The sequence below is a fragment of the Pelophylax lessonae genome, assembly GCF_965119305.1.
Source record: "Pelophylax lessonae genome assembly, chromosome: 6".
Taxonomy (NCBI): domain Eukaryota; kingdom Metazoa; phylum Chordata; class Amphibia; order Anura; family Ranidae; genus Pelophylax; species Pelophylax lessonae.
The window spans coordinates 1,270,668-1,414,846 of record NC_138773.1 but is presented as its reverse complement, the minus strand read 5'-3'; the positions used below and the strand labels follow the sequence as shown (position 1 = coordinate 1,414,846).

Sequence of the window (144,179 nt, the reverse complement as noted above, 5' to 3'; positions counted from 1 at the left end):
CAGCTGGACTCAAATGAAGGTGTAGAACCATCTCAAGGATGATCAGAAGAAATGAAAAGCACCTGAGTTAAATATATGAGTGTCACAGCAAAGGGTCTGAATACTTAGGACCATGTGATATTTCAGTTTTTCTTTTTTAATAAATCTGCAACAATGTCAACAATTCTGTGTTTTTCTGTCAGTATGGGGTGCTATGTGTACATTCATGAGGAAGAAGAATGAACTTAAATGATTTTAGCAAATGGCTGCAATATAACAAAGAGTGAAAAATTTAAGGGGGTCTGAATACTTTCCGTACCCACTGTATATATATATATATATATATATATATATACACACTGAATACACACATGCATACATTATATATATACACACATTAAATATATATCTACATGTATGTGTGTGTGTGTGTATATATATATATATATATATATATATATATACATAAATATGGCAGGGGGACATGATTACTGTGTTGGGGGGTCTGAACGAGGAAGAAGGAAGTCGATAATCTTCCTTTTTCCCCCTCAGTTCTCCCCCGATTCTGTCTTCACTCCCCGCTTCACTAGCTCCAGGCTGGTGAATCTGGGAGTGTGAATTCTGGCACAGATCGCCAGTAAAGTACGGAGATCGCAGCTTCATAGCCTGGCTGTTTCTGTGTCAGGCAATGACAGATTCCCGTGTAAAGAGATGATCAGCGGAGAACATGTTCTCCTGCGATCATTTTTGTTTCATAAACCAATAAAGATCGGAAATGAGCTGTGATCAGCAGGATCACTGCTCATCTCCATTTCATAAAAGGACACCTATATCTCTGTAGACCACCAAATAAGGAAAACTACAAGACAACGCTGCCAATTCTGGGAGGCTTCTGTAGAGCAGAAAGCACCAAGTTGAGATCCCAAGGCGATAGTGGGGACTGCATTGGTGGAGTCCTGAATAAAAGTACGCACCAGGGAATGCGTAGCCAAGGGTCGTTAAAAGAAGACCGCCAAGGCCGACATCTGACCCTTAATGGTACTCGAGGCCAATTTCTGCTCAACCCCCCCATTGAAGGTCAAGACCCAAGCCACCAAAAAAGAGCAAGGGCGAACACCAAGTGACTCACACCACGAAATGTACGCTTTCCACGTCTGATGGTAGATGTTTCTAGAAGTAGACTTCTGTTGTGGAAATTTTATTAGGACATTTTTTAGGATGTGTTTTATTTATATTGTCATTATGGCTCCTGTTGCCAGTTTGCTTGCAATACGCTCATCAGAGAATGTACGGGGGAACCGGCGTTGAGGAAAAAATATATGTAAAAAGCCAATTGGGGCATAGCACCCATTGGTAAACTGAGGGGTGATGATGGCATTGATAAACCATCAAGTGAAAGCATTAGCTCATCTGAGTAAAGACGTGGATCAATGCACCAAGGGCAATATACAAAGAAAAAACTATAGGAAAGACCACAAAAAGAAGGTACCTATAAGATCCAAGTAATGTAGCTGTGACGAGACCAATCTCGCCACTGGGCGTTGGAGAAGCCTGGTTGCTCGCCTCCTGCAATGGGACTATGGACCCTCTCATCAGCCCAGGCTAAACTTAAACCCCATGGCAATTTGACTGTGTTTGTGGCATCTGAGCGCTGTTTGGATATGTTGAGCGCTCAGATCCGGGCTATCTGGGGATGGGTTGAATGTAGGAGTTCTGTTCAGTAGACTGGGAGTTATGCATTTTTGTGTCTTTTTGTGCTTCTTTAAACATGTGGCTAATGGAGCCTTGCCTCTCCTGGAAGCTAAAACGTATTCCTGTAAACTGTAAGGAACAGGAAGCCAACTCCTAATATGGGCATTACAGGAAGTTCTGAGGAGACGGGCGGTCTATTGACACTCAGAGTAATGTGTATTGAGGGCTCGTTAGGCAACCATTGTTCTGTGTCTGACTATTGTGTACATTGATTGCCCCCTGGGGCTTCTGTCTCCTTGCATTGGTCAAAGCTATCTGACCAATCCCTGTTGACTCATTTTCAAGCCCTCATTTGCATATGCTGGAGAGGACCTTAGTGAGAACTGCAAGTACTTTACAATTGACCAATGGGAAAGCGGTTGTTGGGGGAAGGATGTTCCAATTTCTGTATAAAAGAGTGCTCTGTTCTTCCAATAAATGTTGTTCCTGTTTTACCCTCATCTCGGAGCTTTGTCTCGTTATTGGGGGAATCTGCTGCAGGGATTGCTATGGTCTTCCATACTCCCTTAGAGAATCACTAAGCTCTTATAAGAGCTTGTGTAAGAGCTTGTTCGTGCTGCACTCTCTGGGGAAAGAGAGGTTCACCCACAGGAACCTGGGGCCTTGTCGTTGGTCCAGGGTGGGTAGGAGATGCCAAGACCCTAACCAAGCTGCAGCGGTTCGTGGAGTCCGAAGTGCTTACGGTGTCTGGTGGAGTGCTTGGAGCCCTCAGGAAGCACTAGGAGCATCTGTCAACGGAGGTACCTGCTCAGGGGTGCCCTGTTCCGTAACAGTAGCCAAAAATAATTTACTGATTGAAAAACACCAAGACATCAAAACTCTATGTGTATGGAAGACAACCTCGACCGAACACACAGAATATAAAGCCATAAAAGTATTGTCATATGTAAGGAGGTCCAGACTCGTTAATGTAGAAAAACAAAAACGTAAACATCTGCTGCCGTGTGGCAGTGCTCAGTATCTACTACCACCATGAATCGCGCGGTGGGTACAGATAGTAGCATTGAGTAAGACCAGGTCGGCACAATACACGTGTATGAGACCAAACAACTGGTGTACAAAGTAACATGACCCCTAAAAGACAAGAAAAGTGGATGCCACACAGAAATCTGCTTCAGATGGGGAAAAAATTAGAACTCCACAGTCGGGGCATAGAAAATATGTTAAAAACCAAAAAGTGCAGCGCTGAAATCAGTATACAATTATATAGCTGAAAAGCTCATATAAAGAAAACAAAAAAGGAGAGGGGATAATGTCCAAATGAATAGTCCCAATATTAAGTGCAGAGATGTGAATCCACGTGCAAAATAACTTTCTTCCAGTGACACCAGGGAAAAGTGTAGGAAGGGGACACCCTTGTGCTCAGGTATAACAAGCAGCTTACCGAAATTCCGTGGCTGCTCAATTTAATGAGACAGCCTCTCCCAGCTAGTAGTAAACCAGTAGGTCAACCGATATCAAGCTCAGGTGCTTCGAAAGACTCCAAAAGCCGAAAGCCGTTTCCGGTGTGTTGTTAAACCGATCACATTAATATGTGGCACACTTGGAACTTCTCATATACTCCATTGAACGTAAAGCCATATGTAGAAAGAAACAGAGGCCCATAGCGTAATCCCGTAAACCAATAGGTAAATTTATTAAAAAAACTACTTACAATTTAAAAGACAAAAACAGGCATGTAGTATGTGCCGGTCATGGATCTAACCGCGGCGTCCCGCAAGTCTCCAGATCAGCATATGGATAAACAGCCGGCTTCGTTGGGGGGCGTGTGGACGTTTATGTCTGGGATCGCCAACGTTTCGTCATAAGAAAGACTTCTTCTGGGCGTGACCCCAGACGTAACACACACGCCTATATACCCCCACACCTATGTCACATGACGGTCACCTCTGCCAATGGGTGTTCAATCCCAGGGGGGCGGGAGTAATATGTTAATAACTCGATTCCAATAGGTTAAAAGACCAAAGGAAACCGTCTGGAGATAGGTGGTACAAAACGCTAATAGGAAGTGATGATCCGTCTTCCTTAATGCCCATTCGTTCAAAAGGCAAAGGGGCAGGGAGACGGTCGTCACGTGATGCACATCACATGATGAACAGGAAGTGATGATCAGTATCCTCCGATGACTCATCGTCATCCGGGCGGAAGTGACACGCTCACGCCCATAGCTGACAGGGTAAGAGGGCGGAGGCGGAGGTGGGGTCGTCACTCCGGACACATCCCTTGTAACAGGAAGTGACGATCCTCACTGTTCAAGAGTTGTGTCAGCAGAGTATGTCAAACCCTTGTAACAGGAAGTGATGATCCTCACTTTTCAAGAATGGTGTCAGCAGAGTGTGTCAAACCCTTGTAATAGGAAGTGATGTTCCTCACTGTTCAAAAATGGTGTCAGCAGAGTTTGTCAAACAACACCGTCGGTATTCAGGCGCCCCTGTGTACAGAGTGCAACCTCCAACAACATAATATGGTTAAAACCAAAATACATATATACCAAGGTCTATAACGGAATTAAAAATTATTAAGGATGAGGTGGAATGCTGGATAATCGTTGAAACAGGCAAAGGAGTTGATGTCCAATTCCTTCTATGTAATGAAAAATTTATTTTACATATTTAATAATTGGCCATTGTGATACTTCATTCCATTGATATAAAATGCCATCTAGTGGCCAAATAAGTGTGACACCACTTAAGGAGATAAAAATCAAAAAGGATAAAAATTAATTATGTGAAAAAACACTGTTGGTGAAAACAGTGAAAATGGGAGTGGGTTAAAATAAGTGATATTTAATCGAATAATATAAATTAACATGTGAATGAACACATATTATTTTGTGAAATAATTAACCCATACTTACTCTCCCTATATCCAAAATTTCCATAAAAAATTTTTTTTTTTTTTAGTGAGTGAATAAAAATAGTGATAAATATGTATAAAATGAAAAATATGTGAAAAATGCAAAATATTAATAAATGGAATGTGTATCACACATAGCCTCACAATTTAGAACCAGCCTGTATAAATCAAGATATACATCAACTTATGAGAAAGATTAAAAGGATTAAAAAGGTTAAAATCAGCTATTATTAATAAAACAATTTACATCCCATTCCACATTTAACCCATAGGGAATATAGGATTTTAGGCAATAGATCCAGCGAGTTTCCATCCTGGAAATTTCTCGCCTTACGTTGGATCCTCGCCAGTGAGCTTTAAACCTATCTATCCCTATAAAGAGTGTGTTTTTTGGGTTCTTGTGTTGGCATTGGTCATAGTGTTTGGAGACACTATGACCAGGGAAGCCTTTCCTAATGTTGCCCACATGCTCTCCTAGCCTGATCTGTAATTTCCTCGTTGTGCGTCCAATGTATTGTTGACCACATTTACATTGCAACATATCAACGACGTTGGTGGACGAGCAAGTGATGAAAGAATCTATCTTGTATTCTCGTCCAGTCGTGGAGGATACAAATTTTTCGATTTTTCTCCCTTTGAATTAATTGAGGGAGCAGATCTGGCATCTGTGACAGGGGTAGAAACCTCTAAAATCTCCAAAGAAAGTGGGCTGAATAGGCCTTTCAACAACGTTTTGAGCTATTTTATGTCTCAAAGATGGGACTCCCCTGAAAATAACTTTGGGATGTTCAGATAAAACAGGGCCCAGAACCCGGTCATTTTTAAGGACCGGCCAGTGTTTTTTAATAATATTTTTAATTAAAAAATGCTGGGTAGAATATGAAGTAATAAAAGAATTTTTAAAACTTTGGTTGTTATTACCCTTTAGACTTGGACGTAGCAACGAGGATCTGTCGACAGCCGCTACGTCTCTAATGGTAGTGTCTAATTGGAAAACGTTGTACCCTTTCTCTATAAATTTCATTTTAAGGGTGTTAGCCTGTTGAAAAAAGTCATTTAATTGGGTGCAGTTTCTGCGTAATCGCAGGAACTGTCCCTTTGGGACAGCATTGAGCCATGATTGGTGATGACAACTATCATGTGGAATGAAGCTGTTCCGGTCCGTTTTCTTAAAATGAGTGGTGGTAATGATTTTATCCTCCTGTACCACCAGATTCAGATCAAGAAACGTGATTTGTGTAGAGCTACTAGTGTGATCTAGTTTAATACCTCTATTGTTGATGTTTAAGTTCGAGATAAAGGAGTCAAGTGAGGGGGCATTGCCATCCCATAGGAGGAGGATGTCGTCAATGTAACGCCGCCACAGGATCAACTGCGGCGGTCGATTCGCAAAGACGACATCCTCCTCCCACTTGGCCATAAATAAGTTGGCCAAGCTGGGTGCAAATTTTGCCCCCATCGCGACCCCCCTGTTCTGCAGGTAATGAGTGTTGTTAAACCAGAAGAGGTTATGAGACATCGCAAATTTGATAATGTCTACTATAAACCTCTTCTGTTCGCTGGATAAAGAGCTCCACAGATCTAGATAATACTGTACAGCCTCTAATCCCTGCTCATGGTCAATTATGGTGTACAGGGACGCTACGTCCGCTGTAGCCATAATATACCCTTCTTTCCAGGAAATATCTTGGAGGATATTTAGGACATGGGTCGTGTCTTTGAGGTACGGCGGAATTTGTTTAACAAGGGGTTGTAAAAATTCATCAGCATATTTGCCTATCCGGGAGCAAAGGGAATCTATCCCGCTGATTATGGGGCGTCCCGGAGGTTTAACGGGATTCTTGTGGACTTTAGGTAAAAAATAAATAATAGGCAAACGAGGTGCGGAAGGTATTAAAAACAATTTTTCTTTTTTGCTTAAAATCCCCTCTTCATGTGCCTTAACTAAGGATTGTAGCTCCTTTTTATACTTAGGAGTAGGATTGGAGGCTAAAACTTTATATGTCTCTCTATCGTTTAAGATACTATTCATTTCGGAAACGTAGTCAGTTTTATCCAGAACTACTATGCCGCCCCCCTTGTCAGCGGGGCGGATCACTATGTCCTTATTATCACAGAGTTTTTGAAGCCCTGTATGGAATTTATCCTTAGTAGGAGGTTTTTTTATTCTGATGTTTTCTATGTCTTTCAAGACCAGATCTTTGAAAACCTGGACTGAGGGGGCAATTTTTCCAGGGGGGTTGAACAAGGAAGCGTTAGCCAGGGATGTGTGTACATACCTATGATCGGTATTAGCCAAAGTGCGAGTAGGATTAGAGATAATATATCTCTGAACGTTCAGTTTCCTGACGTACTTTTGCACATCTATAAAGGCGCTGAATTTATTCAGCGCCTTAGGTGGTGCAAATTTTAATCCACGATCAAGAACGGCTTTTTCATCGTCAGAAAACTGAGCCTTTGACAAATTGAAGATGCCAGGATCTTTTACACTCTTCTTCTTTTCCTTCCTTGTCTGCCTCCCCCCTCTGGTCCCTCTCTGTGTTCTATATAGCGTTTGTTTCCTCCTCCCCTGTGAAAATCCCCTTGTTGATATTTATCTTCACGTGAATACTCGTAGGAAGGATAATTTGAACGGGGGGTATTCCTGGGTGGATAGTATTCATTTTGAGGTCTCCTGGTGGCTGACCATCCATTATTAGAGATATCACCCGGATGACGGGTGATTACTCGGTCTCCAGTGTCCAGGGGGGAATCCCATCCCCCATTTTCTAGGGGGGTGAACCTATTATAAAGGGGAACCTCAGACCGTCTTGGTGTTATAAAATTAGGGTTAGACCCTTGTTGATTGCCATTATTATTTCCCCTATTGTAGGGTGGATTTCTATAAGGCAATAGGGAATTATTTGAGTTGTTATTTCTCAAGGTCTGGGGTCCCTGTTTGTTTGGGGGGGGTTTTCGTCCTTTTCCCCTCCTTCCCACCTGTTGTGGTCTAGGGGGAAGGGGGGGGGGAGGAAGAGGTGTGTACGACTGTGTCTGGATCTCCATTTCCTCATCACGAGGGTTAGAGGTCGCAGAACCTTCAGAATTCCTTACCATTTGCCATTTAAAAACAGTATCATTCTTATAGTCCTGTAAATCCCTATTGTATTTCCGTTTCTTTTTATTTTTTTGTTCAATTATTTATTTTTCCAAATGTTTCTTGAGTGTGTCAGATCTCTTTTTGTATTCCTCATCATCTTTAAGATCAGCAAGGGACGTCTTGAGAGTCTCAATTTCCTCATTGATCTTAACCAGTTTACTTTTTTTCCTACTGATAAGGAATTGGATAAACCTGACACCTGTTACAAGGGATGTGTCCGGAGTGACGACCGCACCTCCGCCTCCGCCCTCTTACCCTGTCAGCTATGGGCGTGAGCGTGTCACTTCCGCCCGGATGACGATGAGTCATCGGAGGATACTGATCATCACTTCCTGTTCATCATGTGATGTGCATCACGTGACGACCGTCTCCCTGCCCCTTTGCCTTTTGAACGAATGGGCATTAAGGAAGACGGATCATCACTTCCTATTAGCGTTTTGTACCACCTATCTCCAGACGGTTTCCTTTGGTCTTTTAACCTATTGGAATCGAGTTATTAACATATTACTCCCGCCCCCCTGGGATTGAACACCCATTGGCAGAGGTGACCGTCATGTGACATAGGTGTGGGGGTATATAGGCGTGTGTGTTACGTCTGGGGTCACGCCCAGAAGTCTTTCTTATGACGAAACGTTGGCGATCCCAGACATAAACGTCCACACGCCCCCCAACGAAGCCGGCTGTTTATCCATATGCTGATCTGGAGACTTGCGGGACGCCGCGGTTAGATCCATGACCGGCACATACTACATGCCTGTTTTTGTCTTTTAAATTGCAAGTAGTTTTTTTAATAAATTTACCTATTGGTTTACGGGATTACGCTATGGGCCTCTGTTTCTTTCTACATATGGCTTTACGTTCAATGGAGTATATGAGAAGTTCCAAGTGTGCCACATATTAATGTGATCGGTTTAACAACACACCGGAAACGGCTTTCGGCTTTTGGAGTCTTTCGAAGCACCTGAGCTTGATATCGGTTGACCTACTGGTTTACTACTAGCTGGGAGAGGCTGTCTCATTAAATTGAGCAGCCACGGAATTTCGGTAAGCTGCTTGTTATACCTGAGCACAAGGGTGTCCCCTTCCTACACTTTTCCCTGGTGTCACTGGAAGAAAGTTATTTTGCACGTGGATTCACATCTCTGCACTTAATATTGGGACTATTCATTTGGACATTATCCCCTCTCCTTTTTTGTTTTCTTTATATGAGCTTTTCAGCTATATAATTGTATACTGATTTCAGCGCTGCACTTTTTGGTTTTTATTGTATTTTTTGAATCACTGTTAGTTGATTTTGTGCCAGCTGCTCCCTATTGTTCTCAATCATTTGGTTTTCTGTCACATCTAGCGCGGAAAAATGGATTTTTGTAAGAACTTACCGTAAAATCCTTTTCTCTTAAGCTCATTGACAGACGTAGTCTTCTTGATTCTCAAGAGCTGGGTTATGTTGTCTCCGCAGGAGTAGGACTAGGCAGAATGACAAAACGTTCTGGCTCCACCCTAGGGGGCAGTCCCTGAGGGTATATCCTCCCTCTCTCTGCTACAGGGAATCAGTTCTGTTTAAAGCAGTACAGAGAAATTAACCCAACCCAACTCAATGATAGAGGGGCGGGTACTACGTCTGTCAATGAGCTTAAGAGAAAAGGATTTTACGGTAAGTTCTTACAAAAATCCATTTTTCTCTATCGCTCATTGACAGACGTAGTCTTCTTGATTCTCAAGAGCTGGGACATCCAGAAGCAGTGCCACAAATGAGGGGTGGGATTGACAAAATCAAATCCAATCTAGTAGGCCCAACCGGTGCCAAACTAGAAGTTTTAAAGGCTCATTATAAACAAAGAATGAGACTAAAGAAAAAATTTTCCAACGGAAAAAAACCCTCGAGGTAGACCACTGGTCTCCTCAAATTGCGGCCTGCAAAACCTTGCGGCCAAATGAGGCATCAGACGATGCCATTACATCAACTTTATAATGTTTAGAGAAGGTATGCACCGACGACCAGGTAGCCGCCTTGCACACCTGGACCACTGACGCCTGATGGCGAAAGGCCCATGACGCACTAAGTGCCCGAGTGGAGTGCGCCTTAACAGGGAACGGGGGCTCCCGACCCTTAATAGAATAAGCCTGCACTACCGTCTGTCTGATCCATCTGGAAATGGTCGCGGCAGATGCAGGCAACCCCTTTTTGGGTCCATCTGGGATCACAAAAAGTGAATCCGTCTTGCGAAACGAGTCTGTCGTTTTCAAGTATACCCTGATCGCCCGGACCACATCCAAGGAGTGCAAAGCAAATTCCCGAGGATGACTGGGCTTAGGACACAGGGAAGGTAATACAATTTCTTCATTCAGATGAAATTCTGAAACTACTTTTGGTAGGAAGGATGGATTCGGACGAAGAACCACCTTATCTCTATGAACCACCAGATATGGTGAACGACAAGATAATGCGGCCAGTTCTGACACCCTGCGTGCAGAAGTAATAGCCACCAAGAAGGCCACCTTCTGGGACAACGTGGGTAGAGGAATCTCCCTAATATCTTCAAAGGGAGGTTTCTGAAGAACCGACAACACTAAATTAAGATCCCAGGGGGGTAACGGCGCGTGCACTGGCGGAGCCAGATGTCGCACCCCCTGGATGAAATTCCGCACCAAGGAATGAGTAGCCAAAGGCTTCTGAAAGAAGATGGCTAATGCTGAGACCTGACCCTTGATAGTACTCAAGGCCAGTTTCTGCTCAACCCCTTGTTGCAGAAAAGCCAATATTCGACTAATCGAATAAGACCGAGGACGGAACCCCAAAGGTTCACACCATGCAATGTAGGACTTCCATGTGCGATGATAAATCTTTCTGGAAGTCGCTTTCCTTGCTTCAACTAGAGTAGGAATAACTGAAGCTGACAAACCTTTGTCCTTCAGCACCTGGGTCTCAATAGCCAGGCCGTTAAAGCCAGCGATCGTAAAGCAGGATGGAGGATCGGTCCCTGAGACAGTAGATCCTCTCTGAGAGGAAGTCTCCACGGGACGTCCGCCACCAGTCTGACCATGTCGGCGTACCAAGCTCGACGAGGCCAGTCCGGAGCTACCAGGATTACTGGGATTCCTTCCTCCTCTACCCTGCGAAGAAGTCTTGGCAGTAACGCGAGAGGAGGGAAGGCATATATTAGCTGGTATTGCCCCCACGGGGCGATCAGTGCGTCTGCGGTTTCTGCTAGAGGATCGCGGGAGCGAGCCACGAATCTCTGAACTTTCCTGTTGAATCGTGATGCCAACAGATCCACATCCGGGGTGCCCCACCGTAGGCACAACTGGTGGAAAACGTCTGGATGGAGGGACCATTTCCCCTGATCCAGGGTCTGACGGCTGAGATAATCTGCCTGCCAATTCTCCACCCCCGGAATGAACACCGCAGAGATTGCTGGAACAAATCGTTCCGCCCAGCGAAGAATGCAAGCCACTTCTTTGGCCGCTCGGACACTCTTGGTGCCCCCCTGGTGATTGACATAAGCCACGGCCGTGGCATTGTCCGACTGGATCCGAACCGGGCTGCCCTGGAGCTGCTCGGTCCAGTGAATCAGACAAAGTCTGATCGCTCTCAGTTCCAATACATTTATCGGTAATCTGGATTCTTCCGGGGACCAAAGTCCCTGGGCAGATAATTGACCGAGAATTCCTCCCCATCCGGATAGACTGGCATCCGTGGTCACTATCGTCCAATATATTGGCAGAAATGACTTTCCCTGGCTGAGCATTGGAGACCGAAGCCACCAAACCAGAGACTCTCTGGTCTGTTTGCTCAATCGTATCTGATTGTCCAGGGATTCCGGATTCCGATTCCATCTGAGGAGAATCTCTTGCTGAAGAATTCGGGTATGGGACTGGGCAAATGGGACTGCTTCGAATGAAGCCACCATCAACCCCAGAACCCTCATGCAAGTCCGAAGGGAAGACCAGCTGTTGGACAGTAACAACTGGACTGCTGATTGAATCTTTCGAAGTTTTCCCTACAGGAAGAAACACTCTTGTCCTGACTGTGTCTAGAATTAGACCCAGATATTCGAGCCTCTGGGTGGGAACCAGAAAAGACTTTTGCTGGTTCACCAGCCACCCGAATTCCTGTAAAGAAATCATAGTAATTTCTATGTTTTGTAGCAAGGTCTGAGGAGACTCTGCATGAAGCAGAAGATCGTCTAGGTAACCTAGAATCGATATACCTCTTTGGCGCAGAAGTGCCAACATTGGGGCCAACACTTTTGTGAAGACCCGCGGAGCCGTGGCGAGACCGAAAGGTAACGCCACAAACTGATAGTGGTTCTCCTCTACGGAAAAGCGTAGAAAACGCTGATGTCCTGCGAAAATGGGAATGTGAAGATAGGCGTCCTTGATGTCTATGGACGCTAGGACATCCCCTGGATGCAGGAAGGCTGCTACCGTGCGAATGGACTCCATTCTGAATCTTCTTATGTTGACGAAAGAATTGAGTGCTCTTAAGTCCAGAATTGGACGCACTTTGCCCTCTTTCCTGGGTATTGTAAACAGGTTTGAATAAAACCCCTGAAACCGTTCTGTCCAAGGAACGTGGACTACCACTCCTTGTTGTAGTAGATCTGTGACTGCTCTCCGCAGATCTTCTAGACGATCCGGAGATAGTCGGATATTGGAAGGGAAGAATCGCGCCGGTGGGAGAGATCGAAACTCGATCTTGTACCCTGACTTTATGACTTCGCAAACCCATTTGTCCGGGATTCTGGAAAGCCATGGATCCGGGAACCGGCGAAGACGTCCCCCCACCCCAGTTATGGGTGGGGGCGCACCTTCAGGCTTTGGATGGTTTATCTTCAGGTCTGGAGGGGGCGGGCTTTTGCTTGCCCGACCAACGACCCCTGATGCCTCCTGTAGGAACCTTGGAGGACTTAAGTTTTTTCACCCGCTGGACGAAAAAACCTCTTGTGAGCAGAAAAAGAAGGCCCTCGTCTTTGACGAGTTCCTCTACCTTTAAAATTTTGCGGTAAAAAGGTGCTTTTTCCACCGGTGAGATCCTTAATGATCTCATCTAAGTTGGCTCCAAATAGACGTTCTCCTGAAAAGGGGATATTAGCCAATGCTTTTTTGGAACCTTGGTCGGCTATCCAACCTTTTAGCCACAGTGTACGCCTGAGAACCACTGCTGAGACTGATGCTCGCGCCATTAATGGAGTGGCGTCTAACGCCGCATCACATACAAACTGTAACCCCTGTATCATTTGCTCCAACAAATCTGATACCGCCTGAGGGACTTCTTCTAAGTCCCGGCGTAACCACTTGGTCCATTCAGTTACAGCCTGCGAAACCAGACCAATAGCAATTATTGGCCTGAAAGCTGATCCAATCAAGGAAAACATGGTGCGAGACATAGCTTCTATCTTGCGATCCACTGGATCTTTAAAAGACGGAGCGTCTTCTAAAGGAATAACCGTGGCTTTATTCAATCTAGCAATAGGTGAATCCACCACAGGTGGTTCTGTCCATTTCTTAATAAGGGTTTCCTCAAACGGATAACGCCTGTCAATGCGTTTGGAAATATTAAAAGTGCGTTTTGGCAGACGCCATTCTTCATCGATTGGATTGCCAAAACATTTGGGCAATGGAAAAACCTTTGCCACTTTGATGCGCTTTTTAGTCCCAAAAGGGATCTCAGTTTCAGCTATTTCTGATGGAATACCCTGTAACCTTAAAGTCTCTTGAACAGATACAATGAGTGCGTTTACCAACGCTTCCTCTCGGGCTATGGCAGATGCCGAAACATCCTCCTCACTGTCTGAAGAGACAGGACCCGAGACACCAATACCAGATGAAGTACCTGCAACTGCAGAAATAGGCTCAGAGTCTGAATCCGAGGTTTCAGATAATAAGGGGTTAGGCGGGGGTCGCTTTCTTGCGCCCTGTCCCTGACAAGCCACTTCCACCCGGGACACAAAAGTTTCCATAATAGCTGACAATGATTCAATTGTCAATGGGGTGCTGGAGGATCCCGCAGACCCCTCGAGGGGATCCGGAGGAGATACATGAGTGGCAGGGTCCATGTTAATACAGGACACTTTTGCCAGCAATAAACAAAAAAACCTTTTTTTTTTTTTTTTTTTGTGTGTCTCCCCCTAGCGCAATAGCGCCCCTCAGAGTACCTGCTTCTCGATCCCAGAGAGAGAGAGAGGGCCAAGGCTCACCAACCGATGCAGTGCAGTTTCCAACAAACTGCAGCCAGCGTCTGTCTTACACAGACTGGAAGGAGCTGTTTGCTTTTTCCCGGGCAGAAGGCGTGGCTCCGCCCCCTGTGTACGCCTTCCGGCGTTCCCAGCCCTCCACGAGGAAGCTGGGCTCACAAAACATGGCCGCCCCCATAGAAGAGACATAAGACTCCAAAAACATGGCGGCCGGCGTGACCTGAGGACATACATGCATTCGGTCTACGGCAAAATGGCGGCGGACCGCCGATATCGTCTTCCCAGCACATCCACCTGCACTCTGCTGAGAGGTGACATATGGATCTACAGAGATACACTGCACATAAGGTAGGATTATACCTCCTATGTTTGCTGTAATGTTACAGTCTGCTGGGTAGAGTGTTAGCTCTTGAACCAAGTCCACTTCCCACAAACACATGCTGTATTACAAGGGGGACTTGTAAGTGTCAGATATATACTGACCATATCTGGAGGGGCCCATAATATATACTGCCTCATAAATGAGGAAAAAAGGGAACGTTTTACTCACCATACCGAACCGACAGGCACCCTCTCTTCATAATACCCTCTCCACCGGGGTGGGGGGTTGTGGACGCCTCGACTCTCTGGTCCTGGCGTCCAAGCGAGCTTTTAACTCGCAAAGTCAGTCCCTTTACTGGGACTCCGTCGCGGCCGACTCAGCGCACTGGTCTGCACGCGCTTTTAGGCAGAAACCCGGGTGACCACTGGATCTCACATCCAGCCCGTCGCCCGGCCCCGCATACTTACTTGAATATGTCGCGGCCGACCAAGCGCAATGCCTGGTCTGCACGCGCTCGTAGGCCGGCTGGGGTGACCACAAGTGTCGCCCAGTCCGGCATTTTTGCTTGAAGATCTCACAGGAAAAAAACACTGGAGAAAACTACCTAAAAAAATGTCTTTTTCTTAATGAAAAAAAGTCTTGCCAGGACCAAAAGATCCCAGCAAGGAACTTAGGTCCTTATTCCTGACTAGACAGAAAAAAACTGATTCCCTGTAGCAGAGAGAGGGAGGATATACCCTCAGGGACTGCCCCCTAGGGTGGAGCCAGAACGTTTTGTCATTCTGCCTAGTCCTACTCCTGCGGAGACAACATAACCCAGCTCTTGAGAATCAAGAAGACTACGTCTGTCAATGAGCGATAGAGAAATTTCTCTTCTATTTATATTACATAGAAAATATGTGCTGGGATGGAATGATGCAGCCACGGAATAGGACAAAAACACGGTTTTAATGTTACGGTGGATTAAGAAATGGACAATTCACATTTAGTTGTCATGTAGAGCACGTTATATGTGACAGCGATGAACTAAAGTAGATGAAGGAACATGTCTGTCAGGCATCTGAGATAGTGTGGACAGCCCAATTGTGAACTGAAGTAAGGTGCGGGTAATAATGAGTGTCCAGTCCACAGCTCGGCTGCCTTAGTGTTTTTGCCTTCTATTCAGTGGCTGCATCATTCCATCCCAGCGCATATTTTCTATGCCCTGTCTGCGGAGATCTCACTTTTTTCCCCATCTGAAGCAGATTTCTGTGTGGTATCCACTTATCTTGTTGTCTTTTTTAGGGGTCATGTTACTTTGTACACCAGTTGCTTAGGTCTCATATACATGTACTGTGGGAGATCTGGCCTTACTCAGTGCTACTATCTGTACCCACTGCGCGATTCATGGGGATAGATACTGAGCACTGCCATATGGCAACTCCTATTTACATTTTCGTTTTTTCTACCTTAACGAGTCCAGACCTCGTTACATGTGACAATCATTTTTATGGTTTTATACACTGTGTTCGGTTTAGGTTGCCTTCCAAATATATCATGTTTTGATGTCTTGGATGTTTTTCAATCAAATTATTTTTGGCTCCATTACTTGGATCTTATAGGTACTCTCTTTTTACGGTCTTTCCCATCATTGTTTGTCAGCATTGAGGAAAGACTACTGGCAGTGAAAACCTTCCCTTAGATGTGTAGACGTGTTCGCTCTACATAGACATCTCCCCGGTGAACACTCCATGTGCGGGTCTGGTTACCGGTATAGATCTATGTGTATTGCAGTGCGGAGTGATTATCGATTTGATATCTATCTGCCTTTATGAAGATATACACGCTATGTCTTTCTACTTTGCCTCATCACCATAGTGGAAACAGCATGGCTCTTTCTCTGCAGATAGTCTCACATATGGGAACAGTGGTATAATCTGATCAGGCATTGTTCTCTGAGCTTTGCTTAATGGCATTCACACCAGCAGAAGTGGTGGTGGGAATACATGCACGAGTTTGATTAGAGCAGTGTTCTCAGTTCTACACGCTGGTTTCTTTGTGTTGTTTTAGGCGGGAAGCCGTGCACTCTGCTCTGCTCATTCATGATCGCGTACTCTCCTTTCTATTGTATATTTGAATGCATAAAAGTGTGTCATTGGCTGATTCTATGTAAGTAACTTGTGTCATGTTACTGTACATTTGGAACTGATTGGCTGATGTGGTATAGTCATCACTTCCTGTTGATTGTGCCTTTGTCTCATAAATAAACAAAGCTCCCTGTCTGGGACAGGACATTGCTTGTGAGCATCCAATGTGATAGCAGCCTGTGTGTCTATTACTGGGTACTGCTGAGCGCTCCATAACCTTATACACAGAGCTGAGAACTGCGCTTATTACCACAACGGGATTGATTGCGTTTGGCGCATATTAATATCCAAAAGAGCACTTATTACCACAATGGAGTTTTCTGTGCATCAAGCGTATATTCATTTCCAAGACACTTCCTAACCTTCGGCAGTGTGGGAATCACTGACCCAGATAAACCTCTATTCTTCAGCACCTGGCTTTCAGCAGCCAAGCCATCAAAGACAGTGACTGTAAAGCAGGATGGAGACTTCCGAAAATTCAGAAGACAGCCGAACTCCCTCAGAGTCCGTATAGTGATGTCCACGTTGTCCTTCAGAGCAATAGGAGACTGCTCGCAAGAGAAGGTAATCGAGGTAGCCCAGCACCACAACTCCTCACTGACATAACAACGCCAGCACCAGAGCCCGAGGAGCAGAGGCGAGACAAAAAAGGGTTACGCCACAAACTGATAATGCTCCTTACAGACACATATTGGAATGTGTAAGTAAGCATGCTTGATGGCAATAGGAGGCGAGGAAATCCCCTTGATGCAAGGATGCCTGCACAAAGCAGTTCAGGGCCTTGAGATCCAGAATTGGACACACCTTGCTTCCTTTCTTTGGGACCATGAACAGGTTTGAATAAAACCCATGAAAACGTTCCTGAGTTGGAACCAGAACAAATACTCCTTGAAGGAACATGTCTGCATCGAAGAGGGCTTGCAATCGATCCAGGGACAGACGCACATTGGAAGGAAAGAACCTCTCGGAAGGGTAAGTACTAAACTCTGATCTTGTAACCGGACCATATCACTTTGTGGACCCACTTGTCTTGCACCAAGATGGTGCACGGGTCCAGAAACCAGCGGCGATGTCCCCTACCCCATACACGGATGAGGGCACACCTTCATGCAGAAGGCACCTTGTCTGCGGTCTGGAGAAACCAGCTTTGGATGTGCCAGGGCACGTTTGCTTGGATCCTCCCAAAGAGGCCTTGAAAGGCTTTGAAACCTTGTCAGTCGACCCTTTAGGACAAAAAAAATGAGACTCAATGGCATCCAGGGTAGCTCCAAACAGGCGAGCCCCTTAAAAAGGAAGATCAGTTAAGGCTTTTTTTTTTTTTTAAGAGCAGACCAACATTTGAGCTACAAAACACACCGTCTAGAAATTAGGGGAGCCACATCACAGATGAACTGCAGCCCATGGACCAACTGGTATGCCAGCACAGCAAAGGCAGGTCCTGGCGTAAAAGCTTAGTCCACTCAGTTTGTGACACCAGGGCAATGGTAAAGACCAGACTGAGTTCTGAGCCGGCCACAGTGAACATACTGCGAGCCACAGCCTCCGCCTGTCAGCCGGATCATTAAAAGCTGCCAATTCTTCTACAGGAATCATGGTTGCCTTATTCAACCTGAAAAACAGGGATCCACCACAAGTGGAACACTCCACTTCTTAAGGAGGGACTCTTCAAATGGATACCTCATTGCGATTCGCTTAGGGATCACAAAGGAATGTTTTGGAAATTCCCACTCTTTTTGCGACAAATCGGTCAAAATAGGAAGGAAACAAACGCCTTCACCGCTCTAGATAGCTTGTGAGTGCCAAAGGGAACCGGTGCCTCCGCCGCTGCTTCAGCTGCAGCCTCCATTTTTAAAGTCTTACGCAGAGAGAGAGAGACACGTTTTGCTGGGGATGGGAGACGCCGCTCCACGTGGAGCGGCTTCTCCCATCCCCAGCAAAACAATTTTATTGAAGGCTTTTATCTGCTTTTTGTCTAGTAAGTGCAATTTATCTTAAATAAATGCTTGATTGTTAAGAGATACTGCACCATGAGACTATTTTTTCATCCCTGCATATGGCTTGGCTTTCTGATTATGGCACTGACTCTGGCTGTGATGATCTATACCTATGGGAGCAAGATGTATTAGAGTTCCTACTGGAGTACACAGCGCATTTGACCCCCTATAATTAAGGGGTCCATTAAATCTGGTAAGCAGCTCATATAGTTATTCCACTGGGTGATCGTGTGAAGGTGAAGGCTTTGCTAAGGAAACCACCCTATCAAGTCTGTGTCTTCCATATTGGCTGATTAATGTCTAATTGCTTTGGACACCAGAGACTTTGTTGCACGAATCATTCTATATGGTTTACATGTTTGTATTTATTTATATAATTTATATATTTCTGTTGAGCGCTACATCCCCATTCTTCACTATAGAAAAAACGGAGTACCTAAAGCAGAGAGCGGGAGTATACCTCCTGGGACTGCCTATAGGCGTAGTCAAGTTCTTTTTCTGCCTAGTGCCCTACACCTGTAGGGGGCAGTATAACCCAATAGTCAAGAAGATCAGGAGCTGTGTCCGTCGAATGAACATTTATACACACAATGCTCCGGCTCTCTCTCTCTCTCTGCCCCCTCCCTCTGGATCACACCGCTGCCTTATACACACAATGCTCCAGCTCGCTGCTCCTGGATCACACCGCTCTCTTATACACACAATGCTCCAGCTCTCTGCTCCTGTCACGGGCCCTACTTTATCCCTACCCCTAATTTTTCTCTTCCCTGCACTCCCAGGACTTTGCCCTTTTCCCCACCAAGGGATCCCCCCCCCCCCCCACTGTGCTGTCCTTCTCCCCTCCCCAGCCAGGCACCAAAAAGTCTGATTCCCCGCTGGGAACAAAGGACACACTCCTTGTGTGGGCTGGAGCAGAGGGGGGCAGGGCTGGTTGCCGAGGCAACTTGGCGCCAGGCTAGGGGTTATCTGGCCACCAGCATAAGTGCAGCTCCATTCTTGGATAGTGGAGCAGGGTCCTGGAAGGAGATTTCCACCTGTGTCTGCTCTGCTGTTTGTCAAGACTGTCTCTCTCTAGGCTGCGGCCAGAGAAAACAGACTCTCCTACTGGTTACCACAGACCTCTTCAATCCTACCTGCCAATCCCTCTGGAGTGGATTTACCCTGTACCTGCCTACAACCTGGAGTGTGGATGAATCCTATCCCTGCCTACAACCCTGAGTGTGGATTTACCCTGTACCTGCCTGTCAACCTGGAGTGTGGATTTACCCTGGTCCTACCCGAACTCTGCCTGGACTTTGTCACCTCATTGTTTGCCCCAACCCGTGTGTGTCCTAATCCCTCAGTGGCCAGGACTTTGCCTGTTCTATCGGGAGCCTCCTGTTACGGACTACCCCTGTTATCTGAAAATTTGTCCTACCCACGTTGGGTCTGACCCTGGGCACCATTGTTTTGGACCCTTTCTTTGTGAACCTACCCGCTACCGTTAAATAAAAGGCTTTGTTGGCACTCCTGCTCTCCGAGTGCGTTCTGTCCCACCTACACTTTCGTTACAGGTCCCCTGCCCCTGTATCACACTGCTGCCTTATACACACAATGCCGCCGGCTCTTTGCCCCCTCCTTCTGGATCACACCACTGTCTTATATACACAATGCTCCAGCTCTCTGCTGCCCTGCCCCTGGATCATACCACTAACTTATACACACAATGCTCTGGCTCTCTGCCCCCTCCCTTTGGATTACACTGTCTTCCTAAATAGGAGGATCCCTGTGTTCATTACTGACAGAACATCGGTCTGCTGTGTTTACAATGGCAGACCACCATTCTGTCTCCATGGGGAGCGATAACGGACTCCCCGTGGCCAATCGGCACATGCATGCTGCATTGTGACGTACAGGTACGTCGTTTTGTGGGACAGAGCCGACCTGCTGCAGTATACATATTGCTGGCAGTCAGCAAGTGGTTAAAGTACTATCCTGGAAGACAGGCTCTTATTGGTTGTTGTTTGTACTAATCCAGGTAGCTGCAGTTTGACAGACAGAAATTGCAGCAATAGCTGGTTGCAGAGCTGGGCCTGCCAACATAGAGAAAAGCCTTCAAGAGCATCTCAAACTTTCTATCAGCAGAATCTTTGAAAAAAGAAACCTCTTCAGTTGGCACAGAGCTGTTCCAAGACAGCAAGCTCTACCAGAACAGACCATTTCTTGGTGAACGCGTTTCCCTCATAGAGATAGAGCTCACAAGGAATTGTTTGGAGAGTTTAAACGTTTTCTGGACTGACCCAACGGGAAATGTCTTTTCAGAGGTAACCAGACTCTGTCCTCAGGGCGAGTAGAGGAGATTAAAGTGGGACAATGCTAGCTGGTGCTAAGGAAATGCCAACCCAGACAGCTGCTCTGTAGCCTACAGTTTGCTTGGCAATATCAAATTCTCCTGTAAGTGGCAATATAATCCAAAGTTTAAAGGTGTCCTGTGTCCCCCAAATAGTATTCCAGACCACTTTGACACACGGGGTCCCTGAAAGCAAACCTGTGCTTGCCCTATACAAGCCAAAACTCAAGAAACCCCCAACATGCCACTGTGACAGATACTGCCACAGACACCCCCAACATGCCACTGTGACAGATACTGCCCACACCAAGATACCTTCAACATGCCCCTGTGACTAAGATACTGCCTACGCCAAGATATCCCCAACATGCCCCTGTGACAGATACTGCCCACGCCAAGATACCCCCCAACATGCCCCTGTGACAGATACTGCCCACATCAAGATACCCCCAACATGCCACTGTGACAGATACTGCCCACGCCAAGATATCTCCAACATGCCACTGTGACAGAAACTGCCCACACCAAGATACCAACATGCCACTGTGACAGATAGTGCCCACACCAAGATACCCCCAACATGCCACTGTGACAGATACTGCCCACGCCAAGATACCTCCAACATGCCACTGTGACAGAAACTGCCCACACCAAGATACCAACATGCCACTGTGACAGATAGTGCCCACACCAAGATACCCCCAACATGCCACTGCCCAAACCAAGATACCCCCAACATGCCTCTGTCACAGATACTGCCCATGTCAAGATACCACCAACATGCCACTGTGACTAAGATACTGTGCACACCAAGATCCTGCCAGCACAGCGTGGTGGCAAAGATATTGCCCACACCAAGATTCTGCAAGCACAGTGTAGTGACAGATATTGTGCCCACATAAACACGCCACTGTGACAAAATAGAGGTCAGACATTCATTTACCACCACATATGTGATGATATCATTAACAGAGTTTCCTCAGCCTTTCCTCCACATATGTGGTGGGGAATGAATCTATACATTCTGTTTTACAGGTGATGTTTTTGATTTTGGACTGTATGATTGATGGCACCATCCGTCACTTTACCTAACCAGAGGCATTACTCAAGATCCTTTGGTTGTAAGAAGTACACTTGGTTTCATTTTATATTAGCCCTATACAGGTTCACTTTAATGCCCTTTCCTGAAACTTTTCTTTATTTACTGCTCCATTCAGCCATTGGGAAAAATGCAACTGGAGCCGCCGTCACTGTCACATAACAGGCAGGGCAGAGAATCACATCCTTCGCCATTCCCAGGTCATTTCTCCTGGTGGCTGAATAGCGTAAGGGGGAAAAGAAAAATGGAGTACAGCAAGTGCTGCTAGTGAGTGGGGGGGGGGGGGATTGAATTGTGTAGCATAGGTGAAGCCAAGGTTTGCCATCAAGTGACCCTTTAATTTGAAAAATAGGATTTTTCCTACAGCTTACCTGTAAAATCTTTTTCTTGGAGTACATCACGGGACACAGAGCAGGTAATAATGACTAACTGGGTTATACGCTACCAATAGACAGGAAGTTCCTCCCGTATAACCCCTCCCATACAGGAAGAACCTCAGTTTTTGAAGCAAGCAATGAAGATCCCAGAAAAAGAGGGGAGGGACCTCTGTGTCCCGTGATGTACTCCAAGAAAAGGATTTTACAGGTAAGCTGTAGGAAAAATCAGATTTTCTTTATTGTACATCACGGGACACAGTGCAGGTAATAATGACTATCTGGGATGTCCCTTGAGGGGAGGGGACACATAATCCCATAATTGCCCCTGGGCAAAGAACAATAGGAACTTCTAGTGCTGCTTGCAACACGCTAATAATAAACTGAGCCCCTTCTCGAGCTCTAACATCCACTTGATAACACTTTGTGAATGTATAAACTGAGGACCAAGTAGCAGCTTTGCCCAAGAAGCACTCACCCTCCTGGTAGAATGCGCTTTTAACTTAAAAAGGCAGAATCTTAACCTTTAAGCCATAAGCTTGAACAATGGCTTGACGAATCCACCTAGAGATAGTGGAAGTAGTTGCCGCTTGGCATTTCCGGCAATACAAAAAAAGCATCGGTACTACGGGTTAGTGCAGATGACTTCAAATAGACTAACTGCACGAACCACATCTAGTGAATGCAACAATCTTTCCTCTGGGGTCTGAGGATTTGGAAAAAAGGAAGGCAGAACTATATCCTGGTTAAGGTGAAAACCTGATACTACTTTAGGCAAAAAGGATGGATGAGGCTGAAAGACCACCTAATCCTGATGAAGGATCAAAAATGGCTCTACAGGAAAGAGCTGCTGAGACCCTCCTGGCCGAGGATATAGCAACCAAAAATACAAATTTCCTATCCAATAATACCAAAGGAATCTGCCTGCAGGTTCAAAGGGCTGCCTCTGCAGCGCCGAGAGTACAAGATTCAGGTCCCAGGGACACAGGGGTGGCTTAATTGGTGCAACCATGCAAATCACACCTTGAATAAGTGTCTCCACCAAAGAGTGCGTCGCTAAAGGTCTCTAGGGAAAAAACACAACAAGGCTGAGACTTGACCTTTAGTGGTCCCTAATGCCAATTTTAAGAGCACCCCCACCTGACGAAAAGGAAAAATACTACCAATGACATCCTTACGAGGATGCCATTTCTTGGATTCACACCAAGAGATATAGGATTTCCAAACTCTATAATAGATTCTCCTAGAGACGGGTTTTCTGGCATTAATCAATGTAGCCAAAACCAAGCCCGAGAGTCCTCGATCCTTCAAGATTCTGGTTTCAATAGCCAGGCTGTCAAATTCAGCGACCATAAAGCAGGATGGAATATGGGACCTTGAGAGAGCAGATCTGGACAATATGGAAGCAACCATAGCTCCGCCACGGCTAACCTCACAACCTCTGCGAACCAAGGCCTCCTGGGCCACCCAGGAGCCACCGGCTTCCCTTCCACCTGAATTCTGCTCAACAACTGTGGGAGAAGTTGGATCGGAGGAAATGCATACATCAGGCTGAATTGTGAGCAAGGGGTCCTAAGGCATCTGTTCCGATAGCAATCGGATTCATGGTTCTGGACACAAAATTGTCCAGCTTGTTGAACCTGGATGCCAATAGAGCTACAGTCAGGTCCATATATATTGGGACATGCACACAAGTCTAATCTTTTTGGCTCTATACTCTACCACAATGTATTTGAAATGAAACAAACAAGATGTGCTTTAACTGCAGACTTTAAGCTTTAATTTGAGGGTATTTACATCCAAATCAGGTGAAAGGTGTAGGAATTACAACAGTTTGTATATGTGCCTCACACTTTTTAAAGGGACCAAAAGTAATGGGACAGATTAACAATCATAAATCAAACTTTCACTTTTTAATACTTGGTTGCAAATCCTTTGCAGTCAATTACAGCCTGAAATCTGGAACGCATAGACATCACCAGACGCTGGGTTTCATCCCTGGTGATGCTCTGCCAGGCCTCTACTGCAACTGTCTTCAGTTCCTGCTTGTTCTTGGGGCATTTTCCCTTCAGTTTTGTCTTCAGCAAGTGAAATTCATGCTCAATCGGATTCAGGTCAGGTGATTGACATGGCCATTGCATAACACTTTCCCTTTAAAATTTCTTTGGTTGCTTTGACAGTATGCTTCGGGTCATTGTCCATCTGCACTGTGAAGCGCCATCCACTGAGTTCTGAAGCATTTGGCTGAATATGAGCAGATAATATTGCCTGAAACACTTCAGAATTCAGCCTGCTGCTTCTGTCAGCAGTCACTTCATCAATAAATACAAGAGAACCAGTTCCATTGGCAGCCATACATGCCCACACCATGACACTACCACCACCATGCTTCACTGATGAGGTGGTATGCTTTGGATCATGATCAGTTCCTTTCCTTCTCCATACTCTTCTCTTCCCATCACTCTGCTACAAGTTGATTTTGGTCTCATGTGTCCATAGGATGTTCCAGAACTGTGAAGGCTTTTTTAGATGGTGTTTAGCAAACTCTAATCTGGCCTTCCTGTTTTTGAGGCTCACCAATGGTTTACATCTTGTGGTGAACCCTCTGTATTCACTCTGGTGAAGTCTTCTCTTGATTGTTGACTTTGACACACATACACCTACCTCCTGGAGAGTGTTCTTGATCTGGCCAACTGTTGTGAAGGGTGTTTTCTTCACCAGGGAAAGAATTCTTCGGTCATCCACCACAGTTTATTTCCGTGGTCTTCCGGGTATTTTGGTGTTGCTGAGCTCACCGGTGCGTTCTTTCTTTTTAAGGATGTTACAGTTGATTTGGCCACACCTAATGTTTTTGCTATCTCCGATGGGTTTGTTTCGTTTTTTCAGCCTAATGATGGCTAGCTTCACTGATAGTGACAGCTCTTTGGATCTCATATTGAGAGTTGACAGCAACAGATTCCAAATGCAAATAGCACACTTGAAATGAACTCTGGATCTTTTATCTGCTCCTTGTAAATGAGATAATGAGGGAATAACACACACCTGGCAATGGAACAGCTGAGCAGCCAATTGTCCCATTACTTTTGGTCCCTTAAAAAGTGGGAGGCACATATACAAACTGTTGCAATTCCTAAACCTTTCACCTGATTTGTATGTAAATTCCCTCAAATTAAAGCTGAAAATCTGCAGTTAAAGTACATCTTGTTTGTTTCATTTCAAATCCATTGTGGTGGTGTATAGAGCCAAAAAGATTAGAATTGTGTCGATGTCCCATTATTTATGGACCTTACTGTACGTCAGAGGTACCCCAATGTTGACCGATCAGCTGAAACACCTCTGGATGCAGGGACCGTTCCCCTGGACACAATTGCTGGCGACTTAGAAAGTCTGCCTGCCAATTGTCCACACCCAGGATGAATACTGCTGACAAACATGTAACATACCTCTTTGCCCATGTCAGTATGTGGTTCACCTCTTTTTGAACCAATTGGCTTCTGGTACCGCCCTGATGGTTGATGTACCAGGGTCGCACTGAATCCTTCCAAGACACCCCCGCAACCTGGTTGTCCAATGACAGCACCAAATGGAGTGCCCTGGTTTCCAAGATGTTGATAGGCAAGAGTCTCTACCCGAGACCAGTCCCCTGAACAGAAAGACCCTTCAACACAGCCCCCCCAGCCGATCAGGCTGGCGTCTGTGGTTACAACCTTCCAGGTTACTGGCAAAAACTGGATTTTTGTACTTCCCGTAAAATCCTTTTCTCTGAAGTTCGACAGATGTAGCTCCATATCTTCTTTAGACCATTGGGTTATGCTCCTCCCATCGGGAATAGGACACAAGGCAGGAAAAACTTTACCACACCTATGTGGGCTGTCCCTGCGGGCATAACCCCACACTCTGCTACAGCATCTAGTTTTGTTGCAAGCAGTGTTTAGAAGACAAATATACCCCATTTCACCCATAAGTAGAGGGGTGGGTTCTGTGTCTGTGGAACTTCAGAGAAAAGGATTTTACAGTAAGTACAAAAATCAAGTTCTCGTTCATCAACAGATGCAGCTCCATATCTTCTTCAGACCATTGGGATATCCCAAAGCAGTATTTTCATGAGGGGTGGGAAGACATCACAAAGAACATAACTCCCAAAAGGCTTAACATATCCAACCAGGTAATATGGAGCTCAACCAGGAACAACTGGAGCTCACCTAGCAAAAAACATACACCCTCAAGGAGAACAAAAAAGATTCTCTTTAAAAAGCAGCCTGCAAAACCTTGCGGCCAAAGGAGGCATCCGAAGATGCCAAAACATCAACTTTGTAGAATTTTGTGAACGTATGCACAGATTAAGTTGCTGCCTTGCAAACTTGCATCACTGACGCCAGATGGCGAAAAGCCCAAGAGGCACTCAGTGCTTTAGTAGAATGCGCCTTCACCGGGAACAGAGGAACCTGACCCTTCAGCGAATAAGCCTTAAAACCATCTGCCTGATCCATCTGGATACGGTCCCACAGACACAGCCAATCCTTTATGAGGTCCCTTGGTAGGGACAAAAAGAGTATCTGATTTTCTGAAAGACTCAGTGGCCGCCAGGGAAACCCTGATCATCCGAACCACATACAAACATTGCAAGGCAATTTACTTTGGATGCTTGGGCTTGGGACAAGTAAAGGCAGCACGATGTCTTCATTCAAATAAAAACCTGAAACCACCTTAGGGAGAAAAGACTAATTTGGTCGGATTACCACTTTATCTCTGTGGACCACCAAATAAGGTGAGCGGCATGAAAACGCCGCCAATTCAGATACTCTGTGGGCAGAAGTGATAGCAACCAAAAAGGCAACCTTCTGAGACAATGAAAGCAGAGAAATCTCCCGAATGTTCTCAAAAGGAGGTTTTTGAAGAACAGATAATACAAGATTCAGATCCCACAGAGATAGCAGGAATCGTCTCCATATAGTGCACTCCCTGAATGAAAAGTACGAATCAAGGCATGCATAGCTAACAGGCGCTGAAAATATATAGCCAAAGATGACACTTGGCCTTTGATAGTGCCCAAAGCCAACCGCTGTTCAACCCCTTTTTGTAGAAAGGCCAAAACCCTAGATACTGAAAACAAGCAAGGGTGCACCTTCAGCGATTCACACCATGAAATGTACGATTTCCACGTACGATGATATATCTTCCTGGAATTCGACTTCCTAGCCTTCAGCAGCGTAGGAATCACAGAGTCAGAAAGACCTCTATCCTTCAACACCTGGCTTTCAACAGCCATGTCGTTAAAGCCAGCGACTATAAAGCAGGATGAAAGATCAGACCTTAAAACAAAAGATCTTCCCTGAGAGGAAGTCTCCAAGGAGCATCAGCGACCAACCTTAATAGGTCTGCGTACCAAGATCAGAGAGGCCAGTCTGGAGCCACCAGAATGACCGGAATCCCTTCCACCTCTAACCTGTGTAGAAACCTTGGCAGGAGTTTCAGCGGTAGAAAGGCATAAATCGGCCGATACTGACCCCAAGGAGCCACCAGTGCGTCTGTGGCGTCGCCCAGAGGATCTCGAGACCTAGCTATGAACCTCTGCACCTTCTTGTTGAGACGAGAAGCAAACAGATCGACCTCGGGTGTCCTCCACCGAACACACAGGAGATGAAACACATCCGGGTGTAGGGACCACTCCAGGTAACGACTCAGGTAATCAGCTTGCCAGTTTTCAAAACCTGGGATGGGCACAGCAGAGAGGGCGAAAACTGTTCCGCCCAGGCCAGAATCTCCCTGGTGCCCCCCTTGTGATTGATGTATGACACAGCCGTGGCATTGTCCGATTGAATCAGAACCAGACAATCTTGCAGACGATCCATCCAGTGGCTCAGACAAAGCTTTATTGCTCGGAGCTCCAAAACATTTATCAGAAGTTTGGACTCTTCTACTGTCCAGGTTCCCTGGGAACAGAGCTTTTCGAGCACCCCGTCCGAGCCTGACAGGCTGGCGTCCGTGGCTACCACCGTCCAAAACAATGGGAGGAAGGACTTGCCCTGGCATAGTGCTGGAGAATGAAGCTATCATAATAGAGCAGATCTTCGTGTTGCGGCTCAACCGAATCAAAGTGTCCAAGGACTTTGGATCCTTGTTCCATTTGACAAGAATCTCCCTTTGCAAAGGTCTGGTATGGAACTGAGCAAACAACCACCTTGAAGGTCGATATCATCAGACCTAAGGCCCGCATGCAAGTTGGCAGAGAGGACAGATTGTTTGCCAACAACAAACGGATCGCCCCCCTGCAACTTCTTCAGCTTGTCCAGGGGGAGAAAGACCCTCGCCAAAGCTGAATCCAGAGACAGGCCCAGATAATCCAGTCTCAAGGAAGGTATCAGGGCGGACTTCCTGAAGTTGATGTTCCACCCGAACTCAGGTCGCTCATCAGGGTTGAATGCAAGTCCGCTCTAAATAGAAGATCGCCCAGATACCCCAGTACCGCAATTCCCCGTTGGCGCAACAAAGCCCACACCGGGGCCAATACTTTGGTAACCACCCTGGGAGAGGAGGCGAGACCAAAGAGTAACGCCAGCGTAGATAGGGATATGTAGATATGCACCCTTGATATCTCTGGAGGCCAAAATGTCTCCCTGGTGTAGTGACGCCACTACGGTTCGAATGGATTCCATGCGAAACCTCTGTACCGCACAAACCGATTGAGAGCCTTGAGGTCTAGAATTGGACGCACTTTGCCTTCTTTTCTGGGCACAGTAAATAGGTTTGAATAAAACCCCTGAAAGCGTCATGAGAGGGAATTGGCACAATGACACCTTGCGACAGCAGATCTTGTACTGCCTCTCGTAGATTCCTTTATCGATCAGGAGATGGGCGCAGATTGGACGGGAAGAATCTGTCAGACGGACGAGACCGGAGTTCGATCTTGTACCCAGATCAGATCAGTTTGTGAACCCATTTGTCCTGAATCAAGGAACTCCAAGGTCCTGGAAAGAAGAGAAGACATCCCCCACCCTAGGCGTGGTGAGGGCGCTCTTCATGCAGATGAGGATTTGTCTGCAGATCCGGACTGACGGGTCTTTGATTTACCTGACCACGTCTTCTTGGAACTCCCAGAAGACCTGAACGGCTTCCCTTTTTCTCTTGACCCAGAGGTATGAAAAAGCCGCTTAGGAAGCAGTGAAGGAAGACCCCCCCCATCTATGACGCAGCCCTTTGCCCTTAGAGGACTGAGGAAGAAGAGTAGAGTACTCTTCCCCCCCAGAAGGCCTTTGATCAACTCATCCAGAGGGGAATCCAAACAACCTCTCCCCCAAAAAGGGAAGATCTGTCAGTCTTTATGGAAGCCTGGTCCGCAGACCAGCTTTTCAACCACACCATGTGTCTAATCACAGTCCCCACTGCCTACACTCTGGCCACTAGGGGAGCCGTATCCAGGGATGCATCACACATGAACACCAGGGCTTGTGCCATCTGGTCCATTAGTTCCAGCACCGCTGGGGGGAGCTGCTCAGCTTCCAAGTTACCCTTTAGTAACTTCACCGTCTGACACCATAACATTCAAAAATATTGGTTTCAATATGGAACCCGCTAGCACGTGTAGATGGCGGGACAGAGACTTCACCCGCCTATCCACGAGTCCGCGAGCGAAGACTGGGGATTCTTCCAGCGAAACTACAGTAGACTTATTCAGCCTGGAAACCGGGTGATCCACCTTTGGTGGCACAGTCCATCCAGTGGAAATTGCATCTGCAAAAGGATAACGGCATTTAAAGCGATTAGGCACCACTAGCATGTGCTTGATGCGCCACCATTGTCCATTGACAATATCGTCAAAAAGCTCCGGACAAGGAAATACCTTGCCGATTTTCGGGATCCAAAAAGACATCTGCCATCCCGACCCTGTAGGTTCATCTGCCAATTTTAAAGTTTCCCGCACAGAAAACTATAAGTGCTTCCACCAATGCACGTTCCCGCTTGGCGGCGGACGAGAACAGGTCCTCTTCACCATCAGAATGTGAAGACACTGATCCCTGAGGGTGGGGGGCGTCTGCAGCGGCCATATCTGCCTCAGAATCTGAGGAAACTACTGAGGGAGGCGAAGGCAGAGGGCGTTTGTGGCTAGCAACACTTTTACATTCAAAATCTACCTTTGACACCAGGCTTTCCACGGCTGCTGTATTTGCAGACAGGGGCTGCGACCCAGAAGGTTCCGCAGCCGCTCCTAGCAGGTCTGTAGGTGAAATAGTACACTGAGATGAAAATAATGCAGTGTCACGTTAAAAGTCGCTAAACTGCGATTCCACCGCTAAATTAGCGGTATACCTAGTCCCAATTCAAAACAATCTGATAAGAGTGGGTGAGGAAAACTTTCAGAGAACCCCAGAAACATTACCAAACCTCTCAGGAGACTGCCTGCACGTTCTTGTGAAACAGAAAGTGAAACAATCTGCCACAGGAAATGACAAGCACAGCCTGTCATAGATAGATTTTTGTGTTACATGCCGTTCGACTGTCCAGCATTGTGGACTACAAGAAAATGGCTGCTCCATGCATTTCTATGGGAAACAAAAAATGGCTGCCTATGCATTTCAATGGTAGAAAGAAAGCCTGAATCTACAGCAAAATGGCGACCCCCCATGGCACGCCATGCACTCTCCCAGACAAGAAGCATCAGAGGGTCACTAGGAACGAGCCCCAAGCAGGACAAGGCCACCCCTACAGAAAAATGCTCCAGAGGCCACAATATTTCCACCCTGCTGTGGGTAGGCTTAACATTGCAGAGGCCAGGAGAACCGAGGGAGCCTGAGGGTCTGACTATTCCAGGGAGGGGGCCCAGGTCCACCCTGAGACTGCCAGTGGATTGGGGGGGGGGGGGAGAGTATTACTCACCATACCACGGTACCAGGCGGCCCCACTCCGAACAGTCCACCTCCCACTCGGAGTGGGGGTGCTGCCAGCCAGGGGGTACGCTGCGACTCAGGGCGTTCAAGGTTGATCGTGTCCCAGCGAGACTAGTCCACTCGCAGGCTCGTCCCCATCCATCGGGGCTGTCGTGGTGAGGCCCAGTTCTGGACTATAACCTGCTCACGCTCGCTGGCCATGCTGGGAGACCATAAGGATCCAGAATATCCAGTTCGAAACCACAGCCATCTGTTGCTTGTAGTTCTCCAGGAACTCTAATTCGTGAAAAATAAAAAAAACAAAAACATTTCCCTATCAATAGCTAAGACCTAAGTCCCAGCAGGGAACTAGGTCCTATTCCTAAACTAGGCAGAAACAAACTAGATGCTGTAGCAGAGTGTGTGGGGTTATGCCTGCAGGGATACTCCTGAGAAGTACACTGCCCCCCAGTGGCCACTGGGAGACAGACCAGAACGGCAGATTTATTTATTTTTAAAAAGAGAGAGAAAAAAAAAATTACCAGGCCACCGCAAACTTCACCCATCATGGCAGGCTTTGTCAGTTATTGGACCTTCAAGGATCGGGTCCCCATTTTTAATGAGGTTTACACCCTTGGACCTGTAGAGCACCCCGCTGGCAAACTCCTTGGGATAATAAATAACCAGGGTTCCATTTATCAGGGTCCAGCGCCCAGATGGGTCACATTACAGGCAAAACCTCAGGTCTTCTTAGCCGAGGCTTGGGTACCATGCTTTTAGCGTTTAGCCATTGGAATGGATCCGATCCGAATGGAACGCCCCTAAACTGGGACATCATTCTTAGGATTGAAGAGCTTTAACAGCCATGAACACCACCTTCAAGACACTGGCGAAAAAAATGGATTTTTGTAAGATCTTACCGTAAAATCCTTTTCTCTTAAGCTCATTGACAGACGTAATCTTCTTGATTCTCAAGAGCTGGGTTATGTTGTCTCCGCAGGAGTAGGACTAGGCAGAAAGACAAAACGTTCTGGCTCCACCTTAGGGGCAGTCCCTGAGGGTATATCCTCCCTCTCTCTGCTACAGGGAATCAGTTCTGTTCTAAAGCAGTAACAGAGAATTTAACCCAACCCAACTCAATGATAGAGGGGCGGGTACTACGTCTGTCAATGAGCTTAAGAGAAAAGGATTTTACGGTAAGATCTTACAAAAATCCATTTTTCTCTATCGCTCATTGACAGACGTAGTCTTCTTGATTCTCAAGAGCTGGGACATCCAGAAGCAGTGCCACAAATGAGGGGTGGGATTGACAGAAATCAAAATCCAATCTAGAAGGCCCAACCGGAGCCAACCAGAAGTATCAAAGGACTCATCGAGTAAACAGATGAGACCTACCCCACAAATCCTCGAGGTAGACCAACAGTCTCCTCAAACAGTGGCCTGCAGGAACCTTGCGGCCAGAAGAGGCATCTGACGATGCCATCACATGAACCTTATACAATATTGTAAAGGTATGAACCGACGACTAAACAGTCGCCTTGAAAACCTGAACCACTGACGCCTGATGGCGGAAGGTCCAGGAAACTCTAAGCGCCCGAGTAGAATGCGCCTTAAAAGGGAACGGGGGATCCCGACCCTTAGATAAAATAAGCCTATACCACCGTCTGTCTGATCCATCTAAAGATGGTCGCAGCAGAACAGGCAACCCCTACTTAGGGCCATCCGTGATCACAAACAGTGAATCCGTCTTACAAATTGAATCCGTGTATTCAAATATATCCTGATCGCCCGAACTACATCCAAGGAATGCAACGCAATTCTCGAGGATGATTGGGCTAAGGACATAGGAAGGACAATACACTGTCCTCATTCAATGAAACTTTGAAACCACCTTAGGAAGGAAGGATGGATTCGGATGAAGAACAACCTTATCCCTATGAACCACCAGATCTGGGGAACAACAGGATAATGCAGCCAGTTCTGACACCCTGCGTGTAGAAGTGATAGCCACCAAGAAGACCACCTTCTGGGATAAAGTAAGCAAGGGAATCTCCCTGATATTTTTAAAGGGAGGTGTCTGAAGAACCGACAGCACCAAATTAAGATCCCAGGATGGTAACGGCGCGTGCACCGGCAGAGCCAGGTGTCGCACCCCCCGGATGAAAATTCCGCACCAAGGAATGAGTAGACAAAGGCTACTGAAAGAAGATCGCAAATGCTGAAACCAGACCCTTGATAACACTCAAGGCCAGCTTCTGCTCAACTCCCTGTTGCAGAAAGCCAATATTCGGACTACCGAATAAAGATGTAGATGGAACCCAAGGGATTCACACCACACAATATAAGACTTCCATGTACGATGATAATCTTTCTGGAAGTCGCTTTCCCTGTTTTAACTAGAGTAGGAATAACTGAAGCTGACAATCCCTTGTCCTTCAGCACCTGGGTCTCAATAACCAGGCCGTTTAAAACCAGCGATCGTAAAGCAGGATGGAAGATCGGTCCCTGAGACAGTAGATCCTCCCTGAGAGGAGGTCTCCACGGGACGTCCGCCACCAGTCTGACCAAGTCGGCGTATCAAGCTCGACGAGGCCAGTCCGGAGCTGCCAGGATTACTGGAATTCCTTCCTCCTTTATCCTGCGAAGAAGTCTTGGCAGTAACCCAAGAGGAGGGAAGGCATACATTAGCTGGTATTGCCCCCACGGGGTGACCAGTGCGTCTGCGGTCTCTGCTAGAGGATCACGGGAGCGAGCCACGAATCTCTGTACTTTTCTGTTGAATCGTGATGCCAACAGATCCACATCCGGGGTGCCCCAACGTAGGCACAACTGGTGGAAAACTTCTGGATGGAGGGACCATTCCCCCTGATCCGGAGTCTGACGGCTGAGATAATCTGCCTGCCAATTTTCCACCCCCGGAATGAACACTGCAGAGATAGCTGGAACAAATCGTTCCGCCCAGCGAAGAATGCCAGCCACTTCTTTGGCCGCTCGGACACTCTTGGTGCCCCCCTGGTGATTGACATAAGCCACGGCCGTGGCGTTGTCCAACTGGATCCGAACCGGGCTGCCCTGGAGCTGCTCGGTCCAGTGAATCAGACAAAGTCTGATCGCTCTCAGTTCCAATACATTTAATGGCAACCTGGATTCTTCCGGGGACCAAAGTCCCTGGACAGATAACTGACCGAGAATTCCTCCCCATCCGGATAGACTGGCATCCGTGGTCACTATCGTCCAATATATTGGCAGAAATGACTTTCCCTGGCTGAGCATCGGAGACCGAAGCCACCAGACCAGAGACTCTCTGGTCTGTTTGCTCAATCGGATCTGATTGTCCAGGGATTCCGGATTCCGATTCCATCTGAGAAGAATCTCTTGCTGAAGAATTCGGGTATGGGACTGGGCAAATGGGACTGCTTCGAAGGAAGCCACCATCAACCCCAGAACCCTCATGCAAGTCCGAAGGGAAGACCCGCTGTTGGATAGTAACAACTGGACTGCTGATTGAATCTTTCGGAGTTTCCCTACCGGAAGAAAAACTCTTGTCCTGACTGTGTCTAGAATTAGACCCAGATATTCGAGCCTCTGGGTGGGAACCAGAAATGACTTTTGCTGGTTCACCAGCCACCCGAATTCCTGTAAAGAAATCATAGTAATTTCTATGTTTTGTAGCAAGGTCTGAGGAGACTCTGCATGAAGCAGAAGATCGTCTAGGTAACCAAGAATCGATATGCCTCTTTGGCGCAGTAGTGCCAACATTGGGGCCAACACCTTCGTGAAGACCCGAGGAGCCGTGGCGAGACCGAAAGGTAACGCCACAGACTGATAGTGGTTCTCTTCTACGGAAAAGCGTAGAAACCGCTGATGTCCTGCGAAAATGGGAATGTGAAGATATGCGTCCTAGATGTCTACGGACGCTAGGACATCCCCTGGATGCAGGAAGACTGCTACTGTGCGAATGGACTCCATTCTGAATCTTCTTATGTTGACAAAAGAATTGAGTGCCCTTAAGTCCAAAATTGGACGCACTTTGCCCTCTTTCCTGGGTATTATAAATAGGTTTGAATAAAACCCCTGAAAACGTTCTGTCCAAGGAACGTGGACTACCACTCCTTGTAGTAGTAAATCCGTGACTGCTCTCCGCAGATCTTCTAACGATCCGGGGCTAGTCGAATATTGGAAGGGAAGAATCGCGCTGGTGGGAGAGATCGAAACTCGATCTTGTACCCTGACCTTATGACTTCGCAAACCCACTTGTCCGGGATTCTGGAAAGCCATGGATCCGGGAACCGGCGAAGACGTCCCCCCCACCCCAGTTATGGGTGGGGGCCCACCTTCAGGCTTTGGACGATTTATCTTCAGGTCTGGAGGGGGCGGGCTTTTGCTTGCCCGACCAACGTCCCCTGAAGCCTCCTGAAGGAGCTTTGGAGGACTTAATTTTTTCACCCGCGGGACGAAAAAAACCTCTTGTGAGCAGAAACAGAAGGCCCTCGTTTTTGACGAGTTCCTTTACCTTTAACATTTTGCGGTAAAAAGGTGCTCTTTCCACCCGTGAGATCCTAATGATCTCATCTAAGTTGGCTCCAAATAGACGCTCTCCTAAAAAGGGGATATTATGCTTTTTTGGAACCTTGGTCGGCTAACCAACCTTTTAGCCACAGTGTACGCTTGAGAACCACCGCTGAGACTGATGCTCGCGCCAATAATGAAGTGGCGTCTAACGCCGCATCACACACAAACTGTAACCCCTGTATCATTTGTTCCAACAAATCTGATACCGCCTGAGGGACTTCTTCTAAGTCCCGGCGTAACCACTTGGTCCATTCAGTTACAGTCTGCGAAACCAGACCAATAGCAATTATTGGTCTGAAAGCTGATCCAATCAAGGTAAACATGGTGCGAGACATAGCTTCTATCTTGCGATCCACTGGATCTTTAAAAGACGGAGCGTCTTCTAGAGGAATAACCGTGGCTTATTCAATCTAGCAATTGGTGAATCCACCACAGGTGGTTCTGTCCATTTCTTAATGAGGGTTTCCTCAAACGGATAACGCCTGTTAATGCGTTTAGAAATAGTAGAAATGCGTTTTGGCAGACTCCATTCTTCTTTGATTGGATTGCCAAAACATTTGGGCAATGGAAAAACCTTCGCCACTTTGATGCGTTTTTTAGTCCCAAAAGGGATTTCAGTTTCAGCTATTTCTGACGGAATACCCTGTAATCTTAAGGTTTCTTGAACAGATACAATGAGTACGTTTACCAACGCTTCCTCTTTGGCTATGGCTGATGCCGAAACATCCTCCTCACTGTCTGAAAAGACAGTACACGAGACACCAATACCAGCTGAAGTACCTGCAACTGCAGAAATAGGCTCAGAGTCTGAATCCGAGGTTTCAGATAATAAGGGGTTAGGCGGGGGTCGCTTACTTGCGCCCTGTCCCTGACAAGCCACTTCCACCCGGGACACAAAAGTTTCCATAATAGCGGACAATGATTCAATCGTCAGTGGGGTGCTGGAGGATCCCGCAGACCCCTCGAGGGGATCCGGAGGAGATACATGAGTGGCAGGGTCCATGTTAATTCAGGACACCTTTGCCAGAAAACACAAAAAAAACTTTTTTTTTTTTTTTTAAATAAAAAAATACCTCTTTTTTTTTTTTTTTTTTATGTGTCTCCCCCTAGCGCAATAGCGCCCCTCAGAGTACCTGCTTCTCGATCCCAGAGAGAGAGAGAGAGGGACCCCCAAGGCTCACCAACCGATGCAGTGAAGTTTCCAACCAACTGCAGTCAGCGTCTGTCTTTTACAGACTGGAAGGAGCTGTTGCTTTTTCCCGGGTAGAAGGACGTGGCTCCGCCCCCTGTGTACGCCTTCCGGCGTTCCCAGCTCTCCACGAGGTAGCTGGGCTCATGAAACATGGCCGCCCCCATACAGGAGACATTTGACTCCAAAAACATGGCGGCCGGCGTGACCTGAGGACATGCATGCACCTGGCCTACGGCAAAATGGCGGCGGACCGCCGAAATCGTTTTTCCCAGCACATCCACCTGCATCTCTGCTGAGTGGCGATTGATTGATCTACAGGAGATACACTACAAATAAGGTAGGATTATACCTCCTATGTCTGCTGTAATGCTACAGTCTGCTGGGTAGAGTGTTAGCTCTCAAACCAAGTCCACTTCCCACAAACACATACTGTATTTACCAGGGGGACTTTTAGTGTCAGATATATACTGACCATGTATGGAGGGGCCCATAATTCATACTGCCTCATAACGAGGAAAGAAAAAAGGGAACGTTTACTCACCATACCGAACCGACAGGCACCCTCTCTTCACAATACCCTCTCCACCGGGGTGGGGGTTTGTGGACCACTCCGGACGCCTCGACTCTCTGGTTCCTGGCGTCCAAGCGAGACTTTTAACTCGCAAGGTCAGTCCCTCCACTGGGACTCCGTCGCGGCCGACCCAGCGCGGAGCTCTGGTCTGCACGCGCTCGTAGGCAGAAACCGGGGTGACCACTGGATCTCAACATCCAGCCCGTCGCCCGGCCCCGCATACTTACTTGAATGTGTCGCGGCCGACCAAGCGCAATGCCATGGTCTGCGCGCGCTCGTAGGCCGGCTGGGGTGACCACAAGTGTCGCCCAGTCCGGCATCTTTGCTTGAAGATCTCACAGGAAAAACACTGGAGAAAAACTACCTAAAAAATGTCTTTTTCTTAAAGAAAAAAGTCTTGCCAGGACCAAAAGATCCCAGCAAGGAACTTAGGTCCTTACTCCTGACTAGACAGAAAAAAACTGATTCCCTGTAGCAGAGAGAGGGAGGATATACCCTCAGGGACTGCCCCTAAGGTGGAGCCAGAACGTTTTGTCTTTCTGCCTAGTCCTACTCCTGCGGAGACAACATAACCCAGCTCTTGAGAATCAAGAAGACTACGTCTGTCAATGAGCGATAGAGAAAACTGAGGTTCTTCTTGTATGGGAGAAACTTCCTGTCTATTGGTTGTCAGTGCCCATTCACCTAAAGGCAGCGTATAACCCAGATAGTCATTATTACCTGCTCTGTGTCACGTGATGTACGATAAAGAAATTAGTGAGGAACCATCTCTCAGCCATATGGTCCCTCACTTTCCCTAACATGAAATGTTAGGATGGAACACAAAGCAGCTTTAATATGATGGGCAAAGGGAATCTATCATGAAAGCAATGCTGAGTTCCTAGCACAGAATGTACTTCTTAGGTCTCGTTCACATGGGGCCATAGGGGGCCTGCACCAGATGTCAGATTGGGAGCAGCTTCTGTGTCTGTGCAAATGCTGGACCCCAACTGACCACCAGCACGGGGATGCACAGAACACCTGTGCAGGTAAACATGGCCCTCCCATGGGGCATACATTTTTACGCCCCGTATAAACAAGGCCTAAGGGTCAAACACATCTCGCACATTCTGAATTTAGCACAAGCAGACTTAAGGGCCAATCACAGTCACTGCAGCTTCCACCTCTCTACTCTCTCTTGAACCAATCGCCATGCACCGGTCCCCAGCACTGCCCAGAAGTGGCGCCGATGCCATTCAGCCAGCCGGTGGCTTCTAGCACTTCACAAAGAGGATGGGGAGAGAAATGTAACACTATCAAGAGCTTTATTCCAACAATACAAGACAAAAATAGAGAGCTTTATGTGCATTGCTAGCTAAAATAATAATAAAACTATACAAACAGTTCATGATAGATTCCCTTTAACAAGACGCTGTGCTCCAGCCATGCCACTCATTCGTACAGACGCGTCTCATTAAACGTTATACACTTAACACTTTATTTTCATGAAAGAATTACAGGAACTTGTGTAGAAACGTCCGGAGACTTAGGGCTCAGGCCACTCCCGTGGATTCCTGTCTAATGTCCGGAGACTCGGGGCTCAGGCTCAGGTCACTCCTGCAGATTCCTGTCTAATGTCCAGAGACTCGGGGCTCAGGTCACTCCTGCAGATTCCTGTCTAATGTCCGGAGACTCAGGGCTCAGGCCACTCCTGCAGATTCCTGTGTAATGTCCGGAGACTCGGGGCTCAGGTCACTCCTGCAGATTCCTGTCAAATGTCCTAGGACTCGGGGGTCAGGCTCATGTCACTCCTGCAGATTCCTGTCTAATGTCCAGAGACTCGGGGCTCAGGTCACTCCTGCGGATTTTTGTCAAATACTTAGCTAATCAAGCAGGAAATCCTTCAGCTCCTCAGCAGAAACATCCCTTTCTCCTTTAGCGGATGCCGACTGCTGTTCTTTCGGTTCTCTTTGCATAGATTGTGTCTCAATATTGGGGCCCCTAGCCAGCCCCCGGAATTGTTGGGACAGTCCTCAGCGCCCTGCTCTCCATCCTGACAAGGACAAAAGCCTGCTCTCCACAAGCTACACCTCACGTTTTGGCCTTCCTTCCTCTGTTGCTGCTGGGAAAATATTGAAGTTGATTGCGTGATGAGCGCGTGTTACTGGCGGGGTTGGCAGTAAGAGAACTGCGCAAAACCCGTTCTGCTGGGGAACAATGACGTTTTTTTCTTGCCCCTTTTTGTTTGTCACTGGAGCTGCCGTTGGGGGAGGAGGAGGGTGGGCTGGGGGAGCTTGCAGTGGGGGGTTTGCGTCTTTTGGTGGTAGATTTTTCTGGAGGAGTAACACGAGGAGAACGCCCACGCCGGGCTTTGGGAGATGATACTCGAGAGTTTTTGGAGACAAGAGGAGACTGGCTGGTCTCTAATCGAGTCCTGGCGCTGCGGGTTAAAGGAGTCCTTATCTCCTCGTCTTCTGAGGAGTCATCTGTTTCAGCGAGAGAAGAATTCTGCTCCTTGGAATCCGTGGTTTCTGCTTTTAGTGGCTTCCTCTGACAGGCCCTTGTAGTCATCTGAGGACTGGGACTCCTGTCAGGGGAACTGTCCAATTTGTAATTGTGCGATGTCAGACTACAGTTAGTTTTGGGGACCATCTGTGACCTGGGTGGCCGGCCACGTCTACGCTTGCATGGTGTGACTGGCTCATCGGCACCACTGCTGCTCGTGGCCTCCCCGCCCACTGAGGGAATGTTGGAAGAAACAGGAATGGTGGATTTAGTGGCGGGTTCAAAAAGAGCTGAAGGAAGGGGATCACTGCGTCTTCTGTCATCAGAGAAGGATTTTGCTTCTGTAGTGTGCGCCTGGGAACTGTCACATGTAGCATCTCCGACAACAGAGGTAGGGGTTGAGGGTGAAGCTGTAATAGGAGAAGTTGGGGATGCACAAATGGGAGAAGGAGGCAGTGCACCAACTGGAGACACGACGAGCGGGGACCGCGCAACTCTAAGGGGTGAGGCAGCAGGGGATGTAGGAGAGACTGGAGAGGCAGCAGCAGATGATTCTCGTCGTTTTGGGGGTCGTCCTCTCTTCCTCTTCTCAGCAGAACTGTTTTCACTCTCCGAATTCAACTTGGAGGAAGAGCTGGGACTAGCAGGGATCTGGCCAGGGCAAGGGGGCGATAACTCAGAAATGACTGCTGGGGAATGAGGAGGAAGATTGGGCTCAGGAGACTTGTCTTCCAGAGGCAGGTCAGGGACTGCAGCGGGGGACATGTCTACATTAGTCTTGGGGGGTCTTCCTCTTTTCCTCTTTGGTGGGGGACTTCCAGTCTCAGAGGTGTCCTCAGAAAGGAGATCACGGGGAGGACTCTGATACTCAGGAACATTTGGGCTGAGTGCACCATTGTCTAAAGAAGCTTGCTGTCCTCTTCCCTTAGTGTGGCGGCGAGCAGTAGGAAGCCTCTCTTGTACCACGGTAACCAGACGCCCAGGCAATCGCCTAAGCACTTTTGCATCTGGGGAGTTGTCACTAGCGCCAGCCAGCAGAATCTCACAGTCTGCAGTGACTTTCCTCCGAGGTGTGCGAGGTGGAGTAGGTTCTTCCTGTGGAGTAGTCACAGGGCTGCCTGGGGTGTGTTCACAAGGCTCAGGGCTGCCTGGAGTAAGCTCTGTACTTGGCGCACACACACTTTCTTCCTCCGTAGGAGCAGGACCCTCATCCTCTGCTTCTTGTTTAACTGTCTCTGTGGTACTTTCCTCTGTCTGAGGAACAGGGGGCGCTATAGGGGACATAGTGGATTCTGATGTGACAGCAGCACTACAAGATGTCTCCACATCATGGCCGCCGTCATCCACATCTGGAACCGAGGGCACTTCCAGTGTCTGGGGGGAGGCTTCACAAGGGTCCTCTTGGGTAGAGAGAGGAACTTCTGGGACGGCTAGGCTCTCTGCAATGTCTGTGGGCTCAGCCGCCTTGTTTCCTCTCAGTCTTTCGCTCATTCTAACGCCGATGCGTTCTCCAGGTGTCCGGGCCGGTGTGGGTGTTCGCACCCTGCGGTTTTTTCTTATTTCTTCCTCCCACTTTTCTTCAATACTCTGACCACTCTCGTCTTTGGCCTGGATCAGATCCTTGCGGGCAGCTTCTACTTGTTCCTGCAATGAAGACCGACAGGAAAGGGATGACAACCAAATTTAAAATGTACCCATGTAGAAAAAAAATACACATAATACCCAAAACTCTGAGTACCCCTTACCGTCACACACACTTATATGAGCTTGCTGGAGTTTTCCCTCCCCCATTAATATGGAGTTGCACCCCCCCCACTCTCCACTGAATTTGGGAGGTAAGGCACTGATGTTGGATGGGAAGACCCGATTCAGATGTTGGGTACCGGAAAAAAAAAAGACCTGACTCACATGGGCCAAAAAAAAAAGACCTGACTCGCATGTTGGGCCTCACATTGGGCACCAAAAAAACAAAACCAAACATTTTAATTGCCCCAGAGCCAGTACTTGAAACCCAAGCTTCCATTCTGACTTAATGACAGAGGTGTCTTCAGAGATTCCCATGGCAGAGCAATCCTTACCTCGGCCTGTTTCAGTTCCTCTCTGCTGACTTCCTCCAGTGAGGCTTCCAGGAAGTACATGGCATATCGTTCGATTGGAGTCAGCTAGGAAGACATTGTGATTGGTTAATGTTTTGGCTGGCATTTCGGCTCAGACTACACATTGTGGTAACTCTGAACACACACATTACCTGCTCCACTAGTGCCGAGATCTCCTGCTCCACACGGTTCTGCTCTTCTTCCTCTGGCTCCAGGGGAACATTCTCATTAAACTCTGCAAGATCAGCGACCTGCTCAGCCTTGACCAAAGAGGCAGCCAGGGTGTCCTCTTCATCCTCTGCTCGGCCCAGTGCCTGAAAAAAAACAACCATATGAGAAAGGGGGAGCAGCCCGGGACACCATTCATAGACTAAGGTCCTTTCTGAGCCAATTAAGTCAGAGTAGTACACAGTATTAGTACCTGCTCCAAGATATTACTTTGCCGCAAAGACGCTCCTTCTTCTGTGCTCTGCGCAGGAGAGACTGCACGCATTTCACTTTCCTTGCGAGGAATATCTTCCATGTCAAAAAGCTCCCGGATAGTGTGCTGGAAAACACAGAGACAAGGGTGAGGACCCCGATACTAACACAACCCACAAGTCAATAGGGGATAAGGGCCAACTCCATCGTATACTTGATGGCACGTGTAAAGAACCCGGAATGTGACAGAATAAACCTCTCAGACGTAAAGGGACCCAGAACGGGACAGACTAAACTTCTGGGATGAAAGGAACCCGGAATGGGGAAGACTAAACCTCTGAGGTGTAAGGAACATGGAATGGGGAACACTAAACTTCTGAGGAGTAAGAAACCCAGAGTGGATAAGACTAAACCTCTGAGGTGTAAGGAACCCAGAATGGGGGGGGGGGGGGAAGACTAAACCTTTGAGGTGTAAGGAACCCAGAATGGGGGGGAAGACTAAACCTTTGAGGTGTAAGGAACCCAGAATGGGGGGGAAGACTAAACCTTTGAGGTGTAAGGAACCCAGAATGGGGGGGAAGACTAAACCTTTGAGGTGTAAGGAACCCAGAATGGGGGGAAGACTAAACCTTTGAGGTTTAACCACTTGCCCACCGCTCACATGGAGCGTACTGCGGCAAAGTGGCACGATCCCGTCCAGCGACATAGACCTACGTCGCTGGACTCCTCCCCCTGTAGGTGGCGCTCGCGCGCCACTGGAGGCGCGCTCCCGCTGTTTTCATTCACAGCGGGAGTCGGGCCAGGGGAGGAGCAGCGGCAATCGCCACTGCTCTGCCCCGATCGTCGGGGAATCGAGTGAGGAGATCCGCCCGCCTGTGTAAACAGAGCGGGCGGATCTCCATAGTGACAGGGAGTGACAGATCGGACTGTTCAGCATAGCTGAACATCCGATCTGTCCCTGTCTCACAAAGTCACCTCCCCCCCCCCACACGTCAGTAAGCACCAGGCATACATTAACCCCTCCCTCTCCAATAAAATTAACCCCTTCACTGCCAGTGTCATTTTTACAGTAACAGTGCATATGTATAGCACTGATTACTGTAGTAATGTAACTGGTACCCCCAAAAGTGTCAAAAATGTCAGTCAAGGGTCCGATCTGTCCGCCGCAATGTCGCAGTCCCGCAAAAAAAAAAAAAAATCGCAAATCACCGCCATTACGCGTTAAAAAAAAAAAAAAAAACACCAAAAATTACAGAAATCTTTCCCTTAGTTAGTAAACGCAATAAATTTGATTTTTACATTTTTTTGGGGGGGAATTTCATATAGAAAAATGTTAAAAATATTGTTATTTTTTCAAAATAAACGCTCTTTTTTTGTTTATAGCTGAAAAAGTAAAAAGCGCAGAGGTGATCAAATACCACCAAAAGAAAGCTCTGTTTGTGGGAAAAAAAGGACGTCAATTTCGTTTGGGTACGGTGTCGCACAACCGCGCAATTGTCAGTTAAAGTCGCAAAGCGCCGAATCGCAAAAAGTGGCCTGGACGGAAGACAGCAAAATGCTCCGGTGGTAAAGTGATTAAGGAACCCAGAATGGGGGGGGGGGAAACTAAACCTCTGAGGTGTAAGGAACCCAGAATGGGGGGGGGGGGGGGGGGGAGACTAAACCTTTGAGGTGTAAGGAACCCGAAATGTAGAAGACTAAACCTCTGAGGTGTAAGGAAAGCAGAATGGGGGAAGACTAAACCTTTGAGGTGTAAGGAACCCAGAATGGGGGGGGAGACTAAACCTTTGAGGTGTAAGGAACCCGAAATGTAGAAGACTAAACCTCTGAGGTGTAAGGAACCCGGAATGGGGGGAAGACTAAACCTCTGAGGTGTAAGGAACCCGGAATGGGGAAGACTAAACCTCTGAGGTGTAAGGAAAGCAGAATGGGGGGAAGACTAAACCTTTGAGGTGTAAGGAACCCAGAATGGGGAAGACTAAACCTCTGAGGTGTAAGGAAAGCAGAATGGGGGAAGACTAAACCTTTGAGGTGTAAGGAACCCGGAATGGGGGGAAGACAAAACCTTTGAGGTGTAAGGAACCCAGAATGGGGGAAGACTAAACCTCTGAGGTGTAAGGAAAGCAGAATGGGGGGAAGACTAAACCTTTGAGGTGTAAGGAAAGCAGAATGGGGGAAGACAACCTTTGAGGTGTAAGGAACCCGGAATGGGGGGGAAGACTAAACCTTTGAGGTGTAAGGAACCCGGAATGGGGGGAAGACAAAACCTTTGAGGTGTAAGGAACCCAGAATGGGGGAAGACTAAACCTCTGAGGTGTAAGGAAAGCAGAATGGGGGGAAGACTAAACCTTTGAGGTGTAAGGAACCCAGAATGGGGGAAGACTAAACCTCTGAGGTGTAAGGAAAGCAGAATGGGGGAAGACTAAACCTCTGAGGTGTAAGGAACCCAGAATGGGGGGAAGACTAAACCTTTGAGGTGTAAGGAACCCGGAATGGGCAAGACTAAACCTCTGAGGTGTAAGGAAGCCCGAATGGGGAAGGCTAAACCTCTGAGATGTAAAGAACTCGGAATCGGACAGAATACACCTCTGCGATGTAAAGAACCCGAAAAAGGACAGAATAAACCACTGGGATGTAAGGAACCTGGAATGGGACAGACTAAACCTGTGAGGGTCTCTCTCCTCAACTGGAATGGACTATTAGAATGCATGACAGGCACAGTCTACATCTGACTCTAAAAATCCTTAGGGATTTGTTAGTAATCGCATACACATCTGGGCTGGCATACCACTCTAGATCAGCCTCTCAGCCAGGGTTCTGTGGAACCTCCAGAGGTTACTTGGGTCTATGAGAAATTTTTTGCCTCTCAGATAAGTAATCACTTAAACCAATCAGCACTGATCTTTTCAGCTATCGGTAAGGGGGGATCTTTTCAATGACCACCAACATGGGGAACATTCTTCCCAGTGCCCATCAGGCTTACATCCCACGAGTTCTAAATACAGTAATTAGAAGGGGTTCCCCAAAACAGAAAAGTTATTTCCAGGGTTGCTCCATGTTATTAAGGCTGATAAAAAGTTGTTCTAGGTGGACAATACCGCCATGGCACAGACGGTCAGGCAGAGGACGGTACATCACATACGGCTCGATAATCTGGAGAATTACCTGCTTGAAATATGCAGTGGTGAAGTTTCCACCTTCAATGGCCATATCTCCCAGCATCCTCTTCTGCTGTGCTTTCTTCAGGATGTTCTCTTCCACCGTCCGCTCGCTCACCAGCCTAGATCAAGAAATCAGAATTATGGGAGGACAGCAGATGTCAGGGGTCGGGGAACAACACCACAGAGTGAGTGTAGGATAATCAAAGGTGAGTCAATTACCTGTAAATCACAAGTCTGCCCAATCAGGGAAGGGGGAAACAGAGCGCAGTGAGCCTGGTAGCTGGGAAGAGGGGAAGGATGACAGGAGGCGGGGTGTACTAATTACCTGTATAGGTGTAAGTCCCGTGTCTGTCCAATATGGTGAGAGGATAAGAAGGAAGGGGGTTAGGATGACAGGAGGCGGGGTGTACTAATTACCTGTATAGGTGTAAGTCCCGTGTCTGTCTAATATGGTGAGAGGATAAGAAGGAAGGGGGTTAGGATGACAGGAGGCGGGGTGTACTAATTACCTGTATAGGTGTAAGTCCCGTGTCTGTCCAATATGGTGAGAGGATAAGAAGGAAGGGGGTTAGGATGACAGGAGGCGGGGTGTACTGATTACCTGTATATGTGTAAGACCCGTGTCTGTCCAATATGGTGAGAGGATAAGAAGGAAGGGGGTTAGGATGACAGGAGGTGGGGTGTACTGATTACCTGTATATGTGTAAGACCCGTGTCTGTCCAATATGGTGAGAGGATAAGAAGGAAGGGGGTTAGGATGACAGGAGGCGGGGTGTACTGATTACCTGTATAGGTGTAAGTCCTGTGTCTGTCCAATATGGTGAGAGGATAAGAAGGAAGGGGGTTAGGATGACAGGAGGCGGGGTGTACTGATTACCTGTATATGTGTAAGACCCGTGTCTGTCCAATATGGTGAGAGGATAAGAAGGAAGGGGGTTAGGATGACAGGAGGTGGGGTGTACTAATTACCTGTATAGGTGTAAGTCCTGTGTCTGTCCAATATGGTGAGAGGATAAGAAGGAAGGGGGTTAGGATGACAGGAGGCGGGGTGTACTGATTACCTGTATAGGTGTAAGTCCCGTGTCTGTCCAATATGGTGAGAGGATAAGAAGGAAGGGGGTTAGGATGACAGGAGGCGGGGTGTACTGATTACCTGTATAGGTGTAAGTCCCGTGTCTGTCCAATATGGTGAGAGGATAAGAAGGAAGGGGGTTAGGATGACAGGAGGCGGGGTGTACTGATTACCTGTATAGGTGTAAGTCCTGTGTCTGTCCAATATGGTGAGAGGATAAGAAGGAAGGGGGTTAGGATGACAGGAGGCGGGGTGTACTGATTACCTGTATAGGTGTAAGTCCCGTGTCTGTCCAATATGGTGAGAGGATAAGGAGGAAGGGGGATAGGTGGGGGTAGGATGATGGGGGGCGGGGTAATGATTACCTGTATATGTGTACGTCCCGTGTCTGTCCAATATGGTGAGAGGATAAGGAGGAAGGGGGATAGGTGGGGGTAGGATGATGGGGGGCGGGGTAATGATTACCTGTATATGTGTACGTCCCGTGTCTGTCCAATATGGTGAGAGGATAAGGAGGAAGGGGGATAGGTGGGGGTAGGATGATGGGGGGCGGGGTAATGATTACCTGTATATGTGTACGTCCCGTGTCTGTCCAATGCGATGACAGCGGTCCTGTGCTTGTGCATCCATAGTGGGGTTCCAGTCACTGTCATAGAAGATGACTGTATCTGCCCCGGTGAGATTGACACCCACACCCCCACTGCGTGTGGACAGAATAAAACAGAAAATGCGCTTGTCCATGTTAAACCGTTCCATCAAAACCTAGAAATAAAGAGACGTATGAAGACGGAAAATACATGTAGAAGGAGATAAGGGGGAGGGATGGAGGAAGGAAGGGATGGAGGGAGAGAGAGTGAGGGATGAAAGGAAGGAAGAGAAGGGAGGAAGGAAGACGGAGAAGGGAGGAAGGAAGAGAAGGGAGGAAGAGAAGTGAAGAAAGGGAATGAGGGAGGAATGTGGGGGTGGAAGGAGGGGAATGAGACAAGAGGAGCAGATGGAAGGGGGGGAAAGGAAGGGGGAGGGGGGAGAGGGATGAAGGAATGGAGGGAGGGAGGGAGGAAGAAAGGAAGGGAGGGAGGAAGGAATGGAGGGAGGGGAGTAATGAAGGGAGGAATGAAGGAAGGGAGGGAGGGATGAAGGGAGGAAGGAAGGGGGGGGTAGGGATGAAGGAAGGGGGGGTAGGAATGAAGGGAGGAAGGAAGGGGGGGTAGGAATGGAGGGAGGGAGGAAGGAAGGAAAGGAGGGAGGAAGGAAGGAAAGGAGGGAGGAATGAAGGTAGGGAGGGAGGGAGGAATGAAGGTAGGGAGGGAGGGAGGAATGAAGGAAAGGAGGGAGGGAGGAATGAAGGAAAGGAGGGAGGGAGGAATGAAGGTAGGGAGGAATGAAGGAAAGGAGGGAGGAATGAAGGTAGGGAGGGGGGGAGGAATGAAGGAAATGAGGGAGGGAGGAATGAAGGAAAGGAGGGAGGGAGGAATGAAGGAAATGAGGGAGGGAGGAATGAAGGAAAGGAGGGAGGGAGGAATGAAGGAAAGGAGGGAGGGAGGAATGAAGGAAAGGAGGGAGGGAGGAATGAAGGTAGGGAGGGAGGGAGGAATGAAGGAAGGGAGGGAGGGAGGAATGAAGGTAGGGAGGGAGGGAGGAATGAAGGAAAGGAGGGAGGGAGGAATGAAGGTAGGGAGGGAGGGAGGAATGAAGGAAAGGAGGGAGGGAGGAATGAAGGTAGGGAGGAATGAAGGAAAGGAGGGAGGGAGGAATGAAGGAAAGGAGGGAGGAATGAAGGAAAGGAGGGAGGGAGGAATGAAGGAAAGGAGGGAGGGAGGAATGAAGGAAAGGAGGGAGGGAGGAATGAAGGAAAGGAGGGAGGGAGGAATGAAGGTAGGGAGGGAGGGAGGAATGAAGGAAAGGAGGGAGGGAGGAATGAAGGAAAGGAGGGAGGGAGGAATGAAGGAAAGGAGGGAGGGAGGAATGAAGGTAGGGAGGGAGGGATGAAGGAAAGGAGGGAGGGAGGAATGAAGGTAGGGAGGAATGAAGGAAAGGAGGGAGGGAGGAATGAAGGAAAGGAGGGAGGAATGAAGGAAAGGAGGGAGGGAGGAATGAAGGAAAGGAGGGAGGGAGGAATGAAGGAAAGGAGGGAGGGAGGAATGAAGGAAAGGAGGGAGGGAGGAATGAAGGTAGGGAGGGAGGGATGAAGGAAAGGAGGGAGGGAGGAATGAAGGAAAGGAGGGAGGGAGGGATGAAGGAAAGGAGGGAGGGAGGAATGAAGGAAAGGAGGGAGGGAGGAATGAAGGAAAGGAGGGAGGGAGGGAGGAATGAAGGGAGGGAGGGAGGAATGAAGGAAAGGAGGGAGGGAGGAATGAAGGAAAGGAGGGAGGGAGGAATGAAGGGAGGGAGGGAGGGAGTGTAAAATACCTCCTCTAAGTTTGGGATTTTAGGAGCAAAAATCAATACCATTTATTACCAAAGCTTGTATTTTATTTAATTCATAGAAAAAAAGAAGAAATACATAACATCATAGACATAAAAATTGAATTGACAGTTGAATAACACTTGTTGAGGTAGTATAGTTGTTTTTCACCCATTTGGGAAAAGTCCCCCAGGGAAAAAATGTTGAATGATTGGACCAGAGGGGTCCGCAAGAAGATGGAATGTCCAACGCGTTTCAAACTCTATACAAATTTAGGTTCTTCTTCAGGGACAAGGTCTCCACTTCTGTAACACAATGAACAATCAGTAATTCATAATTCTTCATTTACATATAGTTAATAACAGAGAAAGTTACTTTCACTGACCAAAACTTCCACATCCTATTAGGACTCTGTAGGGATGTCCTGGCGTCCCCTCAAATCCTTTACTCCTGTAGGGCCGCAGAGAAAGATAAAAACAGATCCCAGAAAAACCCTTGAACAAAAAAGAAAAGTAATGAGGAGACCGCGCAGATAATGGCCCGTTCTATCGGGAGCCCCTGTTACGGACTACCAAGGATCGCGATCGGCACCATTACCCCCTGCAGCTAGCAGATGAGGAGGGTTTCTTCCTCCTGTATGCGGAGACATCCTTCCCGGGAACGTCCAGAGGAGGACCTCCAACCACCTCATTTGAGGTCTTTATGGAGTTGGTATTATGGAGGTGGGCACGGATGATTCCATTATCTGTGCGGTTTCCTCATTACTTTACTTTTTTGGTCAAGGGTTTTTCTGGGATCTGTTTTTATCTTTCTCTGCGGCCCTCCAGGAGTAAAGGATTTGAGGGGACGCCAGGACATCCCTACAGAGTCCTAATAGGATGTGGAAGTTTTGGTCAGTGAAAGTAACTTTCTCTGTTATTAACTATATGTAAATGAAGAATTACTGATTGTTCATTGTGTTACAGAAGTGGAGACCTTGTCCCTGAAGAAGAACCTAAATTTGTAGAGTTGAGGGTTTTCTCTCTTTTCCTCCATCTGTCCTGTAACGGAAGTGTAGGTGGGACAGAACGCACACGGAGAGCAGGAGTGCCAACAAAGCCTTTTATTGAACGGTAGCGGGTAGGCTCACAAAGAAAGGGGCCAAACAAAGGTGCCCAGGGTCAGACCCAACGTGGGTAGGACAGAGTTCCAGATAACAGGGGTAGTCCGCAACAGGGGCTCCCGATAGAAGGGGCAAAGTCCTGGCCACTGAGGGATTGGGCCACACACGGGTCGGAGAAAACAATGAGGTGACAAAGTCCAGGCAAAGTTTTGCTAGGCCAAGGGTTAATCCATTCACCAGCAGGCAGGTATAGGGTTAATCTACACGCAGGGTTATAGTAAGGGGCGGGGTAAACCCACACTCCGGGTTGTAGGAAGGGGCGGGGTAAACCCACACTCCGGGTTGTAGGAAGGGGCGGGGTAAACCCACACTCCGGGTTGTAGGAAGGGGCGGGGTAAACCCACACTCCGGGTTGTAGGAAGGGGCGGGGTAAACCCACACTCCGGGTTGTAGGAAGGGGCGGGGTAAACCCACACTCCGGGTTGTAGGAAGGGGCGGGGTAAACCCACACTCCGGGTTGTAGGAAGGGGCGGGGTAAACCCACACTCCGGGTTGTAGGAAGGGGCGGGGTAAACCCACACTCCGGGTTGTAGGAAGGGGCGGGGTAAACCCACACTCCGGGTTGTAGGAAGGGGCGGGGTAAACCCACACTCCGGGTTGTAGGAAGGGGCGGGGTAAACCCACACTCCGGGTTGTAGGAAGGGGCGGGGTAAACCCACACTCCGGGTTGTAGGAAGGGGCGGGGTAAACCCACACTCCGGGTTGTAGGAAGGGGCGGGGTAAACCCACACTCCGGGTTGTAGGAAGGGGCGGGGTAAACCCACACTCCGGGTTGTAGGAAGGGGCGGGGTAAACCCACACTCCGGGTTGTAGGAAGGGGCGGGGTAAACCCACACTCCGGGTTGTAGGAAGGGGCGGGGTAAACCCACACTCCGGGTTGTAGGAAGGGGCGGGGTAAACCCACACTCCGGGTTGTAGGAAGGGGCGGGGTAAACCCACACTCCGGGTTGTAGGAAGGGGCGGGGTAAACCCACACTCCGGGTTGTAGGAAGGGGCGGGGTAAACCCACACTCCGGGTTGTAGGAAGGGGCGGGGTAAACCCACACTCCGGGTTGTAGGAAGGGGCGGGGTAAACCCACACTCCGGGTTGTAGGAAGGGGCGGGGTAAACCCACACTCCGGGTTGTAGGAAGGGGCGGGGTAAACCCACACTCCGGGTTGTAGGAAGGGGCGGGGTAAACCCACACTCCGGGTTGTAGGAAGGGGCGGGGTAAACCCACACTCCGGGTTGTAGGAAGGGGCGGGGTAAACCCACACTCCGGGTTGTAGGAAGGGGCGGGGTAAACCCACACTCCGGGTTGTAGGAAGGGGCGGGGTAAACCCACACTCCGGGTTGTAGGAAGGGGCGGGGTAAACCCACACTCCGGGTTGTAGGAAGGGGCGGGGTAAACCCACACTCCGGGTTGTAGGAAGGGGCGGGGTAAACCCACACTCCGGGTTGTAGGAAGGGGCGGGGTAAACCCACACTCCGGGTTGTAGGAAGGGGCGGGGTAAACCCACACTCCGGGTTGTAGGAAGGGGCGGGGTAAACCCACACTCCGGGTTGTAGGAAGGGGCGGGGTAAACCCACACTCCGGGTTGTAGGAAGGGGCGGGGTAAACCCACACTCCGGGTTGTAGGAAGGGGCGGGGTAAACCCACACTCCGGGTTGTAGGAAGGGGCGGGGTAAACCCACACTCCGGGTTGTAGGAAGGGGCGGGGTAAACCCACACTCCGGGTTGTAGGAAGGGGCGGGGTAAACCCACACTCCGGGTTGTAGGAAGGGGCGGGGTAAACCCACACTCCGGGTTGTAGGAAGGGGCGGGGTAAACCCACACTCCGGGTTGTAGGAAGGGGCGGGGTAAACCCACACTCCGGGTTGTAGGAAGGGGCGGGGTAAACCCACACTCCGGGTTGTAGGAAGGGGCGGGGAAAACCCACACTCCGGGTTGTAGGAAGGGGCGGGGTAAACCCACACTCCGGGTTGTAGGAAGGGACGGGGTAAACCCACACTCCGGGTTGTAGGAAGGGACGGGGTAAACCCACACTCCGGGTTGTAGGAAGGGACGGGGTAAACCCACACTCCGGGTTGTAGGAAGGGACGGGGTAAACCCACACTCCGGGTTGTAGGAAGGGACGGGGTAAACCCACACTCCGGGTTGTAGGAAGGGACGGGGTAAACCCACACTCCGGGTTGTAGGAAGGGACGGGGTAAACCCACACTCCGGGTTGTAGGAAGGGACGGGGTAAACCCACACTCCGGGTTGTAGGAAGGGACGGGGTAAACCCACACTCCGGGTTGTAGGAAGGGACGGGGTAAACCCACACTCCGGGTTGTAGGAAGGGACGGGGTAAACCCACACTCCGGGTTGTAGGAAGGGACGGGGTAAACCCACACTCCGGGTTGTAGGAAGGGACGGGGTAAACCCACACTCCGGGTTGTAGGAAGGGACGGGGTAAACCCACACTCCGGGTTGTAGGAAGGGACGGGGTAAACCCACACTCCGGGTTGTAGGAAGGGACGGGGTAAACCCACACTCCGGGTTGTAGGAAGGGGCGGGGTAAACCCACACTCCGGGTTGTAGGAAGGGGCGGGGTAAACCCACACTCCGGGTTGTAGGAAGGGGCGGGGTAAACCCACACTCCGGGTTGTAGGAAGGGGCGGGGTAAACCCACACTCCGGGTTGTAGGAAGGGGCGGGGTAAACCCACACTCCGGGTTGTAGGAAGGGGCGGGGTAAACCCACACTCCGGGTTGTAGGAAGGGGCGGGGTAAACCCACACTCCGGGTTGTAGGAAGGGGCGGGGTAAACCCACACTCCGGGTTGTAGGAAGGGGCGGGGTAAACCCACACTCCGGGTTGTAGGAAGGGACGGGGTAAACCCACACTCCGGGTTGTAGGAAGGGACGGGGTAAACCCACACTCCGGGTTGTAGGAAGGGACGGGGTAAACCCACACTCCGGGTTGTAGGAAGGGACGGGGTAAACCCACACTCCGGGTTGTAGGAAGGGACGGGGTAAACCCACACTCCGGGTTGTAGGAAGGGACGGGGTAAACCCACACTCCGGGTTGTAGGAAGGGACGGGGTAAACCCACACTCCGGGTTGTAGGAAGGGACGGGGTAAACCCACACTCCGGGTTGTAGGAAGGGACGGGGTAAACCCACACTCCGGGTTGTAGGAAGGGACGGGGTAAACCCACACTCCGGGTTGTAGGAAGGGACGGGGTAAACCCACACTCCGGGTTGTAGGAAGGGACGGGGTAAACCCACACTCCGGGTTGTAGGAAGGGACGGGGTAAACCCACACTCCGGGTTGTAGGAAGGGACGGGGTAAACCCACACTCCGGGTTGTAGGAAGGGACGGGGTAAACCCACACTCCGGGTTGTAGGAAGGGACGGGGTAAACCCACACTCCGGGTTGTAGGAAGGGACGGGGTAAACCCACACTCCGGGTTGTAGGAAGGGACGGGGTAAACCCACACTCCGGGTTGTAGGAAGGGACGGGGTAAACCCACACTCCGGGTTGTAGGAAGGGGCGGGGTAAACCCACACTCCGGGTTGTAGGAAGGGGCGGGGTAAACCCACACTCCGGGTTGTAGGAAGGGACGGGGTAAACCCACACTCCGGGTTGTAGGAAGGGACGGGGTAAACCCACACTCCGGGTTGTAGGAAGGGACGGGGTAAACCCACACTCCGGGTTGTAGGAAGGGACGGGGTAAACCCACACTCCGGGTTGTAGGAAGGGACGGGGTAAACCCACACTCCGGGTTGTAGGAAGGGACGGGGTAAACCCACACTCCGGGTTGTAGGAAGGGACGGGGTAAACCCACACTCCGGGTTGTAGGAAGGGACGGGGTAAACCCACACTCCGGGTTGTAGGAAGGGACGGGGTAAACCCACACTCCGGGTTGTAGGAAGGGACGGGGTAAACCCACACTCCGGGTTGTAGGAAGGGACGGGGTAAACCCACACTCCGGGTTGTAGGAAGGGACGGGGTAAACCCACACTCCGGGTTGTAGGAAGGGACGGGGTAAACCCACACTCCGGGTTGTAGGAAGGGACGGGGTAAACCCACACTCCGGGTTGTAGGAAGGGACGGGGTAAACCCACACTCCGGGTGGTAGGAAGGGACGGGGTAAACCCACACTCCGGGTTGTAGGAAGGGACGGGGTAAACCCACACTCCGGGTTGTAGGAAGGGACGGGGTAAACCCACACTCCGGGTTGTAGGAAGGGACGGGGTAAACCCACACTCCGGGTTGTAGGAAGGGACGGGGTAAACCCACACTCCGGGTTGTAGGAAGGGACGGGGTAAACCCACACTCCGGGTTGTAGGAAGGGACGGGGTAAACCCACACTCCGGGTTGTAGGAAGGGACGGGGTAAACCCACACTCCGGGTTGTAGGAAGGGACGGGGTAAACCCACACTCCGGGTTGTAGGAAGGGACGGGGTAAACCCACACTCCGGGTTGTAGGAAGGGACGGGGTAAACCCACACTCCGGGTTGTAGGAAGGGACGGGGTAAACCCACACTCCGGGTTGTAGGAAGGGACGGGGTAAACCCACACTCCGGGTTGTAGGAAGGGACGGGGTAAACCCACACTCCGGGTTGTAGGAAGGGACGGGGTAAACCCACACTCCGGGTTGTAGGAAGGGACGGGGTAAACCCACACTCCGGGTTGTAGGAAGGGACGGGGTAAACCCACACTCCGGGTTGTAGGAAGGGACGGGGTAAACCCACACTCCGGGTTGTAGGAAGGGACGGGGTAAACCCACACTCCGGGTTGTAGGAAGGGACGGGGTAAACCCACACTCCGGGTTGTAGGAAGGGACGGGGTAAACCCACACTCCGGGTTGTAGGAAGGGACGGGGTAAACCCACACTCCGGGTTGTAGGAAGGGACGGGGTAAACCCACACTCCGGGTTGTAGGAAGGGACGGGGTAAACCCACACTCCGGGTTGTAGGAAGGGACGGGGTAAACCCACACTCCAGGGTGTAGGAACAGACGGGGTAAACCCACACTCCAGGGTGTAGGAACAGACGGGGTAAACCCACACTCCAGGTTGTAGGAAGGGACGGGGTAAACCCACACTCCAGGTTGTAGGAAGGGACGGGGTAAATCCACACTCCAGGCTGTAGGAAGGGACGGGGTAAACCCACACTCCAGGTTGGCAGGCAGGTTTGAAGAGGCCCGCAGGAACCAGTAGGGGAGTCTTACAAGCAGCAGAGATGAACAACCCAGGAGGGACTCTCACTCTGCTATATATCTTAGGATATATAGCAGAAGTGGGGACCTTTTCCCTGAAGAAGAACGTAAATTTGTATAGAGTTTGAAACGCGTTTGACATTCCCTTTTCTTGCGGACACCTCTGGTCCAATCATTCAACATTTTTTCAAGAGAGGGATGAGAAACCGATGGGGGAGGAAGCAGGGAAGAGAAGAGAGGGATGAGAAACCAATAGGGGAGAGAGGAGGGAAGAGAAGAGAGGGATGAGAAACCGAAGGGGGAGGGAGGGAGCTGCGCTCCAGCAGGTGGCAAGACAACTCCCATCTGGCGTCGGGTTGCCTTGGCAACCAGCCCCGCCCTCCTCTACTCAAGCCCACACAAGGAGTGTGTGGTTTGTCCACAGGCAGGGGAAGGGAGAAGGACAGCACAGTGGGGGGGCAGGCAATGGAGTGAGCGGGGGGGGGGGCAGGCAATGGAGTGAGCGGCCAGGGGGGAGAGAAGAATACAATGCTGGGGAAGATGGCAAAGTATTGAGGGTGCAGGAAAAAGGAAAAGAGGGGGGGGAGAAGTAGGGCCGTAACAGTCCCGCCCCTGGGAGAGGGGCGGGATCTCATTACCTGTCTCTGTTCTATGCGTGTAGAACCGTCCAGTCGCAGGTAGATGTGTCCATGGTAGTTGAGGAATTGCTCCAGGACATCCAACATTCGGGTCATCTGAGTGAAGAGGAGGACACGATGGCCTCCAGATTTCAGCTCCCGCAGAAGGCGGTCCAGAGTCTGTAACTTTCCTGTTGGTGACAAATGGTATTACAAGGATCCCGGAATAGGCACCAAACCAACAGCTCTGCGGATAGGAATATACTGAATGCGTGCTGCAGGTGGGGAGAGACTTACCGCAGTCATACTGGATGAGCCGCAGGTCTGGGAACTGAGTCCTCATGTTGGAGATGATTCGATGGAGACAGCGGGTGTGAGAGGTCAGCTCCTGGTACAACGTCTCTCTGAAGAGGGACTCCTGAAGAAGCATGGATGGGGGAGGGTGCGAAGTGTGCAGAGTGATCTGGGGGGCCTCCACAGGAGGCATAGCGATGATAAACCTGGGAAGAGGCAGATGTCTGAGTGAGGCTCATCCTCCTCGTATCTACAATATCCTCCCCGATACGCACACCTCACTGCAATTATCTTCACCCCCGAGTACCGTCACACCTCCCTCCCACCGTCACCCCCCCCCCCCCAAGGACCGTCACACTCCCCCAAGCACCGTCACACCCCCCAAGCACTGTCATACCTCTCAATGATTGGACGCAGCTGCTCCAGGCGTTGTTCTGGCGTGAAGATACACTTCCTCAAGGCATCTGTCTGGGGGTAAGTACAGTAATTACCAGAAAGCGAAGTCTGCAGAGTACAGACACTGAGGACCTCGGTGCCATACACCGGGGATAAGCTGCATCGTCTCTCATTCAGGTGGAATATTCGTTCCAATCGCTCCATCTTCTGTTTTTTCCGTCGCTCCTCCAGGGGTTCCTACAGGAAGATCATACATATAAGAAGTGACATCTCTCCTGGTACAGGCTCCGCAATGGTAAACACCTCTCAAGATTCCTCACCAAGTAGAAGGGAGAGCGGGGTGGTGGGGGCAGCAGACGTCTCGGCCTGACGCATGCGTTGATGGTGGCGCTGTGACTGATACGGGACTCATCTCCTTCCAGTGTGATCTCCGACTCGGATGCTGTACTCAAGGTGACACTGACTGGTGGAGGACCAGCGATAGAGAGGGACAGAGAGGACTCTGGGAAATTCTTGGATTCCTGGCTATTGATAGATGTAGTTAGTGTAGAAGCCGTGTCTGGGTTGTTGGAATGTGATGTAAAGGGGGAGGGTGATGAGGCAGGTTTAGGAACCGTTATCCCGGGGGGCTTTGCATCTATTGGCTGAGAAGGGAAAAGAGGGATGTGGGAGGGAGCGGAAAGCACTAAGGAAGGGGAAGAAGCGGTGAGGGTTAAGGGAGCGGACACAGAGATGACCAAAGGATTGGCGCCAGAGGAGGGCAGCATTGAGACCGGAGCATGGTCCACAGGCGGAGCCAGAATGGCAGAAGATAAGTCAGGTGCCTGAGCCGGAGCGGACACCAGTAAGAGAGATGAAGGGTCTGGTGAGGAGGCTGGCAGAGAGGACACAGGAGTGGGGGTGGAGGCTGTTAGTAAAGGTAAAGGAATAGGAGTGGAGGCTGGCAGTGATGGGAGAGGAGCTGGAGCAGAGGTTGGCATTGATGGGGTCACTGTGGAAGCCAGGAGAGAAGGCAGGGGGGCTGGAGCCTTGATTTGTACTGTGGGTATGACAGGTTGTGCTGAACCTGGGGTTGGCACTGAAGCTACAAATGTGGAAACCATGGTGGGCTCCAAAGCAACAGAAGGGAGTAAGGGCGCTTGGGTCTCAGCAGACAGGGTACACGAAGCTGGGATCACAGAGGGTACAGGGGCCATAGAGGTTGGGGCCTCCACCAATCCAGATGGTGGCAGAGTTGGGGCTTTTACCTGGACAGTAAATAAAGGGGCTGATGGTTTAGGCAGCAAAGAGGGAAAGCAAGTGGAGGTGGACAGCAGGGGGGAGGGGGAATTGGTGAAAGAGGACACCGACGTAGTGTACATTACAGATGCCACAGCCCCCGGGGCCCTCATTGCGGCAGGCTGGTTGGGGACACAGGTGGTGGTGAGAACGGAAGATACCTGAGTGGCAGTGGATGCAGGAAGTAATGGCAGGTTGGTAGAGGCAGACGTTACACCGAGCAATGGAACTTTACCGGATGCTGCTGCCAATAAAGGAACTGCGTTAGGTACAGGAGCCGGAAGTATGGGCATTGGAGCCGAAGTCATGGGGGGTAATTTGAGAGATGCGTTAAGTACAAAGGGGGGGAGTGTATCCGTTGAGGTGTCTAGCAGAGGCATAGGGGCCGACTCTGGAGACAAGAGTAAAGGGTGGTTACCGGATGCCTCCAGCATAGAGGCCGTGAGCAGGGTTCCTGGAGTTGGAGTGGACAGCACCGGTAGGGGGCCAGCAGTAGAAGTAGAGGAAGAAATCGCAGGGACCGTGGATGGCGTCTCCACCGACGAGTGCGGCACTGTCAATGGGTTCTGGCTAGCAGATGAAATGGGTAAGGGAGCTGCAAATGAAGCCAGCTGACCAGACAAAGGGGCAGCCAGTAATGGCAGAGAGGCAGACACAGAGGCAGATGGTAATGGGGCAGATAAGGAAGGGGAGGCCAGTAACGGTAGAGAGGCAGACACAGAGGCAGATGGTAATGGGGCAGATAAGGTAGGAGCAGCCAGCAACGGCAGAGAGGCAGACACAGAGGGTAAAGGGGAAGATAAGGAAGAGGCAGCCAGCAATGGCAGAGAGGCAGAGGGTAAGGGGGCAGATAAGGAAGAGGAAGCCAGTAACGGCAGAGAGGCAGACACGGATGGTAACGGGGCAGATAAGGAAGAGGAAGCCAGTAACGGCAGAGAGGCAGACACAGATGGTAACGGGGCAGATAAGGAAGGGGCAGCCAGCAACGGCAGCGAGGCAGACACAGAGGCAGACGGTAATGGTGCAGATAAAGAAGGGGCAGCTAGTATCGGCAGAGATGCAGACACAGATGGTAACGGGGCAGATAAGGAAGGGGCAGCCAGTAACGGCAGAGAGGCAGACACAGAGGGTAACGGGGAAGATAAGGAAGGGGAGGCCAATAACGGCAGAGAGGCAGACACAGAGGGTAACGGGGCAGATAATGATGGGGCAGCTAGGGTGGGAAAGGCGGCTGCATTAGACGGCGTGTAAATGACTGGGGTGGGGCCACTGTTAGTAGAAACCAAAGGAGACAGAGCCAGGAGAGACAATGGACTGGTTAGGAAACGAGCAGCGTTGGAGGCAGCAGAGTTGGCGATGAGGGCTGGCACCAAGCTCAGGTTGTAAGTGGGAGGAGACACTTTAGGGATGTTGGCGGCAGGGGGGGAAGGAGAGTTCACCGTATTAGGCACACTGGTCATGGGTACTGCAGGCGGTAAAGAGTCTGACAACTGATTCTGGAGGCCATTTCCATTCTGCACAGGATGACTATCCAGGAGGGAGGAGTTTGGATTCTGGGAGGACTTCAGAAATAGCGGTGAAGAGTCTGAACCAACCATGGGCTGGGTGGTAGTGCCATTAGATGGAACAGATGTGTGGGTGGTACAGGGGGAGCAGTTTGTCATGGAGGGGCTTGCAGAATGTCTAGGAGGGGATGGGTGGTGGTTTGTCAGCTGTACAGCAGAGGATGGGCCCGTTGCCACAAGGCGTAGGGCCACACCAGACAGAGGGGGGGTGGGGGTATCCTCAGTACTCTGGGCGATGGTACTCGGAGAAGGAAGCCTTGGGGTCATTGTTGGACTGGAGACCATTAGGAGAGGACTGGAGGCCAACGTAATGTTAGAGGTGGCCGCAGCTGGAGCTGTGAAGAGAGAAGAATTCGGATCAGTATAATGACAGAAGAGGACATTGTGGTGGAATCCATCACCAAAGATCTATTATACCTGCTCTGTCCACGGATCCATCCCAGGGGGTCATCTGCTCACCGTGTGCACCACTGGGCAGAACTCGGAGAACTGGCCGTACCTGGGGAGCCAGTGGAGGGCGCTGTGGAGAGGCCTGAACTTCTCTGGGTGCCTGTCTGACCACAATCTTCACCACACCAGGAGCATTCACTACTGAGAGAGAGAGAGACCGGCAATGAGAGCATTCACTTCCGAGAGAGAGAGAGAGAGAGACCGGCAATGAGAGCATTTACTACTGAGAGAGAGAGACCGGCAATGAGAGCATTCACTACTGAGAGAGACCGGCAATGAGAGCATTCACTACTGAGAGAGAGAGACCGGCAATGAGAGCATTCACTTCCGAGAGAGAGAGAGACCGGCAATGAGAGAATTTACTACTGAGAGAGAGAGAGAGACCGGCAATGAGAGCATTCACTACTGAGAGAGACCGGCAATGAGAGCATTCACTACTGAGAGAGAGAGAGAGACCGGCAATGAGAGCATTCACTTCCGAGAGAGAGAGAGACCGGCAATGAGAGCATTTACTACTGAGAGAGAGAGAGAGAGACCGGCAATGAGAGCATTCACTACTGAGAGAGACCGGCAATGAGAGCATTCACTACTGAGAGAGAGAGACCGGCAATGAGAGCATTCACTACTGAGAGAGAGAGAGAGACCGGCAATGAGAGCATTCACTACTGAGAGAGACCGGCAATGAGAGCATTCACTACTGAGAGAGAGAGACCGGCAATGAGAGCATTCACTACTGAGAGAGAGAGAGAGAGAGACCAGCAATAAGAGCATTCACTACTGATAGAGGCGGGAAATAAGAGCATTCACTACTGATAGATAGAGGCGGGAAATAAGCATTCACTACTGAGAGAGACCGGCAATGAGAGCATTCAGTACTGAGAGGGAGACCGGCAATGAGAGCATTCAGTACTGAGAGGGAGACCGGCAATGAGAGCATTCAGTACTGAGAGAGAGACCGGCAATGAGAGCATTCACTACTGAGAGAGACCGGCAATGAGAGCATTCAGGACTGAGAGGGAGACCGGCAATGAGAGCATTCAGTACTGAGAGGGAGACCGGCAATGAGAGCATTCAATACTGAGAGGGAGACCGGCAATGAGAGCATTCACTACTGAGAGGGAGACCGGCAATGAGAGCATTCACTACTGAGAGGGAGACCGGCAATGAGAGCATTCACTACTGAGAAAGAGAGAGGGAGACCGGCAATGAGAGCATTCACTACAGAGAGAGACTCGGCAATGAGACCATTCACTACTGAGAGGGAGACCAGCAATGAGACCATTCACTACTGAGAAGGAGACCGGCAATGAGAGCATTCACAACTAAGAGGGAGACCGGCAATGAGAGCATTCACTACAGAGAGAGACCGGCAATGAGACCATTCACTACTGAGAGGGAGACCGGCAATGAGAGCATTCACTACTGAGAGGGAGACCGGCAATGAGAGCATTCACTACTGAGAGGGAGACCGGCAATGAGAGCATTCACTACTGAGAGGGAGACCGGCAATGAGAGCATTCACTACTGAGAAAGAGAGAGAGAGACCGGCAATGAGAGCATTCACTACAGAGAGAGACCAGCAATGAGAGCATTCACTACGGAGAGAGACCGGCAATGAGAGCATTCACTACTGAGAGGGAGACCGGTAATGAGAGCATTCACTACTGAGAGGGAGACCGGCAATGAGAGCATTCACTACTGAGAGGGAGACCGGTAATGAGAGCATTCACTACTGAGAGGGAGACCGGCAATGAGAGCATTCACTACTGAAAGGGAGACAGGCAATGAGAGCATTCACTACTGAGAGGGAGATCGGCAATGAGAGCATTCACTACTGAGAGGGAGATCGGCAATGAGAGCATTCACTACTGAGAGGGAGATCGGCAATGAGACCATTCACTACTGAGAAAGAGAGAGACCGGCAATGAGAGCATTCACTACTGAGAGGGAGACCGGCAATGAGACCATTCACTACTGAGAGGGAGACCGGCAATGAGACCATTCACTACTGAGAGGGAGACCGGCAATGAGAGCATTCACTACTGAGAGGGAGACCGGCAATGAGAGCATTCACTACTGAGAGGGAGACCGGCAATGAGAGCATTCACTACTGAGAGGGAGACCGGCAATGAGAGCATTCACTACTGAGAGGGAGATCGGCAATGAGACCATTCACTACTGAGAGGGAGACCGGCAATGAGACCATTCACTACTGAGAGGGAGATCGGCAATGAGACCATTCACTACTGAGAAAGAGAGAGACCGGCAATGATTATGAGACCATTCACTACTGAGAGGGAGACCGGCAATGAGACCATTCACTACTGAGAAAGAGCGAGAGAGAGAGAGTGAGAGTGAGACCGGCAATGAGAGCATTCACTACTGAAAGAGACCGGCAATGAGAGTATAATACACCCAGGGGTCAGATGATTGTCTTTAAGGGCAGCTATAATACCCCCAGGCATCAGGTTTCTCTGACTTGAGGGGGGCAGCTATAATACACCCAGGGGTCAGATGACTGGGGTGCAGGTGCTACCAAGTTGTCCCTGAGCCACCCGTGTTGTTGCTGGCTGTCCTCAGGATGGTGGTCATGTTGGAAGGTGAATCTTCGGCTCAGTCTGAGGTCCTGAGCTGTGGACGGGTTTTTATTTAAGAGATCGACTTTGCTACATTCAGCTTTCCCTCATCCCAGACCAGTCTCCCAGTCCCACCCCCACAGCATGACACTGCGACCACCATGTGTCACAATTGGGATGGTATTGGGCAGAGCCAGGTTTCCTCTAGACAGAACCTTTAGAATTGAGGCCAAACAGTTCAATCTTGGATTCATCAGACCAGAGAATCTTCTTCCTCCGAGTCTGAGAGTTATTCAGGGGATTTTATGTGTTTTGCACTGAGAAGAGGTCACTCTTTCATACAGCCCAAATCGTGGGAGAGCTGCAGTGATGATTGTCTTTCTGGAACTTTGTCCCATCTCCGGAACTCAGTCACAGTGATCATCAGGTTTTGGGTCACCTCTCTAAGCGTCTTCTCCCCCGATTGCTCGGTTTGGCCGGGTGACCAGCTCTTGGAAGAGTCCTGGTTGTGCCAAACTTCTTCCATTTTAGAATTATGGAGACCGCTGTGACCTTGGAAACCTTTAGTGCCATAGAAATAATGGGATTTTTGACTTACCGTGAAATCCATTTCTTGGATGTTCATTTCCTGATCTTCATAACCACTGGGTTATACTGCCCCCTACAGCAGTAGGACACTAGGCAGAATAAATGTCTGGCTACACCTATGGGCAGTCCCAGGAGGGTATACTCCCTCTTCCTGCTATAGGTACTCTGTTTTGTTACAAGCAGTGTCAGAAGAATTACAACTCCACAGAGGAGTGGGAGCTGTGTCCGTCAGTCAGTCAATTTCAGAGAAATTAGTTTTACGGTAAGTCAAAAATCCCATTTTCTCTTTTGTTCATTGACGGACACAGCTCCTGATATTCTTAACCGTTGGGAAGTCCCAAACCAGTGTTACGAGGGGTGGGAACAGCAAAAAAATTCCCAAGGCTAAACAGTAGCCAACCAGGCAACAGGAGCTCAACCAAAACAACTGGAGCTCACCTGAAAAAAACACACACCCTCAAAGAGGATCAGGTCCTCCAAACGTCAGCCTGCAAAATCTTGCGGACAAAGAAGCATCCGCAGATGCCAACACATCCACTTTATAAAACTTTGTAAAAGTACACCAACGACCAGGTTGCCTTGCAAACTTGCGTCACTGGCGCCTGATGACGGAAGGTCCAGGAGGCACTGAGCGCCCGAGTAGAGTGCACCTTAACAGGGAACGGAGGAACCTGATCCCTGATGGGATAGGCCTGAATCACCGTTTGTCTGATCCATCTGAAAATGTTTGCAGAGGAATCGGACAGCCCTTTCCGAGGCCCATCTGTGAGTACAAATAGAGAGTCTGACTTCCTGAAAGACTCCGTAGCTGCCAGGTACACTCTAACTGCCCAGACCACATCCAAGGCATGCAAGGCAAATTCCTTCGGATGTTTATTCCTGGGACACAGATAAGGCAACACAATATCTTCATTCCAATGAAAATCAGACCTTTGGGAGGAACGACCGACAGGGGCGAAGAACCACTTCATCTCTGTGAATCACCAGTAAGGTGGACATAACGCCGCCAGTTCCGACACCCTGCACGCAGGAGGTTATAGCCAGCTTCTGAGAGAGTAAACAAGGGAATCTCCTGAAGGTTCTCAAAGGGAGGCTTCTGGAGAACCGAAAGCACCAAATTGAGGTCCCAAGGCAGCAACAGAGACCGCACTGGAGGAACCAAATGTCGGACACCCTGAAGAAAGGAACGCACCACAGAGTGTGTGGCCAAGGGTCATCAGAAGAAGACCACCGAAGCCGACACCTGGCCCTTGATGGCAATTTCTGTTAAACCCCCTGTTGAAGAAAGGTCAAGATCTAAGCTAACGACAAGGAGCGAGGATGAATCTCAAGAGAACTACACCACGCAATGTACGTCTTCCACGTACAATGATAGATCTTCCTAGAAGTAGATTTCCTAGCTTTTAACAGCATAGGAATCACCGACTCAGATAAACCTCTATCCTTCAACACCTGTCGTTCAAAAGCCAAGCTGTCAAAGCCAGCGACTGTAAAGAAGGATGGAAAATCAGTCCTTGGGATAGCAGATTTTTCCTGAGCGGAAGCTTCCAAGGAATGTCATTAACCAGGCACACCAGATTGGCGTACCAAGCCCGCCGAGGCCAGTCCGGAGCCAGGAAGATGATCGGAATCCCTTCTGCCTCGATCCTGCGTAGAAGTCTTGGCAGAAGCTAGAGACAAGAGAAAGCGTAAATCGGACAATACTGACCCCACGGGGCCACCAGCGCGTCTGTGGCGTCCGCCAGAGGTTCCCGTGACCGAGCCACAAACCTCTGCATCTTTCTGTTAAGCTGAGATGCCAACAGATCCACCTCGGGGATGCCCCACCGGAGACACAACTGATGAAACACCTCTGGATGAAAGGACCACTCCCCTTGGTCCAACGCCTGCTAGTTTTCCACCCTGGGAATGTGTACGGCAGAAAGGGCTGGAACAGACCATTCTGCCCACCTTAGAATGCCAGCTACCTCCAGAGCAGTCAGGATACTTCTTGTGCTTCCCCCTGGTGATTGACATAAGCCACGGCCATGCGTTGTCCGATTGAATGCGCACTGGGCATCCCTGAAGACGATCCGTCCAATGATCCAGACACAGTCTTATCGCTCAGAGTTCGAAGACATTGATCAGTAGTCTGGACTCTTCCAGCGTCCAGATCCCCTAAGCAGAATGTTTGCTGAGGACGCCTCCCCAGCCAGATAGGCTGGCATCCGTGGTGACCACTGTCCAATACAAGGGGAGGAAGGATTTGCCCAGCCGTAGCAGCAGAGAACGAAGCCACCATATTAGGGACTCCTTCCTTCCCCGACTCACCCGGATCTGATTGTCCAGAGACTGCGGAGTCTTGTACCATTTGGCCATAATCTCCATTTTTTTGCAGCCTGCAATTTTTGGAGTTTGTCCAGATTCAAACCAAGATAGTCCAGCTTTGTGGACGGAACTAGAGCAGACTTCTGAAAATTCAGTATCAAGCCAAACTCCCGCAGAGTTTGTATGGTGATCTCCAGGTTTTCCACGAGAGCAGTAGGAGACTCACAGAAGGAGGTCGTTCAAGTAGTCCAGTACCGCGATCCCCCATTGGCGTACCAACGCTAGCACCAGTGCTTACACATTTGTGAAGACTCGAGGAGCAGAGGCGAGACCAAATGGGTAACGCCACAAACTGATAATGCTCCTCTCCCATGGCAAAGCAGAGGAAGCGCTGGTGACTGAAACATATCGGAAAGTGAAGGTAAGCATCCTTGATGTCAATAGAGGCAAGTAAATCCCAGATCCAGGGATGCCACCGCCGTGCGAATGGACTCCATTCTGAACTTTCTGCACCTACACAAAGTAGTTCAGCACCTTGAGGTCCTTGCCTTCTTTCCTGGGAATTGTAAACAGGTTTGAGTAAAAACCCTGAAAATGTTCAGAAGTCGGAACCAAGACAAATACCCCTTGATGTAACAGGTCTTGTACCGCCCCAGACCCTGTAAGCGGTCCAGGGGACAGGCATAAGTTGGAAGGAAAGAACCTGGCTGGGGGAAAAGAGCGAAACTCGATCTTGTAGCCAGACAGAATTATTTTGTGGACCCACTTGTCTTGCACCAGGGAAGTCCACGGGTCCGAAAACCAGCGAAGACTTCCCCCTACCCCTAATGCAGGAGAGGGTGCAACTTCATGCTGAAGGAGCCTTGTCTGCGGGTCTGGAAAAGCCTGCTCTAGGCTTGCCAGACCAGGTTAATTTGGATCCTCCAGAGGAGGCCCTGAAAGGCTTTAAACCCTTGTCAGTCGACCCTGAGGGGCGAACAAACTTCTTATGAGCCGAAAAGGAAGGCCCACGCCTACGTCGAGGTTCCTTGCCCTTTAGTAGCCTGCAGAAGAAAGGTACTCTTCCCCCTGTGAGACCTTTTAGGTCGTCATCCAGGGTAGCTCCAAACAGGCGATCACCTTGAAAGGGGAGATCAGTCAAGACCTTTTTAGAAGTCTGGTCTGCAGACCAGCATTTGAGCCAAAAGAGACAGACCAAACGACCACTGCCAAAACAGAGCCGAACCACTAGGGGGTCCGCATCCAAAGAGGCATCACAGATAAACTGCAGCCCCTGGACCGCCAGGTAAGCAAAGGCAGGGGGGAGCGGTTCTCCCTCCAGGTCACAGCTTAAACGCTTAGCCCACTAGTGCCACCTTTGTGCCGAACCAGCCAGTGTACATATTGCGGGCCACAGGCTCTTCCTTCCTGTCAGCCGTATCCTTAAAGGGCGGGGACTCTTCAACCGCAATCATGGTTGCCTTGTTTAATCTGGAAACCGGAGGGTCCACCCACAGTGGAACAGTCCACTTTTTAAAGGGGGGGGGGGGGACACCTCATAGGTGTAATGCCTAGTAAAGCTCTTAGGGACCCCACGGGGACGCTTTGGTAATCCTCATGCTTTAGCGACAATTCTGTCAAAATAAGCGGGGAAAGGAAACACCTTTGCCGCTCTGGATGGCTTGTGAGTGCCAAAAGGGAACCTGCCCTTAGTCGCAGCTGCACCCTCCATCTGTAAGGTCTCACACACAGATACAATCAGTGCTTCCACCAGCACCTTTTCGTGCGTGGTTGCAGACATGGAGGAATCATCCTATCAGAGGGGTGGCTTTTTGCTAGCCTGTCTCCTGAAAGCCACCTCCACCCGGGACAAAAAGGACTCCAGGACCTCCGGTCAGTGCATCAATGGATGGTTTGGACCAGGAGGGCCCGCAGTCTTAGCGAGGGAAATCAGGTGGGGAGATGTGCTGCAAAGACTGCATGAGTCACCAGAGGGACCCCACAAGAAGAGTAAAACGCTGCAGGAACCAGACAGGCACTGCCCCAGGGAGAACCCCTCTCTAATGAAATGGGGGGCTGTTGGCCAGGAGGAACGCTGCAACTCAGACCGAGACCCGGTCGTAAGCAACCTCGTGAGGCGTTTAGCTCGCAGGCAAGCCCCTGTCCAGTGGTGCTATGTTGCGAATGACCTAGCGCGGAGCGGAGGTGTGCGCGTGCTCGCTTGCCAGACTGGGGTGACCACTGGATCTAGATTATCCAGCCTTCGCCCAGTCCTGCAGTTGATTGTAGAGGTCAATGGAAAAATCTAGGAGAAAAAAATTTCTATCTATAAAGAAAAAAATTGCTAGAACCGAAGATCTCAACAAGAAACTCGGCCCTTACTCCTAACTAGGCAGAAAAAAAACTGAGTGCCTATAGCTGAGGGAGTATACCTCCTGGGACTGCCCATGGGCGCAGCCAGACTTTTTCTGCCTAGTGTCCTACTCCTGTAGGGGGCAGACTAACCCAACATTTATAAAGATCTGAAGCTGTGTCTGTCAATGAACGAAAGGGTAATTTTATTTTTGACTGGAGTTTCCCTTTAATGCTGCTTCAAAACAGCCTAAAAATAAGTACCTGCCGACCAAATGCACGCTATTCTGGAGACAACTCCTTAAAGTGAACTGATACCCGTACAAGGGTGTATCGACAGACAGTTGTACAAGCCCCCTTGATTAAGCAGTAAGTATATATTCATGCCATATATATATATATATATATATATATATATATATATATATATATATATATACACACACACACCATGCCTTGATTGGTCACTTAGCTCTCCCATAGAAATGATCGGTTTCATTATGTAGCCATGGGCTAAAGTTATGTCTCAGAGGCCTTGCTGATCCTTCAGCCCACATGGTCCACCAAAAATGTCTGCCCTCCTACTTCCTGTCTATACAGGGAGTAGGCCATACTGCGCGAATCTGCGCCCTCTAGTGGCTGGGGGAGACACTGTAGTCCAATACTCCTGAGAAGTACACAGGGCATGAACAGTACACTGGCCCCAGTGGCCACTGGGAGAAAATCCAAAACTACAGATTTTTTTTTTTTTTTTTTTAAAGAGAAACTGCAAAATGCAGACTTACCCTTCCTGCTGCAGGACCCTGAGCTAACAGGAGTCCAATCTTCACCCATGGCGGGCTCAGTCATAAAAGACCTTCAGGGACTGGGTCCCTCTTACTCTGGGGTCCACTCCCTGGACCTGTATAGCACCCTGCAGGAAAACACCTTGGTCAGAACAAACACTGCACAGGGTTCCTTATGCAGGGTCCATAAAGCTGCATTACAGGCAAACCTCGGGGGAATCTTCTCTCCTATCCACTGAGGCTCGGGTACCATCCATTTTGGCTGACCGCTTTTTCGAATGGATCCGATTGAAGTCCCTGAGTCTCAACAGAACCATCCAAGAGCACATGTATCACATCAGGGACCACCACCTTACAAACACCAGCAAAAAACGGAGGCACTTCCTTTGTAGGAGGGGTTATATAGGGGAGGACTTCCTGTTTGATTGATCTCCCAGTGTCCATTCACCTATAGGTGGCGCATAACCCACATAGAAATTATTAAAGCGGCTCTGTGTCCCGGGATGTACGATACCACATTGGCTTTTCTCCAATCAGCTGGTACAATTCCTGTCAGTATGCTGTCCACATAGATTAGGAACAATGGTATAGCTATATTGAGCATATTACATGTGGCGTATCAGATGGATACATAACATTGAAGAGAGTGAATGGGGTGTGAATAGTCCCTGAATGCGCTGCACAGTCCCTTGAAAAGTATTCACACTCCTTGAAATTTCCCACATTTTGTCATGTTACAACCAAAAATGTAAATGTATTTTATTGGGATTTTATGTGATAGACCGACACAAAGTGGCCATAATTGTGCATTGGAAGGAAAACGATAAATGATACAAATAAATCTGTGAAAAGTGTGGCTGCATTTGTATCTGGGCTGTGGAGTCGGTAGATAAAGGTTCCGACTCCTCAGTTGTTTGTACTTCGACTCCCCGACTCCTCTGTATTAATACGTATTAATCTTTCGACACTGACTTGGGTGGGTGGCATTGCAGTAACTATTCTGGCCACATCACCAATGATCTCTGGATAAACAAGGATGGCTTCTTCAACAGTAAGTTTTGATGAGCGAACATACTTTTCAACTTCTTTTAGTGCTTTATAAATCTCCTGTTGGAATTTTTTTATTTGGACATTTACTGGTTCTGTAACGCTTATGCGATGTCGCTTTCCATTTTCCATTGTCCATTTGGACAACTTCCATTGTCCTTTTTCCATTGTCGCAACTTCCATTTTGTCTAAGAAGGAATCAAAGTCTAATTCTTTGTTTGAAGAAGATGATCCTGAGTTACCACTATTGCTTAAAAGAACTTCATCCTGTGGAGGTATTTCAGGTCGTAATCCCTTCATGCGAACTGCTACATCATAGAGGGCCTTTTTCCCAGTAGCAGTCTGCTCACTGTTGAACAAAAGTCGGCTCATTGGGTCGACATAAATAGCCGCTAACAAGATTTCATTTTCCAGCAAAAGACTCTTTTCATCATTGAAGATGCAATGCCCTCAGCTATTACCCTCCATTTTTGTTCAGGCGATATAACAGGCTCTTCCATTCCAAGAGGAATTTACCCAGGGTTAGATCGTCACATTGCAACCTCTTGGTGACAGTGAAGGGATGAGAAAGAAGGTTCTCCAGCTCTTTTGTTTGTGTCCACTGGCTTTCAGTTAATGCAAGATTTTCATTGTCCATTTCTTCTATGAAGTCTTTAAGTTCAAGCAAACGCTTCACCATTAAATAAGTGCTTCCCCAGCAAGTTGTTTGATCCAAAATGGTTCCTTTTCCTGCACGTCTTTTAAAAATTGCATCTGTTTTCGGGGTCCTGGCTGCAACAGTTACTTGCCGTAATTTCCCAATTAGTGTAGCTGCATGGCGATCTTTGAATCCATCTCTTATGGCAAGTTGCAGTGTATGAACAGCACATCGCATACGATTCAATGCTTCTTCAACAAAGTTGTCTAAAAAATGTCAGCATTCTCTTCAGTTTCTAAACTTTCTCCAATACTTGCAGAGCTGTCTTCCTCTAACTCTAATATCTGTTGGTTACCTTCTTCACCTGCGTTCATCTTCTCAATTGTGCTCAACATGTTAGAAGCGTTATCTGTCACAACACATAAAATCTTCTAGAACACCCTCCACTAACTTCTGAAGGTAATCACTGGTGTGATATCAGTGCCTGAGTGTCCTTTAATCCGAGGGTCTGTGTTATTGTTTTGTTATTTTCATCCACAAATCTAACATTAATAGCAAAATAATCGACTCTGACGTGTGCATGCATCCATTTTAAGGAAGACAAAACGTCCTTTCAGAACTTTCTGTAGTTCTTCCTTTTTACATTTGGCCTCCTCAATTATAAGTTTCCTTATACTAAATCATTAATTATAGCTTTTTGTGAATTGGGACATTTAAACTTGCTTTTTTTTTAAATTCCAATCTAAATTTAGTAGGAGTCCGAGTATTGTTTGCTGACTCCGACTCCAGGTACCCAAAATTTCCTCTGACTCCTCGACTCCGACTCCACAGCCCTGAAATTTTGTATTCACCCCCTTTACTCTGATACCCCTAACTAAAATCTAGTGGAACCAATTGCCTTCATAAGTCACCCAATTAGTAGAGTCCACCTGTGTGTAATGTAATCCCAGTATAAATACAGCTGTTCTGTGAATCCCTCAGAGGTTTGTTAGATAACCTCAGTGAACAAACAGCATCATGAAGGCCAAGGAACACACCAGACAGGTCAGGGATAAAGTTGTGTAGAAGTGTAAAGCAGGGTTAGGTTATAAAAACATTTCCCAAGCTTTGACCATCTCACGGATCGCTGTTCAATCCATCATGGGAAAAAGGAAAGAGTATGGCCCAACTGCAACCCTACCAAGACAGGGCTGTCCACCTAAACTGATGGGCCGGGCCCCTACCAAGACATGGCCGTCCACCTATACTGACCGGCCGGGCCCCTACCAAGACATGGCCGTCCAACTAAACTGACCGGCCGGGCCCCTACCAAGACATGGCCGTCCACCTAAACTGACCGGTCAGGCAAGGAGTGCATTCATCAGAGAAGCAGCTAAGAGGCCCATGGGAACTCTGGAGGAGCTGCAGAGATCCACAGCTCAGGTGGGAGAATCTGTCCACAGGACAACTATTAGTCGTGCGCTCCACAAATCTGCCCTTTATGGAAGAGTGAGAAGAAGAAAGCCATTGGTGGAAGAAAGCCATAAGAAGTCCTGTTTGCAGTTTGGGAGAAGCCATGTGGGGGACACCGCAAACATGTGGAAGAAGGAGCTCTGCTCAGGAGGAGACCAAAATTCAACTTTTTGGCCTAAAAGCAAAACGCTATGTGTGGGGGAAACTAACACTGCACATCACCCTGAACACACCATCCCCACTGTGAAACATGGTGGTGGCAGCATCATGGTGTGAGGATGCTTTTCTTCAGCAGGGACAGGGAAGCTGGTCAGAGTTGATGGGAAGATGGATGGAGCCAAATACTGGACAATCTTAGAAGAAAACCTATTAAGAGTCTGCAAGTATGTCCCAATATCATCTACTGAAGGAAGGCCCGGTGCCGTCCAATCCCATCTACTGAAGAAAGGCCCGGTGCCGTCCAATCCCATCTACTGAACGAAGGCACAATGCCGTCCAATCCCATCTACTGAAGGAAGGCCCGTTGCCGTCCAATCCCATCTACTGAACGAAGGCACAATGCCGTCCAATCCCATCTACTGAAGGAAGGCCCGTTGCCGTCCAATCCCATCTACTAAAGGAAGGCACGGTGCCTTCCAGTCCCATCTACTGAAGGCCCGGTGCCGTCCAATCCCATCTACTGAAGGAAGGCACGATGACGTCCAATTCAATCTACTAAAGGAAGGCCTGGTGGCATCCAATCCCATCTTTTGACAGAGCACAAAGATCTGGATACAGATAAGGAAAAGCTGAATGGTTCAGGCTGGATGGTCCTGCTCAGTGGGTCTGCAGAGGGATACAACTGAAGAGAAGTGTTGCTCCTACAAAGACAGCCCGATACCGGGGCTGTCTTCATGTCTTCTGCCTGCCGGTGTCCTAACCTGTAACCAGCAGTATTACTCACCTGTCCAAGATTTGCCATATACTGTCCCCCTCAATGGCCGATAAAGCAGCGACTCCCCGCCCCTTTCCACCATTTCCCAAGCTAGTCGCCACCCTTTTTAGAAATCTCCCAGCTAGTCCCCGCCCCTCCCTGCTAGCCTTTAACCTGTTTCTTGCGCAGAATCTGCTGGACAGGCACCATGTGGAGACTCTAGTATACCATGAATGAGAAGCACAGACATACAACACACAACATATGAACTCACCCTGTCCCGGAGCAGCCATCGCACCTGAAGATGGTGGGATGTTAGCGTTGTTCATAAGGGGGTGCTGGAGACCCTGGACAGACAAGGCCTGGACACCGATCTGTGCTGATCCACTACTCTGTACCAGCTGTGCAGCAGCCGCCGCAGGGGACGGGGAAGCCGCCTGCTGTGCCAAGGCCTGGATTAAGGCGAGCTGGGCTGGCTGGCTGAGGAGATGGTGCTGCCCTCCAGAGGACACCAGGTGAAGAACATTACCTGAGAGAGATAAAGATGGCGGTCAGACAGATGTCAGATGCTTACAGGAGCAGACTGAGGACTGTTACTTACCCTGCATTGGCCGCGGCTGGCTGACACCCACAGGCCGGACCTGAGCACCGCTTAGTGTGAATTTGGCGCCCTGCAGCTGCAATGTGAGCGGTTTGGTGGTGGATGGACTCTGAATGGGACGTCCGCTCAGAGATGCCAACTGTGACAGGCTGACGACTTCCCCCGCTGAGAAAAACAAATTACCATTAGCTGGGAGTCCAGGGAGGGCCTTGTAGGACTCTAAAGCTGGGTGTGGCTACTTACAGGGTAGGCGGGCCTGCATGTCCGGGGTGAGGATAAAGCGCTGGGGTGCACTGTACAACGGCTGGGAGTTCTGCAACGGAGCCGGCTTGCCTGATTCGCTGGACATTGGAGTGGTCATGGCAACCGGAGAGGGCTGGACCAAAGGCGACACTAGCAGGGGGAGAGATCACAGAGCGTCAGTTCCCAGCAATCCCCCCCGCAAACCCTTCCTGTGAAGGTACAGACACCGCTGACTTCAGGGGCGTATCTACCGCATAGACAAACAAGGCATTTTTCAGGAAGAAGAAACACTACGGACAGTGGCGTCACTACGGGGGTGCAGAGTGCACCCGGGTGACAACCAGAAGCAGCTGCGGACTGACTGTTCGGTGACAGGGGAGACAAGCAGAGACAGAAGATCCTCCGATCCCGAAAGTAGCTCACTTGGTAGAGCAGGTCGGAGCTCCAGGCTGTGATCTTGTAACCTCCCTACACACAGCTGGAGCCGGCGGGCTGCGGGAAGGTGAGAGTCCTGTGTAGTTTGGGGATGGGAGAACCTCCTGGTCTAGTATGGTGGGGGGACCCCCCCCCTCTTCCTATCACCACCCCCCCTCTCTCCCCCCACTCCTGAAGAGCTGGAACACTAATAGGAAGAGGTGGAGCCTAAAGAGGAAGGGGTGGGACAAACGTAGATGGGGGAGGGCGCCCGGTTTTAGTCTTGCTTAGGGCAGCACAAAACCAACACACCACTGGCTGACACTTTATGTGCAGGGTGTCATGGTGATTCCAGACTCACAATAACTGAATCACTTAATGCAGGAGGAAGTTCAGACTTCACTGGCTGCATGCTTGTTTGGGTAGGTAATATCTTAAGTGACGGTAGTCACCGTCACTGGGAGTGAAAGACAGATACTTAATGGTTTGTATAACTTCAAATGGGAGATTAATTTTTATCACAATATCTCTCAAGAACTATGAAGATTTAATCCCACTTTACACTGAGACCTATAGACTGTTACAATGAAGTCTGTGACTCCTAAATAATCAAAGAAATGAGATAATGTGTATTGTATTCCAGGAAGGAGGACGGATCGTCTGCTAGTTAATTGGCTCAGGTTGATTGAATAATTGTCACCTGTTAGTTGCTGAGTGGAAATAGTATACTGCTTGTGTTGGTTGTTCTTTAGATATGTTAATTCTATTTCTGTATACAATTTCATCTGCATATGATAATGTAATCAGGCAACCCCTGACCTGTGTGTGGTAATCTGATCAGGAGGGGGATGTGCTCATGTGTGTATAAATTGAGTGTGTAACTGTTCAATAAAGCAGGAGATTCCAGTACAAGCTAAGTTGTCGGTTAGCTTTGTATGGGGCGGCTGGGAAAATCTGATATCTATATTCAGGACTGGGAGGAAGCCGTATACTGATGGAACACCACAAGTACAGTGTTGGTCACGGTTCCGTTACATCTTAGTTAGGAGAATGAGGATAACAGCCCCGAGCCTCAGCAATGGAAGCTGCCAATCTTTCTGTCCTCACATGATCCTAGTAATGGTTATCATGCTGACTCACTGACTGCATGCCAGGATTAGGGATAGCCAGCAGAAAGAGGTCAGTGACAGGTTCTCTTTATTTAGAATGGTCCTCACCTTGTGGAGCTGGTTGGGCTTGTCCGGAGGCTCCTGTGGCGGGTGGAGGCGGGATGGAAGGGGATGGGGGTAGAGGGGTACTTGGAGGGGGTAGAGGGGTACTTGGAGGGGGTAGAGGGGTACTTGGAGGGGGTAGAGGGGTACTTGGAAGGAGTGGAGGTGAAGATGCCACAGGGGTGTCTGGGACTTTCTGTAAAGGCCGGGAACTATTCACCACGACGGACCGGGACTCTGGTTTGACCACAGGCTGTAGCATCCTATAGGAGGAGAGGAAGAGGAGGAGTCATCCAGGTGAGGAAGGACAGACAGACAGATGAAGAGAAGGTCAGACACCAAAACACACCTGTTCACCTTCATCTTCAGTGGACGTGGCCTAGGAGGAGGTTCTGGAGAGTCTGCGATCTCCTGGATGAGTGTGCGGGAGGGCTTATGGCGGGCCAGGAAGATGTCACTCTCATAACGACTCACACGGCCCTCTAGATTAACCAGGTCAAACCAGGAGGTGTCCACATACTGCAACCATAGAAGAAAATCAGCCCCGACACCCTAAATCCACCCAGACCCCTCCCCCTCTGGGCCCTGTACCTGCCTCAAGCGGATGTCGCTGCAGAGCGTGAAGCACCGGTGACGGGACGCTGTAGCAGATGGCGCTGGTTATGAAGGGCGAGTGGATGGGCCGCGGGTCAAACAGGTTGGGATGGTTACACACCTTCCGAAGCTGCATGAGAATGTTAATCACGCTCATAAAATGGCCGCTGGCCAGAGTTTCCCGCGTCCTGCGAAGACAGTGCAAAGAGAAGCGTCACGACATGGGGAGGGGCGGCCACCACCACACAGGAAGGGACCACCACCACCCACACAGGAGGAGGACCACCGCCGCCACCACCACACCAACACGGGAGGAGGACCGCCGCCACCATCACACCCACACGGGAGGACCGCCGCCACCACCACACCCACACGGGAGGTGGACCGCCGCCACCACCACACCCACACGGGAGGTGGACCGCCACCACCACACCCACACGGGAGGTGGACCGCCGCCACCACCACACCCACACGGGAGGTGGACCGCCGCCACCACCACACCCACACGGAAGGTGGACCGCCGCCACCACCACACCCACACGGAAGGTGGACCGCCGCCACCACCACACCCACACGGGAGGTGGACCGCCGCCACCACCACACCCACACGGGAGGAGGACCGCCGCCACCACCACACCCACACGGGAGGACAGCCGCCACCACCACCACACCCACACGGGAGGACCGCCGCCGCCACCACTACCCACACAGGAAGAGAACCGCCACCACCACCACACCCACACGGGAGGACGACCACCACCACCACCCACATGGGAGGAGGACCGCCACCGTCACCACCACCCACTCAGGAGGAGGACCGCCACCACCACACGGTAGGACCGCCGTCGATACCAACACACACAGGGGAGGACGACCGCCACACCCACACGGTAGGACCGCCGCTGCTACCACCACCATCCACACGGAAGGACGACTGCCACCACCACCATCCACACGGGAGGACCGCCGCTGCTACCACCACCACCCACACGGGAGGACCGCCGCTGCTACCATCACCACCCACACGGGAGGACCGCCGCTGCTACCACCACCACCCACATGGGAGGACCGCCGCTGCTACCACCACCACCCACACGGGAGGACCGCCGCTGCTGCTACCACCAGCACCCACACGGGAGGACCGCCGCTGCTCCCACCACCACACAGGAGCAGGGCCGCCACCACCACAACATGGGAGAAGGGCCACGGTCATCACCACCCCTACACAGGAGAAGGGCGGCCGCCGCCGCCACCACACGGGAGGGGGGCCACCACCGCCATATGGGGCACAACAACCGTAAGGGAGGAGGGCCACCAGCACCACCACACGAGAGGCGGGGGGCACCACCACACGAGAGGGAGGTGGGGGGACACCAACACACGAGAGGGAGGTGGGGGGGGGCACCAACACACCAGAGGGAGGTGGGGGGGGGGCACCAACACACCAGAGGGAGGGGGGGGCACCAACACACCAGAGGGAGGGGGGGGGGCACCAACACACCAGAGGGAGGGGGGGGGGGCACCAACACACCAGAGGAAGGGGGGGGGGTTGCACCAACACACCAGAGGAAGGGGGGGGGGGTTGCACCAACACACCAGAGGGAGGGGTTGCACCAACACACCAGAGGGAGGGGGGGGGGGGCACCAACACACCAGAGGGAGGGGGGGGGGGCACCAACACACCAGAGGGAGGGGGGGGGGGGCACCAACACACCAGAGGGAGGGGGGGGGGGGCACCAACACACCAGAGGGAGGGGGGGGGGGGCACCAACACACCAGAGGGAGGGGGGGGGCACCAACACACCAGAGGGAGGGGGGGGGCACCAACACACCAGAGGGAGGGGGGGGCACCAACACACCAGAGGGAGGGGGGGGCACCAACACACCAGAGGGAGGGGGGGCACCAACACACCAGAGGGAGGGGGGGGGCACCAACACACCAGAGGGAGGGGGGGGCACCAACACACCAGAGGGAGGGGGGGGGCACCAACACACCAGAGGTAGGGGGGGGCACCAACACACCAGAGGGAGGGGGGGGCACCAACGCACCAGAGGGAGGGAGGGGGCACCAACACACCAGAGGGAGGGGGGGCACCAACACACAAGAGGGAGGGAGGGGCACCAACACACCAGAGGGAGGGGGGGCACCAACACACCAGAGGGAGGGGGGGCACCAACACACAAGAGGGAGGGAGGGGGGGCACCAACACACGAGAGGGAGGGGGGGCACCAACACACGAGAGGGAGGGGGGGCACCAACACACGAGAGGGAGGGGGGGCACCAACACACGAGAGGGAGGGGGGGCACCAACACACGAGAGGGAGGGGGGGCACCAACACACGAGAGGGAGGGGGGGCACCAACACACGAGAGGGAGGGGGGGCACCAACACACGAGAGGGGGGGGGGGCACCAACACACAAGAGGGAGGAGCACCAACACACAAGAGGGAGGAGCACCAACACACAAGAGGGAGGAGCACCAACACACAAGAGGGAGGAGCACCAACACACAAGAGGGAGGAGCACCAACACACAAGAGGGAGGAGCACCAACACACAAGAGGGAGGAGCACCAACACACAAGAGGGAGGAGCACCAACACACAAGAGGGAGGAGCACCAACGGCACCACAAAACACAAGGGGACCAGCAGACACGAGGGGACCACCAGCACCACCACACACACAATGGGACCACCAGCACAAACGAGGGGGGCACCAGCAACACCACACATGATGGAACCACCAGCACAAACAAGGGGGGGCACCAGCACCACCACAAACGAGGGGGGCACCAGCAACACCACACACGAGGGGACCACCAGCAACACCACACATGATGGGACCACCAGCACCACCACAAATGAGGGGGGCACCAGCACCACTACCACACACGAGGGTAGCGCGAAAACACAGGAAGGGGCTGACATAATGCAGTCATAAAATTCGATCATACGTACGCGGCTTGTGACATGAAGTCATCATACAGAAAGCGCTGACGCTTGGAAAGTCGGCAGTAGATAACGTGCTCGTATTTCTTGGGCATTTGCTTCTCCACATCTAGTTTAATTCTGCGCAGCAGGAAAGGGCGCAATACCTGCAGAAGGAATACAAGGAGTGAGGACAACCTATCCTTCCGCCTGTTCTGTAGCCCCTCCCCTGCGGATCCCACTACTCCTGACTCCCTCCCATCATTGCAGACCCCCCAAGACTCTCCTCCAAGTCTCACCTTATGCAGCCACGCAGCACCAGGCCCTCGTTGTACATCCCCCCCCCCCCACCCTCCAACTATGGCAGACCCCGCCACCCAGTCTCTCCTCCAGGTCTCACCTTATGCAGCCTGCGCACCAGGCCCTCATTGTACTCCTGGCTCCCTTCAATCATGCCAGTCAGTGGGTTGGAGAACCATTCTTTAAACTCTCGGTGTGACTGGAAGACGTGGGGCATCAGGAAATGCATCAGAGACCACAGTTCCATCAGCGAGTTCTGCAGCGGTGTCCCAGTGAGCAGCAGTCGTCTCTGACTGGGGAGAATGGCAAACTTAGCAAACCGCACATGGAGAGAAGACCGCTCACAAAACCGAAGGAGAGCGTCAGCGCACCTAGCACATCTCACCTGTTGAAATTCAGAAGGCTTTGCCAGCGCTGAGATTTAAAGTTCTTAATATTTTGGGCCTCGTCTAGGATGAGATATCTCCAGTTCTTCCGGCGGAAGGCCTGATGGTCCTGTAGAACCAGTTTGTAGGATGTGATGCACACATGAAAGGCATTGGCTTTTGTCCAGCCCTGTAGGGGGTAAGAGAGAGGCTGTAATGATGTGCATTATTGTACACTCTGGTGATCAGAGACTCCACATGTCCCCATCAGAGACACCCCCTATTATTAGCACGTGTTACCTCATAAAAGCAGAGCTGTGGCTTCAGCCTACGTTAGAGTCAGTCTCTTTGTTGGCTGTGATATAAGGGAGAACCCCGTCACACCATCTCACCTGTCTCTTCAGCTTGCGTTCCTTCTGGGACCCGTAGTAGGTCAGAATCTTGAAGCTGGGGCACCAGCGCTTCAGCTCCATCTCCCAGTTTAGGATGACACTGGTTGGAACAATGATGAGATGAGGACCCCAGTTTCCTGGAAGTGAGGAGCAGAGGAGTCAGTTATTTGCTCTGGAAGGGCTGGGATTCTAAAGCGAGGTCACCCGGGGGGGGGGGGGTGTGTTGGATTCTATACCGAGGTCACCCGGGGGGGATTCTATAGCAGAGTCACCCAGGGGATTCTAGAGCAGTCACCCAGGGGATTCTAGAGCAGAGTCACCGGGGGAACGCACCTCTCTCACAGGCCAGGTGAGCCAGCAGGGAGATGGTTTGGATGGTTTTCCCCAAACCCATCTCATCCGCCAGAATCCCGTTCAGCTTCTTCTCATACATGGTGACCAGCCACTCCAAGCCGATGTGTTGGTATTCCCGGAGCTCTCCTCGCAGGAGGAAGGGGACCTGGGTTTTCACCTGGAAGAGAACATGAAATGTGAAAAGCACCCTCACCATCAGGGTTACATGAATGTACAGCTCAGGTACAACATGACTACATAAAAAATAAACAATAAAGAACATGTAAACATATACCTGTGTAGTGGCCAATGTATATCCCTTGGGCTGCAAGGATTCTGCTGTGGCGGCTATATCCGTGATCTCTTTCTTGGGTTCCGGGGGTTCCTGCTGTGATTGGTCAGTACCGACCTCTTCATCCTCCTGCTTGACAAGAAACTCCACCCCCTCCGATTCACAGTCTGAGGAATCACATCCTGAGGATTCTGGAAAGGAAGAACTTGTGTCATACCCAACACCAGAACAAGATGACCACAACTCCTCACCGAGACCCAAGACAAAATCATTGTTCTCCAACTAAACTCCTCACAGTGACCAAAGACCACAATGAGATCACCACAACGCCTCACCGTGACCAAATACCGGCTCCACCAGTCCTCACCGTGTCCAAACACCGGCTACACCACTCCTCACCGTGTCCCAACACCGGCTCCACCACTCCTCACCGTGTCCAAACAACGGCTCCACCACTCCTCACCGTGTCCAAACAACGGCTCCACCACTCCTCACCGTGTCCAAACAACGGCTCCACCACTCCTCACCGTGTCCAAACAACGGCTCCACCACTCCTCACCGTGTCCAAACAACGGCTCCACCACTCCTCACCGTGTCCAAACAACGGCTCCACCACTCCTCACCGTGTCCAAACAACGGCTCCACCACTCCTCACCGTGTCCAAACAACGGCTCCACCACTCCTCACCGTGTCCAAACAACGGCTCCACCACTCCTCACCGTGTCCAAACAACGGCTCCACCACTCCTCACCGTGTCCAAACAACGGCTCCACCACTCCTCACCGTGTCCAAACAACGGCTCCACCACTCCTCACCGTGTCCAAACAACGGCTCCACCACTCCTCACCGTGTCCAAACAACGGCTCCACCACTCCTCACCGTGTCCAAACAACGGCTCCACCACTCCTCACCGTGTCCAAACAACGGCTCCACCACTCCTCACCGTGTCCAAACAACGGCTCCACCACTCCTCACCGTGTCCAAACAACGGCTCCACCACTCCTCACCGTGTCCAAACACTGTCTTCACCAGTCCTCACCAAGATCAAACGTCAGCTTCACCAGTCCTCACCAAGACTGTCATATCTAATCGTTCAGAGGATTGCTCTGCGTCTCAGCTAATTGGCCAGAGGGCTGTTGTTGCCCTACGCGTTACATCATTTCGTTCAAATTACTATTTGCCCCCTCTGTGTCCTATCTGACTGCACAGAGGACTCCTCTCCCCTCCATGCCTTGTCCAATCTCTCAGAGGACTCCTCTCCCCTCCAGGCCTTGTATAATCTCTCAGACTACTCCTCTCCCCTCCATGCCTTGTCTAATCTCTCAGAGGCCTACACTCCCTTACCGAGTCATGTCTACTTATTTAGAGGACTATTATTTAACCATGTCGACTAGTCCTCCTCCTTTTCTCAGCAACTCCCCTTCTCACTTGTTAGCACACAAGACCGTCTGTTACCAACTGATCACCTCTCCCCACAATCACCAATTCTATTCCAATCCCTGCCGGCAGCCACTCACCGGACACCTCCTGCTCAGATATCAGGCTGCTTTCACTTGGCTCCACCATCTCCTCTTCATCCGTCCGCACCAGAGAGTATTTCTTCAGAAGATCTTCTATTGACATTTCTCCTGCAAAGGAGAGAACCAGAGATATACAACCACCTTTATTTCCTCCCAACCCCGTGTACACCTTCCATATACCTCCCACCCTGTGTACACCTCCAGCCGCGTGTACATCTCCATAAACCTGCCAGCCCCGTGTACACCTCCATAAACCTCCCAGCCCCGTGTACCCCTCCATAAACCTCCCAGCCCTGTGTACCCCTCCATAAACCTACCAGCCCCGTGTACCCCTCCATAAACCTCCCAGCCCCGTGTACCCCTCCATAAACCTCCCAGCCCCGTGTACACCTCCATAAACCTCCCAGCCCCGTGTACACCTCCATAAACCTCCCAGCCCCGTGTACACCTCCATAAACCTCCCAGCCCCGTGTACACCTCCATAAACCTCCCAGCCCCGTGTACACCTCCATAAACCTCCCAGCCCCGTGTACACCTCCATAAACCTCCCAGCCCCGTGTACACCTCCATAAACCTCCCAGCCCCTTATACACCTCCATAAACCTCCCAGCCCCGTATACACCTCCATAAACCTCCTAGCCCCGTATACACCTCTATACACCTCCCATCCCCTGTGTACACCTCCATAAACCTCCCAACCCCTTATACACCTCCATAAACCTCCCAGCCCCGTATACACCTCCATAAACCTCCCAGCCCCGTATACACCTCCATAAACCGCCCAGCCCCGTATACACCTCTATAAACCTCCCAGCCCCATATACACCTCCCATCCCCCGTGTACACCTCCATAAACCTCCCAGCCCCGTGTACACCTCCATAAACCTCCCAGCCCCGTGTACACCTCCATAAACCTCCCAGCCCCTTGTACACCTCCATAAACCTCCCAGCCCCTTGTACACCTCCATAAACCTCCCAGCCCCTTGTACACCTCCATAAACCTCCCAGCCCCTTATACACCTCCATAAACCTCCCAGCCCCGTATACACCTCCATAAACCTCCTAGCCCCGTATACACCTCCCATCCCCCGTGTACACCTCCATAAACCTCCCAGCCCCTTATACACCTCCATAAACCTCCCAGCCCCGTATACACCTCCATAAACCGCCCAGCCCCATATACACCTCCCATCCCCCGTGTACACCTCCATAAACCTCTTAGCCCCGTGTACACCTCCCAGCCCAGGGTGGAAGCAACTTCTGTAATGAAGTCAGATCTAACCATGAAAGGTAAAGAATCAGCATCCTTCTAGGGGACACACCCCTCATATCGGTCATAATGACTGGTTATTATAACCAATATGGTTACATAATGACTGGGTATTGGTTGGGAAGGGTTTGTTTGCCACGTCCTGTCTATGGAGACCCTCCTACCTTCCTGAGCCAATTGGGAGAGCTCCTCCGTATGGTCCTGCTGGACGTCTATGGCTTCCTCTGCAGCAATCGTCTCCTCTTCATCTTCAGCTGGGAGAAAAGACAAGACAATGAGACTGGGGGGGTCATTTCTTTTACTCCCCAATACACCTGTCAGGCTTATTGGGTAGATTAAATAAAATAAAAATTAAATTTTGGCATAGTCATATATAGATTTTCTATTTTACATAGAAATGTTGAGCAGTGGCATCCATTTTGTTAAAGGTTGTTAAAAGTTCAAACCTCCTTTTAGGAAAGGTGTTTATTCAAGAGATGTTTCAACAGACATGCTGTGTTGACCTAAGGTAATAAATAAATAGTCTGTTTAACTTTCTTTAAGATAAAGTCTAGCTGACGCTATACCAGGATAATCTTGTTTGTGTGGTAGTCATAAACCTTAGTCAGTATTTTCTATGCTTAGACCCATTTAAAAATAAGATTTACAGATATGTTATAATCTTATATGTAACATAATATTAACAATGAAATATATATATAACTAACATACATAGATATGTAGAAAACTGTTATATATTATAATTGTTTCATTCTTGATAACTGATATTGATGACTCATCTTTGTATATCAAGAGAGGCTTCAGTAAACATTTGTAAATTGTAAGTTGTAGAAAGCATCAGAAAAATTTTGTTTAACCTTGCCAGGCTCTAGAAGGTCTGAGATTGTAAGCTCTTTGTCAACATAAGGTGCAAAGTTTATTTGAAGATAAATAATGCTGCTATATTCTGTGTACTGAAGCTAAGAGCAATGCAATACCGCCATCTCTGGTGACTAACTGCTTCTAATTGAAGTCTTAGGTTAAAAAGTAAAATTCAATATATCTAAATAAGATATATTAAAAATTAAAATGGTGTTGCCAGATTTAATCTTTATTTAGATACATGATGGATATTAAATGGACATTTAATAGATGAGAACATGGTTACATTTTATGTTGTTTTATGATATTCTTAAATGAAGGAATTATACAGGTTTAATATCCATATACTGGTTGACCAAGAGGTGTCACCCAATGACATCACCAGTTAATGTATAAGTTATCCCAACCAATGGGGATAATGTCACTCCTTCTGGGTTTAACTTATGGTAATTTTAATTGTCCTTTGTTCTATACCATATAAAAAAGGCAAGCCCAGATGGAGAGGGGGACACATCACACATGACATTTGCCCAACATACATCACACATACAATACACACGCTACTACAGCTATGCATAGACTCATCTATACAGACTCCATTTTGCTCCATCATGTATCTGAAACTTGGAGGGACGCCAAACGAAACTCCTCCCTAATTGACTGCCATCTTGGAAAGGCAGCCATCTTAAGGACTCTGGTAATGACCATTTTAAGCTAGCAGCCATTTTAAATATGGTAAATATGCCTTGCTGTTTGATTATAATTCAATATCGTTTATGTACTTCCTTAAATGTTTTACATTTCATGCTAATGGGTAACGAGAGTACAATTCCAGCCGTATAAACCATATGTAGTTTTTTTCTTTGAGAGAGGATTTTTGCTTTTTATACATTTTTATTAATATCAGATTTAGCGCATTATTAGCGTATTAGTCTCACGTTTTGCATGGCCTATTCTCGCTTCATCTGCAGTGGAGCGACTATCAGGCTGTGCATTGCGCAGACAATTGTGGTCTGATTATATAGAACATTCATTTATGGTTTATACTATACCTGGAGAAAACGTAATCTTGCTTTATTTTTACTTTCATTATTGAGCTACACATCACATTGCATTTATTGTTTGAAGTTCATATTTTATGTAAAGTTCTCTTTTTGTGTCATCTCAAGTTTGATCATTTATCGTGATTACATGTCTCGTGTAGGCTTGTGACGGTATCAGATTTTCATGCTGCGATTAATTGATTAAGGTTTTGCCACGGTATACGGTATTATCACGGTATTCTATTATTAAATTTAAATTATTAAATTTCCACCTCACTTCAATTTCATTGCTGAATTTAGGGGCTTTGGTTCACTTATGCACATTATTATATAGTCAGTCAGTACAGACTCTGTGAACCAGGCCTAAAATAGGTCATCAAGCAGTGTCTGGCCTAACTGGTGATAACTGGTCCTGGCGCTCGGCTCCGATCCGATGGCCTGGTCATTAAGAGGGCAAATCCTTGTGGTCAAGAAGTGGTTAAACCTGAAGGAGGTGTTGTTTATAAATGACTTTACTATTGCTTTAGGCCTGGTTCACATGTATGCGGGTTGGTGGTTCACATGTATGCGGGTTGGTGGTTCACATGTATGCGGGTTGGCGGCCCACATTTGCACAAGCATAGCAGCCCATTGATTTGAACGGGCTGCTATGCCCTCATTTTCCGCAGAAAAAAGGTGCATGCAGCATTTTTTTTTAAATTCAGTGGCCTTGAAATCCATCCTGCTTTTGCACCATGCGACTAACCTGCAGTTCCTGCTCTGGCAAGCTTTCTGCATTTTTTGTATACGTGGGCACGGCATTTAAAAACAGTTTGCGTGTGCAGCAACGGCAGGTAAGTCGCATGGTGCAAAAGAAGGATGGATTTCATGGCCACTGCATTTTTTTAAATTCTGCATGCACCTTTTTTCAGCTGAAAACGCAGGCATAGCAGCTCAAGCCCATTCACATCAATGGGCTGCTATGCCTGTGCAAATGTGGGCCGCCAACCCGCATACATGTGAGCCAGGCCTAAAGCAATAGTAAAGTCATTAATTGGTTAAACCTGCAGGAGGACCGGTGTTTTTATCTATTAATGACTTTACTATTGCTTTAGGCCTGGTTCACATGTATGCGGGTTGGTGGTTCACATGTATGCGGGTTGGGGGCCCACCCGCCAACCCGCATACATGTGAACCAGGCCTAAAGCAATAGTAAAGTCATTAATAGATAAAAACACTGCTCCTCCTGCAGGTTTAACCACTTCTGGATCGCAAGGATTTGCCCCTTTAAAGACCAGGCCATCGGATCAGAGCGCCAGGACCAGTCATCACCAGGTAGGCCAGACACTGCTTGATGGCTATATAATAATGTAATGTGGGCTGCTATGCGTGTGTATATATATATTTATTAGAGCTGCACGATTCTGGCCAAAATGAGAATCACGATTTTTTAGCTTGGAATAAAGATCACGATTCTCTCACGATTCTCTGTGTAACAAAAAAAAAAAATTGGGATAACTTTACTGTTACGTTTTTTTTTGTTTTTTTTTATTCATTAAAGTCTAATCATTGCGTTTGAAAGACTGCTGCGCAAATACAGTGTGACATAAAATATTACAACAATCGCCATTTTATTCTGTAGGGTCTCTGCTAAAAAAAATATATAAAATGTTTGGGGGTTCTAAGTACTTTTCTAGCAAAAAAAAAAAACTGATTTTAACTTGAAACAACAAGTGTCAGAAAAAGATCCAGTCTTTAAGAGGTTAAACTTCCTTTCTCCCTGGCAGAGGGAAGGAAAAGATACAATGTAATCATTTTTGTTTATAGTTAGGAGACTTAATGCTGAAAGGTGTTAGCTGAGTGAGTGAATGAGTCATCCAGCTCACTGAAATGTATCAATTCACAAGTCAGGCAGACTTGACAGAGAAACTCGGTATTTTAAAAATGCCACAATAACAATACCGTGGCTATGCAATACCGCGATATATCGAATTACCGAAAACCGGCATATGTCTAGTCTCGTGAATAAATATTTTTATATATATCTTATATAGACTGTTTTCACTAAGATTGGTATATGCTTTTAAAAAGAAATCAATAAAAAGAATTCACTACATATTGATTTGTGGAAATAAGTTGAGATTCTCCTTCTGCACAGATCTGTGCTTATTGACATAAATAGACACTGTTATATTCAGAGCAGTATAAACATTCTGACATAATGGAGGCGGCCCAGCGAGATATTATTAATTTCTGACACACCTCAATATGAGGACTCCCCACCCAATCACTGACAAGGGGCAGTTTTCTTCTACTCCTCACTGCACACCAATATGTGGAGCCCCGACTACCCCCCCCCCCCCCAACAATAAATCCATTCTCTCTTATTCATCACTGAGGAACTCAGAAGACCTACTCCCCACGACACACGGGTCAGCAGAACTCTCCCCACCGACACACGGGTCAGCAGAAATCTCCCCACCGACACACGGGTCAGCAGAAATCTCCCCACCGACACACGGGTCAGCAGAAATCTCCCCACCGACACATGGGTCAGCAGAACTCTCTTCACCCACACATGGGTCAGCAGAACTCTCCACACCGACACATGGGTCAGCAGAACTCTCCACACCGACACATGGGTCAGCAGAACTCTCCACGCCGACACATGGGTCAGCAGAACTCTCCTCACCACTACATGGGTCAGCAGAACTCTCCTCACCAATACTTGGGTCAGCAGAACTTTCCTCACCAACATATGGGATAGGAAAAGGAATAGGAAAGCAGTGGGCTTTACAGAGAACCAAACAAATGGTGGGAAGAGATGACTGCACCCTTGTTAAAAATCTCTGGTTCTGGGGTTCTGCTGGGATGCAGATTGGTCAGGAGGGGACTCTGTGATACAGAAGGAATAGTGAGAATAAAACAAGGAGCTGGGGGTCCGCAGTTCCTGTGGGCTCCCAGATGTAAAGTGTATAAGATGGGGCATTGTGTGAGGGGAGCCCACAGGAGGGGAAATGTCACATCCTACCTCATACAAGCAAGGCATATCCACCAGATGGAATGCTGCATCTCCAATATGGGCAGAATGTGGGGGGGGGACAAACTGTAATGTGCCCCTGCTTTGGGGAGATTTCCCCTCACTTCCTGTCCTGGTAAGATACAATGTAGTAATAGAACCCACAGAGGATCTAACCATCAAATGTTACCATATCTAGGGAATAACAGACCTTCCTCCTCATTGGCAGTGAACTCGTCATCATCTTCCTCCACTACAACGTTGTCTTCTTCCTCTGAGGAGGAGGAGTCGTCGTCCTGTTCAGACTCGGCATCCTGGGAGACAGAAAAGGTTATTACTCCCCAACATTTACTGGTGACCCCATTTTATATCAGGAGCTTGGTGTGGTGCACCTCAGTACCACATACATCAAAGGGAAGGACATACCTCTCTGCACCCCACTATCACACCCAACCAGAAAAGGGAAGGGCATACCTCTCTGCACCCCACTATCACACCTAACCAGAGAAGGGAAGGACCTACCTCTCTGCACCCCACTATCACATCCAACCAGAAAAGGGAAGGGCATACCTCTCTGCACCCCACTATCACACCCAACCAGAGAAGGGAAGGACCTACCTCTCTGCACCCCACTATCACATCCAACCAGAAAAGGGAAGGGCATACCTCTCTGCACCCCACTATCACACCTAACCAGAGAAGGGAAGGACCTACCTCTCTGCACCCCACTATCACATCCAACCAGAAAAGGGAAGGGCATACCTCTCTGCACCCCACTATCACACCCAACCAGAGAAGGGAAGGACCTACCTCTCTGCACCCCACTATCACACCCAACAAGAAAAGGGAAGGGCCTACCTCTCTGCACCCCACTATCACACCCAACCAGAGAAGGGTGAAGGACCTACTTCTCTGCACCCCACTATGACACCCAAGAGGAGAAGGGAAGGACCTACCTCTCTGCACCCCACTATCACATCTAACCAGAAAAGGGAAGGGCATACCTCTCTGCACCCCACTATCACACCCAACCAGAAAAGGGAAGGGCATACCTCTCTGCACCCCACTATCACACCTAACCAGAGAAGGGAAGGACCTACCTCTCTGCACCCCACTATCACATCCAACCAGAGAAGGGTGAAGGACCTACTTCTCTGCACCCCACTATGACATCCAAGAGGAGAAGGGAAGGAATTGCCTCTCTGCAGCCCATCATTACACCCACCAGAGAAGAGTGAAAGACCTACCTCTCTGCACCCCACTATCACACCCAACCAGAGAAGTGAAGGACCTACCCCTCTGCACCCCACTATCACACCCACCAGGGAAGGACCTACCTCTCTGCACCCCACTATCACGCCCAACCAGAGAAGGGTGAAGGACCTACCTCTTTGCACTCCACTATCACACCCACCAGAGAAGGGTGAAGGACCTACCTCTCTGCACCCCACTATCACACCCACCAGAGAAGGACCTACCCCTCTGCACCCCACTATCACACCCAACCAGAGAAGGGAAGGGCCTACCTCTCTGCACCCCACTATCACACCCAACCAGAGAAGGGAAGGGCCTACCTCTCTGCACCCCACTATCACACCCACCAGAGAAGGGTGAAGGACCTACCTCTCTGCACCCCACTATCACACCCACCAGAGAAGGACCTACCCCTCTGCACCCCACTATCACACCCAACCAGAGAAGGGAAGGGCCTACCTCTCTGCACCCCACTATCACACCCAACCAGAGAAGGAAAGGGTCTACCTCTCTGCACCCAACTATCACACCCAACCAGAGAAGGGAAGGGCTCACCTCTCTGCACCCCACTATCACACCCACCAGAGAAGGACCTATCCCCCTGCACCCCACTATAACACCCACCAGAGAAGGACCTACCTCTCTGAACCCCACTATTACACACACCAGAGAAGGACCTACCTCTCTGAACCCCACTATTACACACACCAGAGAAGGACCTACCTCTCTGAACCCCACTATTACACCCACCAGAGAAGGACCTACCCCTCTGCACCCCACTATCACACCCACCCAGAGAAGGGAAGGACTCACCTCTCTGCACCCCACTATCACACCCACCAGAGAAGGGTGAAGGACCCACCTCTACACCCCACTATCACACCCACTCAGAGAAGGGAAGGACTCACCTCTCTGCATCCCACTATCACATCCACCAGAGAAGAGAAGGATTTACCTCTCTGCATCCCACTATCACACCCACCAGAAAAGGGAAGGACCTACCTCTCTGCACCCCACTATCACACCCAACCAGAGAAGGGAAAGGCCTACCTCTCTGCACCCCACTATCACACCCACCAGAGAAGGGAAGGATTTACCTCTCTGCACCTCACTATCACACCCACCAGAGAAGGGAAGGGCATACCTCTCTGCACCCCACTATCACACCCAACCAGAGAAGGGAAAGGCCTACCTCTCTGCACCCCACTATCACACCCACCAGAGAAGGGAAGGATTTACCTCTCTGCACCTCACTATCACACCCACCAGAGAAGGGAAGGGCATACCTCTCTGCACCCCCACTATCACACCCAACCAGAGAAGAGAAGGAATTACCTCTCTGCACCCCACTATCACACCCACCAGAGAAGGGAAGGGCATACCTCTCTGCACCCCACTATCACACCCACCAGAGAAGGGAAGGGCATACCTCTCTGCACCCCACTATCACACCCACCAGAGAAGGGAAGGGCATACCTCTCTGCACCCCACTATCACACCCACCAGAGAAGGGAAGGGCATACCTCTCTGCACCCCACTATCACACCCACCTCTGCACCCCACTATCACACCCACCAGAGAAGGGAAGGGCATACCTCTCTGCACCCCACTATCACACCCAACCAGAGAAGAGTAGGATTTACCTCTCTGCACCCCACTATCACACCCAACCAGAGAAGGGAAAGGCCTACCTCTCTGCACCCCACTATCACACCCACCAGAGAAGGGAAGGGCCTACCTCTCTGCACCCCACTATTACACCCACCAGAGAAGGGAAGGACTTACCTCTAGGTCAGCCTCTTCTTGAAGGATCTGAGGAGGAAGACTCTGAAGGAGCTCATCCAGGGGAAGCTCACTCTCTCGTTTGAGAAGCTCAAGTTCAAGGCGATGGGACTCTGCGTCATTTCCTTCCTGACTTTCCTCAATCTCTATCGTCTCCTCATCATCTTCCTCCTCTTCCTCATCCTGATGAGGGAGAAAGTCTCCATCTGAAGAGGAAGGAAATGGTCAGATGTCAGGCAGAGTGCAGATGCTTCTACATAGGAGAGAGGGAAAAAGAGCTGCAGAGTGGAGGGCGGGGAAGGGACAGTGGCAGCACTGGGCTGGCGTGCTGGGGAAGGGACAGTGGCAGCCCTGAGGTGGCGTGCCGGGGAAGGGACAGCGGCAGCCCTGAGGTGGCGTGCCGGGGAAGGGACAGCGGCAGCCCTGAGGTGGCGTGCCGGGGAAGGGACAGCGGCAGCCCTGAGGTGGCGTGCCGGGGAAGGGACAGCGGAAGCCCTGAGGTGGCGTGCCGGGGAAGGGACAGCGGAAGCCCTGAGGTGGTGTGCCGGGGAAGGGACAGCGGAAGCCCTGAGGTGGCGTGCGGGGAAGGGACAGCGGAAGCCCTGAGGTGGCGTGCGGGGAAGGGACAGCGGAAGCCCTGAGGTGGCGTGCGGGGAAGTGACAGCGGAAGCCCTGAGGTGGCGTGCGGGGAAGTGACAGCGGAAGCCCTGAGGTGGCGTGCGGGGAAGTGACAGCGGAAGCCCTGAGGTGGCGTGCGGGGAAGTGACAGCGGAAGCCCTGAGGTGGCGTGCGGGGAAGTGACAGCGGAAGCCCTGAGGTGGCGTGCGGGGAAGTGACAGCGGAAGCCCTGAGGTGGCGTGCGGGGAAGTGACAGCGGAAGCCCTGAGGTGGCGTGCGGGGAAGTGACAGCGGAAGCCCTGAGGTGGCGTGCGGGGAAGTGACAGCGGAAGCCCTGAGGTGGCGTGCGGGGAAGTGACAGCGGAAGCCCTGAGGTGGCGTGCGGGGAAGTGACAGCGGAAGCCCTGAGGTGGCGTGCGGGGAAGTGACAGCGGAAGCCCTGAGGTGGCGTGCGGGGAAGTGACAGCGGAAGCCCTGAGGTGGCGTGCGGGGAAGTGACAGCGGAAGCCCTGAGGTGGCGTGCCGGGAAAGGGAGCGGAAGCCCTGGGCTGGCGTGCCGGGAAAGGGAGCGGAAGCCCTGGGCTGGCGTGCCGGGAAAGGGAGCGGAAGCCCTGGGCTGGCGTGCCGGGAAAGGGAGCGGAAGCCCTGGGCTGGCGTGCCGGGAAAGGGAGCGGAAGCCCTGGGCTGGCGTGCCGGGAAAGGGAGCGGAAGCCCTGGGCTGGCGTGCCGGGGAAGTGATAGCGGAAGCCCTGGGCTGGCATGCCGGGAAAGGGAGCGGAAGCCCTGGGCTGGCGTGCCGGGAAAGGGAGCGGAAGCCCTGGGCTGGCGTGCCAGGAAAGGGAGCGGAAGCCCTGGGATGGTGTGCGGGGAAGTGATAGCGGAAGCCCTGGGGTGGCGTGCCGAAGAAGGGAGCGGAAGCCCTGGGGTGGCGTGCCGAAGAAGGGAGCGGAAGCCCTGGGGTGCTGTGCGGGGAAGGGAGCGGAAGCCCTGGGGTGGTGTGCGGGGAATGGAGTGGAAGCCATGGGGTGGTGTGCGAGGAAGGAAGTGGCAGCTCTGGCGAGAGGCATGGGGGGTGTGTCCTTCTCTGCATAATACAGTATCACACATTAATTGACACTCATTGATTGCAGAGGAGAGTTTATTTAGCACCAGCTACCAAATCCAAGCCTACACAGCCAGGCAGGGACCTGTTCAATCAGTGCACCATGAAGCCAATATTCCCCCCCCCCCCCCCCCCCCGCTCACCTTTCTGGCACACAGACGGCGTTGGGCTGGTTCCCAGCGATCCTCCCTGAGAAGACCCAAAGCAGGAGGAACTAGTCTTGCTGACAGGTGCGGTCTCATTCAGACTCTGGCTGAGGAGGTCTGAGTATTTCTCCGTCTGACCCACTATGAAGTCCAGCTGCAGATCCAGAGCTTTCTTCCTCTTCGCTTCCAGACGAGACTGCTGCTTAAACTGGACCACCTACAGATAACAGGACAGGCTTAGATACCTCCCTCCAACAGAATGAGGTCTATATTGGACCACCTACAGGTAACAGGACAGTCTTAGATACCTCCCTCCAACAGAATGAGGTCTATATTGGACCACCTACAGGTAACAGGACAGTCTTAGATACCTCCCTCCAACAGAATGAGGTCTATACTGGACCACCTACAGCTAACAGGACAGGCTTAGATACCTCCCTCCAACAGAATGAGGTCTATACTGGACCACCTACAGGTAACAGGACAGGCTTAGATACCTCCCTCCAACAGAATGAGGTCTATACTGGACCACCTACAGGTAACAGGACAGGCTTAGATACCTCCCGCCAACAGAATGAGGTCTATACTGGACTGCCTACAGGTAACAGGACAGTCTTAGATACCTCCCGCCAACAGAATGAGGTCTATACTGGACCACCTACAAATAACAGGACAGGCTTAGATACCTCCCTCCAACAGAATGAGGTCTATACTGGACCACCTACAGGTAACAGGACAGGCTTAGATACCTCCCGCCAACAGAATGAGGTCTATACTGGACCACCTACAAATAACAGGACAGGCTTAGATACCTCCCGCCAACAGAATGAGGTCTATACTGGACCACCTACAGGTAACAGGACAGGCTTAGATACCTCCCGCCAACAGAATGAGGTCTATACTGGACCACCTACAGGTAACAGGACAGGCTTAGATACCTCCCTCCAACAGAATGAGGTCTATACTGGACCACCTACAGGTAACAGGACAGTCTTAGATACCTCCCGCCAACAGAATGAGGTTTATACTGGACCGCCTACAGGTAACAGGACAGGCTTAGATACCTCCCGCCTACAGAATGAGGTCTATACTGGATCACAAAAAGATAACAGAAGGCCTGAAGAATCTGGAGAGTTGTTTGAACATAAAACTAGTCTCTCAGAAGAAGGTCGTCTGGATGCTCAGTGACGTGAATGCCCTGGGTCGGGGTGCAGGCACCTCTGGAAAAGTAAATGGCATTGCGATAAATGGGAGGAGTTTGTGTGGTGGCGAAGCCCAGAAAGCACTAAGGTGGGTATATAGGAATGTGTAGACGGACACCATGTTTTCCCCATGTCTCAGGGAGGCCATAGCTGACCTTGTGGAATGCTGGAACTTGAAGGTCCTTGTTGAGGGATTTGCGGGCCAGGATTGGACGAATACCCACATTGGGATTTGGTACTATGAACAGGTTTAAATGGAATCTTCTAAACCCGTCCCTCAGACCCCCTTTTACACCACCAATAGAACACAGAGATCTGGTGACCCAGATATAGGCAAACTGTAACAGACATTCCCTCACTGGAGATGGGGGGGAGAGAGAAAGGGAGGGATGGGGGAGAGAGGGAGAGAGAGAGAGGAGAGGTGGGGGAGAGAGAGAGGGAAAAGAGAGGGGGATGGGGGAGAGAGAAAGAGAGAGGGGTATGGGGGGGGGGGGGGGAGAGAGAGAGAGGGGTATGGGGGGGGGGGAGAGAGAGAGAGAGAGGGGTATGGGGGGGGGGGAGAGAGAGAGAGAGGGGTATGGGGGGGGGGGAGAGAGAGAGAGAGGGGTATGGGGGGGGGGGGTAGGAGAGAGAGGGGTATGGGGGGGGGGGGGTAGGAGAGAGAGGGGGATGGGGGGTAGGAGAGAGAGGGGGATGGGGGGTAGGAGAGAGAGGGGGATGGGGGGTAGGAGAGAGAGGGGGTTTCGGGGGGGGCAGAGAGAGGGGGATGGGGGGGGGGCAGAGAGAGGGGGATGGGGGGGGGGCAGAGAGAGGGGGATGGGGAGGAGAGGGGGCCTGAGGGCGGAGGTGGTGGTGGAAGCACCTGAGGGCGGAGGTGGTGGTGGAAGCACCTGAGGGCGGAGGTGGTGGTGGAAGCACCTGAGGGCGGAGGTGGTGGTGGAAGCACCTGAGGGCGGAGGTGGTGGTGGAAGCACCTGAGGGCGGAGGTGGTGGTGGAAGCACCTGAGGGCGGAGGTGGTGGTGGAAGCACCTGAGGGCGGAGGTGGTGGTGGAAGCACCTGAGGGCGGAGGTGGTGGTGGAAGCACCTGAGGGCGGAGGTGGTGGTGGAAGCACCTGAGGGCGGAGGTGGTGGTGGAAGCACCTGAGGGCGGAGGTGGTGGTGGAAGCACCTGAGGGCGGAGGTGGTGGTGGAAGCACCTGAGGGCGGAGGTGGTGGTGGAAGCACCTGAGGGCGGAGGTGGTGGTGGTAGAAGCACCGGAGGGCGGAGGTGGTGGTGGTAGAAGCACCGGAGGGCGGAGGTGGTGGTGGTAGAAGCACCGGAGGGCGGAGGTGGTGGTGGTAGAAGCACCGGAGGGCGGAGGTGGTGGTGGTAGAAGCACCGGAGGGCGGAGGTGGTGGAAGCACCGGAGGGCGGAGGTGGTGGAAGCACCGGAGGGCGGAGGTGGTGGAAGCACCGGAGGGCGGAGGTGGTGGAAGCACCGGAGGGCGGAGGTGGTGGAAGCACCGGAAGGCGGAGGTGGTGGAAGCACCGGGGGGCGGAGGTGGTGGAAGCACCGGGGGGCGGAGGTGGTGGAAGCACCGGGGGGCGGAGGTGATGGTGGTGGAAGCACCGGGGGGCGGAGGTGATGGTGGTGGAAGCACCGGAGGGCGGAGGTGATGGTGGTGGAAGCACCGGAGGGCGGAGGTGATGGTGGTGGAAGCACCGGAGGGCGGAGGTGATGGTGGTGGAAGCACCGGAGGGCGGAGGTGGTGGAAGCACCGGAGGGCGGAGGTGGTGGAAGCACCGGAGGGCGGAGGAGGTGGAAGCACCGGAGGGCGGAGGAGGAGGTGGTGGTGGTGGTGGAAGCACCGGAGGGCGGAGGTGGTGGTGGTGGTAGAAGCACCGGAGGGCGGAGGTGGTGGTGGTGGTAGAAGCACCGGAGGGCGGAGGTGGAAGCACCGGAGGGCGGAGGTGGTGGTGGAAGCACCGGAGGGCGGAGGTGGTGGTGGAAGCACCGGAGGGCGGAGGTGGTGGTGGTGGTGGTGGAAGCACCGGAGGGCGGAGGTGGTGGTGGAAGCACCGGAGGGCGGAGGTGGTGGTGGAAGCACCGGAGGGCGGAGGTGGTGGAAGCACCGGAGGGCGGAGGTGATGGTGGTGGAAGCACCGGAGGGCGGAGGTGGTGGAAGCACCGGAGGGCGGAGGAGGAGGTGGTGGTGGTGGAAGCACCGGAGGGCGGAGGTGGTGGTGGAAGCACCGGAGGGCGGAGGTGGTGGTGGAAGCACCGGAGGGCGGAGGTGGTGGAAGCACCGGAGGGCGGAGGTGGTGGTGGAGGCACCGGAGGGCGGAGGTGGTGGTGGAGGCACCGGAGGGCGGAGGTGGTGGTGGAGGCACCGGAGGGCGGAGGTGGTGGATGTCCCCCCCCCCCCCCCCGCTGCCTGTGAAAACAATAAAGCGGCTGAAGTGTGCAGGGAATGACCAGTAGAAAAGAATGATATGTGAATGATGCCGACAGCTGCACCCGTCACCCCGATATGTCCTCTCTAACCTGAGGAAGTCATATGATGGCCGGTAGTATGTAAGTGGTTCATAGTTATCCCAGGCAGGCTGGGCATCGAGCAGCTCAGTCCCGGTAAAAGGGCTGATATGGGGTGAAGCTGTACAGGTCATGTGACAGACTTGGGGTACACGTATGCAGGAAAGGACACCCAGCTGCATCCCTGACTGGCCAGATTATACTGGTACCAGTGGGAAAATCATTTAAGACCCTATATTCCTCCTCATCTTCTCTACGTGGATTTTCTACCAGCCTCGCCCTTTTCCACAATCTTCACCAGGAGAAATCACTAGCGTGTGGCACTGTAAGAGCCGATAGAAAGGGCTTCCCGCAAAGGCCGGGGAATAGAAAACGAAGGAGAGGAGAGGCGGTGAATTGGCGGAATGAAGAGGCGTTTGGCTATGAAGTGGAGGGACGAGAGAAATCTACAGGCTTTCCTCTATCCAAGAAAATCCTCAGAAGGAACGGCCCAAACCACAAGTCAACTTCAACGATCAGATGATCCAAACCTACCTTGCAACAAGAAGAACCCACCACTGGTACAAGAAAGTCTCCATTTATCTCTTCAATTTGGCAATGTACAATTCTTGTGTGATCTACCACAAATCCACCGAGACCTGAACCCTTTCACCGACACCAAGAGGAAATAATAACTGCCCCTTGTGTACCAGAAGACAATAAGCAGGCTTCACCCACCCCATTTTCACAAAACAAAAAAAAGCTAGACGCGACATCTGTTATTACCCCTTGCTGACCACGCCTCTGCCTAGCGCCTGAACGGACCACGCCTCTGCCTAGCGCCTGAACGGACCACGCCTCTGCCTAGCGCCTGAACGGACCACGCCTCTGCCTAGCGCCTGAACGGACCACGCCTCTGCCTAGCGCCTGAACGGACCACGCCTCTGCCTAGCGCCTGAACGGACCACGCCTCTGCCTGCCACCTGAACGGACCACGCCTCTGCCTGCCACCTGAACGGACCACGCCTCTGCCTGCCACCTGAACGGACCACGCCTCTGCCTGCCACCTGAACGGACCACGCCTCTGCCTGCCACCTGAACGGACCACGCCTCTGCCTGCCACCTGAACGGACCACGCCTCTGCCTGCCACCTGAACGGACCACGCCTCTGCCTGCACTGACCTTGGACTGTTTAGGGACCATATTCCTGCCTACAGCCAGAGACAATACTTTGGAAGTGCTGAGCATGACTCTGCCTGCTGCCTGGACCAATGCTCTCCTCTGTGGACGAACGTAAAACTAAAACCACAGGTAATCTTTTGTTAACCCTTTTTTCAGCAGAATGGGGTCATCTTGTGGGTGTTTTCATTGTCCTGGTACTTCTGGGCCTCCAAAAAGGTGATAGGTAGTCAGGAAACAACATGTGTCTTTTATGTCCCTAGAACCCCTGCAGGTGCTCCTTAAATTTTGGGCACCTCTCTGTGGCCAGCCTGTGGAAATGTCTCACAGACGAGGTATCCCCATACTCCGGAGGAGGAGCAGAAAGTATTTTGGGGTGCAATTGCAGGCATGCCGTGTGTAAGAAAGAATTTAATTTTGTGAAAAAGAAAAAAATAAATACATTTCCTCAGTACTGAAGGGGTTAAAACGGACCAACAAAAGAAAAAAAACCTATAAAATACAATAAATTCCACTGATCTCCTCCAGGAAGGAGAAGTCAGGACTTATCACTAGCGCCATCCCTAGGAAGAGGAAAGTACTGACCTTTTCCACATTGCTCCAGAACTGCCGCACTTCCTTAGCGATGGAGGTAGCAATGCGCCTCAGCTTGGCCTGTTCTTCTCTCCGCGCTCTCTCCTCTTTCTGCTTCAGTTCCTCATGATGTCTCACCACCATCCTCACCACCTGCACAACACACACACTAAGCAATGAGTACCACATCCCCACACGGGGGACACAGAGGAGGGGGGAGGACACAAAGGTGAGAGGACGACAGGAAGGAGGAGGACGACGACAGGAAGGAGGGAAGGAGGAGGACGACGACAGGAAGGAGGGAAGGAAGGAAGGACGACGACGACAGGAAGGAAGGAAGGACGACGACAGGAAGGAAGGAAGGACAACGACAGGAAGGAAGGAAGGACGACGACAGGAAGGAAGGAAGGACAACGACAGGAAGGAAGGAAGGACAACGACAGGAAGGAAGGAAGGACAACGACAGGAAGGAAGGAAGGACAACGACAGGAAGGAAGGAAGGACAACGACAGGAAGGAAGGAAGGACAACGACAGGAAGGAAGGAAGGACAACGACAGGAAGGAAGGAAGGACAACGACAGGAAGGAAGGAAGGACAACGACAGGAAGGAAGGAAGGACAACGACAGGAAGGAAGGACGGACAACGACAGGAAGGAAGGAAGGACAACGACAGGAAGGAAGGAAGGACAACGACAGGAAGGAAGGAAGGACAACGACAGGAAGGAAGGAAGGACAACGACAGGAAGGAAGGAAGGACAACGACAGGAAGGAAGGAAGGACAACGACAGGAAGGAAGGAAGGACAACGACAGGAAGGAAGGAAGGAAGGACAACGACAGGAAGGAAGGAAGGAAGGACAACGACAGGAAGGAAGGAAGGACAACGACAGGAAGGAAGGTAGGTCAACGACAGGAAGGAAGGAAGGACAACGACAGGAAGGAAGGAAGGACAACGACAGGAAGGAAGGAAGGAAGGACAACGACAGGAAGGAAGGAAGGACAACGACAGGAAGGAAGGACAACCACAGGAAGGAAGGAGGAGGAGGACGACGACAGTAAAGGGGGAAGGAGGAAAGTAAAGGTGTGTGTGTGTGTGTGTGTGTGTGTGGGGGAAGGGACAACAGGAAGGGGTGGAGGATAAAGACTTGGAGGATAAGGAGGGGGAAGGACAGGGAGGACGACACAAGCTCACCTTCTACGCCACTCCTCTCGTCCAACACCCCTTTCACCTTCAACGCCAACCCCTCTCACCTTCAACGCCACCCCTCTCGTCCAACATCCCCTCTCCCCTTCCTCGCCATTATCCTGTCATCCAACACCCCACTCCCCTTCCTCACCATTCCCCTGTCATCCAACACCCCTCTCCCCTTCCCTGCCATTCCCCTGTCATCCAACACCCCTCTCCCTTTCCTCGCCATTCTCCTGTCATCCAACACCCCTCTCCCCTTCCCTGCCATTCCCCTGTCATCCAACACCCCTCTCCCTTTCCTCGCCATTCCCCTCTCGTCCCAACACCCCTCTCCCCTTCCTCGCCATTCCCCTCTCGTCCCAACACCCCTCTCCCCTTCCTCACCATTCCCCTCTCGTCCCAACACCCCACTCCCCTTCCTCGCCATTCCCCTCTCGTCCAACACCCCTCTTCCCTTTCCTCGCTATTCTCCTGTCATCCAACACCCCTCTCCCCTTCCCTGCCATTCTCCTGTCATCCAACACCCCTCTCCCCTTCCCTGCCATTCCCCTGTCATCCAACACCCCTCTCCCTTTCCTCGCCATTCTCCTGTCATCCAACACCCCTCTCCCCTTCCCTGCCATTCCCCTGTCATCCAACACCCCTCTCCCTTTCCTCGCCATTCCCCTCTCGTCCCAACACCCCTCTCCCCTTCCTCGCCATTCCCCTCTCGTCCCAACACCCCTCTCCCCTTCCTCACCATTCCCCTCTCGTCCCAACACCCCACTCCCCTTCCTCGCCATTCCCCTCTCGTCCAACACCCCACTTCCCTTTCCTCGCTATTCTCCTGTCGTCCAACACCCCTCTCCCCTTCCTCACCATTCCCCTCTCGTCCCAACACCCCTCTCCCCTTCCTCGCCATTCCTCTCTCGTCCAACACCCCTCTTCCCTTTACTCGCTATTCTCCTGTCATCCAACACCCCACTCCCTTTCCTCGCCATTCCCCTCTCCCCTTCCTCGCCATTATCCTGTCATCCAACACCCCTCTCCCCTTCCCCGCCATTCCCCTGTCATCCAACACCCCTCTCCCTTTCCTGGCCATTCTCCTGTCGTCAAACACCCCTCTCCCCTTCCCCTGTCGTCCAACACCCCACTCCCCTTCCTCGCCATTTCCCTCTCGTCCCAACACCCCTCTCCCCTTCCTCGCCATTCCCCTCTCATCCCAACACCCCTCTCCCCTTCGTCGCCATTCCCCTCTCATCCAACACCCCTCTCCCCTTCCTCGCCATTCCTCTCTCATCCAACACCCCACTCCCCTTCCTCGCCATTCCCCCGCCATCCAACATCCCACTCCCCTTCCACGCCACCCCTCTCGTCCAACACCCCTCTCCCCTGCCACGCCATTACCATTCTTTTACCAACACCACACCCCCATCTACCACCGACCCCACCACCCTCCTTCATGGGCTTCCCACTCACCTTCCTGGCCACACCCCTTTTCCACCGCCGCTCCTGTGCAAAGTCTGCCGAGAGCCACTGCATCTCCTCACACAGGTAGTCCCAGAGGACTTTAGGACGAGTCGGTTCTGGAAATTTAGAGAGACGCCTCGGAGTCCAGAATCCTTCTTTCCGTAACTCTGCAATCCGATTTTCAATCTCCGCTTCCTGGTGGAGGAAGAGAGGAAACTGTCAAGAGGCTGGAAGGTGTACAACATACAAGTCCCTGATTCCAAATACAACCCCCATATAACAGCAATGGGGGGCAGAGGCTGCCATACACAGCAATGGGGGGGGGGGGGGGGGGGGGCAGAGGCCGCCATACACAGCAATGGGGGGGGGGGGCAGAGGCCGCCATACACAGCAATGGGGGGGGGGGGGCAGAGGCCGCCATACACAGCAATGGGGGGGGGGGCAGAGGCCGCCATACACAGCAATGGGGGGGGGGGGGGCAGAGGCCGCCATACACAGCAATGGGGGGGGGGGGGGGCAGAGGCCGCCATACACAGCAATGGGGGGGGGGGGGGGGCAGAGGCCGCCATACACAGCAATGGGGGGGGGGGGCAGAGGCCGCCATACACAGCAATGGGGGGGGGGGGGGGCAGAGGCCGCCATACACAGCAATGGGGGGGGGGGCAGAGGCCGCCATACACAGCAATGGGGGGGGGGGGGGGGGGGGCAGAGGCCGCCATACACAGCAATGGGGGGGGGGGGCAGAGGCCGCCATACACAGCAATGGGGGGGGGGGCAGAGGCCGCCATACACAGCAATGGGGGGGGGGGGGGGGGGGCAGAGGCCGCCATACACAGCAATGGGGGGGGGGGGGGGGCAGAGGCCGCCATACACAGCAATGGGGGGGGGGGGGGCAGAGGCCGCCATACACAGCAATGTGGGGGGCAGAGGCCGCCATACACAGCAATGGGGGGGGGGGGGGCAAAGGCCGCCATACACAGCCAGATCTGAGAATAATGGGGACAGGTGAGCATGCTCACATGACCACTGGGATGGGGGTCACCAACTGCCAGCAGCAGTGAGGCCACGCTAAGGCTTTACAGATGGACCCCCCATGTTCCGGGTTACTATGGTACTCACGTGTTTGGCCTGCTCGGCAATCTCGGTGTGGCTGTCATATTTCTGTCCTGATGAATCATTCTGGTTTCCATCCAGGCCATCGTCTGTGGGGGACCCCGGTCCGAGGTCCCCAATGTCACCCAACAAGTCAAAGGGGGACAATTCCCCACTGGAGCCTGGAGACATGGGTGGGATGCCGGCTATCACTGCATCCGATGCCTGTAATACAGAGGAGAATAAATGTGGGAGGAGGAGGAAGAGTAAAAATGTGGGAGGAGGAGGAGGAGGAGGAAGAGTAAAAATGTGGGAGGAGGAGGAGGAAGAGTAAGAATGTGGGAGGAGGAGGAGGAGGAAGAGTAAGAATGTGGGAGGAGGAGGAGGAAGAGTAAGAATGTGGGAGGAGGAGGAGGAAGAGTAAGAATGTGGGAGGAGGAGGAGGAAGAGTAAGAATGTGGGAGGAGGAGGAAGAGTAAAAATTTGGGAAAAGTATAAATGTGTGGGGGGGGGGGGGGGAAGGAGTATAAATATGTCATGCCGAGTGGGGGGAGTATACTGCTGAGGGTAAAGGTGATGGACTGGCCAAGCATGTGTCCAGACCTAAACCCTATTGAGCATCTGTGGACCATCCTCAAACAGAAGGGGGAGGAGCGCAAGGTCTCCAACATTCACCAGCTCTGTGATGTCATCATGGAGGAGGTCTCTAACATTCACCAGCTCTGTGATGTCATCATGGAGGAGGTCTCTAACATCCACCAGCTCTGTGATGTCATCATGGAGGAGGTCTCTAACATCCACCAGCTCTGTGATGTCATCATGGAGGAGTGGAAGAGGAAAAAAAAATTCTGTAAATAATCGGGAACTCCATAGAGGACCCAAAACGGTTGGGCTGGAGTCAAAAGATAGGCTTCTATGTAGTTTGATTATTTTCATAATTTTTAGTCTGTACTCCATTATTGATGTTTTCTCTTTAGACATGCTTCCTATCCGTCCACTCTTGAAGAAGCGAGCGTTAGCTCACAAAACGCATCGAGACCAAGATGCATTATACTATTAAGTTTTTATTTTTGAGACCAAGTTGCATTGTACTATTATGTATAGATTTATGTAACTCATTATCAGTATCGTGTATTATTGGTCTGACATTTTCCTGTGTTTGGTGCATGAGGTTATTATTTACTCCAACAAACTGTAATAAAGGGTGAATAGACTTCATTTTTGTGCTCACCTCATCTCAAGTCCCGGGGCCAATTTCTTTTTAAGATTTAGAAAACGGCTGCCCATACATTACAATGAGGGATTCTTACATATATGCAGGGCAAGTCTACAGCACAATGGCGACCCCCACGGCGTGCCATGCGGGCTCTAGGACCCCTGGGGGGGGGGGGGGGGGTTTGGCAAACAAAGGCATCTGTTGGGACCCCAAACAGATGAAATGCCCCCCCACAGCGACCGCAATATATCTGCCACCGAAAGATAGGAACCTGTATGGGGGGGGGGGGGGGGGGACAGCTAAGAGGAGGGGGCATGGAATACACTAGAGGCTAAAGGAACCGAGGGTCCGATTATTCCATGGAGGGGGTCCACCTGTACCCAGAGAATTGGGGGGACACTTACCATACCACAGTACCAGGTGGGCACCACTCCAAATAAACCACCTCCCACCCAGGATGGGGGTTCTGCTAGCCAAGGGGTATGCTGCGTTCCAGGTCGTTCGCGTCCCAGCAGGCAATCCATTCGCAGACTTGTCCCCATCCATCGGGGCTGTCATGGCGAGGCCTAGCACTGGACTATAACCTGCTCACACTCGCTGGCCAAGCTGGTAGACCTCATGGATCAAGAATATCCAGTCCAAAACCCAGCCGGCTGTAGCTTCTACAGGAACTCTGCTTAAAGTATAAATTTGCGGGTGTGACTTACGTATGCGTTTTCTTTTGTGCGCAAGCTCAAGGTGCCGGGGACGCTTATTCTATTTATTTTTAGCACTGTTCCTTGTGACAGTAATAGGAGTGACAGGTCCTCTATATGGAGGGATCGGGGGGAATGTGACAGTAATAGGAGTGACAGGTACTCTTTATGGAGGGATCGGGGGGAATGTGACAGTAATAGCAGTGACAGGTACTCTTTATGGAGGGATCGGGGGGGAATGTGACAGTAATAGGAGTGACAGGTACTCTTTATGGAGGGATCGGGAGGAATGTGACAGTAATAGGAGTGACAGGTACTCTTTATGGAGGGATCGGGGGGAATGTGACAGTAATAGAAGTGACAGGTACTCTTTATGGAGGGATCAGGGGGGAATGTGACAGTAATAGCAGTGACAGGTACTCTTTATGGAGGGATCGGGGGGAATGTGACAGTAATAGGAGTGACAGGTACTCTTTATGGAGGGATCGGGGGGAATGTGACAGTAATAGGAGTGACAGGTACTCTTTATGGAGGGATCGGGGGGGATGTGACAGTAATAGCAGTGACAGGTACTCTTTATGGAGGGATCAGGGGGGAATGTGACAGTAATAGGAGTGACAGGTACTCTTTATGGAGGGATCGGGGGGAATGTGACAGTAATAGGAGTGACAGGTACTCTTTATGGAGGGATCGGGGGGAATGTGACAGTAATAGCAGTGACAGGTACTCTTTATGGAGGGATCAGGGGGGAATGTGACAGTAATAGGAGTGACAGGTACTCTTTATGGAGGGATCGGGGGGAATGTGACAGTAATAGGAGTGACAGGTACTCTTTATGGAGGGATCGGGGGGGATGTGACAGTAATAGGAGTGACAGGTACTCTTTATGGAGGGATCGGGGGGAATGTGACAGTAATAGCAGTGACAGGTACTCTTTATGGAGGGATCAGGGGGGAATGTGACAGTAATAGGAGTGACAGGTACTCTTTATGGAGGGATCGGGAGGAATGTGACAGTAATAGGAGTGACAGGTACTCTTTATGGAGGGATCGGGGGGAATGTGACAGTAATAGCAGTGACAGGTACTCTTTATGGAGGGATCGGGGGGAATGTGACAGTAATAGGAGTGACAGGTACTCTTTATGGAGGGATCGGGGGGGGGGGGGGGGGGAATGTGACAGTAATAGGAGTGACAGGTACTCTTTATGGAGGGATCGGGGGGAATGTGACAGTAATAGGAGTGACAGGTACTCTTTATGGAGGGATCGGGGGGGGGGGGGGGGAATGTGACAGTAATAGGCAATGACAGGTACTCTTTATGGAGGGATCGGGGGGATGTGACAGTAATAGCAGTGACAGGTACTCTTTATGGAGGGATCGGGGGGATGTGACAGTAATAGGCACTGACAGGTACTCTTTATGGAGGGATCGGGGGGAATGTGACAGTAATAGCAGTGACAGGTACTCTTTATGGAGGGATCGGGAGGAATGTGACAGTAATGGGAGTGACAGGTACTCTCTATGGAGGGATCGGGGGAAATGTGACAGTAATAGCAGTGACAGGTACTCTTTATGGAGGGATCGGGGGGAATGTGACAGTAATGGGAGTGACAGGTACTCTTTATGGAGGGATCGGGAGGAATGTGACAGTAATAGGAGTGACAGGTACTCTTTATGGAGGGATCGGGGGGAATGTGACAGTAATAGCAGTGACAGGTACTCTTTATGGAGGGATCGGGGGGAATGTGACAGTAATAGGAGTGACAGGTACTCTTTATGGAGGGATCGGGGGGAATGTGACAGTAATAGCAGTGACAGGTACTCTTTATGGAGGGATCGGGGGGGAATGTGACAGTAATAGCAGTGACAGGTACTCTTTATGGAGGGATCGGGGGGAATGTGACAGTAATAGCAGTGACAGGTACTCTTTATGGAGGGATCAGGGGGGAATGTGACAGTAATAGGAGTGACAGGTACTCTTTATGGAGGGATCGGGGGGAATGTGACAGTAATAGGAGTGACAGGTACTCTTTATGGAGGGATCGGGGGGAATGTGACAGTAATAGGAGTGACAGGTACTCTTTATGGAGGGATCGGGAGGAATGTGACAGTAATAGGAGTGACAGGTACTCTTTATGGAGGGATCGGGAGGAATGTGACAGTAATAGGAGTGACCGGTCCTCTATATGGAGGGATCGGGAGTCTAAAAGACCCCAAACCCCTCCAGTTTTTCCATTGGCAGCCAAGTAAACAGGAAGTGACGTTGCCTCCGGGTTACATGATCAGAGACCCAATCCAAGCCAAATACAGCTTTGTTTAGAACTACAACCAGTGGGTGGACATGCCGGCTGGTTACTCGTGTCTCCCAGTGGGACAGGAGACCCAGGCAGAGCCCACTTCTCCAAGACAAAGTTCAGGGGCAGCGGCAGGAACAGGGGCAGGAAGAGGGACAGGGGCAGGAACAGGAAGAGGGACAGGGGCCGGAAGAGGGACAGGGACAGGAAGAGGGACAGGGGCCGGAAGAGGGACAGGGGCCGGAAGAGGGACAGGGGCCGGAAGAGGGACAGGGGCCGGAAGAGGGACAGGGGCCGGAAGAGGGACAGGGGCCGGAAGAGGGACAGGGGCCGGAAGAGGGACAGGGGCCGGAAGAGGGACAGGGGCCGGAAGAGGGACAGGGGCCGGAAGAGGGACAGGGGCCGGAAGAGGGACAGGGGCCGGAAGAGGGACAGGGGCATGAACAGAGGCCGGGACAAGGACATCGGTTTACGGGAATAGGTTAATGGAGGTCTCTGGGCTGTCACCTGTCCTGACCTCAATGGGGGATGGAAGAATCGTACAGACGGAGATAAGATTTGGGTCACGGTTCAGAACCAGGGCAAGAATCTGATTCCACAAAAAGTCAGCAATGAAGTCCTTCATGGAGCCTCATCTTGAGGATAGCACTGCAGAGAGTTGATTGGTCAGTACCTGAGGCTGTCTCCGGGCAGGGGAGGGGTGCATCGTGACAAGTCCCGCACTCTCTTCTCTCTGGCTGTACTCCGCTGAGCTGCTTGTGGCTTGCTGCAGGGCATGCTGGGATGCTGCCTCATGGTGAGCCACACCCTCCAGCCTCCAGTCCAGGGCACAGGACCTCCTCAATGTGCTGCAAATACAAGAACCGCCCGTCACCAACACATCATCCAATCATAGTCTGCAAAGGACTCATTTACCTCCCCCCACACTCCCTGAATATACAACCCACCATTCCCTCCACTCCATACACAGTATACATACAGCACACCCTCCTCTTCCCTGACACTGCCCACATACCGCCCACTGCCCTACCAACACCGCCCACATACCTCCCACTGCCCTACCAACACCTTCCGCATACTTCCCACAGCCCTACCGACACCTTCCGCATACCTCCCACTGCCCTACCGACACCTTCCGCATACCTCCCACTGCCCTACCAACACCTTCCACATACCTCCCACTGCCCTACCGACACCTTCCGCATACCTCCCACTGCCCTACCGACACCGCCCACATACTTCCCACTGCCCTACCGACACCTTCCGCATACCTCCCACTGCCCTACCGACACCTTCCGCATACCTCCCACTGCCCTACCAACACCTTCCGCATACTTCCCACTGCCCTACCGACACCGCCCACATACTTCCCACTGCCCTACCGACACCTTTCGCATACCTCCCACTGCCCTACCGACACCGCCCACATACTTCCCACTGCCCTACCGACACCTTCCGCATACCTCCCACTGCCCTACCGACACCTTCCGCATACCTCCCACTGCCCTACCGACACCTTCCGCATACCTCCCACTGCCCTACCAACACCTTCCGCATACTTCCCACTGCCCTACCGACACCGCCCACATACTTCCCACTGCCCTACCGACACCTTCCACATACTTCCCACTGCCCTACCGACACCTTTCGCATACCTCCCACTGCCCTACCGACACCGCCCACATACTTCCCACTGCCCTACCGACACCTTCCACATACCTCCCACTGCCCTACCAACACCTTCAGCATACTTCCCACTGCCCTACCGACACCGTCCACATACCTCCCACTGCCCTACCAACACCTTCCGCATACTTCCCACTGCCCTTCCGACACCTTCCGCATACTTCCCACTGCCCTACCAACACCTTCCGCATACTTCCCACTGCCCTACCAACACCTTCCGCATACTTCCCACTGCCCTACCGACACCGCCCACATACTTCCCACTGCCCTACCGACACCTTCCGCATACCTCCCACTGCCCTACCGACACCGCCCACATACTTCCCACTGCCCTACCGACACCTTCCGCATACCTCCCACTGCCCTACCGACACCTTCCGCATACCTCCCACTGCCCTACCGACACCGCCCACATACTTCCCACTGCCCTACCGACACCTTCCGCATACTTCCCACTGCCCTACCGACACCGTCCACATACCTCCCACTGCCCTACCAACACCTTCCGCATACTTCCCACTGCCCTACCGACACCGCCCACATACTTCCCACTGCCCTACCGACACCTTCCGCATACCGCCCACTGCCCTACCGACACCGCCCACATACTTCCCACTGCCCTACCGACACCTTCCGCATACCGCCCACTGCCCTACCGACACCGCCCACATACTTCCCACTGCCCTACCAACACCTTACGCATACTTCCCACTGCCCTACCGACACTGTCCACATACCTCCCACTGCCCTACCAACACCTTCCGCATACTTCCCACTGCCCTTCCGACACCTTCCGCATACTTCCCACTGCCCTACCGACACCTTCCGCATACTTCCCACTGCCCTACCAACACCTTCCGCATACTTCCCACTGCCCTACCGACACCTTCCGCATACCTCCCACTGCCCTACCGACACCTTCCGCATACTTCCCACTGCCCTACCGACACCGTCCTCATACCTGCCACTGCCCTACCGACACCTTCCGCATACCTCCCACTGCCCTACCGACACCGCCCACATACTTCCCACTACCCTACCGACACCTTCCGCATACCTCCCACTGCCCTACCGACACCTTCCACATACTTCCCACTGCCCTACCGACACCTTCCGCATACCTCCCACTGCCCTACCGACACCTTCCACATACTTCCCACTGCCCTACCGACACCTTCCGCATACTTCGCACTGCCCTACCGACACCTTCCGCATACTTCCCACTGCCCTACCGACACCTTCCGCATACTTCCCACTGCCCTACCGACACCGTCCACATACCTCCCACTGCCCTACCGACACCTTCCGCATACCTCCCACTGCCCTTCCGACACCCTCCGCATACTTCCCACAGCCCTACCGACACTGTCTAAATAACATACCGCCCACTGTCTACATAATGCCCACTGCCCCACCGACATCGTCCACATACCTCCCACTGCCCTACTGACACCTTCCGCATACATCCCACTGCCCTTCCGACACCTTCCGCATACCTCCCACAGCCCTACAGACACCTTCCGCATACATCCCACTGCCCTTCCGACACCTTCCGCATACTTCCCACTGCCCTTCCGACACCTTCCGCATACTTCCCACTGCCCTTCCGACACCTTCCGCATACTTCCCACTGCCCTACCGACACCTTCCGCATACATCCCACTGCCCTTCCGACACCTTCCGCATACTTCGCACTGCCCTACCGACACCTTCCGCATACTTCGCACTGCCCTACCGACAACATCCACATACCGCCCACTGCCCCACCGACATCGTCCACATACCGCCCACTGCCCCACCGACATCGTCCACATACCGCCCACTGCCCCACCGACATCGTCCACATACCGCCCACTGCCCTACTGACACCATCCACATACTGCCTTACTGACACCATCCACATATGGTACATATGGGGTCAACATACACACAGTATACGGTATGTGACGGGAATCATTTTGGTTGGGGGGCTTGTGGAACCCAGATAACTTTAGAGGGGTCAGGAAACTCCTTGTCCAGCTTCCCCCCGGATATCCTGGGTTCTATATGTGCGGTTTGTGTGACCCCGGATATCCTGGGTTTTATATGTGCGGTTTGTGTGACCCCGGATATCCTGGGTTCTATATGTGTGGTTTGTGTGACCCCGGATATCCTGGGTTCTATATGTGTGGTTTGTGTGACCCCGGATATCCTGGGTTTTATATGTGCGGTTTGTGTGACCCCGGATATCCTGGGTTCTATATGTGTGGTTTGTGTGACCCCGGATATCCTGGGTTCTATATGTGTGGTTTGTGTGACCCCAGATATCCTGGGTTCTATATGTGTGGTTTGTGTGACCCCGGATATCCTGGGTTCTATATGTGTGGTTTGTGTGACCCCGGTTATCCTGGGTTCTATAGGTGTGGTTTGTGTGACCCCGGATATCCTGGGTTCTATATGTGTGGTTTGTGTGACCCCGGATATCCTGGGTTCTATATGTGCGGTTTGTGTGACCCCGGATATCCTGGGTTCTATATGTGCGGTTTGTGTGACCCCGGATATCCTGGGTTCTATATGTGTGGTTTGTGTGACCCCGGATATCCTGGGTTCTATATGTGTGGTTTGTGTTGGGGGAGGGGCTCTCTCACTTGGGACATTGATATTTCTGTCCCTCAGGAAATATATGAAGATGAACTGTTTGACTTTTCAGATGGATAGAATATTGCAGGAGACCCCCGCTGGTGGGGGTGGGGTTTGTTATTGGTAAGTATCTGAATCCCATTGTTCTTCTATTGTTCTGTTTGCCTTAATATAAACTTATTATGGGATGTATATGTGTATGTGGATTGGCTGCTAACGGGGAGGGGTTGTCTCACAGGGTATATCCAATGAGGAGTTATTGTCAGACTCATACAGGGCTGGTCTTTGTATAGGGGCGTGGCTGGAATCTCTATATATGTCCAGACTGGAGGAAGCCGTATACTGACAGAAGACCACAAACACAGTGAGAGGTCAGAGGCTTCCATACACTATATATATATGGGGTCCCCACACACACACACACACAGTACACGGTATATACGGGTCCCCACACACACAGTACACGGTATATACGGGTCCCCACACACACACAGTATACGGTATATACGGGGTCCTCTCACACACAGTATACGGTATATACGAGGTCCTCTCAAACACACAGTATACGGTATATACGGGGTCCTCTCAAACACACAGTATACGGTATATATGGGATCCTCTCAAACACACAGTATACGGTATATATGGGGTCCTCTCAAACACACAGTATACGGTATATACAGGGTCCTCTCACACACAGTATACGGTATATACGGGGTCCTCTCACCAGGGTTCATACACATTTTTACCAATAAAATTCCATGACTTTTCCATGACTTCACGTAAATATTCATGACCTAAAGTTTCATGAAATGTCTATGTATACGTGTTAAATGAGAAGAAAATCCATGTCACACCCAGCATATTTTTACTAAAATAAATGACAATCTTTGTAGTACCTCTGCAGTTAGGGTTTAGTTTCTGGATACAGCGTGACTCAAAATGGTCCCTTGTTTTACAGTGGATGAGATGGAAGCACCGCTGCCACAGCTGGGAGCCGCTGTCACTTCAGGCGCACGGGTAAAAAAGCCAGCGATCGGACTGGAAGCGGTCGAGCACACAGCTGCAGACTGGTGCTTTGCACCTTTAGGGTAGCTAGACAGCGCTGCCTCTCTCATGTTCGAAATGTCAAACATTTTACGACACACGCTGTACATTTAGCACGTCCCGGGTCCTGATCTTTCTCCAGCCACTTCTCATACTTTTTGTCATGAAGCCATACATTTTAAAGCTGCATTTCCCTGGCATTGCTACCCTGTGAACACACTAACTTTACCTGAAACTGTGTTACCCCCATAAAGTTAACTTGTAATTTAACCAATATACTGTAACTGGAGAAAGAAGAAGATTAATGGCCGCTCCTGCTTGGGGATAAAGCTTCAGTTCAGGCAGTCATGATGGAGATGCACCCGGACTGGTATGGATGGCACAGATGCACAAATGCGGCAGTGACAGGTACTCTTGTCTATACTCAGGGGTCAAGTCCTGGGGAAAAAAAAGTGTGGGGCTGTGGACATGATACAGGAGGTGGTCAAAGGCTGCAGATATGGTACAGGAGATGGTCAGAGACTGCAGTCATGATACAAGAGATGGTCAGAGACTGCGGTCATGATACAAGAGATGGTCAGAGACTGCGGACATGATACAAGAGATGGTCAGAGACTGCGGACATGATACAAGAGATGGTCAGAGACTGCGGACATGATACAAGAGATGGTCAGAGACTGCGGACATGATACAAGAGATGGTCAGAGACTGCGGACATGATACAAGAGATGGTCAGAGACTGCGGACATGATACAAGAGATGGTCAGAGACTGCGGACATGATACAAGAGATGGTCAGAGACTGCGGACATGATACAAGAGATGGTCAGAGACTGCGGACATGATACAAGAGATGGTCAGAGACTGAGAACATGATACAAGAGATGGTCAGAGACTGCGGACATGATACAAGAGATGGTCAGAGACTGCGGACATGATACAAGAGATGGTCAGAGACTGCGGTCATGATACAAGAGATGGTCAGAGACTGCGGTCATGATACAAGAGATGGTCAGAGACTGCGGACATGATAGAAGAGATGGTCAGAGACTGCAGACATGATAGAAGAGATGGTCAGAGACTGCAGACATGATACAAGAGATGGTCAGAGACTGCGGACATGATAGAAGAGATGGTCAGAGACTGCGGACATGATACAAGAGATGGTCAGAGACTGCGGACATGATACAAGAGTAGGCTTGTGACGGTATCAGATTTTCATGCTGCGATTAATTGATTAAGGTTTTGCCACGGTATACGGTATTATCACGGTATTCTATTATTAAATTTAAATTATTAAATTTCCACCTCACTTCAATTTCATTGCTGAATTTAGGGGATTTGGTTCACTTATGCACATTATTATATAGTCAGTCAGTACAGACTCTGTGAACCAGGCCTAAAATAGGTCATCAAGCAGTGTCTGGCCTAACTGGTGATAACTGGTCCTGGCGCTCGGCTCCGATCCGATGGCCTGGTCATTAAGAGGGCAAATCCTTGTGGTCAAGAAGTGGTTAAACCTGAAGGAGGTGTTGTTTATAAATGACTTTACTATTGCTTTAGGCCTGGTTCACATGTATGCGGGTTGGTGGTTCACATGTATGCGGGTTGGTGGTTCACATGTATGCGGGTTGGCGGCCCACATTTGCACAGGCATAGCAGCCCATTGATTTGAACGGGCTGGCTATGCCCTCATTTTCCGCAGAAAAAAGGTGCATGCAGCATTTTTTTTAAATTCAGTGGCCTTGAAATCCATCCTGCTTTTGCACCATGCGACTAACCTGCAGTTCCTGCTCTGGCAAGCTTTCTGCATTTTTTGTATACGTGGGCACGGCATTTAAAAACAGTTTGCGTGTGCAGCGACGGCAGGTAAGTCGCATGGTGCAAAAGAAGGATGGATTTCATGGCCACTGCATTTTTTTAAATTCTGCATGCACCTTTTTTCAGCTGAAAACGCAGGCATAGCAGCTCAAGCCCATTCACATCAATGGGCTGCTATGCCTGTGCAAATGTGGGCCCCAACCCGCATACATGTGAACCAGGCCTAAAGCAATAGTAAAGTCATTAATTGGTTAAACCTGCAGGAGGACCGGTGTTTTTATCTATTAATGACTTTACTATTGCTTTAGGCCTGGTTCACATGTATGCGGGTTGGCGGTTCACATGTATGCGGGTTGGCGGTTCACATGTATGCGGGTTGGGGGCCCACATTTGCACAGGCATAGCAGCCCATTGATGTGAATGGGCTTGAGCTGCTATGCCTGCGTTTTCAGCTGAAAAAAGGTGCATGCAGAATTTAAAAAAATGCAGTGGCCATGAAATCCATCCTTCTTTTGCACCATGCGACTTACCTGCCGTCGCTGCACACGCAAACTGTTTATTTTTAAATGCCGTGCCCACGTATACAAAAAATGCAGAAAGCTTGCCAGAGCAGGAACTGCAGGTTAGTCGCATGGTGCAAAAGCAGGATGGATTTCAAGGCCACTGAATTTTAAAAAAATGCTGCATGCACCTTTTTTCTGCGGAAAATGAGGGCATAGCAGCCCGTTCAAATCAATGGGCTGCTATGCCTGTGCAAATGTGGGCCGCCAACCCGCATACATGTGAACCGCCAACCCGCATACATGTGAACCAGGCCTAAAGCAATAGTAAAGTCATTAATAGATAAAAACACCGGTCCTCCTGCAGGTTTAACCACTTCTGGATCGCAAGGATTTGCCCCTTTAAAGACCAGGCCATCGGATCAGAGCGCCAGGACCAGTCATCACCAGGTAGGCCAGACACTGCTTGATGGCTATATAATAATGTAATGTGGGCTGCTATGCGTGTGTGTGTATATATATATATATATTAGAGCTGCACGATTCTGGCCAAAATGAGAATCACGATTTTTTAGCTTGGAATAAAGATCACGATTCTCTGTGTAACAAAAAAAAAAAATTGGGATAACTTTACTGTTACGTTTTTTTTTTTTTTTTTTATTCATTAAAGTCTAATCATTGCGTTTGAAAGACTGCTGCGCAAATACAGTGTGACATAAAATATTACAACAATCGCCATTTTATTCTGTAGGGTCTCTGCTAAATAAATATATAAAATGTTTGGGGGCTCTGAGTACTTTTCTAGCAAAAAAAAAACTGATTTTAACTTGAAACAACAAGTGTCAGAAAAAGATCCAGTCTTTAAGAGGTTAAACTTCCTTTCTCCCTGGCAGAGGGAAGGAAAAGATACAATGTAATCATTTTTGTTTATAGTTAGGAGACTTAATGCTGAAAGGTGTTAGCTGAGTGAGTGAATGAGTCATCCAGCTCACTGAAATGTATCAATTCACAAGTCAGGCAGACTTGACAGAGAAACTCGGTATTTTAAAAATGCCACAATAACAATACCGTGGCTATGCAATACCGCGATATATCGAATTACCGAAAACCGGCATATGTCTATACAAGAGATGGTCAGAGACTGCAGTCATGATACAAGAGATGGTCAGAGACTGCGGACATGATACAAGAGATGGTCAGAGACTGCAGACATGATACAAGAGATGGTCAGAGACTGCGGACATGATACAAGAGATGGTCAGAGACTGCGGACATGATACAAGAGATGGTCAGAGACTGCGGACATGATACAAGAGATGGTCAGAGACTGCGGACATGATACAAGAGATGGTCAGAGACTGCAGATATGGTACAGGAGATGGTCAGAGACTGCAGTCATGATACAAGAGATGGTCAGAGACTGCAGACATGATACAAGAGATGGTCAGAGACTGCGGACATGATACAAGAAATGGTCAGAGACTGCGGACATGATACAGGAGATGGTCAGAGACTGCAGACATGATACAAGAGATGGTCAGAGACTGCGGACATGATACAAGAGATGGTCAGAGACTGCAGACATGATAGAAGATAGAAGAGCACTAGGGGGGCCGGAGAGCACAGGGGAAGCAGAGAGCACTGGAGGAGCTGAGTGGCACGGAGGGGGGGGGGGGGGGCTGGAGAGAATTAAGGGGGGTTTGGAAAGCATTGCAGGGGGATTGAAAGGCACAGGGGGGTGGAAGCAGGGAAAACCAGGGGGATGGAGAGCACAGGGGGAGGGGGGGGAACTGGAGAGCACTGTCTGGGGGGAACTGAAAATCACTGAGGGGGGGAGCCAGGGAGCACAGGGGGGTGGAGAGCACCGGGGGGGCCTAAAGAGCACGGAGGGGGGGCCAGCAAAGGAAGTTATATAGGAGGGGGATGGGGCAGCTGCATATAGATGAATTGAACTTTCCATATTCCTCCTGCAGCCGCAGAGAGGAGGTGTAACAAGAATTCAGCGACAGCATGAGGAATAAGGAAAGTTCAATTCATCTCCGTGCAGCTGCCCCATCCCCATCCTATCCAGCACACAAAACAAGACTCCTCAGGCACTCTCACTGACTTTCCTGCCGCTGCAGCTGGCTTCTTCACACGGAGATGCGGACGCCGGCCTGACACCCATCAGTGCGGCAATGCGGGCGGCCCGGCGGACACCCCCCCCCCCCAGTGCGGCGATGCGGTGGCCCGGCAGACACCCCTCAGTGCAGCCTGACACCCACTAGTGCGGCGATGCGGGCAGCCCGGCGGACACCGGACTGACTACCCCCCCAGTGCGGCCTGACACCCCCCCAGTGCGGCAATCCAAGTGGCACGGCTGACACCCCCCAGTGCGGCGATCCAAGTGGCCCGGCTGACACCCCCAGTGCGGCGATCCAAGTGGCCCGGCTGACACCCCTCAGTGCGGCTATCCGAGTTGCCCGGCTGACACCCCCCAGTGCGGCGATCCAAGTGGCACGGCTGACACCCCTCAGTGCGGCGATCCAAGTGGCACGGCTGACACCCCTCAGTGCGGCGATCCAAGTGGCACGGCTGACACCCCCCAGTGCGGCGATCCGAGTGGCCCGGCTGACACCCCTCAGTGCGGCTATCCGAGTTGCCCGACTGACACCCCCCAGTGCGGCGATCCAAGTGGCACGGCTGACACCCCTCAGTGCGGCGATCCAAGTGGCACGGCTGACACCCCTCAGTGCGGCGATCCAAGTGGCACGGCTGACACCCCCCAGTGCGGCGATCCGAGTGGCCCGGCTGACACCCCCCTTCCCGCTGGTACGCCCCTGGGAGCGGGACAGTAAGTGCACTATTTCTTGGTTTCAGGTTTAGGCGGATCAATCCGCCACAGAGTTCCTAACCTGTCACAGTCTATTCATATTGAAGAGGTCAGTGACAAGGCTTCAGCTGCTCAGTGCGCTGCGGCTGATTAATCCGCCTAAACCTGAAACAGAGAAAATAGTCCACTTACTGTCCCCCGCTCCCACAGAATACAGGGGGCCCCGAGACATTTTCTAAATTAAATAGTTGCACAAAATTCCATGACTTTTCCAAAACTTAGTGGGGTTTACTCATTTTCCATAACTTTTCCAGGCCTGGAAAGTGTCATGTCACAATCCCATGACTTTTCCAGGATTTTCATGACCGTATGAACCCTGTCTCACACACGGTATATACGGGGTCCCCACACACACACAGTATACGGTATATACGGGGTCCCCACACACACACAGAATACGGTATATACGGGGTCCCCACACACACACAGTATACAATATATACGGGGTCCCCACACACAGTATACGGTATATACGGGGTCCCCACACACAGTATACGGTATACACGGGGTCCTCTCACACACATCGTATACGGTATATACGGGGTCCTCTCACATGGTATATACGGGGTCCTCTCACACACGCACAGTATACGGTATATACGGGGTCCCCACACACACACACACACAGTATACGGTATATACGGGGTCCCCACACACACACACACACAGTATACGGTATATACGGGGTCCCCACACACACACTATACGGTATATATGGGGTCTCCTCACACACAGTATACTTTATACACAGGGTCCTCTCACACACAGTATATACGAGGTCCTCTCACACACAATATACAATATATACGGGGTCCTAACACACACACAGTATACGGTATATACGGGGTCCTAACACACACAGTATATGGAATATACAGGGTCCACACACACACACACACAGTATATACGGTGTCCTCTCACACAGTATACGGTAAATACGGGGTCCTAACACACACAGTATATACGGGGTCCTCACACACACAGTATACAGTATATACATGGTCCTCTCACACACCTTATACACGGGGTCCTCTCATACACAGTATACGGTATATATGGGGTCCCCTCTCACACAGTATACGGTATATACAGGGTCCCCTCTCACACAAAGTATACTGTATATACGGGGGTCCTAACACACACAGTATACGGTATATAGGGGGTCCCCTCACACACAGTATACGGTATATACGGGGTCCTAACACACAGTATACGGTATATATGGGGTCCCCTCCCACACCCAGTATACGGTATATACGGGGTCCTCACACAGTATACATGGGGTTCCCTCACACACAGTATACGGTACATATGGTGTCCCCTCACACACAGTATATATGGGGTCCCCTCACACACACAGTATACAGTATATACGGGGTCCTCTCACACACAGTATACGGTATATACAGGGTCCTCTCACACACACACACAGTATACGGTATATACGGGGTCCTCTCACACACACAGTATACGGTATATACGAGGTCTCCTCACACACACAGTATATAGTATATACGGGTCCTCTTACACACAGTATACGGTATATACTGGGTCCTCACACACAGTATATACGGGGTCTCCTCACACACAGTATACTGTATATACGGGGTCTCCTCACACAGTATACGGTATATATGGGTCCTCTCACACAGTATACAGTATATAAGGGTCCTCTCACACACACACACACACAGTATACGGTATATGTGGGGTTCTCTCACACACAGTATACGGTATATACGGGGTCCTAACACACACACACAGTATACGGTATATACGGGGTCTCCTAACACACACAGTATGCGGTATATACGGGGTCCCCCTCACACACAGTATACGGTATATACGGGTCCTCTCACACACAGTATACTGTATATACGGGGTCCTAACGCGCACACACACACAGTATACGGTATATACGGGGTCTCCTAACACACAGTATGCGGTATATACGGGGTCCCCTCACACACAGTATACGGTATATACGGGGTCCCCTCACACACAGTATACGGTATATACGGGGTCCTAACACACACACAGTATACGGTATACACGGAGTCCTAACACACACACAGTATACGGTATATACGGGGTCTCCTCACACACACAGTATACGGTGTATACGGGGTCCCCTCACACACACACAGTATATACAGGGTCCTCTCACACACACACTATACGATATATACAGGGTCCTCTCACACACACACAGTATACGGTATATACGTGGTCCTCACACACACAGTATACGGTATATACGGAGTCCTAACCCAGTATACGGTATATACGGGGTCCCCTCACACACAGTATACGGGGTCCTAACATACACAGTATATACGGGGTCCTCTCACACACACACTATACGATATATACGGGGTCCTCTCACACACGCACTATACGGGGTCCTCTCACACACAGTATACGGTATATACGGGGTCCTAACACACACAGTATACGGTACAGTGCCTTGCGAAAGTATTTGGCCCCCTTGAACTTTTGCGACCTTTTGCCACATTTCAGGCTTCAAACATAAAGATATAAAACTGTAATTTTTTGTGAAGAATCAACAAGTGGGACACAATCATGAAGTGGAACGAAATTTATTGGATATTTCAAACTTTAACAAATAAAAAACGGAAAACTTGGGCGTGCAAAATTATTCAGCCCCCTTAAGTTAATACTTTGTAGCGCCACCTTTTGCTGCGATTACAGCTGTAAGTCGCTTGGGGTATGTCTCTATCAGTTTTGCACATCGAGAGACTGAAATTTTTGCCCATTCCTCCTTGCAAAACCGCTCGAGCTCAGTGAGGTTGGATGGAGAGTGTTTGTGAACAGCAGTTTTCAGTTCTTTCCACAGATTCTCGATTGGATTCAGGTCTGGACTTTGACTTGGCCATTCTAACACCTGGATATGTTTATTTGTGAACCATTCCATTGTAGATTTTGCTTTATGTTTTGGATCATTGTCTTGTTGGAAGACAAATCTCCGTCCCAGTCTCAGGTCTTTTGCAGACTCCATCAGGTTTTCTTCCAGAATGGTCCTGTATTTGGCTCCATCCATCTTCCCATCAATTTTAACCATCTTCCCTGTCCCTGCTGAAGAAAAGCAGGCCCAAACCATGATGCTGCCACCACCATGTTTCACAGTGGGGGATGGTGTGTTCAGGGTGATGAGCTGTGTTGATTTTACGCCAAACACAATGTTTTGCATTGTTGCCAAAAAGTTTGATTTTGGTTTCATCTGAGCAGAGCTCCTTCTTCCACATGTTTGGTGTCTCCCAGGTGGCTTGTGGCAAACTTTAAACTACATTTTTTCTGGATTTCTTTAGGCTACATTCACACCTGAGCGTAGCGTTTTCGCGCGTTTTTACCGCGATTTACAGGAGTTTTTTTGTGCAGGCGTTTTTAGATTGAATAGAAACCAATGGAAAACGCCTGTAATCTGCCCAAAAAGAAGCTCATGTACTTTTTTGAGCGTTGGGCGTTTTGCTTACAGCGTCAAAACGCTCAGATATGAACAGGGGCCATTGAAATGAATAGGATTTGTCTTGTTGGGCGTTTTGAGAGCTGATCCTAGAGCAGAAAAACTCCCCAAAAACGCCTACATGTGAACGGAGCCTTAAGAAATGTCTTTCTTCTTGCCACTCTTCCATAAAGGGCAGATTTGTGCAGTATACGACTGATTGTTGTCCTATGGACAGAGTCTCCCACCTCAGCTGTAGATCTCTGCAGTTCATCCAGAGTGATCATGGGCCTCTTGGCTGCATCTCTGATCAGTCTTCTCCTTGTATGAGCTGAAAGTTTAGAGGGACGGCCAGGTCTTCCTAGATTTGCAGTGGTCTGATACTCCTTCCATTTTAATATTATCGCTTGCACAGTGCTCCTTGGGATGTTTAAAGCTTGGGAAATCTTTTTGTATCCAAATCCGGCTTTAAACTTTTCCACAACAGTATCTCGGACCTGCCTGGTGTGTTCCTTGTTCTTCATGATGCTCTCTGCGCTTTAAACGGACCTCTGAGACTATCACAGTGCAGGTGCATTTATACGGAGACTTGATTACACACAGGTGGATTCTATTTATCATCATTAGTCATTTAGGTCAACATTGGATCATTCAGAGATCCTCACTGAACTTCTGGAGAGAGTTTGCTGCACTGAAAGTAAAGGGGCTGAATAATTTTGCACGCCCAATTTTTCAGTTTGTTAACAAAGTTTGTAATATATATCTCTAGATTTAGATCTAGATAATATATCTTTATGTTTGAAGCCTGAAATGTGGCAAAAGGTCGCAAAGTTCAAGGGGGCCGAATACTTTTGCAAGGCACTGTATATACAGGGTCCTCTCACACACACAGTATACGGTATATACGGGGTCCCCTCACACACAGTATACGGTATATATGGGGTTATAACACACACAGTATACGGTATATACGGGGTCATCTCACACACAGTATACGGTATATACGGGGTCCCCTCACACACAGTATACGGTATATATGGGGTTATAACACACACAGTATACGGTATATACGGGGTCACCTCACACACAGTATATACGGGGTCCTCTCACACACACAGTATACGGGGTCCTCTCACACACAGTATATACGGGGTCCTCTCACACACAGTATACGGTATATACGGGGTCCTCTTACACACTGTATACGGTATATACGGGGTCCTCTCATACACACAGTATACGGTATATACGGGGTCCTCTCACACACAGTATACAGGGTCCTCTCACACACAGTATACGGTATATACGGGGTCCTCTCACACACAGTATACGGTATATACGGGGTCCTCTCACACACAGTATACGGTATATACGGGGTCCTCTCACACACAGTATACGGTATATACAGGGTCTCCTCACACACAGTATACGGTATATACGGGGTCCTCTCACACACAGTATACGGTATATACGGGGTCCTCTCTCACACACAGTATACGGTATATACGGGGTCTCCTCACACACAGTATACGGTATATACGGGGTCCTCTCACACACACAGTATACGGTATATACGGGGTCTCCTCACACACAGTATACGGTATATACGGGGTCCTCTCTCACACACAGTATACGGTATATACAGGGTCTCCTCACACACAGTATACGGTATATACGGGGTCCTCTCACACACAGTATACACGGGGTCCCCCTCACACACAGTATACGGTATATACAGGGATCTCACACACACAGTATACGGTATATACGGGGTCCTCTCTCACACACACAGTATACGGTATATATGGGATCCTCTCACACACAGTATACGGTATATACGGGGTCCTCTCTCACACACACAGTATACGGTATATATGGGGTCCTCTCACACACAGTATACGGTATATATGGGGTCCTCTCACACACAGTATAAGGTATATACAGGGTCTCCTCACACACAGTATATACAGGGTCTCCTCACACACAGTATACGGTATATACGGGGTCCTCTCACACACAGTATACGGTATATACGGGGTCTCCTCTCACACACAGTATACGGTATATACGGGGTCCTCTCTCACACACAGTATACGGTATATACGGGGTCCTCCTCACACACGGTATATACGGGGTCCCCCTCACACACGGTATACGGTATATACGGGGTCCTCTCACACACAGTATACAGTATATACAGGGATCTCTCACACACAGTATACAGTATATACGGGGTCCTCTCACACACAGTATACGGTATATACGGGGTCCTCTCACACACAGTATACGGTATATACGGGGTCCTCTCTCACACAGTATACGGTATATACGGGGTCCCCTCACACACAGTATACGGTATATACGGGGTCCTCTCACACACAGTATATACAGGATCCTCTCACACACACACAGTATACGGTATATACGGGGTCCTAACACACAGTATACGGTATATACGGGGGCCCCTCACACACACAGTATACGGTATATACGGGGTCCTCTCTCTAACACACACAGTATACGGTATATACGGGGTCCTCTCACACACAATATACGGTATATACAGGGTCCTCTCACACACAGTATGCGGTATATATGGGGACCTCTCACACACAGTATACGGTATATACGGGGTCCTCTCACACACAGTATGCGGTATATACGGGGTCCTATCTCACACACAGTATACGGTATATACGGGGTCCCCCTCACACACAGTATACGGTATATACGGGGTCTTCTCTCACACACAGTATACGGTATCTCCTCACACACAGTATACGGTATATACGGGGATCTCTCTCACACACAGTATACGGTATATACGGGGTCCTCTCTCGCACACAGTATACGGTATATACGGGGTCCTCTCTCACACACAGTATACGGTATATACGGGGTCCTCTCACACACAGTATACGGTATATACGGGGTCCTCTCACACACACAGTATACGGGGTCCTCTCACACACAGTATATACGGGGTCCTCTCACACACAGTATACGGTATATACGGGGTCCTCTTACACACTGTATACGGTATATACGGGGTCCTCTCACACACACAGTATACGGTATATACGGGGTCCTCTCACACACACAGTATACGGTATATACGGGGTCCTCTCACACACAGTATACAGGGTCCTCTCACACACAGTATACGGTATATACGGGGTCCTCTCACACACAGTATACGGTATATACGGGGTCCTCTCACACACAGTATACGGTATATACGGGGTCCTCTCACACACAGTATACGGTATATATGGGGTCCTCTCACACACAGTATACGGTATATACAGGGTCTCCTCACACACAGTATACGGTATATACGGGGTCCTCTCACACACAGTATACGGTATATACGGGGTCCTCTCTCACACAGTATACGGTATATACGGGGTCTCCTCACACACAGTATACGGTATATACGGGGTCCTCTCACACACAGTATACGGTATATACAGGGTCTCCTCACACACAGTATACGGTATATACGGGGTCCTCTCACACACAGTATACACGGGGTCCCCCTCACACACAGTATACGGTATATACAGGGATCTCACACACACAGTATACGGTATATACGGGGTCCTCTCTCACACACACAGTATACGGTATATATGGGATCCTCTCACACACAGTATACGGTATATACGGGGTCCTCTCTCACACACACAGTATACGGTATATATGGGGTCCTCTCACACACAGTATACGGTATATATGGGGTCCTCTCACACACAGTATACGGTATATACAGGGTCTCCTCACACACAGTATATACAGGGTCTCCTCACACACAGTATATGGTATATACGGGGTCCTCTCACACACAGTATACGGTATATACGGGGTCTCCTCTCACACACAGTATACGGTATATACGGGGTCCTCTCTCACACACAGTATACGGTATATACGGGGTCCTCCTCACACACGGTATATACGGGGTCCCCCTCACACACGGTATACGGTATATACGGGGTCCTCTCACACACAGTATACAGTATATACAGGGATCTCTCACACACAGTATACGGTATATACGGGGTCCTCTCACACACAGTATACGGTATATACGGGGTCCTCTCACACACAGTATACGGTATATACGGGGTCCTCTCACACACAGTATACGGTATATACGGGGTCCTCTCACACACAGTATACGGTATATACGGGGTCCTCTCACACACAGTATACGGTATATACGGGGTCCTCTCACACACAGTATACGGTATATACGGGGTCCTCTCACACACAGTATACGGTATATATGGGGTCCTCTCACACACAGTATACGGTATATACAGGGTCTCCTCACACACAGTATACGGTATATACGGGGTCCTCTCACACACAGTATACGGTATATACGGGGTCCTCTCTCACACAGTATACGGTATATACGGGGTCTCCTCACACACAGTATACGGTATATACGGGGTCCTCTCACACACAGTATACGGTATATACAGGGTCTCCTCACACACAGTATACGGTATATACGGGGTCCTCTCACACACAGTATACACGGGGTCCCCCTCACACACAGTATACGGTATATACAGGGATCTCACACACACAGTATACGGTATATACGGGGTCCTCTCTCACACACACAGTATACGGTATATATGGGATCCTCTCACACACAGTATACGGTATATACGGGGTCCTCTCTCACACACACAGTATACGGTATATATGGGGTCCTCTCACACACAGTATACGGTATATATGGGGTCCTCTCACACACAGTATACGGTATATACAGGGTCTCCTCACACACAGTATATACAGGGTCTCCTCACACACAGTATACGGTATATACGGGGTCCTCTCACACACAGTATACGGTATATACGGGGTCCTCTCACACACAGTATACGGTATATACGGGGTCTCCTCTCACACACAGTATACGGTATATACGGGGTCCTCTCTCACACACAGTATACGGTATATACGGGGTCCTCCTCACACACGGTATATACGGGGTCCCCCTCACACACGGTATACGGTATATACGGGGTCCTCTCACACACAGTATACAGTATATACAGGGATCTCTCACACACAGTATACGGTATATACGGGGTCCTCTCACACACAGTATACGGTATATACGGGGTCCTCTCACACACAGTATACGGTATATACGGGGTCCTCTCACACACAGTATACGGTATATACGGGGTCCTCTCACACACAGTATACGGTATATACGGGGTCCTCTCTCACACAGTATACGGTATATACGGGGTCCCCTCACACACAGTATACGGTATATACGGGGTCCCCTCACACACAGTATACGGTATATACGGGGTCCTCTCACACACAGTATACGGTATATACAGGGTCTCCTCACACACAGTATACGGTATATACGGGGTCCTCTCACACACAGTATACGGTATATACAGGGTCTCCTCACAAACAGTATACGGTATATACGGGGTCCTCTCACACACAGTATACGGTATATACAGGGTCCTCTCACACACAGTATACGGTATATACGGGGTCCTCTCACACACAGTATACGGTATATACAGGGTCTCCTCACACACAGTATACGGTATATACGGGGTCCCCTCACACACAGTATACGGTATATACGGGGTCCGCTCACACACAGTATACGGTATATACGGGGTCCCCTCACTCACAGTATATACGGGGTCCTCTCACACACAGTATACAGTATATACGGGGTCTCCTCACACACAGTATACGGTATATACGGGGTCTCCTCACACACAGTATATACGGAGTCCTCTCACACACACAGTATACGGTATATACGGGGTCCTCTCTCACACAAAGTATACGGTATATACGGGGTCCTCTCACACACAGTATACGGTATATACGGGGTCTCCTCACACACAGTATACGGTATATACGGGGTCTCCTCACACACAGTATACGGTATATACGGGGTCCTCTCACACACACAGTATACGGTATATACGGAGTCCTCTCTCACACACAGTATACGGTATATACGGGGTCTCCTCACACACAGTATACGGTATATACGGGGTCCCCTCACTCACAGTATATACGGGGTCCTCTCACACACAGTATACGGTATATACAGGGTCTCCTCACAAACAGTATACGGTATATACGGGGTCCTCTCACACACAGTATACGGTATATACAGGGTCCTCTCACACACAGTATACGGTATATACGGGGTCCTCTCACACACAGTATACGGTATATACGGGGTCTCCTCACACACAGTATACGGTATATACGGGGTCCTCTCACACACAGTATACGGTATATACGGGGTCCCCTCACACACAGTATACGGTATATATGGGGTCCCCTCACACACAGTATATACGGGGTCCTCTCACACACAGTATACGGTATATACGGGGTCTCCTCACACACAGTATACGGTATATACGGGGTCTCCTCACACACAGTATATACGGAGTCCTCTCACACACACAGTATACGGTATATACGGGGTCTCCTCACACACAGTATATACGGGGTCCTCTCTCACACAAAGTATACGGTATATACGGGGTCCTCTCACACACCGTATACGGTATATACGGGGTCTCCTCACACACAGTATACGGTATATACGGGGTCTCCTCACACACAGTATACGGTATATACGGGGTCCTCTCACACACACAGTATACGGTATATACAGAGTCCTCTCACACACACAGTATACGGTATATACGGGGTCCTCTCACACACAGTATGCGGTATATACGGGGTCCCCTCACACACAGTATACGGTATATATGGGGTCCCCTCACACACAGTATATACGGGGTCCTCTCACACACAGTATACGGTATATACGGGGTCTCCTCACACACAGTATACGGTATATACGGGGTCTCCTCACACACAGTATATACGGGGTCCTCTCTCACACAAAGTATACGGTATATACGGGGTCCTCTCACACACAGTATACGGTATATACGGGGTCTCCTCACACACAGTATACGGTATATACGGGGTCTCCTCACACACAGTATACGGTATATACGGGGTCCTCTCACACACACAGTATACGGTATATACAGAGTCCTCTCACACACACAGTATACGGTATATACGGGGTCCTCTCACACACACAGTATACGGTATATACGGGGTCCTCTCACACACAGTATACGGTATATACGGGGTCCTCTCTCACACAAAGTATACGGTATATACGGGGTCCTCTCTCACACAAAGTATACGGTATATACGGGGTCCTCTCACACACAGTATACGGTATATACGGGGTCCTCTCTCACACAAAGTATACAGTATATACGGGGTCCTCTTACACACAGTATACGGTATATACAGGGTCTCCTCACTCACAGTATACGGTATATACGGGGTCCTCTCACACACAGTATACGGTATATACGGGGTCTCCTCACAAACAGTATACGGTATATACGGGGTCCTCTCACACACAGTATACGGTATATACGGGGTCCTCTCACACACAGTATACGGTATATACGGGGTCCTCTCACACACAGTATACGGTATATACGGGGTCTCCTCACACACAGTATACGGTATATACGGGGTCCTCTCACACACAGTATACGGTATATACGGGGTCCCCTCACACACAGTATACGGTATATACGGGGTCCCCTCACACACAGTATATACGGGGTCCTCTCACACACAGTATACGGTATATACGGGGTCTCCTCACACACAGTATACGGTATATACGGGGTCTCCTCACACACAGTATATACGGAGTCCTCTCACACACACACAGTATACGGTATATACGGGGTCTCCTCACACACAGTTTATACGGGGTCCTCTCTCACACAAAGTATACGGTATATACGGGGTCCTCTCACACACAGTATACGGTATATACGGGGTCTCCTCACACACAGTATACGGTATATACGGGGTCTCCTCACACACAGTATACAGTATATACAGGGTCTCCTCACACACAGTATACGGTATATACGGGGTCCTATCACACACACACAGTATACGGTATATACAGAGTCCTCTCACACACACAGTATACGGTATATACGGGGTCCTCTCACACACAGTATACGGTATATACGGGGTCCTCTCTCACACAAAGTATACGGTATATACGGGGTCCTCTTACACACAGTATACGGTATATACGGGGTCCTCTCTCACACAAAGTATACGGTATATACGGGGTCCTCTCACACACAGTATACGGTATATACGGGGTCCTCTCTCACACAAAGTATACGGTATATACGGGGTCCTCTCTCACACAAAGTATACGGTATATACGGGGTCCTCTTACACACGGTATATACGGGGTCCTCTCACACACAGTATACGGTATATACGGGGTCCTCTCACACACAGTATACGGTATATACAGGGTCTCCTCACACACAGTATACGGTATATACGGGGTCTCCTCACACACAGTATATACGGAGTCCTCTCACACACAGTAGACGGTATATACGGGGTCCTCTCACACACAGTATACGGTATATACGGGGTCCTCTCACACACAGTATACGGTATATACGGGGTCCTCTCACACACAGTATACGGTATATACGGGGTCCTCTCACACACAGTATACGGTATATACGGGGTCCTCTCACACACAGTATACGGAATATACGGGGTCTCCTCACACACAGTATATACGGGGACCTCTCACACACAGTATACAGTATATACGGGGTCCCCCTCACACACAGTATACAGAATATACGGGGTCCCCCTCACACACAGCATACGGTATATACGGGGTCCTCTCACACACAGTATACAGTATATACGGGGTCCTCTCACACACACAGTATACGGTATATACGGGGTCCTCTTACACACAGTATACGGTATATACGGGGTCCCCCTCACACACAGCATACGGTATATACGGGGTCCTCTCACACACAGTATACGGTATATACGGGGTCCCCTCACACACAGTATACGGTATATACAGGGTCTCTTCACACACAGTATACGGTATATACGGGGTCTCCTCACACACAGTATACGGTATATACGGGGTCGTCTCACACACAGTATACGGTATATAGGGGGTCCTCTCTCACACAGTATACGGTATATAGGGGGTCCTCTCACACACAGTATACGGTATATACGGGGTCCTCTCACACACAGTATACGGTATACACGGGGTCCTCTCACACACAGTATACAGTATATACGGGGTCCTCTCACACACAGTATACGGTATATACGGGGTCTCCTCACACACAGTATATACGGGGTCCTCTCACACACAGTATACAGTATATACGGGGTCCCCCTCACACACAGTATACAGTATATACGGGGTCCTCTCACACACAGTATACGTTATATACGGGGTCCTCTCACACACACAGTATACGGTATATACGGGGTCCCCTCACACACAGTATACGGTATATACGGGGTCCCCTCACACACAGTATACGGTATATACGGGGTCCCCTCACACACAGTATACGGTATATACGGGGTCTCCTCACACACAGTATACGGTATATACGGGGTCCCCTCACACACAGTATACGGTATATACGGGGTCTCCTCACACACAGTATACGGTATATACGGGGTCCTCTCACACACACACACACACACAGTATACGGTATATACGGGGTCCTCTCACACACAGTATACGGTATATACGGGGTCTCCTCACACACAGTATACGGTATATACGGGGTTCTCTCACACACAGTATACGGTATATACGGGGTCCTCTCACACACAGTATATGGTATATACGGGGTCTCCTCACACACAGTATACGGTATATACGGGTCCTCTCACACACAGTATACGGTATATACGGGGTCCCCTCACACACAGTATACAGTATATACAGGGTCTCCTCACACACAGTATACGGTATATACGGGGTCTCCTCACACACAGTATACGGTATATACGGGGTTCTCTCACACACAGTATACGGTATATACGGGGTTCTCTCTCACACACAGTATACGGTATATACGGGGTCCCCTCACACACAGTATACAGTATATACAGGGTCTCCTCACACACAGTATACGGTATATACGGGGTCTCCTCACACACAGTATACGGTATATACGGGTCCTCTCACACACAGTATACGGTATATACAGGGTCCTCTCTCACACACAGTATACGGTATATACGGGTCCCCTCACACACAGTATACAGTATATAGGGGGTCCTCTCACACACAGTATACGGTATATACGGGGTCTCCTCACACACAGTATATACGGGGTCCTCTCACACACAGTATACAGTATATACGGGGTCCTCTCACACACAGTATACGGTATATACGGGGTCCCCTCACACACAGTATACGGTATATACGGGGTCCCCTCACACACAGTATACGGTATATACAGGGTCTCCTCTCACACACACAGTATACGGTATATACGGGGTCTCCTCACACACAGTATACGGTATATATGGGGTCCTCTCACACACAGTATACGGTATATACAGGGTCCTCTCACACACAGTATACGGTATATACGGGATCCTTTCACACACACAGTATACGGTATATACGGGGTCTCCTCACACACAGTATACGGTATATACGGGGTCCCCTCACACACAGTATACGGTATATACGGGGTCCTCTCACACACAGTATACAGTATATACAGGGTCTCCTCACACACAGTATACGGTATATATGGGGTCTCCTCACACACAGTATACGGTATATACGGGGTCTCCTCTCTCACACACAGTATACGGTATATACGGGGTCTACTCACACACAGTATACGGTATATATGGGGTCTCCTCACACACAGTATACGGTATATACGGGGTCTCCTCACACACAGTATACGGTATATACGGGGTCCTCTCACACACAGTATACGGTATATACGGGGTCTCCTCACACACAGTATACGGTATATACGGGGTCTCCTCACACACAGTATACGGTATATACGGGGTCTCCTCACACACAGTATACGGTATATACGGGGTCCCCCTCACATACAGTATACGGTATATACGGGGTCCTCTCACACACAGTATACGGTATATACGGGTCCTCTCACACACAGTATACGGTATATACGGGGTCCTCACACACACACAGTATATATGGGGTCTCCTCACACACACAGTATACGGTATATACGGGGTCACCTCACACACAGTATACGGTATATACGGGGTCCTCTCACACACAGTATACGGTATATACGGGGTCTCCTCACACACAGTATACGGTATATACAGGGTCCTCTCACACACAGTATACGGTATATACGGGGTCTCCTCACACACACAGTATACGGTATATACGGGGTCACCTCACACACAGTATACGGTATATACGGGGTCCTCTCACACACAGTATACGGTATATACGGGGTCCTCTCACACACAGTATACGGTATATACGGGGTCCTCTCACACACAGTATACGGTATATACGGGGTCTCCTCACACACAGTATACAGTATATACGGGGTTTCCTCACACACACACACAGTATACGGTATATACAGGGTCTCCTCTCACACACACAGTATACGGTATATACGGGGTCTCCTCACACACAGTATACGGTATATACGGGATCCTTTCACACACACAGTATACGGTATATACGGGGTTCTCTCTCACACACAGTATACGGTATATACGGGGTCCTCTCACACACAGTATATAGGGATGGTATACAGACGTTCTCAAGCCCCGCCCCCTCCAGGGCACACATCCGCCGGCGGTCACCTGACCCGCCTCCGCCATCTTGTCTCACCTGAGCGGGAAGACGCCGGTTGTCGGTTCTTCTCAGCGGTCACCATCCGCCGCCATCCGTCCCTCACACACGGCGCTCGGCCTCTGCGGCTGGGTCCGGGGCGGGGGGCGGAGCTCCGACTCCTGGGGACCGGTATTGGCGGGCTGACTGGGCGGGGAAGATTCTCCGCGAATGAGCTTCTCTCAGCCAGCGCTGCCTGCGCAAAATGGCGGAGGGGGCGGAGACTCAATGCATTTCATGTAGGGCGTGGCCTTGACGTCACGGATGAAGGGGCGGTGTTCCGTGAAAATAACCATACCCGTGAGAGGGGCTCCTCCTCCTCTTCTGTGAGTGGTGGCATTCTGGACTCTAAGGCGGATGTGTCGAAAGCCAATCACATGAGAGAATGAAGATCACCTGACCCGCCATTCCTCCGAGCGATAGAGAGGAGAGTCCATTATCCATACATAAACCGTACTATCTATGTCTCCGACCTCCTCTCTATGGTATTCTCCGATCCCTACACCCTACACTGAGGAGAAATCTCCCCTCCCCCATCTCCATCCCCACACTGAGGAGAAATCTCCCCTCCCCCATCTCCATCCCCACACTGAGGAGAAATCTGCCCCTATCACCCCTATCCTGAGGAGAAATCTCCCCTCCCCCCATCTCCATCCCCACACTGAGGAGAAATCTCCCCTCCCCCATCTCCATCCCCACACTGAGGAGAAATCTGCCCTTATCACCCCTATCCTGAGGAGAAATCTGCCCTTATCACCCCTATCCTGAGGGGAAATCTGCCCCTATCACCCCAATCCTGAGGAGAAATCTGCCCCTATCACCCCTATCCTGAGGAGAAATCTGCCCCTATCACCCCTATCCTGAGGAGAAATCTGCCCTTATCACCCCTATCCTGAGGGGAAATCTGCCCCTATCACCCCTATCCTGAGGAGAAATCTGCCCCTATCACCCCTATCCTGAGGAGAAATCTGCCCCTATCGCCCCTATCCTGAGTAGAAATCTGCCCCTATCGCCCCTATCCTGAGGAGAAATCTGCCCCTATCACCCCTATCCTGAGGAGAAATCTGCCCTTATCACCCCTATCCTGAGGAGAAATCTGCCCCTATCACCCCTATCCTGAGGAGAAATCTGCCCCTATCACCCCTATCCTGAGGAGAAATCTGCCCCTATCGCCCCTATCCTGAGGAGAAATCTGCCCCTATCGCCCCTATCCTGAGGAGAAATCTGCCCCTATCACCCCTATCCTGAGGAGAAATCTGCCCTTATCACCCCTATCCTGAGGAGAAATCTGCCCTTATCACCCCTATCCTGAGGAGAAATCTGCCCCTATCACCCCTATCCTGAGGAGAAATCTGCCCTTATCACCCCTATCCTGAGGAGAAATCTGCCCTTATCACCCCTATCCTGAGGAGAAATCTGCCCTTATCACCCCTATCCTGAGGAGAAATCTGCCCCTATCACCCCTATCCTGAGGAGAAATCTGCCCCTATCGCCCCTATCCTGAGGAGAAATCTGCCCCTATCACCCCTATCCTGAGGAGAAATCTCCCCTCCCCCATCTCCATCCCCACACTGAGGAGAAATCTGCCCTTATCACCCCTATCCTGAGGAGAAATCTGCCCTTATCACCCCTATCCTGAGGAGAAATCTGCCCTTATCACCCCTATCCTGAGGGGAAATCTGCCCCTATCACCCCAATCCTGAGGAGAAATCTGCCCCTATCACCCCTATCCTGAGGAGAAATCTGCCCCTATCACCCCTATCCTGAGGAGAAATCTGCCCTTATCACCCCTATCCTGAGGGGAAATCTGCCCCTATCACCCCTATCCTGAGGAGAAATCTGCCCCTATCACCCCTATCCTGAGGAGAAATCTGCCCCTATCGCCCCTATCCTGAGTAGAAATCTGCCCCTATCGCCCCTATCCTGAGGAGAAATCTGCCCCTATCACCCCTATCCTGAGGAGAAATCTGCCCTTATCACCCCTATCCTGAGGAGAAATCTGCCCCTATCACCCCTATCCTGAGGAGAAATCTGCCCCTATCACCCCTATCCTGAGGAGAAATCTGCCCCTATCGCCCCTATCCTGAGGAGAAATCTGCCCCTATCGCCCCTATCCTGAGGAGAAATCTGCCCCTATCACCCCTATCCTGAGGAGAAATCTGCCCTTATCACCCCTATCCTGAGGAGAAATCTGCCCTTATCACCCCTATCCTGAGGAGAAATCTGCCCCTATCACCCCTATCCTGAGGAGAAATCTGCCCCTATCACCCCTATCCTGAGGAGAAATCTGCCCCTATCACCCCTATCCTGAGGGGAAATCTGCCCTTATCACCCCTATCCTGAGGGGAAATCTGCCCCTATCACCCCTATCCTGAGGAGAAATCTGCCCTTATCACCCCTATCCTGAGGAGAAATCTGCCCTTGTCACCCCTATCCTGAGGAGAAATCTGCCCCTATCGCCCCTATCCTGAGGAGAAATCTGCCCCTATCACCCCTATCCTGAGGAGAAATCTGCCCCTATCACCCCTATCCTGAGGAGAAATCTGCCCTTATCACCCCAATCCTGAGGAGAAATCTGCCCTTATCACCCCTATCCTGAGGAGAAATCTGCCCTTATCACCCCTATCCTGAGGAGAAATCTGCCCTTATCACCCCTATCCTGAGGAGAAATCTGCCCCTATCACCCCTATCCTGAGGAGAAATCTGCCCTTATCACCCCTATCCTGAGGAGAAATCTGCCCCTATCACCCCTATCCTGAGGAGAAATCTGCCCTTATCACCCCTATCCTGAGGAGAAATCTGCCCTTATCACCCCTATCCTGAGGAGAAATCTGCCCCTATCACCCCTATCCTGAGGAGAAATCTGCCCCTATCACCCCTATCCTGAGGAGAAATCTGCCCTTATCACTCCTATCCTGAAGAGAAATCTGCCCCTATCACCCCTATCCTGAGGAGAAATCTGCCCTTATCACCCCTATCCTGAGGAGAAATCTGCCCCTATCACCCCTATCCTGAGGAGAAATCTGCCCCTATCACCCCTATCCTGAGGAGAAATCTGCCCCTATCACCCCTATCCTGAGGAGAAATCTGCCCCTATCGCCCCTATCCTGAGGAGAAATCTGCCCCTATCGCCCCTATCCTGAGGAGAAATCTGCCCCTATCGCCCCTATCCTGAGGAGAAATCTGCCCCTATCGCCCCTATCCTGAGGAGAAATCTGCCCCTATCGCCCCTATCCTGAGGAGAAATCTGCCCCTATCACCCCTATCCTGAGGAGAAATCTGCCCTTATCACCCCTATCCTGAGGAGAAATCTGCCCTTATCACCCCTATCCTGAGGAGAAATCTGCCCCTATCACCCCTATCCTGAGGAGAAATCTGCCCTTATCACCCCTATCCTGAGGAGAAATCTGCCCTTATCACCCCTATCCTGAGGAGAAATCTGCCCCTATCACCCCTATCCTGAGGAGAAATCTGCCCCTATCACCCCTATCCTGAGGAGAAATCTGCCCCTATCACCCCTATCCTGAGGGGAAATCTGCCCTTATCACCCCTATCCTGAGGGGAAATCTGCCCCTATCACCCCTATCCTGAGGAGAAATCTGCCCTTATCACCCCTATCCTGAGGAGAAATCTGCCCTTGTCACCCCTATCCTGAGGAGAAATCTGCCCCTATCACCCCTATCCTGAGGAGAAATCTGCCCCTATCACCCCTATCCTGAGGAGAAATCTGCCCCTATCACCCCTATCCTGAGTAGAAATCTGCCCCTATCGCCCCTATCCTGAGGAGAAATCTGCCCCTATCGCCCCTATCCTGAGGAGAAATCTGCCCCTATAGCCCCTATCCTGAGGAGAAATCTGCCCCTATCGCCCCTATCCTGAGGAGAAATCTGCCCCTATCGCCCCTATCCTGAGGAGAAATCTGCCCCTATCACCCCTATCCTGAGGAGAAATCTGCCCCTATCACCCCTATCCTGAGGAGAAATCTGCCCTTATCACCCCAATCCTGAGGAGAAATCTGCCCTTATCACCCCTATCCTGAGGAGAAATCTGCCCTTATCACCCCTATCCTGAGGAGAAATCTGCCCTTATCACCCCTATCCTGAGGAGAAATCTGCCCCTATCACCCCTATCCTGAGGAGAAATCTGCCCTTATCACCCCTATCCTGAGGAGAAATCTGCCCCTATCACCCCTATCCTGAGGAGAAATCTGCCCCTATCACCCCTATCCTGAGGAGAAATCTGCCCCTATCACCCCTATCCTGAGGAGAAATCTGCCCCTATCACCCCTATCCTGAGGAGAAATCTGCCCTTATCACCCCTATCCTGAGGAGAAATCTGCCCTTATCACCCCAATCCTGAGGAGAAATCTTCCCTTATCACCCCTATCCTGAGGAGAAATCTGCCCCTATCACCCCTATCCTGAGGAGAAATCTGCCCCTATCACCCCTATCCTGAGGAGAAATCTGCCCCTATCACCCCTATCCTGAGGAGAAATCTGCCCTTATCACCCCTATCCTGAGGAGAAATCTGCCCCTATCACCCCTATCCTGAGGAGAAATCTGCCCCTATCACCCCTATCCTGAGGAGAAATCTGCCCCTATCACCCCTATCCTGAGGAGAAATCTGCCCCTATCACCCCTATCCTGAGGAGAAATCTGCCCCTATCACCCCTATCCTGAGGGGAAATCTGCCCCTATCACCCCTATCCTGAGGAGAAATCTGCCCCTATCACCCCTATCCTGAGGAGAAATCTGCCCTTATCACCCCTATCCTGAGGAGAAATCTGCCCCTATCACCCCTATCCTGAGGAGAAATCTGCCCTTATCACCCCTATCCTGAGGAGAAATCTGCCCTTATCACCCCAATCCTGAGGAGAAATCTGCCCCTATCACCCCTATCCTGAGGAGAAATCTGCCCCTATCACCCCTATCCTGAGGAGAAATCTGCCCCTATCACCCCTATCCTGAGGAGAAATCTGTCCTTATCACCCCTATCCTGAGGAGAAATCTGTCCTTATCACCCCTATCCTGAGGGGAAATCTGCCCTTATCACCCCTATCCTGAGGAGAAATCTGCCCTTATCACCCCTATCCTGAGGGGAAATCTGCCCCTATCACCCCTATCCTGAGGAGAAATCTGCCCCTATCACCCCTATCCTGAGGAGAAATCTGTCCTTATCACCCCTATCCTGAGGAGAAATCTGCCCTTATCACCCCTATCCTGAGGAGAAATCTTCCCCTATCACCCCTATCCTGAGGAGAAATCTGCCCCTTATCACCCCAATCCTGAGGAGAAATCTGCCCCTATCACCCCTATCCTGAGGAGAAATCTGCCCCTATCACCCCTATCCTGAGGAGAAATCTGCCCCTATCACCCCTATCCTGAGGAGAAATCTGCCCCCATCACCCCTATCCTGAGGAGAAATCTGCCCCCATCACCCCTATCCTGAGGAGAAATCTGCCCTTATCACCCCTATCCTGAGGAGAAATCTTCCCTTATCACCCCTATCCTGAGGAGAAATCTGCCCCTATCACCCCTATCCTGAGGAGAAATCTTCCCTTATCACCCCTATCCTGAGGAGAAATCTGCCCATATCACCCCTATCCTGAGGAGAAATCTGCCCTTATCACCCCTATCCTGAGGAGAAATCTGCCCCTATCACCCCTATCCTGAGGAGAAATCTGCCCTTATCACCCCTATCCTGAGGAGAAATCTGCCCCTATCACCCCTATCCTGAGGAGAAATCTGCCCCTATCACCCCTATCCTGAGGAGAAATCTGCCCCTATCACCCCTATCCTGAGGAGAAATCTGCCCTTATCACCCCTATCCTGAGGAGAAATCTGCCCTTATCACCCCTATCCTGAGGAGAAATCTGCCCCTATCACCCCTATCCTGAGGAGAAATCTGCCCTTATCACCCCTATCCTGAGGAGAAATCTGCCCCTATCACCCCTATCCTGAGGAGAAATCTGCCCCTATCACCCCTATCCTGAGGAGAAATCTGCCCCTATCACCCCTATCCTGAGGAGAAATCTGCCCCTATCACCCCTATCCTGAGGAGAAATCTGCCCTTATCACCCCTATCCTGAGGAGAAATCTGCCCTTATCACCCCAATCCTGAGGAGAAATCTGCCCCTATCACCCCTATCCTGAGGAGAAATCTGCCCCTATCACCCCTATCCTGAGGAGAAATCTGCCCCTATCACCCCTATCCTGAGGAGAAATCTGCCCTTATCACCCCTATCCTGAGGAGAAATCTGCCCCTATCACCCCTATCCTGAGGAGAAATCTGCCCCTATCACCCCTATCCTGAGGAGAAATCTGCCCCTATCACCCCTATCCTGAGGAGAAATCTGCCCCTATCACCCCTATCCTGAGGAGAAATCTGCCCCTATCACCCCTATCCTGAGGGGAAATCTGCCCCTATCACCCCTATCCTGAGGAGAAATCTGCCCCTATCACCCCTATCCTGAGGAGAAATCTGCCCTTATCACCCCTATCCTGAGGAGAAATCTGTCCTTATCACCCCTATCCTGAGGAGAAATCTGCCCTTATCACCCCTATCCTGAGGAGAAATCTGCCCTTATCACCCCTATCCTGAGGAGAAATCTGCCCTTATCACCCCAATCCTGAGGAGAAATCTGCCCCTATCACCCCTATCCTGAGGAGAAATCTGCCCCTATCACCCCTATCCTGAGGAGAAATCTGCCCCTATCACCCCTATCCTGAGGAGAAATCTGCCCTTATCACCCCTATCCTGAGGAGAAATCTGCCCCTATCACCCCTATCCTGAGGAGAAATCTGCCCCTATCACCCCTATCCTGAGGAGAAATCTGTCCTTATCACCCCTATCCTGAGGGGAAATCTGCCCTTATCACCCCTATCCTGAGGAGAAATCTGCCCTTATCACCCCTATCCTGAGGGGAAATCTGCCCCTATCACCCCTATCCTGAGGAGAAATCTGCCCCTATCACCCCTATCCTGAGGAGAAATCTGTCCTTATCACCCCTATCCTGAGGAGAAATCTGCCCTTATCACCCCTATCCTGAGGAGAAATCTGCCCCTATCACCCCTATCCTGAGGAGAAATCTGCCCCTTATCACCCCAATCCTGAGGAGAAATCTGCCCCTATCACCCCTATCCTGAGGAGAAATCTGCCCCTATCACCCCTATCCTGAGGAGAAATCTGCCCCCATCACCCCTATCCTGAGGAGAAATCTGCCCCCATCACCCCTATCCTGAGGAGAAATCTGCCCCCATCACCCCTATCCTGAGGAGAAATCTGCCCTTATCACCCCTATCCTGAGGAGAAATCTTCCCTTATCACCCCTATCCTGAGGAGAAATCTGCCCCTATCACTCCTATCCTGAGGAGAAATCTGCCCCTATCACCCCTATCCTGAGGAGAAATCTGCCCTTATCACCCCTATCCTGAGGAGAAATCTGCCCTTATCACCCCTATCCTGAGGAGAAATCTGCCCCTATCACCCCTATCCTGAGGAGAAATCTGCCCTTATCACCCCTATCCTGAGGAGAAATCTGCCCCTATCACCCCTATCCTGAGGAGAAATCTGCCCCTATCACCCCTATCCTGAGGAGAAATCTGCCCCTATCACCCCTATCCTGAGGAGAAATCTGCCCTTATCACCCCTATCCTGAGGAGAAATCTGCCCTTATCACCCCTATCCTGAGGAGAAATGTGCCCCTATCACCCCAATCCTGAGGAGAAATCTGCCCCTATCACCCCTATCCTGAGGAGAAATCTGCCCCTATCACCCCTATCCTGAGGAGAAATCTGCCCCTATCACCCCTATCCTGAGGAGAAATCTGCCCTTATCACCCCTATCCTGAGGAGAAATCTGCCCCTATCACCCCTATCCTGAGGAGAAATCTGCCCTTATCACCCCTATCCTGAGGAGAAATCTGCCCCTATCACCCCTATCCTGAGGAGAAATCTGCCCTTATCACCCCTATCCTGAGGAGAAATCTGCCCCTATCACCCCTATCCTGAGGAGAAATCTGCCCCTATCACCCCTATCCTGAGGAGAAATCTGCCCTTATCACCCCTATCCTGAGGAGAAATCTGCCCCTATCACCCCTATCCTGAGGAGAAATCTGCCCCTATCACCCCTATCCTGAGGAGAAATCTGCCCCTATCACCCCTATCCTGAGGAGAAATCTGCCCCTATCACCCCTATCCTGAGGAGAAATCTGCCCCTATCACCCCTATCCTGAGGGGAAATCTGCCCCTATCACCCCTATCCTGAGGAGAAATCTGCCCTTATCACCCCTATCCTGAGGAGAAATCTGCCCTTATCACCCCTATCCTGAGGAGAAATCTGCCCCTATCACCCCTATCCTGAGGAGAAATCTGCCCTTATCACCCCTATCCTGAGGAGAAATCTGCCCTTATCACCCCTATCCTGAGGAGAAATCTGCCCCTATCACCCCTATCCTGAGGGGAAATCTTCCCCTATCACCCCTATCCTGAGGAGAAATCTGCCCCTATCACCCCTATCCTGAGGAGAAATCTGCCCCTATCACCCCTATCCTGAGGAGAAATCTTCCCTTATCACCCCTATCCTGAGGAGAAATCTTCCCTTATCACCCCTATCCTGAGGAGAAATCTGTCCTTATCACCCCTATCCTGAGGAGAAATCTGCCCTTATCACCCCTATCCTGAGGGGAAATCTGCCCTTATCACCCCTATCCTGAGGAGAAATCTGCCCTTATCACCCCTATCCTGAGGGGAAATCTGCCCCTATCACCCCTATCCTGAGGAGAAATGTGCCCCTATCACCCCTATCCTGAGGAGAAATCTGTCCTTATCACCCCTATCCTGAGGAGAAATCTGCCCTTATCACCCCTATCCTGAGGAGAAATCTGCCCCTATCACCCCTATCCTGAGGAGAAATCTGCCCCTATCACCCCTATCCTGAGGAGAAATCTGCCCTTATCACACCTATCCTGAGGAGAAATCTGCCCCTATCACCCCTATCCTGAGGAGAAATCTGCCCCTATCACCCCTATCCTGAGGAGAAATCTGCCCTTATCACCCCTATCCTGAGGAGAAATCTGCCCCTATCACCCCTATCCTGAGGAGAAATCTGCCCCTATCACCCCTATCCTGAGGAGAAATCTGCCCTTATCACCCCTATCCTGAGGAGAAATCTGCCCTTATCACCCCTATCCTGAGGAGAAATTTGCCCTTATCACCCCAATCCTGAGGAGAAATCTGCCCTTATCACCCCTATCCTGAGGAGAAATCTGCCCCTATCACCCCTATCCTGAGGAGAAATCTGCCCTTATCACCCCTATCCTGAGGAGAAATCTGCCCCTATCACCCCTATCCTGAGGAGAAATCTGCCCTTATCACCCCTATCCTGAGGAGAAATCTGCCCTTATCACCCCTATCCTGAGGGGAAATCTGCCCCTATCACCCCTATCCTGAGGAGAAATCTGCCCCTATCACCCCTATCCTGAGGAGAAATCTGTCCTTATCACCCCTATCCTGAGGAGAAATCTGCCCTTATCACCCCTATCCTGAGGAGAAATCTGCCCCTATCACCCCTATCCTGAGGAGAAATCTGCCCCTATCACCCCTATCCTGAGGAGAAATCTGTCCTTATCACCCCTATCCTGAGGAGAAATCTGCCCTTATCACCCCTATCCTGAGGGGAAATCTGCCCCTATCACCCCTATCCTGAGGAGAAATCTGCCCCTATCACCCCTATCCTGAGGAGAAATCTGCCCTTATCACTCCTATCCTGAGGGGAAATCTGCCCCTATCACCCCTATCCTGAGGAGAAATCTGCCCCTATCACTCCTATCCTGAGGAGAAATCTGCCCTTATCACCCCTATCCTGAGGAGAAATCTGCCCCTATCACCCCTATCCTGAGGAGAAATCTGCCCCTATCACCCCTATCCTGAGGAGAAATCTGCCCTTATCACCCCTATCCTGAGGAGAAATCTGCTATTATCACCCCTATCCTGAGGAGAAATCTGCCCTTATCACCCCAATCCTGAGGAGAAATCTGCCCCTATCACCCCTATCCTGAGGAGAAATCTGCCCCTATCACCCCTATCCTGAGGAGAAATCTGCCCTTATCACCCCTATCCTGAGGAGAAATCTGCCCCTATCACCCCTATCCTGAGGAGAAATCTGCCCTTATCACCCCAATCCTGAGGAGAAATCTGCCCCTATCACCCCTATCCTGAGGGGAAATCTGCCCCTATCACCCCTATCCTGAGGAGAAATCTGCCCCTATCCTGAGGAGAAATCTGCCCTATCACCCCTATCCTGAGGAGAAATCTGTCCTTATCACCCCTATCCTGAGGAGAAATCTGCCCTTATCACCCCTATCCTGAGGGGAAATCTGCCCTTATCACCCCAATCCTGAGGAGAAATCTGCCCTTATCACCCCTATCCTGAGGGGAAATCTGCCCCTATCACCCCTATCCTGAGGAGAAATCTGCCCCTATCACCCCTATCCTGAGGAGAAATCTGTCCTTATCACCCCTATCCTGAGGAGAAATCTGCCCTTATCACCCCTATCCTGAGGAGAAATCTGCCCCTATCACCCCTATCCTGAGGGGAAATCTGCCCCTATCACCCCTATCCTGAGGAGAAATCTGCCCCTATCACCCCTATCCTGAGGGGAAATCTGCCCCTATCACCCCTATCCTGAGGAGAAATCTGCCCTTATCACTCCTATCCTGAGGGGAAATCTGCCCCTATCACCCCTATCCTGAGGAGAAATCTGCCCTTATCACCCCTATCCTGAGGAGAAATCTGCCCCTATCACCCCTATCCTGAGGAGAAATCTGCCCTTATCACCCCTATCCTGAGGAGAAATCTGCCCCTATCACCCCTATCCTGAGGAGAAATCTGCCCTTATCACCCCTATCCTGAGGAGAAATCTGCCCTTATCACCCCTATCCTGAGGAGAAATCTGCCCCTATCACCCCTATCCTGAGGAGAAATCTGCCCCTATCACCCCTATCCTGAGGAGAAATCTGCCCCTATCACCCCTATCCTGAGGGGAAATCTGCCCCTATCACCCCTATCCTGAGGAGAAATCTGCCCCTATCACTCCTATCCTGAGGAGAAATCTGCCCTTATCACCCCTATCCTGAGGAGAAATCTGCCCTTATCACCCCAATCCTGAGGAGAAATCTGCCCTTATCACCCCTATCCTGAGGAGAAATCTGCCCTTATCACCCCTATCCTGAGGAGAAATCTGCCCCTATCCTGAGGAGAAATCTGCCCTTATCACCCCAATCCTGAGGAGAAATCTGCCCTTATCACCCCTATCCTGAGGAGAAATCTGCCCCTATCACACCTATCCTGAGGAGAAATCTGCCCCTATCACCCCTATCCTGAGGGGAAATCTGCCCTTATCACCTCTATCCTGAGGACAAATCTGCCCTTATCACCCCTATCCTGAGGAGAAATCTGCCCCTATCACCCCTATCCTGAGGAGAAATCTGCCCCTATCACCCCTATCCTGAGGAGAAATCTGCCCCTATCCTGAGGAGAAATCTGCCCTATCACCCCTCTTCTGAGGAGAAATCTGCCCCTATCACCCCTATCCTGAGGAGAAATCTGCCCCTATCACCCCTATCCTGAGGGGAAATCTGCCGTTATCACCCCTATCCTGAGGAGAAATCTGCCCTTATCACCCCTATCCTGAGGAGAAATCTGCCCCTATCACCCCTATCCTGAGGGGAAATCTGCCCCTTATCACCCCTATCCTGAGGAGAAATCTACCCCTATCACCCCTATCCTGAGGGGAAATCTGCCCTTATCACCCCTATCCTGAGGAGAAATCTGCCCCTATCACCCCTATCCTGAGGAGAAATCTGCCCTTATCACCCCTATCCTGAGGAGAAATCTGCCCCTATCACCCCTATCCTGAGGGGAAATCTACCCCTATCACCCCTATCCTGAGGAGAAATCTGCCCTTATCACCCCTATCCTGAGGAGAAATCTGCCCCTATCACCCCTATCCTGAGGGGAAATCTGCCCTTATCACCCCTATCCTGAGGAGAAATCTGCCCCTATCACCCCTATCCTGAGGAGAAATCTGCCCCTATCACCCCTATCCTGAGGAGAAATCTGCCCCTATCACC

General features: G+C 50.6%; 1 protein-coding gene across 1 annotated transcript; it reads right to left on the bottom strand.

The window, feature by feature from the left end:
- Positions 1-38,819: 38,819 nt before the first annotated feature.
- On the bottom strand, positions 38,820-132,263 carry SRCAP (Snf2 related CREBBP activator protein). The gene is made up of 33 exons (XM_082260524.1): positions 132,049-132,263; positions 106,908-107,082; positions 102,057-102,254; positions 100,947-101,132; positions 98,314-98,454; positions 92,851-93,070; positions 90,991-91,193; positions 88,163-88,265; positions 83,214-83,303; positions 81,777-81,887; positions 80,263-80,450; positions 79,968-80,145; positions 79,635-79,771; positions 79,263-79,432; positions 78,978-79,170; positions 78,608-78,744; positions 75,651-75,837; positions 75,405-75,574; positions 75,062-75,318; positions 73,431-73,580; positions 73,188-73,352; positions 72,861-73,115; positions 59,918-60,091; positions 56,978-59,835; positions 56,659-56,894; positions 56,265-56,467; positions 55,989-56,158; positions 47,165-47,361; positions 45,532-45,646; positions 42,368-42,493; positions 42,099-42,260; positions 41,929-42,012; positions 38,820-41,494 (listed from the first exon to the last, which is right to left on the bottom strand). Exons 2-33 carry the CDS (start codon positions 106,938-106,940, stop codon positions 39,437-39,439), a joined length of 9,855 nt encoding a protein of 3,284 aa, XP_082116650.1. The 5' UTR covers positions 106,941-107,082; positions 132,049-132,263; the 3' UTR covers positions 38,820-39,436.
- Positions 132,264-144,179: the final 11,916 nt, after the last annotated feature.

Coding starts and splice junctions, on each gene's coding strand:
- SRCAP (XM_082260524.1), bottom strand. CDS start 106,940: ATGCACCCCTCCCCTGCCCGGAGACAGCCTCAG. Junction 75,838..78,607: donor GACTTCATGTCACAAGCCGC/GTACGTATGATC, acceptor CTGTCTTCGCAG/GACGCGGGAAACTCTGGCCA. Junction 56,895..56,977: donor CCCGCTCTCCCTTCTACTTG/GTGAGGAATCTT, acceptor ATCTTCCTGTAG/GAACCCCTGGAGGAGCGACG.